We start from the raw sequence: 119,398 nt of genomic DNA on the forward strand, positions 1-119,398 counted from the left end.
GACCTTATCTCAGAAGCCACGGGAACTGTCCCATCCCCATCAGGAACTCTCTCGTGCACAGAGCACTTGGAGTGCTGGGGTTAGGCGCAGCAGCGAAGGGGCTTGGACAGACGCCGGGCACACACCCCGGGGGTGGGGGTGGGGGGACGGCAGGGCGGCTGCCGTGGGCCTCCGGGGGCGGACCTGTGTTTGCAGCACTGACCGAGGCACCCTGCCAGGCTCCCGAGGCAGCAGGCCCCCCGCACCCACCAGGTCGTGGGGGTGCGGACGGTGAGCAGGAAGCAGGGGCGGTGGGAGTCAGTCTGCAGTGCCCTCTGAGGTCCGTATGTTTTTTTTTTTTAATTGATTTCAGAGAGACAGAAACAACGATTTGTCGTCCCACCTGTCTGTGATTCACTGACTCTTGTGCGTGCCCTGGCCAGGGATCGAACCTGCAGCTTTGGTGTGGCGGACGACGCTCCAACCAACCGAGCTAACCGGCCAGGGCTAAGGACCGTGTTTTTCAGATAAATTTTTGTTTTCACCTCAGGAATAACATGCCCGTAGTTTAAAATGTCCAGTGCTACCAAAGGGCCTTGACGAGCAGTGCCAGCCCCAACCTCAGCCCTCAGGTGCCCTGTGACTGCGGCTGCCCTGCTGTCTTTACTTGTCCGGTGGCTGTGGTCCGTGGACGAACCACTGACACGTGGGGACGGTGCACACCCCCTCTCCCCCGCAGTCTGTCGCACACATTGGTGTTAACTCAGGACTTGCTTCGTACACTGGAGTGTAAATACTGTTCACCGCTGAGCCTCTGATCTGTAAGGATATTTTCTTGTGAGCTTTGGTTTTCATAGAGATAATGGCCTTGGATTTTTTAAAAAAATATTTATTTATTTTTAGAGGCGGGGAGAGAGAGAGAAACACCAGTGTGTGGTTGCTGGGGGTCATGGCCTGCAACCCAGGCATGTGCCTTGGCTGGGAATCGAACCTGCGATGCTTTGGTTCGCAACCCGCGCTCAGTCCACTGAGCTACGCCAGCCAGGGCGGCCTTGGATTTGTTAATTTGCTTTTCTTTTATCTTTTTAGAGAGGGAGAGAGAGAGGGAGCTAAATATCCATGTGAGAGAGAAACACAGATTGGTTGCCCCCAACCGGGGGTCTGGTCCACAAGCCGGGCATGTGCCCTGACTGGGAATAGAACCAGCAAACCTTCAGTTTGCAGGCCAGCGCTCAATCCACTGAGCCACACCAGCTGAGACTGGTCTTTGGTTATTTTTAACAAAATCGCACATGCATATAGTTTAAGGTGTCAGTTTCCTAAGATTTATTTATTTTTTTTGAAAAGAAGATGGCGCTCCTTTTTAATTTATGACATGCAAATGCTATGCGCAGCTGAGCTCTGTGTGGTACATTGTGATTACTTTTTTTCTTAAAGATTTATTTATTTTTAGAGATGGGGGGAGGAGGGAAAAAGGTAGAGAAACATCAATGTGTGGTTGCCAAGCGGGGACCTGGCCTGCAACCCAGGCATGTGCCCTGACTGCGAATCGAACCAGCAACCCTTTGGTTCACAGGCTGGTTGGTGCTCAATCCACTGAGCCATACCAGCCAGGGCCATTGTGATTATTTTTATGCTTTTGTATTTCCTGGAGTTTTATATATATAAACATATATGGTTTACATATGTATGTTTTTAGTTTTAATTAAAGGTCCTTTTCATGAACTCGTCCCCAAACCTTTCCCCCAGCCCTGTTCTGTTTTGTTGGTACTTTCACGCCCCCGCACTGCCGCTGGGCGGGATTTCTGGGGGCACAGGAGAGAACCGTGACTCAGCCGCTGCGGTTCTCGCGGGACTCCGTGGTTTCTTTCGGGAAGAAACTGCCTTGCAGACTATTTCTAGAATCGTGCAGACTTGGGGATGCGGCAAATTCAACCCCCGGAGATCTCCTCCGTCAGTCCGATCCCTCGGTGCGAGGTCTCTGGGCGAGTGCCACCCGGTAATGGGTTCCTCGCTCAGCGCTTTTGGTTCTGCTCGTCCTCCGCAGCATCGATCCTTCCTACTAATGCTCCTGGGCAGCGTGGTGTCCGGGGGACGAAGCATCAGGAAACAGGAACCCTCCCAGAAAGGCCTAGAAATTCTTCCGTGTCTCCCCTGAAGAGCATTTGTCTCAGAGTGTCCCCCCAGACACGAAACTGCCCACAGACCCGTGCCTCTGGGGCCCCGCCCACCTGCCCCGGCTCAAGCACCAACCGTGGGGTTTCCAGCCTGCAAGACACACGATGGGAAACTTCTATATGGTTGGATTTCCACAAATACTGCAAAGGCAGGGGCAAGAGAAATTCTTTTTTCCCCCCACCCCCCAGAAATTCTAAGAATTGTTGCCTGTAAGTGCTTTTGATGGGCCAGCCTGCCCCGTCGGGACCGAGCCTCTCACTGGCGGCCTGCATTCTCTCCTTCCCCGGGAGGCCCTTGTCTCCGGGGTGCCGGGACTCCAGTGTCGCCAGGCCCCGCCCCGTGTCCCACAGCGCGGAATTTCTCAGGCCTCTGTTTCCCCGGAGCAAGCACGGCAGAACTGACCCTCCCGCCCTCCGTGTTTCTCTGCGAACACTGCCACGCCACAGGATTTATGCCAGGAGAGCCACGCGGAAGCAGCACCACTCGGTGGTTGCAGACGGGCCATGTTTTACAGGGGGTGTTCTTTCTCATGGTGCCATCAGTGCCCAGGTGACCCTGTGGTATTTTAAACATCAGCTGTAATTACAAAACTCATACAGCCCCAGAAATTCAAACAATACCGACAAGTATAAATACTAAACCAGGGACTCTGTCCACAAATGTGATCCATGTAAACTACACCTGGCTTACAAAGACAGGACCACTCCACTGCTCTGGAGGAAGGAGCTCCTTTATTTCACGCCGAGGTCCTCGTGGCTCACCGGCTCGCCACAGGGACAGATGGCGCCGAGTGGCAGACGGCACGCAGCAGTTAACGGGCGTGTCTGGAGAGGCCGCAGGGAGCTGGGGCAAGGGTCCCGTCCAGAAGACCCTAGCAGGTGGGCGGGTGGCCGTGCCAGAGCCCGGGCGCCGGGGCGCGGGCGTGGGTCCCCACTGCGGGACGGTCCGTGTGGGGGCTGCGGTGAAGGCAGGGCTTCGGAGATCGTGCGCGAACCGTGGTGGGAGGTCACAGAGCTCGGTGCCCCGTTTCGAGCAGCATGCTTTCCAGGAGCAGCCTGCTGTCGCTGCGCACGCAGGGCTGGTGCAGCCACAGGGACAGGTAGGTGAGGGTGAGGTCGCGGTCCGTGGTGTGCGCCAGCCCCCCGACGATGGCGCGCTTCAGGAGCAGCTCCTCCTGGTACATGGCCAGGAGCTGGCGGGCCACCTCGTCTGGAATGCGAGAGCCTCCCTTCAGCGGCAGGAACTGAGGGGGCGGCCTTGCCCGGGCAAGGCTGCCGCCCGCACGCGCTCCTTGCCGCCCCCCAGAGTCGGCAGCGGCACCGGGACTGAGGACCGACAGCCGGGGCCCCGGGAGCTGCTGCGGTCAGTGCCTCGAATGAAAAGTGACTCTGCCCTTTCTCCTCAACTGCTAAGGACCCGCGATGATGATAAAGAGCAGGTCAACCCCAACCTGACAGTATGTTAACACACACCAGGCTAGCTGATTGACCTTTTCCTCCCTCATTTAAAAGTGAGATCTCACATCCATATCAAAAAGCTTAGCCCTTCTTTTGAACTAATAAAGCTAAAAATAACAATGGCTCATAGAGATTGTTAAAGTAATGAATTGCATTTTCCAAGCAGTCTTCTTCCATGAGGTTCACTTAAGTTTTTTCATTAAAACAAAATGAAAAACAAAACACCCACAGAAAAAACTTCAGGAAAAAAGTCAAGATTTCTGTCTTGGCAGCAGTGGCAGACTTTTTTCTCCTCACTGGTTTTAAAGGGCCAGCCATGGCAATTGCTGCCTGGGTCTCTGACTACGTTGTTACCATTCTCTGGTGATTCTCTGGTGATTCTCTGGTGACAGCGCCAGGCGCCCTGACGCCACAGGACCCCCCCCACCCCGCCCTGCAACCCCCTCAGGAAGTACTCACAGAAGCGGGCCGTGGGCCACGTGTGGAACAGGGGGGGCCGTGGGCTGTCCTCCCCATAGTGGTAATTTTCCAGTTCACAAATTCCCTTGGTAGTTGAAGACAGCTTCTCCATTTTCACCTGTATTTTTGTCTGAAAAGGTAATAATTTGGAATGTAATAATAAGAGTTGAAATCTCCTCCGATTCCAGCGCTCTAAGATTTCAGAGCTAGGGAAGCAAGTGTAAGTCTGCTGAGAGCAACCGTCCAGTAATCCGACACCACTCGCTCCACGCACAGCAAGTTTCCGGGCAGACTGGCTCTGATTTCATGAACCTGGGTTACTGGCAGTAAGCCCGACTTCCAGTCCCGGAGCAGCCGGAGCTCACCGAGGGTTCCCACGGGCACTAACTTCTCAGCACCAACCAGAGATGAGGAGGGATCGTCTGCAAGGTGGACTTCTGCCATTGTGGAAGGCAAGACGGACAGGCCGTAACTGAGCTCACTCCCAACCCTTACTGACCGCCCCTGGGCTTCCCCTCGGAGCCCAGGTTCCTTATTTATCACATGGTGACCGTGTGGGTGAGAGGCAGCCCACACCCTTCAGGACGGAGCTCGGGAAGGAGGCGACGGGACACTGGCCGTGCCCCGGGGTAGCCAGCCAGGCCCCGCGTGCAGCTGGTGCCCGATGCGGACACCGACCCCGCTGCCCCTCAGCGGCCTGACAAAGTGCCTGCTCATGCTGGGTAAGGGCTTGCTGACTGGGACAGAGGGGTGCTCAGCCGTGAGAAAGGAGGAATTCTTACTCTTCGAGATGGCGTGGGTGGACCTGGGGGGCATCATGCGGAGTGGACTGAGCCAGTCAGGGAAAGACAAACACCACGTGGTCTCACTCACGTGTGGCATCTAATGAGCACAATAAGCTGACAAACAACAGAAACAGACTCAGGCACAGAGAACCAGACTGACAGCCATCGGGGAGAAGGCGGTTGGGGGGCTCGGTGAAAAGGCAAAGAAAGCAGCCCAAAAACGAAAACCTCTTTGGCATGGACAACACTGCGGTGATCACGGGGGTGGGGGGAGAGGGCAAAGGGGGGTAAATGTGCTGGAAGACGCTTGACCTGGGGTGACGAGCACACAACACAATACACAGATGATGCATCACAGAACTGTACGCCTGCAACCTACACACTTTCACCAACCAGTGCCACCCCAATACATGCAACACACACACACACATACATGAAGCGGACAGGTGGGGCCCCCGGGAGCTCAGGTCTGAGGGGCACGGGCTCGAGGACACATTCCCAACTCCTGGGCACAGCCCCCTCTGTGAGCACGGGGGATAAAAGATCTCTAAGGCGCCCAAGTCTCCATCCCTGGCCCCCGGTCCTCCCACCACTGGACCCTGCAGTGGCATCTGGAGCTCAATGCGCTGCATTCAGCCATGAAGCATGGCATTCCTTTCCCAGGTCCTTTCAGGCTCGATACGTCCCTTGGCTCAGCCCCAAGAGGCAGACTCCCTTCCCATCCGACAGCTGGGCAAGCGCCCAAGGTCGCTGAGCTCGGGAGGACGAGGCTGGGACCCGAGGCCTCGCTTTCTGACCCCAAGCCCCGACACCCAGCGTGCGCTCTCCCCACCACACTTGGTGGCAGCTCCCTGGCATGCCCTCCTCTAAGAAAAGCTGCTGCAGGTCAGGACTGCAGGGGTCCTGCAGGCCCCACGCCAGCCTGCCCGTGTGCACTTGCCACAGTCAGACAGGTTATGGGAAAAAACGCTGGGACAGTGTCCAGCCTTCGACAGCTTATTAACTGTGACCTTCAGTGGGTCACTTGGCCTTTGTGACCCCCACTGGCCCAGAGCGCGCCCACCAGAGACACAGGGTGGACAGGGAGCCAAAGCCAAGACAGTGGGAATCCCAGAGCCCACCCACATTGTCCCTGCCCTTCTGGGCGTGGGGCTGACAGACGACACTGCTCGCCTAGGGCGAGAGGGAAGGCAGCGTCCCCAAACGGCAGGACAGCCACAAAACCCTAGTTGTTCGGAGGAGACAAACAGCCCCACACACAGCCAAACGGCCGAAGTCAGTGTCGCCTTTCGATCTACAACAAAAGCTACAAAAGGCTACGTCACCGAGATGCCCTCAATGCACCATTCGTCTCCCCATCCCAGTGTTTCTGAAAGCATCCCGCACCTCACAAGTGATGCGGGGTTTGGGAGGGTTAGTGCTGTTTCCTGAAAAACTCCTTTGAATCCTAACTCTGAGTAAACGGCATGCTGAAGAAATGTAATTATGTTCAACATATTCTGTTAAAAAAGGCAAGGAAGCATGTAAAGTATAGGAAGCACTTCCATCAGCAAAGGCTGAAACGTAAGGATTTTATGGTCATAGGCGAGCTGTAGTTCTCCAAGTTCGGACATGCGCAAATCCTCATTCCCGTGCCCGGCAAAGGGGCGCCGTGCGGCGTCCACGTTCGGCGGCCCATGTGGCGCGCACTGAGCTCTAGTCACAAGTTCACCGAGCAACCACTTACCAGCCCCGGGCCCACAGGCCGGCTGGCCCGCAGCCTGTGTCTGTACAGGTGCAAGCTAAGAACGGGGGCTACATTTTTAAGTGGCTGAAAATAAATCCAAAGACTATCTGGTGACGCGGGAAAACTATGCAGTTCAAGCTTCAGGATGCACAAGGAAGGTTCTGCTGGAATGCCGCCCAGCCACTCGCCTCCACCCTGTCTCTGGCCGCATCGGGGTCACCGAGCAGAGCCCAGGGGCGACAAGAGAGGCTGGGGGCCTACTGAGCCGTAAAACAGTTACCATGGAGCCGGCAAGGGGGCGAGACTGCCCTGGACAACACCTAGGACCAAAAGAAGAAAGGTCGGAGACAGCATCTTGGGGACATCAAGACTTGCGGACCAGGCAGAGGCGAGAGAAGCCAGTGTCTGAGCAGGAATGACCGCGGCCCAGTGGCAGGCGAGCCCCCGGGCCAGAGGCGCCCGGGAGTCAGGGACCGCGCGCGCGCACAAGGGAGGACCGGTCCCTGGGCCTTACCAAAGCGGCCAAGGTGGCCCGCAGCTCCTCGCACCGCGCCTCGAGCTCCGCGCTGTACCCCGCAGGCCTCCGCTCTGCATCTCCGCCGCAGGCCGGGCCGCCGCTCCCGAGCTCGGCCTCGTCTTTGCTCCTGGACAGAGCGGAAGAGGGGAACGGGTCACGTTCTGCGCGCTCGCCTCGGCCCCTTAGGACGGACCCGAGACCACGTGACGACGTCAGGGGTTTCCCAAACGTGCTGTTTCACGTCATTAAACGTCGACTCGTCTACGTACTCGATGGCTACGTCCGCCAGTTACTCAACTCGGCACTAGAGTAAGTCAATCACATTCGGCCCTGGGGCCCCCTCGGCGCGGGGCTTGGGGCTCGGAAGGCACTCTGTACACCGAAGGCCGTGACCCACGGGGCAGGAGAATAATCCAGTGGAGCCACGATCAACGCGGCAGGGAAGAAGTTCCATGCTGAAACGGGGGAGGGAATGTGGGAGCAGCTCCCGGGGCCGGCTGAGCAGGACTCCGCAGGAAAGCGCGGCTGCGGCCCGGAGTGCCCGATGTGCGTGAGGGCAGGGGCGAGAGCCGGCGGGCAGGCCAGGAGTTCGCGTCTCTAGCTCTGGCCCAGAGACGCCCACGCTGGGGGGTGTCTGTATGCAATTACAACCTCGAGGAGCATGATCCACCCGGAGACCGCGCTGGCTCCCGCGGGCGCAGCGCTCAGTGCCCGAGAGCGGGCCTCGCGGGGGTCCAGGCTGCTCCCTGCCCTTCCGACTGACTGCTGTGCAGCAGAGGGTCCTGCGACCCCCTGCTCTAGTTCGACTAACGTGCTCGAGTGATTCTCAGAACTCGGGAGAACGGTTCACTCACTACATTACCGGTTACTGTGAAAGATGCTGAAGAATATGAAAAAACAGCCAGATGAAGAGGCACATGGGGCAAGGTCCAGGAGGGGCTTTTGTCCCTGTGGAGTTTGGGGACACCCTTCCAGCGCATCGAGTGTTCTCTCTCACCAACCTGGAAGCTCTCCAAACCCCACAGGTATGGCGGATGGAGCCACTGGTGGCTGCTGCTGGCGATTAGCTCAACCTCTAGCTCCTCTTGCCTCCCCCGGGGGTGGCACTGAAAGTTCCAGGCCCCTGTTGCTTGGTTGGTTCCCCTGGCAACCAGCCTGCATCCTCCAGGGCTTCCCACAAGTCACCTTATTAACGTAAACTCAGGCAAGGTCCAAAGGGGCTTGTTACCAATGGGAGACACTTCTTTCACTTTTACCGCCCCGGAGCTATTTCGGGAGCCGGGACTACTTGAGGACAAAAGACCAAACATTGTAAGGAGAGATTCTCCCATTGCCCTTGTTAATTAGGAAATGGTAAGGGGTTTGGGAGTTGTGTGTCAGGAACAGGGAGGAAGACCAAAGAGATATTTCTCACTGTAAATCACAATGTCCCAAAATAAAACGCAACATTATGAAGAGACCGTCCCCCTTACCAACCACCCCAACACTTGTTCTTCTGAGAGGAGACCAAGGTCATGAACTGAGCCTGCGTCCTTCCGATCTGTTTTTATAATTTTATGTATTTTGTATATTTAGATGTAACCAGGAACGGTATACAGGGTCTGGCAGGAGTAAGGCTTGAGTGTGGTTGGTAGGGTAATAATAAGGGTGTGATAATTTATAGTTTTAATTTGAACATGTCACCTCAAATGTCACATGGCATGCTTGAGTGTGATATTGTCATATTACAGAATTACATGCTTATGACTTTGTAATAGAGGAGTCTGTAATAAAAAGGGGCGTTACTTGTGCCAGATCCTGCACAGTGTAATTTTGTATTTAAATGTACCTTAACACTTCATACTTGCATGTATCATTCTACCACTTGCTTTTTTGCTTAATATAATTTAAGTGGTCCACGTTGATGGAGACCACCCTTCCCCCATAACAGACCCCCACAAAACTTGTGCCCAATCATTAAGGAGGAAAAGCTTGGAGGGGCCGTAGCTGTACTTACAATAAACTGATCTTCGTGTTGGCGATGTTATTTGCAATAGCAAAGCCCGCGTCGTTGAGGGTTTCCCATTTCAGGATCAAATTATGCCAATCAGCGGCATTGTCCTTAATTTTCCTCGCGCTGACAGATAAGACAGGCTTTCTGGGCGTTGCACTTCCCGGGGTCTTTGCTGGTGGGCAGTGAAAGCAATACAACTGTTAAGGAATTTGTGACCACAGCCGGAGGGCAAAGGCTCTTAGAACTCCCCACAGTGAAACTGAATGCTGCATCAACTGGACAGATAAGTCACGTGGACACCAGGAAGTCTGGATGACCAGGAAAGTTCCGGGAACGAGGGAAAACAGAACGTTTTTCACATTTGAAGACTCGCCAGAGATGACCGGATCTTTTCCCAGCTTAACGGGTCCACAGCGTTTTACCTTAAGCACTTCAACTGCTTTCACGGCTGGAAATCAGGAGAAGTTGTGACTTTCTGCTAAAACGGCCCAGCCCGGAGTCTGGGTGCTTGCGTCACCTAGTCTCAGGCACTCGGGTGCCTCACGTTCGCTCAGAGCTTCGTGGTGCCCAGGACACTGCCGAGGCCGGCCCCGAGGGGCAGAGGGCCTCAGGACCTGACCTCCTCTCCACCTCAACCCTCGTCCCAACCCCTGCCTGGAATCCCCTTAACCTACAGCTAAAATGAACCACTGGCAGCTCCCAAAGTGGGGTCAGCTGCGGACCTTCACACACGCAGTTCTTTCTGCTAGAAAATTCTTTCCTCTCTCGGGCTAGTGCTGCCCATGCCCCAAGATGCACCCAGATCCCAGCCCCTGTGGGAAGCCACCCCCAGACCACCCAAAGCCCACTCAGGCTGTTTGGGCTCTTCCAGCGCTCCTGTGCCCTCTGCCCCTCCCTACTCGGAACCCATCAGAGGCTGCTCTGCTCCTGGCCCCCAGGAGGATGTTCGAACTCCGTGAGAGGCCTTGAAGGGGTGCAGCCCAGGCACAGCGGCACCGTTCGGAGTCCAGCCCTGAAGGCCATTCCAACTGGACCAGAATCCCAGTGCTGCCCTCGCCAGTGGTGTGACCTTGGGCACGTTAAGTAACCTCTCAGAGCCCCAATGTCCCCATCTGTAAAATGGGGATAAGACCTGTCTACTTCAGAAAGTTGGCGTAGAGGTTGGATAATATACGGGAAGCTGTGAGGGCCTGGCACGCGGTAAGTGTCCAACGCAGTATCTGCAGTCACGAGGACTTCCCCGATGCGTGGCTTTCCATCACCGCCAGGCAACACACTCAGTTCTGACCACATTGCCTGCAGACAGCACCAGCTCCCGCGGGTCAAGGGCTCATGTTCCGTGTTCCCTCTCATAACCTCAGCACACAGTAGGTGTTGAATAAAATGTGTTGACTAGGGAAACTGCTTGTACCACCCGTGCTACATCGTCTTCCAAGGGGTTCTCTCCCCCAGTAATGGCCCCTTAAAGGCCAGGATCCCATCTGATTCATCACCTGTCAGCCGCACCCCCAACACGTGCTTAGGAGCCAAAACCAGTTCTGACCCCAACAATGTCACAGGCTGGTAGGACAGACAGACGGGTGACGGAGGACAGAGCAGCGGGAGGCCGAGGGCGGTGGGTGGCTCCGCTACCTCGCCCTCCAGCCTCCCTGCCCTTCTGCGGACATCGCCTCAAGGGATCGCTGTGAGGCTCAAAGAGGTGACCCCCGTCCAGCCCTCCGAGCCTTTCAGGGCAAACAGGGACCACCCGCCGAGTGCCAGCTCTTAGTGCCAGCGGAAGGACCGTGCCCGGTAATTCCGCCCGGGGGCCGCCCAAGGGAGCGCTGCGCTGATGCTATTTATAATGTCAAAGACGATGTGAGCGTCAGGATCCGCTGGCACTTTTTTGCGTGCAACTCGTTCTACACATGCAAAAACTGATGCTCGGCCTCACCGACCGGCTCCCGGGCCGACAGCAGGGCCCGCGCGGGGCCAGCGGGCTGGGCCGGAGCGACGCAGGGACGCCGCTGAACCCCGAGGCCCCGGGCCTCCCGCCCAGTCCCCACAGTTCCACCCTCCCCGCCCCGGGAAACCGGCCCCTCTCACGCACCTTCCATGCGGGCCGCAGATCCCCGGAAGGAGACCCGAGGCCCCGCCCACGGCGCGTGCGTCACTTCCGGCTCGCCCCTCCCGCCGCCACTTGTGGCTCCGCTGCTCGGGCCCCCGGAGGAACCGGCCGTCGCTCGGCGGGGCGGGCCCGGTGGCCCAGGGGACGAGCTTCCGGCAGCCCCCGCGGCCCGGAGCCCAGCCCTCCTCCTCCGGCCCGGCCGGCCCGACGAGTCCCCGAGGGGCTGTCGCGGGAGGTGAGTCCGGCGACGCGGCTGGCGTCGGCTTCCCCGCCGCCGCCCCTCGCCTCAGCGACTCGGGGTCGCCCTGCCCGGCTCGCGCCCTTTCCCGCTCCCGAGGTCTCGCCCGTGCGGGTGGCCGAGGCTGAATGTCCGACCGAGAAGCGCCCGCCGGGCAGACGCCGGCGGCCCGCGGAGCGCGGCAGCTGTCGCCCTCCCTCCTCGGCCCCCGCTCCTCCCACGCCGCGCCCCCCGCCCGGCCCCCGAGCGCCGGAGCCGGCCTGCGTCCCCGGCCCTCTCAGCCCCCGGCTTCGCGCGCCCCCGGGCCTGGGCGCGTACCCCGGGGTGCCGAGGAAGCGGTCGTTCTCTGGGTCCTGCCTCAAGGCCCGGGAGGCAGAATCGGTCGTGCAGGCTGCAGAACGGGGCTCCGGTGTGTGCTCCGGGCGAGCGCTGCCACGGCCGTGAGGGTCCGCCCCACAGTCCGCGGACTGGAGGTGACGCTGGTTTCTGCTCCGGCCCGGGGAGGGTTAAGGGGGTCGGCGCGTGTGGGGGGCCGAGCCCGTGCCGATAGGCGCTGCCTTCCCACGAAGGACGGCTCTCCTGCCGCGGCTCTTCCCGGCTCTGTGCGTCCTCACTTTCTCGCGGAGGTGCCGCCGTTTATTTTGTCCCACCCGTGGGCGGCGTGTGGGCGCACACTTGCGTGGTCTGCTGGAGTGACCGGCTGCCCTCGGGGTGCACTTCTTCTTTGCCGAGGTCCTGGAAACTTTTAAGGAAGGGAGTCTTGGGAAATCCCCAGGCCCAGATGCCACCGCGGGCACTGGTCTCCAGAAGCTCCTGGTCCCCCGAGCTGCAAGGCCTCTCTGCTTGCACCCACCCAGCCAGCCGCAGCTCGTTAAACCTCTGACCTTGCTGGGGTTTGCAGCCCGACTTGCACCCCGTGTTCGTTCCTTCAGCAGGTAGTTATTTGGGGCCCACTGAATGCCAGCCACCGACCCAGGCTCTGGGGTGCGGGGTGGACCAGACAGACCCAATCCCGCAGACCCCTGCCTGCGGGGGCCCTCTGGCTTGGAGGGGGCGCAGACGGGACAAGGAGGTCCTCACCGAAGGAGCGGCTAGGCGGCAGCCTCTGTCAGGTTTCCGTCGTCCCTCAGCCACGCTGTCTCGTGGTGGAAAGTAGGCCCGCCCGCATTTGCGGACTTCTCTGAGAGCGGCCGCGCTCGGAGTCGGAGGCGAGTGCAGCCCCACAGCAGCCCCTGTGCAGGGGGGCGGAGCAGCGGCTGGGGCTCCGCTGGGGTGGGCGGGGGGTCGACGCCTAAGGCCCCAGCGGGCTGACTTAGAAGAGTGAGGAGCAGATCTGGCGTCCAGTGGCGGCGTAGGGGCCTGGCAGGGGACTGGGACGTGAGCTGCTGTCCAGAGTGCGGTTCCCTTGTGAATGGCGGCCGAGCTCGGCCTGGACAGGAGACCCGGGAATGGTTGCCTACGGGTGGCGGCGGCCGTGGCAGGCGGTCTCCTCTCTTGGGCTGTCGTATAGGGGGACTCCTGACAGTGTTTTGAGAGAGAAGATGATTAAACAAAAACGCACGGAGCGTTGGTTGTACCTAGAGCTCCGCTGGTCTGTGGAGCCCCGCTGAGTGTGCAGACCAGGAGGACGTGGGCAAAGGCAGGAGGGAGTCCACCCACGGGACAGAAGCTGGCGGCGGTAGAGCAAGGGCCAGCGCGTGTCCGAGTCTGAGGGTGTCCTCGCGGGCTTCCTGTGGAGAGCTCACGCAGCTGCAGGCCTGTAGGGTGGGGAGGCCCGGCGGGCTCAAGGCTGGGCTCAGAGGCCGGCAGGCCCTGCCGTGCAGAGCGGGGCGTGCGGAAGCAGGGCGTCCGGGGAGGAAGCGAGGTGCTTAGCACCGGCCGGCTGGCTGGCAGGCACCGACCGGGAGGTGACCCAGTCCCGCCTGGAAGACACCTGACTGCATCAGTCTCGTTAGGTGCAGCCACACGGTTTTCACACTTAGAAGCACCACAGATGTTGCGGCCCGACTTCCAACATGGGCCGCACCACTGAGTGCAGATCGTCGCTCCCTGGGGGTTTTGGAGGGAGTCCCCCAACCGCTGGAGCTGTCAGCGCGCTCTGGTGACCCAGCGCCGCTGTGCAGCCAAGGGGTTACTAGTCTTGGCTCCGCTTCCGAGACAGCGCCTGCCTCGGTCGGTGGCGTCCTGGGGTTAGGGTGCTCCCCATCCGCCCCCGCGTGTGGGAGTGATGGTGGCACGTGGGGTCAGGGTGCTCCCGACCTGAGGAGGAGGAGGAGGGTGTGCAGGGCTCTGTGCTTCTGGTGGGAGTGCTCCTGCCAAAGGAAGCACCTCGGACTGCGGACTGCAGCGGCCGGGCGGGGAGTTTCCGCCCCTGGGGAAGGGAGGCAGGCGGCGCCTACAGCACGGGGTTTTGTTAGGGTTTCGGGCGGTCCGCCAAGCAAGGACAGCCGCTGTTCAGTGAGGGTGGGGGCTGCCACCGCTGTCACTGTTCCTGTCGTTGCTGTCCCCTCGGTCCCAGTGTCCCATGCCCTTAAGTGACCTGCGTGCTTTCCCGAGGTGTCTGCCAGGGCCCTTCTCACTGGAGTCGGCCCCTGTTTGATTTCTGGGTCACGTGGGTCTCGCCTACCTTTTGGGGCACGTGCACAACCAAGGCTTGGTCTTGCTCTGAAAAGATTTTAAAGATTTTATTTCTTTATTTTCAGAGGGAGGGGAAGGGAGGGAGAAAGGGAGCAAGGGAAACATCAGTGTGTGGTTGCCTCTCACACGCCCCCTACTGGGGACCTGGCCCGCAACCCAGGCGTGCGCCCTGATGGGGAATCAAGCTAGAGACCCCTTGGTCCTCAGGCCAGCACTAATCCGTTGAGCCACACCAGCCAGGGTGGCTCGGTTTTGCTTTGAAAAAGTTACAGACTTATGCTGTGCTGCTGTGTGGACAGGACCAGTGTTCACCATCCTGATTTCTGTCACACTGGGCACCTAAAACTGTGAGATTCTGGGCACGTGTCGGAAAAACTCCCGGAGTTCCAGCTTCTGCTAAAAGAGGGCAGTCAGTGCACATACCCGCCGCGGAGGGCGGGCTGTGTCAGGAGTGCCTACGGGGAAGTTCCCGCAAGTCTGCCCGCCTGCCCGGATGGGCCGCCGTGACTCTCGGCGCCAGAGGACGCAATCCACACGCTCGGGAAGCTGCCCGTGCCCCGCGGGCAGATCCGGGGGTGGTGGGTTCAGCGTGGAACGGGGACTGCCCCCCCCCCCCCCCGGGAAAAGGTGCTGCTCTGCTGCTCTTCCCTCTTGCCGCTCCTTCCTGCCTTGCAGACTTCCCTGTCTCACAGCGCGTGCATGTGCACGCAGTCAGCGCGGACTTCCCGCGCGCCTCTGGTGCGCCCGACCCTCTCGCAGGGGCCGGGGTAGAGGGGCGCGTGGGGCGGGCAGGCTCTGCTCCTGTGGGGGTTACAGACCCGGGCTGAGGCGGGGGTCAGGCAGAATCGCAGAGAAAGGGGGTGTGTGGAGAGAGCCGGGGGGAGGGGGTGTGGTGGGGTGCTCAGCAGGGGAAGGGAGCCACGTTTGGGGATGGTGAGGTAAGGCCTTGTGGAGGAGGGGACCTTCTAGCAGAGGCCGCACGCTGAGAAGAAGCAGAAGCGGGGCGAGAAGGAGCCTCCCAGGTCGGGGGAGCAGCCTGCACAAGGGCCTCTGGGTGAGTTTCCCTGGGAGAAGGCTCGGAAGCCAGTCAGTCAGCTCTGCAGGAACAGACAGGCCCCAAACAGACTGCAAACCCAGCGTCCCAAGAAGGTTCCAGTAGAGGAGTTTGACAACCTCCGTGGAGCTAAAGGGCTGAAGTGCCCCCAGGTGTAAGCAGGTACAGAGCGTCCACCTGCAGCTGCTGCCTGTCTGTCAGAGCCATGACCATGACCATGGAAAGGGCCCAGGACTTGGAGAGCAGACGGAGTTCACACGTCAGCCTCGTGGTCTTGGGCAAGTCTGTGAGCCTCTGGCCTTTGGTACCTTCTTCTAACAGTGGGGGACAACACCCCCCCATCCTGCAGGGGAAGGGAGGGTCAAATGAGGGACCGAGCGCCTGTAAGCTGTGACTTGCCGCGTGAGGATCAAGGGTCTGCTGAGGGGGGCGTTGAACCCGAGGAGCCGAGAGGTGCGGGTCGCAGAGGCCCAGAGGGGGGCGTGTGTGGCGGAGGCTCTGAGCTCGGTGGAGGCTCTGAGTGTGGCGGAGGCTGCCGGCCGCAGCTGGGGACCCTCGCAGCCCGGCGCACCTGTGCCCCTGGGGCTGGGGCGCTGCTCTCTGGGGACTGAGTGTCCTCCCTGGCGGTGGCACGGCTCAGGCTGTTCCAGCGATGCCTCTCCCACTCTGGGGTCCACACCACTGCCCTCCCCATCGAGACCCACGGAGTCACAGCTCGTCCCGAGCAGGTTGGGAATGTCCCGTCTCTTTCCCTCCCTGGCTAGCTTGTAAGGTTCTTGAGGATCAGAACTGTTTCTTACTGTTCTTTCCACCCCCCATGGTTTTTATCACAATACAGATTACAGGGACCAGCGCATGGGTAAGTGCATTTTGAATTAAAATGCTCAAAAAAAAAGGTGATCTCAATGACAGCTGGTTTATTGCCACTGTCTGATTGAGCCCCAGCTGCAGCTTTTGCCCACCCCCACCGTCCGACACCCCCACCGTCGGAGAGGACGTCACTCTGGCGCGACTGCTCAGCGGAAGAACGACCACGCCTTGTTCTCCGGCCCGCAGGTTCCCCCAGATGCCAAGGCGGCCCCCCGCGGCCCCCCGGAGGACCGTCACCGCGCACCCCGGCCATGGCGTCCGCGGCGGCGCCCGTCACGTTCAGGGAGTTCTGCCCCCTGCACTACCTCCTCAGCGCCATCCCCGAGAAGGTGCAGAAGGGCTTCCGCTCGGTGGCGGTGCGCCTGACGGCCCTGGACGCCAGCGGGGACTACATCGCCGTGGGCAGCAGCACCGGCATGCTCTACCTGTACTGCCGGCGCCTGGGCCGCATGAGGAGGCACAGCTTCGAGGTGAGTCCGCTGGCTGCGGCCGGCCGGCCGGCGTGTGGTGCCAGAGCGAGGCCTCGGCGTCTCACCCCGGCAACACTTCCAGACCGCCCCTAGCGGGGGTGGCGTGTGGGTAAAAACGGGGGTTTTAACTTCCTTTCCTGCCTTCAGAAATCTCGAGTCACTTCCAGTGCAATGCCAGAACATTCTAATGTTTCATACCTAGCAGGGACCTTCGGAAGTAGCTATTCTTTCTGAGCGTTTTGTTCTCACATTGCCTTGACGGATGGGCTCGAATACCCGTAGTTGCTCTGGCGAACCTGTTACGAAACCAGGACCAGTGTCGGTGCCGGTGCTGGTGTCGGTGTCGGCTGGCCGCCAGGGCCGGCGCGCCTCACACAGGGTCACCTCCGAGAGCACCAGCTGCCTCGGCCCGGCCAGCCTGCGTTCGCGCTGCTGCACTTGGGCGGTCTCTGTGTTTGTGTTGTGTCACTTGGGCACACAAGTGTCCTCGGACGACCCTGAATACACTCCTTTGTTGGTGCTCCTGGCTGTTTTGTGGAGAGGCTCCAAGGCGACCCAGTCGTGGCTCCTGCCTCGTGGCCTTGTGAGGCTCTGCCCTGCTCAGTGGGCTTTCGCAGACCGAGACGAGGCTGTCGTGTGGAGAGAAATACTGTGTTTTGATCAGTATTCAACTTCTTAAAGTCTTAATTTAAAAAGTTAGTTTTTTTAAGCCTCTATACTCAGTTTGAAATGACACAAACGCTTCGCATGCTGTAGCGCTTGCCTGTGCCAGGCACCACGTGGCCTTCGGGGCGCGTCTGAACCCGTGGCGCCGGCACACACCCTGCGCGGCGGGTGTTGTTTTACCCCCCTTTACCGGGGGCAGCTGGGGCACGGAGTGGTTAAGGGACAAGCCCAAGGTCAGGGTTAGTGAGTGATGGCCCCATTGTCTGAACGTGGGCAGATTGGCTCTAGGGTTTATATTAATATATGTATATATATATATTTTTTTTAAGTTTTCAAAGAGTTGTCTTTTTTTTTAAGATTTTATTTATTTTCAGAGAGGGAAGGGAGGGAGAAAAGGAGAGAGAGAGAAACATCAATGTGCGGTTGCTGGGGGTCATGGCCTGCAACCCAGGCATGTACCCTGACTGGGAATCGAACCTGCGACACTTTGGTTCGAAGCCCACACTCAGTGCACTGAGCTACACCAGCCAGGGCTATATTAATATTTTTTATATAAAAATTAAAACTACGCTGTTTCTTTTCTTTGATTAATAGCTTATGGATTTGACTGATCAGATTTCCCAAACCTTTACGACCATTACCTAATTCATCTTTACAATTGTAGTTATGCATTAATTTACCTAAAATCTCTCCAACACTTCAACACTTAACCAGAGAGACGGATGAGCCTGGCGGCAAACTCCTAACAGAATAGCCCAGAGGAATCAGTGCCCCCACACACCGGGACTGAGCTGCCGACGAGCAGGGACCAGGGAGGTGGTGGATGCAGCCAGAGGAGAACGGCAGCGCCCCAGGGCGGGTGATCGGAGTGACCACAGGTTTCTCGTCGGAGACCGCAGGGGCTGGGGGCCGGGCGCAGCGTCCCGAAGTCCCGAGGGAAGACCGTCGGCGGGGGTCCTGCACCCGCGAAAACGCCTGTCGGGAAAGAAGGCGGAGCACACGTGTTCCCGGGGGAGGAAGACCGAGGGGTCCGCTGCCAGCCGACCTGCTCGAAAACCACCGGCTCGTCAGCGAGGAAGGAGGGAGGGTAAACAAGTACCTGGATACATACAGCAGGCCAGGTCTCTCTTGTTGAGTTCTTTAAAATACATTTGACAGGCAGCAGACATTTAAAGGCACGTGGTCTGGTCACGGTTGTGGTGTGTGTAGATGCAGTGACGCGTGAGAGAGCCTCAGCACAGCAGAGGGGGGTCCGGGACCTCCGGGCTGGCAAGGCCTCTACGTGCTGCTCGAAGAGGTGACGTTGCAATCCCCACGGCCGCCACCGAGATGACCCGACAGCACCTGGGTGCCGGGCAAGCGGCTCCAGGCGTACCAGAAAGGGGTCTGTGAACGTGCACACAGGGCTCACGGGGAGCGGGGAGGGGAAGCAGGAGAGGGGAGACAGAGGGAGCGAGCAGAAAGCAAATGCGGTGACAGACCTAAACCAAACCGCACCTGAAGCTGTGTTACATGGAAACTCTCTCACGTGGCAGCTAAAAGACAAATTATGGGGATGGAGAAAAATCACGAAACCACGGTATGTTTCCTGTAGGGAAATCAGTTCATAGTAAACGGTATAAGAAGGTGAAAAGTAAGAGGACGGAGAAGGATATGCCGTGCAGACACTCACGAAAAGAGATCTGGGGCGGCCGTGTTAACGTCAGAGCAGTCTCAGCAGGGAGGCAGCCGGGGGTGCAGAGCGGCGGGCCGTGACGGTGGAAGGGCCAGTGGACCAGAAGGACACAGCAGCCCCAAGTGTTTGTGTCCCCCACACCAGAGCCGCGTGGCACACGGAGCAACACCGACTGCACTGAAGGAGGGAGAGAGGAGCCCGCGATCACGGCCGGAGACCACAGCACCCCGTCCTGGGGGGGCGGCCGAGGTGGAGAGAGGGCCCACAGGGACGCGGTGCCGAGCGCCCACTCCTTACAGGTGGACCTGGGACATCCACTCAGACAGACCAGATTCCGGGGCACAAAGCACACCTCACCGAATGTAAAGTCCAGCAGGCTTTCTGGGGGCCTGTGTGTCGCCTCATCTGTTTTCACTTTTTAATTGAGGTATAATTTATGTGAAGTGTACTGATCTCAAGTGCACAGCTCTATGGATTTACGTGTGTGCACCCGTGACGACATCCAGGTCAAGATACGAACGTTTCCAGCAGCTCGCAGACTCCCCGGTGCCACCTCCCAAGGTGCTCCGAGCTCCTCCCCAGGGTCCTGCTCTTCTGACCCTCTTGGGGTGCAGCTCACTACTGAGTCGCCTTGGCGTTTGGGCTTAGTCTCCTAGGGGTTTAGGTGGTGGTTGCTCCAGACCGTGTGTCTGGATAGAAAGCAGGCCTTATGTGTGGTCAGTTTTCCCCCCAAGATTTTATTTATTTATTTTTAGAGAGGGGGCAGGGAGAGAGAAGGACAGGGAGAGAAGCATCAATGTGTGGGTGCTTCTCATACCCCCCCCCATTGGGGCCTGGCCCGCAACCCAGGCATGTGCCCTGACTGGGAATCGAACCAGCCACCCTTTGGTTCACAGCCCACACTCAGTCCACTGAGCCACACCAGGCAGGGCATGTGTTTTCAAGAATAATGCTTTTGGAAGCCCTTTCTTTTCCCGTACAACTCAGTAGGAGAGAGCAGATGGAGACCCAAGAAGTTCTTCCTAGTGGGTGCCAAAAGCACGAAGAAATGTTGTGAGAGGCTAATAATAAGCACAAAAAAATGTTACAAGCTTGTTAAACAGATGGCTGTGACATATGCGTTCTGTCCAGAACGTATTCAGCCATGTAATATGAAAAATGGAGAAATTTGCTGAAGAAGGTACAAGAAACTTTGCACATAGACAATGTGCCTCAGTCCCCTGCAAAGCAGGCACCTTGGGACCTCACACGGTTCTCCCAGTCGCCATCAGCTGCCCTGTCGTATTTTCCTGGATCGCACTGATGGTCTGAAATCTCTTCCCTTGCAAAGGTGACTAGTTTTGGGAAAAGCCAGAAGTTGCAGAGCGCCAAATCTGGGCTGTAGGGGGCTGAGTCACCTGGGCGATCTGATGTTTCACCAAAAAACTGCACGAGACTCCACTGGCGCATGAGAGGACGTGTTGTCTGAGGAAGCTGCCCATCGCCAGTTGCCCATCGCTGCGGCCTTCTGAGTCATCGGAATGGTTTCCTGGAGGAATGTTCAAGCTTAAAGCAAAACTGGGTGCAGATTCGTTGCTCTGCTCACTCAGGCATTTTGAATGTGACGGCCACACAGCACGCATGCTCGCTCAACAGCACCTCCCACCCCCAGTGATGAGTACAGTGAGGGCATCATTGTTCATGCAACTGCACTCCAGTCCCCTCTCCCTGGCAAGCAGGCTACATCGATGTCGTGCAAACTGCTCTTGTTACACTGACAGTGGCTGGACTTTTTCTGGAAGGACCTCGTACGTGAGAATAGATGAGAAAGACAACTCGACCTGAGTCTCTAATTTTCTGTTTTGAAATCAAATGTATGGTCTGCGATGTCTCTCATTACAACAGCCACTCAGTGGACTGTTGAAATTTCAAGGCTTTGCCATCAAATCCCGTGCTGCAGCCACAGCCAGGCTGGCCCACGTTTTCGCTGCCGCGCCGACCTTGGCCACGCTGCCCTTGGCCGTCCCCGTGAGCCCACCTGTGGTCGTCTAGGGCTCACCGTGTGCCGGGCCTGGGTCTAGGGCTCACCGTGTGAGGTCCTGGAGACGTGGGAGAGAGCATGGCAGGCCGGGCCCCTGCCTGCGGGGGTCTGGGCTGAGGGGGAGGTGAGCGGGAGACGGGGTGAGGAGTGCCCACAGGGCTGGTCCGGGTTTAAAAGACTTTATTTATTCGTTCTCAGAGAGAAGGGAAGGGAGGGAGGGAAACCTGGATGCACGAGAGAGACATCGACCTGTTGCCTCTTGCACGCCCCCAGCTGGGGCCTGGCCCCGTGACCCAGGCGTGGGCCCTGAGCAGGGATCGAGCCTTTCAGTTCCCAGGCGCCTGGTGCTCACCCACTGAGCCACACCGGCAGGGCCCGGTCCGGTTTTCGGTGGGGACGCCGGGGGAGGGCTGACGGGGAAGCGGCAGCCAAACAGACCTGAGCGGAGGGAGCGGCACGCCGTGCTGGCGCGTCTGCTAGAGAACCTGTGCTGTAGAACGTTGTGAGCGTTCACCCGACTCACACCTAGTGTGCACGTGCACCTGGCGTGTGTGCGTGCATATGATACCTAGTATGTTTCTGTATTTTATGTTAGATTTTATCTAGGGGAGGCAGGGGGAAAGAGGGCGAGAAACATCGCTGAGCGAGAGAAATGTGGATTGGCTGCCTTCTGTACGCGCCCTGGGGGCCTGAACCTGTAGTCCAGGCACGTGCCCTGACTGGGAATTGAACTGGCGACCTTTTGGCTCAGGGGGCAGTGCCCGGCCCCCTGAGCCGCACTGGCCAGGGCTGCACCTAGTACATTTTTAAAAGCGATGCAGGGATGGCAGTGTCTGTCTCGCCACGTCAGCAGAGGTGCCTTCCCCAGTGCTCCCTCCGCCTTTCCCTGTGGAGGGAGCCCTGAGGCCCGCCAGCCGGCGCCCCGAGATCCAAACTCTGGTGTGTCGGCAGCGTTACAAGACGGCGTTGCTTTTCAGCCTGGGTGCCGCAGCACCCGACTGTTCAGTCGGCAGCACTGGCCTCTTGGGTTGTCAAATTTAAAAACTGACACCAGCCCTGAGAGGTCGCTGGTTCGAGCCCCAGTCGGAGCACACACCTGGGTTGCTGGTGCAGCCCCTGGTGAAGGCGTGTGCAGCAAACCACCGGTCGATGTTTCTCTCTCACATCAGCGTGTCTCTCCCTCCCTTTTTCCCTGCCTCCCTCTTTCTCTCTCAAAGTAAAGGAAGTCCTATTGAAAATGACAACAGCCGATACAACAATAGCTGTCTGGTGGGAGTGAATCAAAATTGTACCTAATTTTTTGGTCAGATTGGCAAAAAATGTATTTTTGGTGTGCTGCGGAATTTCCACAATTCGCCTGAGTGTGCGGGGGCGGGGGGGCGGAAGGCCGCTGTGGGATGAGGCGGGGCTGCCCCCGGTGGAGGACCGTCCCGTTTGCCGTCTGGGTCCTTGTTTTCCACTCGCCCCATTTATTTTCACACCTTGCTTTTTCTTCTTTTTCTCTGCCTTTTGGATTAATTACCAGCCAGGGCTCTGTCATGTTATACTATTCTTTTTATACATCTTGCGGTATTCACTTTAGTAGTATTTTGCTAAAGTTTTGGTCTGTGTTCATGAGGATATTGATCTGTACAGTTGACCCTCAGACGACACGGGTCTCAACCGCATGGGTCCACTTACACAGATTTCTCTTCCAAAGAAGATGTACAGATAGCACTGTGAACATATTTTCTCTTAGGATTTCCTTAATAACATTGTCTTTTCTGCAGCTCGCTTTATTGTCGGAGTGCAGTACGTAACACATATAATGTGAAACATGTAACTGTCTGTTCCTTGGGCAGGCTTCTGGTCAGCAGCAGGCTATCAGAGTTACGTTTCGGAGGAGTCCGAAGTCATGTGTGGATCTCTGACTGCACCCCCGACCCCCACGTTGTTCAGGGGTCAGCTGTGGTTTTCTCACGGCGTCTCTGCCTGACCTTCCTCATCACACGTGTGACTGTCCGGTGTTGCAGTTGCCGTGTTTACTGCCCGGGCTGGACCGTGTCGCTGTGTCTGCAGTCATCACTCCCACTCCCTCGTGTTCCCCGCCTTCTGCGCTCACCGCCCCGCTGCGTCCCAGCTCCCCCCTCCGCGGCCACGCCCCTCCTCCCTGGAGCGCGTCCTCCCGCGGAGCTCGAGGCGAGGCCTTTCGGCGTTGAGCACCCTGGATCTTTTGTTGTCGTTGGGCTGCCTCTCTGCCTTTGAGTCGTTGGCAGGCGTACCACACAGGCCGACAGCTTGCTTCTCTCAGCACTTGTGAAGATGACGTTTCACTGTGTTCCGGGCTGCATCCTTGCTCTTAAGAACTCTGGTTTTCAGTAGTCATTCCTGTTTGCTCATTTGCCTTTCTGTGACCTGCTGCTGTCTTCGAGGTGCTGCTGTCTCGCTGTAGGACGTGCGTGTGTGCGTTTTCTCGAGTCTCGTCCAGGCCTGTGCCCCTGGGGACATGGGTCTTGCCTCAGTCCTGGGTCACCCTCGGCCTCGTTCCCGACGACACTGCCTCCCTTCCCCTCTCTTCTCCCGCCGTCTGGCAGCCCGGTCAGAGGAGGCTGGAGCTCCGTGCTCTGTCCTCCGACTCTTCTCCTTCGTATTTCACCTCCCCGTGTCTCTCTGTCGCGCGCGTCTGCCGTCCTGCTCGCTAGTTCCTTCCAGCTGCGACCGATCTGCTGTAGGAGCCGCCACTGCAGTCTTCAGTTCTCTCGATGGTTTTTCATTTCGCTCTGTTTCTGGTGGCAGCTTGTTCCATGCTTTCGTTTCCTTTTATATTTCTTTAAAGTTTTTAAGCATGTTTCTTTTCGGGGTCTCCCCGACCTAGATGGAATACTTGGGTGAGGGTGAGGGGTCGTCCTGTACCATCGTTGCCTTTACTAGTTTGCTCTTCGTCACGGGCTGTTTCCCTCCGGCCGTGGCTGACGCCGAGCTGCGTGGCTGACCTGACGTGTGTGGGTGCTGCGGAGCCGGCCCAGGACTGCGCCCCAGGGTGGGGTTGGTTCGCTCAGCCAGGCCTCCGGGGTGCTGCGCGCATGGACGCACGTCCGTTGAATCGGCTGGCCCGCGGCTGCTTCCTAGTGGAAGGCGGACACCCGCTCTGACGCGGAGCAGGGCGGGCGAGGGACCGCAGACCCTTAGGAGGGGTCTGTCTCTGTTCACTCCCATCGGTGCCAAAAACCGGGAAAGAAAATGGGGGTTTCACAGGTTTGTCTTTCTGGATCGTATTCATTTTTCTCAGCGGTATGCACCGGCTGTAGCCTGATGAAGTCTTCCAGTCCGCTGGCCAGGCCTTCCCCTTCGAGAGTGGCCGGCCGGCCTCCAGGTCTTGGTCTTGGGTGTCGTGTCTTGCAGGGGAAGATGGAGTCCATCACCACGGTGAAGCTGCTGAGCTGCTTCGATGACCTGGTGGCCGCCGGCACCACCTCCGGGAGGGTGGCCATCTTCCAACTGGTGTCCGCGCTGCCCGGGAGGAACAAGCAGGTCAGCGCCAGTCAGGTGACACGGCCGGGCTTCCCCGGGGCCCCCTCGTGTGCCGGAAAGACGAGGGCTCGGAGCAGCTGAGCACTGCGTCCTTCCTGGTCCGGCAGCGTTCTCGTTCCCCGTGGGACACCTGGCAGAGAGCACACGCGGGCGGCTGAACGCCCACCCGGTGTTCGCTGGCGGCTCCCCGGGGTTGGCAGGGGAGCAGACGGCGCCCAGCCCCCTCCTGCGGGGAGAGGGGCCCCGCCCCCGTGCGCACTGCGCCGCCGCTCACAGCGCCACCCCTCCCTCCCTCCCCGTGCGTGTGCCTCTGTGGGGCCGCACAGCTGCGCAGGTTCGACGTGGCCGGCATCCACCGGAGCAGCATCACGGCTCTGGCCTGGAGCCCCAACGGCATGAAGCTGTTCTCCGGGGACGGCCGGGGCAAGGTCGTGTACTCTTCCCTGGACCTGGACCAGGTAAACCCTCGTCCGCGCGCTGTCGGCGCCCCACTCCGAGCCACGACGCTCGTTCTTCGTCGTCGTCCTGCTGCAGTCTCAGCTGTTGTTTGTGACCTTGTCTTTCGGGGGCTTTTCTGACGTGTCGTAACTGTCTGCGGTTAAAGAGGGGCCTTTGTTTCTCCCGGGGTTCACTGTTTTCCTTCTCCTGGTGTCTCTTCCGCTGCTTAGAAGGGAGTCCCGGTCTCTGCTCCTTTGTTGAAGGGCTCGGAGGAGCCGAGGGACCCTCTTCTGAGCCCGAACAGGGGACGGAGCCCGGGGCCCTCCTTGGGCTGGCAGCCCGCCCTGCCCACGTGCCACGGCCCGGTGTGCGAGCCAGTGGCTGGCGGAGGGCTCGGCGGTGGCACCCGCCCAGCCCCGCCCTCGAGCTGGCTGTTTTATCGAGTCCCCCCAGCGTGCCCTGAGCTGCGTTCTCCCCGGTTGGTGCGGGGGACAGACTGCTCCGGGGGTGCGGTCGCAGGCCCCGGTCAGGAGCGGGTAGCCGGCGGAGCACGGCTGCAGACGAGCGCCCGCCCCAGAGCCGCCCCCGTTGCACGTGTGGCCCCGAGCCTGCCCGTTCCCAGCTAGACGGGACCCCTCGGTGGCGCGGGGGGCCTTCCGCGCTCGTATCGGTAGCCGTCATTCCTGGCACGTGTGGTTTTGTACGAGTTCTATCTACCGAGCGGCCTGTGCTAGAAAGAAAAACTAGGCCCTGGCTGGTGTGGCTCAGTGGATCGAGTGCCGGCCTGTGAACCAAAAGGTCGCCAGTTCGATTCCTAGTCAGGGCACAGGCCTGGGTTGTGGGCCAGGTCCCCAGTAGGGGGATGTCCGAGAGGCAACCACACACTGATGTTTCTCTCCTTCTCTCCCTCCTTTCCTCTCTCTAAAAGTAAATAAATAAAACATTAAAAAAACCTTAAGACATTTACAAATATTAACTCTATCTTGAAACAACAAACCTATCACGTGTTGACACAAGTGAGAGTGGCGTTGCTGCACACGTCTGTCGGTCTCGCCCACGTCTGGGTCGGTGGAGGGCACCCGGGTTCCGCACGCGCTCTGTCCCGAGCGCGCGGTGCTGGCGGTGGAGGTGCAGAGCCGGCCTCTCGCAGGCAGAGGCTTCCTGGAGCATCGCGGGTGCTCTCCTTCAGGTCTCTCCCCGGGGGGCGCCGGCAGTGTCTGTGTGGCCTGACCCCGTGTGGACGGAGTTCCGTGCTCTGCTCCGCAAAGCCCACAGCCTGCTTGCGCTCAGACCGGCTCCTCGGCCCGACATGCGGCGGCCGTTTGGAGCAGGCCGGCCCCTGGGCGAGGCCGGGTCCCAGGCATGGGCGCGCTCAGCCGCACAGCGGGGGAGGGAGCGCCTTCGTCAGCGTCTCCGTTGTTCGGTCAGAAGAGTCTCCAGCGACTGGGCACCCCCAGCCCCAGGCTCACAGGGTGGGGTCTCGGTCTCCGGCTCTGACCTTCACTGGAGAACTCGGATTTTACCTCGGGCTGCAGACCCTCCACGGCCCTTGTCCAGGAAGAACAGGTGTCCTGCGTCCCTCCCGGCTAAGGCCGTCGGATGCCCCGGCGGGAGCAGTGCTAGCGCGGCAGGCAAGGAGGTGTCTGGGGACCGGCTCCACCGGCAGCGCCGACGCCCGCTCGGGCACTTGCTGCTCGACAGGACCAGGCCTCCTGTGGGCAGTGGCTGCACACGGCGCACACGTGCCCGTGGACTGGGGTTCCAGGGTGTCGTCACCTCTCTGCACCAGAAGCACTCTCCGGGAAGTGCGTGTTCGTGCTGCGAGTGCGTGGCGGAGGGCGCAGTGAGACGGGTGGAGGCGGGTTCCCCGCTCAGTGGGCCCCCGAGCCTCCTGCGGCCCCCCGGCAGAGCTTCTGTGCCGTCAGTCCCGGCGTCCCCTCTGAACGCGGCTGGTGCAGCCTAGGACCGTCACGGACGTTGTTGGGACCTCGCAGACCCTTGAACGGGGCCCTGGGGACGCTCGGGGGTGCAGGCCACGCCTGGAGCACCGCTGCTCTGCGGGAGGGGGTGCCTCGACCCTCGGGGGTGCCCGTGCGGCACTCATCTGCGGGCAGCTGGGGGGACGCTGCTCCCGCCGGAAGCAGTGTCCTCGGCAGGCTGGTCGTGTTTCCCCGGCTTCGTGGAGGCTCTGACCAGTTTCCTGCGTGTTTTTTGCAAAATTCGGTCCAGTAAACGTCAGTGCCTTCGTCACAAGGTGAGCCAAAGACTAAAGAGCGAACGCTTGCGTAACTGCCAACGTGGGCAGAGGGTTTCCTAAAACACCCGTGATGTCTGAGAGGAGTGGGCTTCTGTCCGCGTCGTCGTGGCCACGAGAGCTGGGTGTCTGCGAGGGCAGCCGCACGCTGCGTGGGCTTCACCAGCAAGTCCGACCGCCGCTCGCCCTTCCCCAGCGGCGGCGAGGCCTGTGGCCGCGCACCCGTGTGTGTCTCAGCGGAAGGAGCTGGGTCCCGGGAGGGGACGCACGCAGAGCGGGCACGCTGGGACGTGGGGTTGGCGTTGGCAGCCGAGTGCCTTCTAGACTTCTTCCGTTTTCCTCTTTACTGTGTTTAGTGCCGTTTTAATTTTAGTTTGTGCCTGTTTTCTCTGACCCTTCCAGCTGGCAGGGATGAAATGTCCCCAGAGTCGCTCTGTGGGAGGCGAGTGTGAGAGGAGCTCAGCTGGGTGTTGGTGTCACGGTCGTTCTGTGGGAGGCCCCGGGGCTCCTCTGTGGCAGGAAGTGAGCATGTGGCGCTGCCGCTCCCGCGTGCGTCTCCGTGAGTGTCCTCGCAGCGTCTGCCGAGGACACGGGGGACGCAGCTGCGGTCCAGCCTCCGTGCGTGCCGACTCTGCTCTCATGAGCGGAGGGCGGATGCTGAACCCAGAGTCAGGGCGTGAGTTGTCAGGGGCCCTGACCGACACACACACCTGCCGGAGCGGTGCGTGTTGGCCCCGGAGGAGGCCGGGCCGCGGTGCGCCCGCCTTCGCTGCGGGTGACGGGCTGCCTCCCGCAGGGCGCCTGCAGCTCCCACCTGGTGCTGGAAGAGCCGTCCTCCATCGTGCAGCTGGACTACAGCCAGAAAGTGCTGCTGGTGTCCACCCTGCAGCGCAGCCTGCTGTTCTACACCGAAGAGCAGTCCGTGCGGCAGGTGGGAGCCCAGCCAAGGAAAAGGTGAGTGCTCAAGTGCTCCAGCTGGGTGGCGGCCAGCCGGGGGGGGGGGCTCGGTTTTTCTGCTCTCCAGTCTGCTGCACGCAGGCCCACAGCGGCTCGAGGCCTGGGGCTCCCCATGGGTGCGCAGCCGCCCCGGCGCCGGAGGAGGAGCCTGTGCTCCTGCGGGGCAGCCCCTCTGCCTCGAGGTCCGGGGTCTGGGGGGCAGGGAGGGCCGGGGAGCGGGAGGGTTCCAGGCGGAGAGATCGTCCCTCCCGTGACCTGATGCCTGGCAGAAAAACGGTGGCCGGGCGGGTTGGGCCAAGCCCACGTGCCTGCCGGCCGCGTGGAAGAGGGGCGGCAGCATGGGGGTGGCGTGTGTGTACATTCATGGTCCCACGCGGAGGCTCCCGGGCAGGGCTCCGTGCAGCGTGTGCGTTGTGGGGGGAGGCTGAGGAGGGTGCATGGAGGGGCGTGGGAGCGGGTGGGTGGGAGCTGGAGGAGTCAGGGCACCGGCCGGGCTTCAGGGAGGAGCAGAAGACGGGGTGTGGGGAGTGGACGGCAGGCTGGCCTGGAAACGCGGTGGCCTGGCAGGGGCTGAGGGGGGCCCGCGAGGCTGGCGGTGCCAGTGGGAGACAGCGGCTGAGACACCAGCTGGGTGTGGGAGGAGCCAGGCTTCCCCGCAGCCCTTAGCCACGTAGGGCACTGCCACCCGGCCCCTGGCTTCTGTCCACCCTGCCGAGCACCACAAGCCCCATCCCTGGTCCGGCCTGTGCACAGCAGTGAGCGCCTGTCGCCGCCGGGGGACGCAGAGGACCCTGTCTCGTGGGCCCTGGTTTCCCTCGGCTGGTGTCCGCCCTGCCCTGCGTCCTGCTGCCCGGCGTCCTGCCCGGCCTGGTCTGACAGTGTCCCGCTGCGCTGTGACTTCTTGGAAGGCAGGTGGGGTGCGGAGACGCACCAGCCGCTTCCTTTCACCTGGGCCCGGTCCCCCTCAGCCTCTCTGCTCCTCACACCTGGCCTCCCGGGCCCTGCGGCAGCCCGGCCCCTTTCTGGGAGCCTCGCCTGGCACCTCTGTGGTCGGGTCCCGGGGTGGCGGCGGCGAGCGTGCCGTGCACCAGGACCCGGGAACAAACCAGAGCGTCCCCTTATGGAGCTTCGAGAGTGGGGATGGCACCGAACGCGTGCCCTAAGTCTCTCCCTGGTGTGTGCTGTTCGGGGTCGGGCCTCGGGAGGAGCCCCACCTGGCTGTAGCCGCTCACCCCCAACCTCCGTGCCTTCTGCCGACCCGCCACGCTCCAGCACCTGGCCCGAGCGTGTCCCTGCCCAGAGTGCCCGTCCCCTCTTCTCCACCTGGTCATTCATTGCCCGCTACGCGTCCAGGTCCTGCCTCCTCGTGCGGCGGTCACAGCCCATCCCCTTTGTGTTCTCCACTTTGACCGGCCCCCTGGGCTCAGGGCCGGTCCCTCCCAGATGCTGTCATAACCATGTGTACTCGCACAGTGCCCCACAGGACATGGGGACTCACTCCCTGCTCGTTCAAGGGGAGGCGCAGTCAGTCACCCCCGGTGAACAGGGAACATGGAGGTGACGGGATCTCTCGGGGGCCCTGTTCCTGGAAGGAGGCAGCCTGGCACTCGGGTCACCATGTGGAGGTCTGGAGGTCGGTGCAGCAGGAGAGGCAGGAGGAAGTGGGGGAGGGGTCCCGGCGGCCCTGTGAGGACCCTCTGGTCTCCGTCAGAGAGCCCCCGCCCCCAGCAGGCCCGCCCAGGGCAGCAGGGACACACTGCCGGGTCGCCTGTGCACACTCCTGGCCTGCCCGGTGGTCTCTGCTTCAGGGTGGGTTTGGTGTGTGGTGCCCTCCTGGCCCGTCCCGGGGTGTGGTCACCCGGGGGCCGAGTGGGACGCTGCAGTGGGAGAGCGCCCCGGGCACTCGAGCTGCGTGGCTGTGCTTGGGGGCTCCCTCGGGCCCGCCCCGGGGTGTTGTCAGGGGTGCGGCACAGGCGCCTTGTCCTCCAGGCTCAGGGTGGACAGACAAGGCAGGCAAGGGCCCCAAAACGCCGGCCGGGCTCAGGCTCGGCCGAGAGACGCCCGCTGCAGCCCCCTCAGCGGCCCCCCCTGAGTCAGCCCGTGTCCGTCTGCCCTCTTCCCCCCGACCCAGCACTGGGAGGTTCGGCGCCTGCTTTATACCGGGGCTCTGTAAGCAGAGCGACCTCACCCTGTACGCCTCGCGGCCGGGGCTGCGGCTGTGGAAGGCCGACATCCACGGGACGGTGCAAGCCACGTTCATCCTGAAGGACGCCTTCGCCGCGGGAGCCACGCCCTTCGAGCTGTACCCACGGCTGGAGCCCTTCGGCGGCGGCGGCGGCGTGCCCGAGAAACGCCTGGGGCTCGTGTCCTGTTTTTTCCAAGAAGGCTGGGTGCTGAGCTGGAATGAACATAGCATTTACCTTCTGGACACCGTCAACCAGGTAAGCGACCGCGCCGCGGCCTGTCCTGGGGTCCACGGGCTGCCCAGGGGCTGCCCCTGACCGCGGGGGCAGGCAGGGTCGGCTCACGTGCTTTTCCCCCTCCTTCCGGGCCGGTCCGGACGTCACGGGGAAGCCTGCTCGTTTTGCTGGATTTGAAAAGATACTTGGTTTGCTGTTTGCAGTCCCCCCCGCCAGCGCCGGGAAATCGGGCGTTGGTTTTTGTGTGAGCGCTTTTCGCGCCTGAGCACACAGTTGAACTTGTTCTTTATCGTCCATTGGGGTCGTGTTTCTCCTGACTACCAAGTGACTGAGGGCATCAGATGCTGACGCGAGTCTGACAAGAGCACCAGCAGAGAGTCCCCCCCGAGGGCCTCCCCAGGGGGACGCAAGCAGGACGGGGTCTCCCCGGGTTCCCCTCTGCCCTGAACTCTCCAGCCCGTTCCCTGCACCCGGGTGGAGGCCCAGCGTCGTGCCGCATGTGTTTGCGGCAGTTTCCCGCGTTCAGTCACGGCAGGGGACGGTGTCTGTCCAGTCAGGGCAGGAACAGAGCATTACCTTTAGGGTCAGGCCAGGAGCTTCAAAAAACATGAAACAAAACTTGCGCTCTGGCCTGTCTGCCTCGGTTGGTTAGAACATTGTCCCAAAACCAGAAAGCTGCGGGTTCGATCCCCGGTCAGGCCAAGTACAGAGGCAACCAGTCAGTGCTTCTCTCTTGCTGTTTCTCTCTTTCCCTTCCTCTCTCTAAAATTAATGAAGAAAAGGCCTCAGATAGGGACAAAAAAGGAAACAAAAACTTTCGTTTTAGTTTCTTGAGAGTAGAGCTGTGTGAGGCTGACAGGCAGGTCCCACCAGGGAGCAGGAGCTCCGTGGCACAGGGTGTGGGTGGCAGGTGAGCACGTGGTCCCTAGAGTGGTTGAGAGGCGGGGAGAGACTGCCCCTCCCTCACGGGAAGCTGCTGGCGAGGAGGGCTACGGCAGGCCACACGCCCATCGGGTGTCACCGCCCTGCCCTGTGGCTTGGGTCGCCCTGAGGAGTCCCGGGAAGTTGTCACAGCCACGAGCAGGGGCCGGCTGCCCTGCTCACGCACTCGGATCTGTTGCTGCTGCCAGTTTGGTGATTTTGTTTCATTTTTTATTTCTGGACAGGCCACAATCGCCGGCTTGGAAGGATCAGGTGATATCGTGTCTGTCTCCTGCACAGAAAACGAAATATTCCTCCTGAAGGGAGACAGGAACATCATAAGGATCTCGAGCAGGCCGGAAGGGCTGGCGTCAGTAGGTTCGTGTCCACGATACAGTTGCCGTGTGCTCAGCTGGGTTTCGTGTGTGGGGCTTACCGGTTTGCTGGCTAAGTGACTGCGGCTTATCTAAACAAGGAGGCCGCTGGAGGACTTCCACAGTTCTTGAAATACTGTCCACAGTGCCTCCCTGGGAGGTGACCGCCTCACGGCCTCCGTCAGACAGGGCCCCCCTTGGCAGAGTTGCTTCCGTGGGTCCGGCCCGCGGGGGTGGTGAGGGGGAGGGGGAGAGAAGGCCAAGTCCACCTGGCTGCCCTCCGACACTCTGGCAGTGGGTGGGGTTAGGGCTCCGGAAGACCTATATTCGCGTGCGATCTTGGAGCGTTTGAGTCTGCCCGCTGGGATGTATCTCCTACCCCTAGTGCGGTCCTTGCTTGTAGAACTGGTTATTATTCCGTGTGCTTTTGGCTTTCTTTTTGTGATTCATGTAAGCCCAAATTCCAGTGAGCAAAACGGCAGTTTCCCGTGCACACGCCCACGGCGCTCAGTGCGTGTGTCTGGGGCTGCCCGGTGACCTTGCTCCCGGTGGCACCCAAGGCAGACGGCGGGCCTGCCCCCCCCCTCGCTCTCTCTCGGACCCACTGTGCGCCCGAGACTGTGCTGAGCACCTAACAGTCACGACCTCACCCTCAGAACAGCCCCTGTGGGGGGCACCGAGTGACTCGCTGGGGACGCCGAAGCCCGGCACGGTGCTGTGAGAGCCCTAAGGCCCCCGCCACTGCGGTGCGTGAGCGGCACCCGGGGGCGTCTGCCTGTCCCCGAGCCCTGCCGCATCTGTGGGGCCTCTGGCGGGTTCACAGGTGTTCTAGGTCCACAGGTGTTCTGTCTGTGTCTCGTAACAAACCTGTGGGAAATGCAAAACCTGTCTCCCTGCCTCCCGGCGCCCCTCCTCATCCTCCCGGGGTTGGAGTAGCCTTGTCCCTTCCTTGCTCTGCACCCGCACCGTCCGGTAGGCGGCCGCTGCCCACACGCGGCTGCCGAGTGCCTGAGGTGTGGCAGGCGCAGCCGAGGAACTGAATTTTAAGCTTTGATTCATTTTAATTGATCTGACTTTGAACAGCCACGTGACTGGTGGCTTCTGCAGTGGGCAGCGCAGCTCCAGGGGGCTCTGCCACCAGCCGTGTCGTCTCCCCAGGCCACTCCCCTGCCCTCTGGTCCCCGGCGTGTGCGCAGGGCCTGCAGCCCGCCCCCGAGGGCCCCGGGGGAGCGGGGACTCTGCCTGCCTGGTTGGCGGCCATGTCTCAGCCCCTGGGTGGTGACGGGCACTCAGTAGGTCGAAGGGGACTGTGGCTGGAGCCGTTCCAGCCCCGGTCACCTCCTGGTGCTGTGGTGAGAGGGGGGCCGGTCTGCGGAGGTGGGAACTTGCCGGCTCTCCGCCATCGCCGCCAGAGCTCGGGACGGGGCGTTCCGCACCCACGCCTGTCCGGGCCCCCGCCTGCACTGGGCGCTGGCGGCTTCACTGGGCATCTGTCTGGGTCTGTCCCCATGGAGAACTACCTTTCCTTCCTGGGTTCTGAGAAGTTCAATTTCAGGCATACAAGGTCTGTCCAGAAACAGCCCAGCCATTGTTCATATGATGAGAACAGCCTGCAGCACATGGATGTAACCCGGCAGCCAAGGGGAGTGGACTGGAATGCTCATGCGTGAACAGTGATGCCTTCACTGCACTAGTCAGTGGGGGCGGCAGACGCCACTGAGTGAGCATGCGTGCGGTGTGGCCGTCGCATTCAAAGTGACCGAGTGAGCAGAGCAACGAGTCCACATCAACTTTTGTGTTAAGCTTGAACATTCCTCCGCAGAAGCTATTCGGGTGATTCCGAAGGCTTTCAGAGACGATGCAGTGAGTGTGGCGCAAACACAAGCGTGTGGCACAAACATGCCAAAGACGGCCCAGAATCTGTTGAGAGTGACCCACGCTCTGGAAGGCCTGCAGCAAGCAGAGCACCTGAGACTGTTGAGCGTGTGCAGGCTGCAGCCAACAGAGATCCGCAACCGACAGTGTGAGGACTGGGAGCGGAGCTCCAGGTTCCAGAAACTACTGTGTCCGAGATTCTGACGCAGGATCCTGGCATGAAATGTGTCGTGGCAAAATTCGTCCCGTGGCGTCTGCTACCAGAGCAGAAGGAACAGCGTGCTGCAGTTGCCAGTGACTTGATTCAGACGGCTGCCAATGACCTGGATTTCCTCAAGAAGGTCATGCCTGGAGATGAAGCGTGGGTCTGCGGCTCGTACGACCAGGACAGGGAGGCCCAGTGGAAGCTGCCTGGTTTTCCACACCCGAAGAAGGTGCGGCAAAGTCGCGGCAAGGCCAAGACCACGTTAACTGTGTTTTCTGGTTGGGAAGGTGCTGTCCATCAAGAGTCTGCTCGCCCCCCAGACCAAATGATTAACGAGGAGCATGACCTGTGTTCTTCGTCAGCTGAGAGATGCAATATGATGAAAATGGCTGCAGCTGTGGGCAACCGGTGATTGGCAGCTTCACCACAACAACACGCTCATTCATGCATCACGTCTCGTGCAGAGTTTTTTTTTTTTATTTAAACATTTTATTTATTTATTTTTAGAGAGGGAAGGGAGGGAGACAGAGAGAGAGACAGAGAGAAACGTCAATGTGCGGTTGCTGGGGTTCTGGCCTGCAATCCAGGCATGTACCCTGGCTGGGAATCGAACCTGGGACACTTTGGTTCCCAGCCCGCGCTCAATCCACTGAGCTACGCCAGCCAGGGCTTCGTGCACAGTTTTTGGTAAAACATCAAATCACCCAGGTGACCCAGCCCTACTACAGCCCAGATTTGGTGCCCTGCAACTTCTGGCTTTTCCCCAAAACTAAATCTAAAATCACCCTTGAAAGGGAAGAGATTTCAGACCATCAGTGAGATCCAGGAAAACACAACGGGGCAGCTGATGGCAGCTGGGAGAACTGTGTGAGGTCCCAAGGTGCCTCCTTTGAAGGGGACTGAGGGGTCCTTATCCTGTGTGCAGTGTTTCTTGTATCTTGCATCTTCTTCAGTAAATTTCTCCATTTTTCATAGTGCATGGCTGGACACTTTCTGGAGAGCTTTCGTACATATATATATTTTTAAAGATTTTATTTATCTAGTTTTAGAGAGGGGGAAGGAAGGGAGAAAGAACAATGCATGATTGCCTCTCATGCGCCCCCCTACTGGGGACCTGGCCCGCAACCCAGGCATGTGCCCTGACTGGGAATCAAACCAGCGACCCCTTGCTTCACAGGCCAGCGCTCGATCCACTGAGCCACACCAGCCAGGGTGAAGTACTTTTCAAATGTCCACTGAGTAATGTTGTGTTAAAGTGCACTCTAGGCCTTGGGTGCCTGTGGGAAGGCAGTAAGCCCCTTTTTTGAGACGAGCCTCCCTCCCGTGTAAGTCGTCTGTGAGTCAGAATGAGGGGTGCTCCGCAGGTGCTGGCGTCCCCTTCCTGTTCAATGCCTTACAGGACAGCTGCGGTGGCTTGGTGTGCTGACTCTGACTCGGTGTGCTGATGCGCTCTGTGCTCCCTGGAGAACAGAAACCATCGGCTGGAGTCTGTGGGCGAGTCTGAGTGTGCGCGATGCTCAGAATTCAGCGGGCTGGGGTGCAGGGCAGGTTGGCGTAAGGGAATGTCACCCCTCTCTTGGACAGACGGGTAAAGCTGACTCTTCTTCCGCAGCGCGAGACGGTCTGGAGACACCAGGAGGCTCGGAGCAAGTCCCCACACAACGTGTAGAGAGGCCGCCGCCGGGGGCCGTGGCCGGCGAGGCTCGGCTCAGAGGCGCCTCCGTGGCCAGCGAGCCCAGGAGCAGGAGCAGCTCGCTCAATTCCACGGACAGCGGCTCTGGGCCCCAGGCGGCCACGGAGCTCGGCAGGGGCAGCCCGCCCACCGCCCAGAGGTTCAGTGTCATCAGCTCGGAGGACTTCGACCAGGAGCTCGTGGTGAAGCCTCTCAAAGTGAGGAAGAAGAAGAGGAAGAAGAGGGCAGGTACGTCAGGTCGACAGCAGGGGGCACACTGGCGCCTCCCCCCCAACCCCGGCAGCCCGGGGGGTGCCCTGTCCCACTCCGTGGGCGCTGCCCTCGGGGGCAGTGGAGAGGTCTGCGGAGAGCACTGCGTCCCGCCCCCACGGGCTGTGCGCTCTGCACACCCTGAGGCCCACGGAATGCTGCGCACCCGTGTGCTCGCCAGCCTGCCCAAGGGGCCTGGGTGGACACTGGTCAGCCCTTACAGTGTTGGCTCATCCGTGTGCACCAGTTACTAGGCCAGAGATGTCGTAACCCTGTGCAGAAGGCCCCGGAGACCAGGTTGTCGCCAGTGTCAGGATGGGTCGCTTTGTCTCAACTGCGGGTGTGTTTGTTACCAGATTGGGGTTTGACATTGAACCCTTGAACTTCCTACTCCACGGTGCCCATCTAGCTCTTAGCTGAAGATCACTGTAGTATCGGAGGACATTTTTATCATATTCCTAAGCATTTTAATAACTTGAAGAAGTTTGTAGTTTGTCCTTTATTTTTTTTAGTATTTTATTTATTTATTTTTAGAGAGAGGAGAAGGGAGGGAGAAAGAGAGAGACAGAAACATCCATGTGTGGCTGCCTCTCACACGCCCCCCACTGGGGACCTGGCCCGCAACCCAGGCACGCCTCCTGACTGGGAATTGAACCGGCGACCCTCTGGTTCGCAGGCTGGCGCTCAGTCCACTGAGCCACGCCAGCCGGGGCGTGTTCTTTATTTTCTGAGTTAACATTTCGTGAGTGGGGCCTCAGCGCCCATTGTGTGTAGAGTATTTGCATCCATTTGAAACATCCCTGCGTTGGCATGATTTGTACTTAAGAAATGTATTCTTCGCCAGTTTAAAATGTACTTTTCATCTATTGAAAATGTATCTTTTAAGCCAAAATTTTGGTTTTTAACACGTATCTCTGTGTAGAGTCACACCCCGTTGTGAACGCTCTTGTTTTAAAACAGAAGGCGGGAGCAGTGACGCCTGGCCCAGCTCCCTGGAGTCGACTCCCTGCAGCGAGTGTCCCGGCGACAGTCCCCAGGCCTTGAGTGCAGACCTGCTGTCTGTGACCTCGAGTCTGGGCCAGCTGAGCACCGAGTCTCCCGACCTGGAGAGCAACCTCAGCGCGGACGTGAACGGTGTCCTGCAGGACAGTAGTGACCCGGAAGCATTTAGTGTCCTGGAGTTGCCTGAGCCCGGCCCTGACGTGCTCAGTAAAGATGACACCAGACCGGAAGCCCCGCGGTGGGACCAGGCAGGCGAGACGGAGCCCCACGGTGAGGTGCTGAGTTTGCCGCTGCAGCCGAGGGAAGACGTGGAGGGTGGTGGCGTCGCAGCACCCAAGGAGGAGCCTTGTCCTGCGGACGACGGGCCCAGTAGCAGGCGGTCGCCTTGCCAGGAACAGGATAGCTCTGCTGAGGCCCTGGAGGTGGGGGGCCTGGAGCCTGAGCCCCCCCAAAGCACGCCGTGTGAGGCCCCCCTCCTGGACTTGCCCCCAGTGCCTTCCAGCCTCAGCTGGGCTCCCGGCGCCGAGGGGTGGCCTCTGGAGCCCGGGGCCGCCCGGGGCAGCGCCGAGGAGACGGGCCGAGAGCAGGGCCTCCCGCTGCACGCGGAGGCTGCTGGCCGCCTGGGCGCCGGGCCCTGGCGCACGGCTGTTGGCAGTGACACGGGCCGGAGCGTGGGGGCTGCGTCCGAGTGTGACTTGGGGAGCGGGGGCGGGCGGGGAACGCCCCGGCCTCTGCCTTGGTGGCCAGCAGCCGTGAACCTCGCCCCGAGCACCCTTGGCGAGACCAGGCGCTGACGTCCAGCGACGAGGAGGACATCTACGGCCGTGGGCTGCCCTCCTCGTCCTCGGAGACCAGCGTGGCGGAGCTCGGGGGCAGCCACTCCCTGCAGGACCCGGGCCAGCCGGCCCCGGAGGACGCCGGGCTGCTGAAGGCCGACCAGGTGGGTGGGCTTCTTTGTCCAGGAACATCGCCGGCAGGCCGGCGGTTTTCCTTCTCGCGGAAGGAAGTTCTGTTTCCGCTGCGAAACCTGCGGGCCGAATGTTCTGAAGTCCGGGTGGGGGGCGTTTCCGTGAATGGCCTGGATCTGTGCTGACCCCTCGCCACCCCTGCTCCGTAACCGCTGCTTCAGCGGCCCCGCCCAGCAGGGCACTGGGTGCCGGTCGCCTCCGGAGGGGCTGAACCGCCCGGGGGCCGTTCCAACACCGCTGGGCAGAGGACCTGGTGGGCGGGGGTGGGGGGGCTCTGGGCAGGCGGAGGCAGGGACGGTCCTCGCCGCCCCTTCAGACGGGTGTGCGCACCGGACCGGCAGCAGGAAGGAGCCTTCCCCGTGGCTGTCTCCTCCGCCTGTGGCGTGGGCGCAGGCCCCCTGGGGGCTGGTCTGCACCGCTACAAGTCCATTATTGACCGTCCTGGGTCATTTTAGATAAAAAAGTGCTTTTTAGTTAGCGCACACTCTCCTTAGCAGGCGAGCCCTGCTGGAGGGACGTGGGTGGAGCACGAGCCGCGTGTTGTAACTTCCCCGTCGAGTGGGCGCGCGAGTGGGTGCGCGAGTGGGTGTGTGGTGCGGAGTCCCAGTCGCGCTCTCAGCCGCCTGTGCTTTCCCTGCACACCCACTGGCTTCTCGGTGCCACCGACGGTGGCGTGGCGGCTCCGGCTGTGGGCAGGGCCGTGCCCAGCACTCCGAGAGTTCAGCCCGTTCCCTTCTCTGAAACCGAGCAACCAGGAGGGCCGTGCTGTTGTCGCCCGCTCCACAGAGCAGGGGACTGAGACCCGCAGGCGGAGGGCCCGCACGCAGAAGGCGCAGGGCAAGGCGGCCCCAGGGCCCCTCCCTCCGCCTCCGCGCTGTCCTGCCTCAGAAACAGCCGCGCCACGCACTTGCTTTGCACCGGGAGGCCGGAGGCCTGCCCTCGCCACTGTCGTGTGTGCTCACCCTTTCTCGAGGGCCTCGGCCACGGGGACACCGCCGTGCACGGGGCAGCCGGCCGTGGGCATCAGTGTCGGGTCGTCCAGCTGAGTGGGGCTCGGGGACAGTGGGGAGCAACGTGCAGGACGGCGGGGCAGCCTCGGCAGAGACGGCCACCCAGGTCGGCTCTGTCAGTCACTCGGGGTCCGGCGCGGGGGCTGGGGGGCTCCAGGCCAGACCTATAGAAAAGCACCCCCCCAGGAGGGAGGGGTCCTGGCACCTGGAGGGCCTCTCTGCTGCCTTCCTGCCCGGCCCCCTGCCCCTCGGGGGGCTGGAAAGCCCAGCAAGTGGGGGAGGTTTGTGGGCGTCAGGTGAGGCTGCTCGTGGTGAAGCAGTGAGCTTCCACTGGGGGCAGCTGGGCAGATGTGTTGATTTCTTCTGCAGAAGAGCCAAGGCTTTATTGGATTAGCTTTGGTTTTTGAAGGAACCCTAGCAAGTAAACTCTAGTTTACAAAATCCAGCTGGGCAGCGTGCCCTGGCCGGGTCTCGCAAGGCTGGGCCTGGAGGGCGACGACTGGGAGGGTTCGCAAGCGCGCTCAGCGCACACAGGCCGCGGCAGAGCCGCTCCCCCCGCCCCGGCGCAGGGCGCTCACGCACAGAACACGACCGTGGGGTGAGCCGTACCTGCGGCGCGGAGCCCCGCCCGTGAGCCTCGGCGTGGCTTTGGGAAGGACGCGGCAGGAGGGGCGGCAGCTGCGGGGTCTGACGCCCCCTGCAGCCCTGCCCCGGAGGTGGGGGGGCGGTCCCTGCGGGCTTCTCAGAGGCCCCAGCTGCTCTGAGCTGAACGACATCCTGTGGGCTTTCCTGTTGACCACAGCGCAGCACACGCAGCCACGCCGTCCGCCACGGAACTCACGGGGCTCTGTCCTTAGTTTGCAGAGAGCTGGATGGGCTACTCTGGCCCCGGCCACGGCATCCTCAGCCTGGTGGTCTCCGAGAAGTACATCTGGTGCCTGGACTACAAGGGCGGCCTCTTCTGCAGCGCCTTGCCGGGCGCCGGGCTGCGCTGGCAGAAGTTTGAAGATGCCGTCCAGCAGGTGGCGGTCTCGCCCTCAGGTTCGCCCTCGCCCCGCCTCGCCCCGCCTCACCCCGCCCCGGCCCGCCCCGGCCCCAGGGGCCTCTGCCCCTCAGCAGGCTTGCCTTTGCCCGCAGGCGTGAGGGTTTTTCTCCAAACGTGAATTGCTTCGTTTGATATCGAGTATGTTAATGAGCGTTGGAGCTTTTGATTGTTTGCTAGGTGCAGCTATTAACACACTCCTTATAAAAATGAAATGCGTTTCTGTTTCTCAGTGTGGCTGCACAGCGGCCGCACAGAGGGAGCTGGCCGAGCGCATGCCGGTGCATCCCGGCTGCTCGGTGTCCTCTCCAGAGACGGGTTTTGGTCCAGCCCGCTTGGGGGTGTCCCCGACCTGAGTGGCGGGCAGCCCCCCTGACGGTGCAGAGAAGTGGCGTTGGTTTGTGGAGGCCGTTGCTCTGGGCCGGGGCAGGTGTTTCCCGAGTGAGGCTGCCTGGCTGAGACGCCCTTCCCCGGGCTGGGTGGTGCTCGCGTGGGACAGGCGTGCCCTCCTTGTGTCTGCCCTGCGGTGCCTGGCGCGTTGCTGGAGCATCGGGAGGGAAGTCGGTCAGAGCTGTGTCTGTGACCCGGGCCCGTGCCCTGCGAGCTGGTCCCCCCTGGGCCCCCAGCTCCCCCTGGTCTCCGCCAGCTCCCCCTGGTCTCCGCCAGCTCCCCCTGGTCTCCGTCACTGTTTAAAGTAGCAGTGGGTGGGGCAGCTTGGTCCGATCTCTCTGCTTGTTTGAAGAGTGTTCTCCCTTAGAGACTGATAGGTAATAACAACCTACCCCATTAGCCGGCGTCGTAGGACTGTGGGTTTTAACCCTTTTTTGTTCACTTACCTTTGGGCCCACATCTCCATCCATTTAGAAACTGTGGTTCTTCCTGATGATGCTGGTTACCGTGTGTTTTGGAAACAGTTCGGTGCTCCTCGCTGTGTCTAGTGAGAGCTCTGTCCAGTGAGAGCTGTCTGCCCCGGGTCAGTGTTCCGGGCTGAGGTGACTCGGGGCACCCAGGGTGCCCTGCGGGCGTGGCCTCTCTCAGGCTTCCTCCCCGCCCTCTGACCCGCCTGTGCCCCCGTGACCCCCTCTGTGCCCGGCGGGTGCCACACCTCCACCTGCGGAGCACCCTCCTGTCTCCCCTTCCTCCCCCTCCCCGCCCCTTCTTTTTTGCTATTTACCAGAATCCCTTTCTGAGTGAAAAAAGCCCAGCCCAGCTCAGGTGCTTCCTTTTCATGCATCTGGTCCGTGTAGTTGGCCCAGAAGCGCCCCCACTTAGAGGCCTCGGGGGACCCTCAGCCATCCCAGGGCCTGACCCGCCTGTGCCCCCAGCACTGACTGTGCCTCCCAGTGTTGCCCGGGACTCGTCCTGACAAACCCGAGGGCGCCAGCCCTGCTCCTGCCCACGTCCCCCCGCCTGTGAGGGGCCGGCTCTGGGCCGTGGGTATGCTGTCACCTGCACTTCCCAGGTGAGGGAAGGAGGCTTGGGGGAGGTGTTCAGTGACAGGATGCCGGGAGCCGCACAGCCGGCAGGTGGCGGCCCAAGGGTCAGACCGGGGCGCCGCAGGGCCCCTCCCCCAGTGGGGGGCAGCGTTTGCGCGGCCCTCTCCCCGCGGCACCCAGGGCCGCGTGTGTGCCTGCGTCGCTGACGGGCTTCTGTCTGCGCAGGGGCCCTCCTCTGGAAGATCGAGCAGAAGTCGAACCGAGCTTTCGCGTGTGGCAAAGTGACCATCAAGGGCAAGCGGCACTGGTACGAGGCGCTGCCCCAGGCCGTGTTCGTGGCGCTGAGTGACGACAGCGCCTGGGTCATCAGGACCAACGGAGACCTGTACCTGCAGACAGGTAACGGGGCCGCGGCGCTCGGGGGCCGGCGGGGCCGGCGGGGCCGCGTCTTTGTGCGCCCGGCCTGGCTGGAACAGCCACAGTGCCCGAGAAGCGGGGATCGGCCTGAGTCAGCACAGCTCTGGAGAGAGGGGACTTGTCGCTGGAGTGCAGTGGCAGTTTCCTGCTGCCACTGCACGTCCAGCCCCGGACACGGGCAGGGCAGGAGGGCGCAGGTTGCCTAGTGAGGCGCAGACGGGAACCGCCGCGGGCCACGTGTCCTGCAGGGTCAGGTCCCGGGAGGAAGGAGGGCAGAGGGAGGCCAGCACCGTTTCCCTGGGGCTGGCTGGAACGCGCTGCTCCACACTTGTTTACGTGTGGGTCAGGAGAAGCAGCGAGAAATAATGTGCTCTACACAGCAGTTCAGTTTGTCCTGGGAGATGACGGCCCTGAGGGGCCTTGGCGGCTGGAGGAGACCAGCGGGACCAGTTTGTCAACGATAGACTATGCCGAGGGCCGCGCCCGCGTGCTGTCGGGGGTGTGGGCGCCCGAGGGTCTGGGGGTGCTGTGGGGCCGGAGCTCTCTTCCGGTTGTCAGGAGACCGTCTGAGGTCGGCACGAAGACCACTCCTCCCACACCCCACGCTGCTGCTGCCGAGTGTTTTCTCATCTGCCGTGAGCTGTCGGGCTGACTCCCGAGGGCCTGAGCCCGGCCCGCCGGCACGGCCCCAAGCAGTGGGAGGGCCCCGTCGGGCAGCCTCGCCAGGTCCTGGGCAGTGGGCGGCCCTGGTCTCCCTTCCAGTGGGAATAGCTCTGGGCGTTAGAGTCTGTTCCTGGCGGGAAAACGGGGGGCTCCTGGCCTGGGGTGAGGAGTGGGTGCCGCCCAGCAGTGCCCTAGGAGTCTCCTGGGCGGGGGTGTAGGACGCCCCTGCATGGAGGGGTGCTCCACGCAGACCCACTGGCTGAGTGTCTTGGGGCTGGCCCCGAGGGTTCGCAGTGTAGGAAGTCCTGCCTGTGAGCCCGGCTGGCTGGTGCGAGGACGTGCACGCCACGGCCTGCGACTCCACAGGGTGTGTTTGTGTGTGCGTTTGACCAGTCGGGCACCCACCCGAGGCCACGGCGTGTGGGTTGGGTGACAGCTGCTCTGCCAGCCGCCGGGAGTGGCCTTGCAGGCCGCTGGATGGGGCCTGCCAGGGGCAGGGAAGGAGCCCTGCACGGGGGGTCAGGGTGTTCGGGGTTCAGGCTCCTGCTGCCCGGCGGCAGCTGGACCCCACTGCCCACGTGGAGGCCCCGAGGGCGCACAGGAAGGGCTCCCGTAGCAATGAGGCCCCTCCGTGCGAGCAGCCGTCGGCCGGAGGAGCGGCGCGGGCCCGCACTCACCGGCGCGGAGGCCGCGAGGTCCCTCTGGTGCACGGCCTCTCGGGGCCCTCGGGGCGTCTTGAGAGACCTGAGTTGTTGCTCCTTCGGGGTTCAAAGGGCGTCTGAAAACGTTTCAGCTGAATGTTGTCTTTAAGCCTAGTTTAACCCTTGTAGGTGGGCCATACCTCTCTCCCTTTTCTGTTGAGTGTGTGGGGGGTAACGTAAGTTGATAAAGGTATACAGGTCTCCAGTGCACAGTTCTGCAACACGTCACCTGCATGTGGTGCTGTGTGTTCGCCACCCCCACGTAAAGTCTCCTTCCTCCCCATTTATCCCCCCTCTGCACCCTCATCTACCTCCCCTGACTCCCTCCCCTCTGGTAGTTGGCGAAACATTTTTAAAAGTGCTTAATACAGAAGGCCATAGCAAAAGACCAAAGAAGAGAAGTAAGCACACCATAAAAACGAGGCGTGAAACCCTGACCACGTGTCCTTGGGGACTTCCTGTCCATCCCCCCGGCAGGTCTCAGCGTGGATCGCCCCTGCGCCAGAGCCATGAGGGTCGACTGCCCGTGCCCGCTGTCCCAGGTGGTGGCCCGCGACGGCGTGGTGTGGGCGCTGACGGAGCAGCGGGCCCTGCTGTACCGCGAGGGCGTGAGCAGCTTCTGCCCCGAAGGGGAGCAGTGGAAGTGTGACATCGTCAGGTACCGACGGGAGGGGCACACACCTGCAGCGTCTGGTTTGTCCTGCCGTCTGGTTTTCGTCGGCTGGACCCCCTCGGGGCTCCGGGGGTCTTTTCCTGGGTGGCAGCGGCCCCCCGGCGGAGGCTGTGGTGAGGTGTCCCTGCAGGGCCTGAGCCCCTGTGGGCGGCCCCCCCTGGGCGGGCCCGCTGTCCCCCTCTGGCCGGCAGGCTGGGTGTGGGGTCGGTGGAGCGCTGCTGCCCTGGGCGTCACCACGAAAGCCGTTGGGTCCCAAGCCCCTCCCGCGGGTCTCTGTTCCGACCTGCCTGTTCCGGGTAGTTTCGGTTTGGAACCTCCAGTGGTTCAGAGCCAGATCAGCTTCTTTATCATCATCCTCGTCGATCGAACTCGATCTCTGAATTGTAACTTGGTTCCATTGTATCACTCAGAACTCTAATGACAGAACTACCACCGAAGCATTTTGCTGAGGTGGAATTCTCGAGAGTTCTTACAGGAATGTGGTTAGGAGGCTGGCTTGCACTCAGTGGCCCAGGAAACGTGAGCGGGCGCCTGTGGGGGCCCGCATGGCCGGGCCGTGTGTACAGACGTGCCCGGGCCCCGGCCTCACGGAGCTCCCGGCCTGAGGGAGCCGCGGGAACTGCCCGGCGCCGGCGAGCGCAGACAGTCCCGAACCAGGGCCGCAGCACGCAGCCCTGAGGGCGCCCAGGCTCCACCTGCAGTGGCCAGGAGGGCACCGGGTGGGGGAGAGTGTGGCCCGGAGGGGGAGTCGCGTGTGCCCAGCTGCCGTGTCCTGGCACAGCCTGGCATAGCGGTGCAGGGGTGGGGCGGGGGGCCACTCACTTTTTCCTCAGGTCATGTTCTCCCAGGAGCGTTCCCTATCGCTCTGGGTCTTCAGTGTGTCTCTCAGAAGCTAGGACACATTTGAACCATTCATGCTGCCCAGCAGTCCAACTCAGAACTCGGGCTTCCTTCCGTCCTCAGGCCTGGTGGGTGGGGCCCCGACTGTCGGTGCCGACCCCGTCCCCTCTGCCCGCAGCGAACGGCAGGCTCTGGAGCCCGTCTGCATAGCCCTCGGGGACCAGCAGACCCTGTGGGCGCTGGACATCCACGGGAGCCTGTGGTTCCGGACCGGCATCGTGCCCAAGAGGCCCCAGGGGGACGACGAGCACTGGTGGCAGGTGGGTGCCGCGCTGCGGGGCGCCGTGCTGCGGGGCCTCCCCCTTCGTGCCCCCCCCTTCGTGCCCCCCCCTTTTCCCTGAGGAGCTCAGGCAGGTGGGCTCGGTGGCAGCAGTCACTCTTCCCGCTCGGCGGGCGGACTCTGCTGGGCCCCAGCCCGCACGCGGGAGGCGTCGGGGCGGCGCGTCTCAGGCAGTAACTCGGAGGGCGCGCTCCGTGCCTGGGTGCACGGGCCCTGCTCACTCACTTGGGGGCCGTCCAGGGACCTGTCACACGCCCAGTGGACCCGTGACACCCGCTGGAGGGCCTGGGTGGCGGTGACGTTTCACTCTGAGCGAACGTGCTAGGAAAGGAGACTAGGCAGTAGGTTTGGGAAGCTCAACCCACAACTAAAGCTCACGCATCCCCGCCCCGAGTGCTCAGAAAGCCTCTGCGTGGGCGGGGTTCCGGCAGAGAGGGAGGCTGCTCCCCCACGCCGCAGGGAGGGGGGCTTCGGGAAGTGAAAAGGGGTCGTCACGCCGCCTCTCCGTGACTCGGTACCAGCCAGAGCGGCTGGAACGTGTTTTCAGAGAAGCGTCTCCTTCCCCCACTTTGGGGCCAGTGCAGCCGGAGCCCCCAGGCCCCCGGGGGCCGGGGAGGGCGCACGGACCCCGGCAGCGGTGGGACATGCAGCAGCTCCACCGTGCTGTCCCCGCGGGCTCTGGCCTCACCGCTCCGTGGCCCTGCCTTGGTGCCCGGAGGCCCCTCCGGTGGGGGTGGGAGAAACAAGGCGTGTTTGCTCCCGCGTGAGTAAGCGTGTGTGCCAAGTGTGTGTGCACCCGCACCTCTGCTTGGCCGCACAGGTGCTGCTCGGAAAGGCACACGAACGACGTTAACGTGCCGTCTCCGTGCTTGTCCCCGTGTGGTGTGGCCTTACACACATGCTTGCGTGTGTGCGGGGCCGGGCTCTGTTTCCAGGCAGCCAGCCCAAGAGGACCAGAGGGCAGTTCCTCCTGCTCAGAACGTCGCCTCTGGGGCAGCTGAACCACAGACCCGTGCCCCTTGGGGCGCCCAAAGGCTGTGCCTCTGGTCGCCGTGAGGCTGCGTCTGGACAGTCAGCGGGTGGGGCTGGTGTCCCGCTGGGCTGCCGGCCTGCCTTCACTCACACCCGCGTCCTGCTGCTCTGCAGACCGGGGCGCAGACGTCCGCGGGGCCTCGGCAGCGTGCACACCCGGGCAAGGGCGGCTCCCGGGGCGGTCGGAACAGTGGGCGGGTGCCGAGGCCCAGCACCCCGTGGGCCCCGCAGCCGGGCCTCGGGGTCCCGACGCATGGAACCCCGCCGGAGCCTCAGCGAGGGCAGCGGCTCCCCGGACACAGGCGGCAGGGCTCGTGTTTCACCGGGCGCCCTGACAGCCGGCGCCCACCCGTGCCCCTGCAGGTGAGCATCACCGACTACGTGGTGTTCGACCAGTGCAGCCTGTTCCAGACCATAATGCACGCCACCACTCGGTGGCCACGGCGGCCCAGGTGCCCGTGGAAAAGGTGGCGGACAAACTGCGCACGGCGTTCTGGTCGCAGCAGCTCCAGTGCCAGCCGAGCCTGCTGGGGGTCAACAACAGCGGCGTCTGGATCTCCTCGGGCAAGAACGAGCTGCACGTCGCCAAAGGGAGTCTCGTCGGTGGGTGAGCCCCTGCGAGTCTCGCGGTGGCCGACAGGCAGCTCCCCGAGGGAGGGCCGGCGCGCACGGGAAGCACTCGGCTCCCCACCCACCCGAGAAGAGGGAGAGGCCCCTGCCCGTGGCAGGAGTGGCCGCCGTGTGCCGCTCCCTCCCCCCCAGTCCGTCCCTGCCGCACCGTGGGTCCCAGCGTGTGACCCACCGCCTGTGAGCATGTTCCACCGGGAACCTAGCGTGATGTAAAGCAGACGGAGCTCAGTTTTATCCTAACAGTTTTACGTTTAGATGAGAAAGACCCATCCAGGTCTGAAGGGCCCAGGAGAGCACAGTCTGTTTCCCAGAGGAGAAGTGTCACGCTGTCGAAGTGCAGAGCCCCGCCAGGTCTGCAGAGGCAGGCGCACCCCGGCCGGGCTTCGCCCTGCGAATGGAGCCCTGCTCTGTGGCCTTGGCCTTCCCGCAGCTCTTGCCCCCCGCCCCCCCCCCGGCCCATGGCTTCCCCGCCCGGGCAAGGCTGTGGCTCCTCCTGTCGCTGGGCGTGGAGAGAGGGGCCGGCCCTCGCGGTGCTGGCTGGCAGCCTCGGAGGACCAGCTGCAGGCTGGGAGTGACGCCCCAAGGTGGGGCTCCCCCCTTCTGTCTCTCTGACGCGCTCCGTCTGTCTCCGTCCAGGCACTTACTGGAACAGCGTGGTTCCCCGCGGCACAGCCTCTGCGACGAGATGGGCCTTCGTGCTGGCCTCTGCTTCGCCCACCAAGGAAGGTGGGTGGGGAAACTCGGTGGCCCGGACCCCACAGTCTGCTGCGGCCTGGTCGGAGTGGGGGGGTGGCGTCACAGGCGGCTGGCCCTGGTGGGCTGAGCCGAGGGCCCCTGAGGCTGGACAGACCTGACCAGGAGAGAAGGGTCCAGAGCAGTGGAGCGTCCTGAAGGTGGGGAGCACGCAGGGTAGCCGCTAGGGCTGGCAGCCGGCGACACCAGCAACACGGCACTGGGCCACAGGCCACGGCACAGCAGCCAGGGCTCCCGGGCTTCCTCGGGCACCGTCCCGTTTCCTCCCGTGGATCCGGTCGCCTCCCAGCAGTCCCCGTGCGCCTGCCCGCTTACGGTCTCCGGCCGGCCCGCAGGCACGACCCGTCAGGGCAGACGTCCCCTGCAGTGGCAGAGCCCCTCCCCCGCCAGCGCTCAGCCCCTCCCGCAGCCTGGGGCTTGGAGCCAGGGTGTGGCCAGTTGGGGGTCCCCCCCCCCCCCCCGGGAAGGAGCCGAAGCCACCCCCGGGCTGCATCGAGGTCGGACGAGGGGCTGTGGAGCCGTGTGTGGTTCTGGGGACACGGTCGTTTCGCTCAAGCCTCCGCACGCCGGGAAGTGGGGGACGTGGTCAGGACGATGAAACGCTTTTGCACCAGGTTGAGCTATCTGACCCCGGCTCTGAAACCCGTGAGCCCCGAAAACAGGCACGTTCTTGAGTTTGGCAGACCCATTCAGCAGCAACACCCGGCTGCTGACCGCTGACCACAAGCGGACTGCGGCCCAGCGCTGCGCTTCCCCGGGGCGGCGGCTCCCTGGGGCCGGGGTGGAGACACCTGCCCGCCCACCGCCACAGGTTGTCCACGCCCAAAGACACGGTGAACTCCGCAGCAGGCCCGGCCGCAGGTTTTAGATGGTGCCTGCGACCCGGGTTTTAGCTTCCCCGAGGGCTGTTTGCATTTTAAGCTGAAGCTACAAACCGGAGGGCTCTAAAACTGGCGGAGGGATGGGAAGAGCCTCGCCGGCATCTCCCTGGCGCGCAGGCCCGCCCTCACCCACCGCAGTAGGGTGGCGGGCACCGCGGCGCCGCATCTGAGCGGCCCTGCTGGCCCCCTCCCTCCGAGTGCCGATGAAACTGAGTGAGAGACCCCCCCCCCCCCCCGGCGGCCGTAGTGCATCCCGGGTCAGAGTGCCAGGCCAGCACACGGCCTCGTGCGATCTCGTACACCCCCTTTCTCTCACCTCGCTCCAACACCTCGCCCTGCTGAGTCACAGGGCGCGTGTCCCCACCCCCCCCCCCCCCCCCCGACTGTAACTCACGGCGCACAGCACTTCTGGGAGCGCACGGTGAGCGAGTGTGCGGGGAGCGAGTGTGCGGCGAGCGAGCGTGGGAGCCTGGGGTCAGCCGCCTGAGGGCAGAGGCTGCCCGGTGCTCCCGCCCGTGACCCCTGCGACTTCCCCCGCAGGCAGCGCCCTGTGGCTGTGCCAGGGCAGCAAGGACCTGTGCAGCGTCAGCGCCCAGCACCCCCAGTCCCGCCCGTCCACGCTGCAGCTGCCGCCCGACGCCGAGATGAGGGCCTACGCCGCCTGCCAGGACGCTCTGTGGGCGCTGGACAGCCTGGGCCAAGTGTTCATCAGGACGCTGTCCAGTAGCTGTCCCACCGGCATGCACTGGACGCGGCTGGACCTTTCCCAGCTAGGTATGCCTCTCGTGCGTCGTGACGGCCTCCGCACTGCATCCAGACGTGACCGATAATGGAGGTTCCGGCTGCCATACGGTGTCTCGCGTTGGTCAGCTGACAGCCAGTAGCTCTGCCTGTACGAGCGTTTGGTGTTTGGGAAAGCAACCACACGCACTCACACGCACACAGAAAAGATGGAGGGGAGAGGGAATGCGAGAAGGGAGCGAGGGAGCGCGCTGTCTGCTTCCTTCCCGGCAGCCCGGCTGCATCTCCAGTCTTCGTCCAGCAAGGCCCGGCGTCCTGCGGCACAACCGCAGGAGCGGTCGGTTCTCCACTGGCCGAGCGAGTGCGCTCTGTCCAGAGCGAGGCGTTTCCCAGGGTTGTTGGGGTCGCTATGCTTTTGGCCTCATGCACAGCCTTTTGAACCCAGTCCCAGCTCCAGGGCCGGCCACCCTGCAGCTTTTGAGAGGGTCCATCTGCCAGCTGTCTTCCCCGGCAGTGACTGACCCCATGGGGCTGTGGGCGGGCTGCCGCTGGGCGTGGCCCTCCCAGCCCTGCCTCCCCTTCCTTCACGCGGTCCTCCCAGCACCAGGTCCCTGGGTGGTGGCTGCCTTTTCGGGGAGAAATCAGCGTTGGTGGGCGGGAGTCTCTGTCTGAGAGCGGAGGGAGTGGAACGAGGCCCTTCTGAGTCCAGGCCGGCCGGCCCAGAGCACAGGCGGCGTCGGGTGCACGCTGCCAGGGTGGAGGCGCCGAGCTGCCCCCTGAGCCACCCGCCAAGCCGCCCGGCCCCGTGCCTGCAGCACCGGCGTCAGCACATCAGGGCCAGGACCCAGCCAGGGCCAGCGCGGGTCACACAGATGGGTGGCCGGCGGCCAGCCTGGGGCACACGTCTCGCCACAGAGGTCCTGCTGCCCACGCACACAGCTGGGCTTGGGCAGGGTGCCGGCTCCTCTCCCACCCCAGCTCCTTCTCCCTGTGGCCTGGGACGTCGTCCCTGCCCTTCCTGCCTCGGCCCGCCCTCCGGCAGACCGTAGCCAGGGCCGCCTCCCCCCTCAGCACTCTCCGGCAGCCTCTGCCTCGGTGCCTCGCCCGCGCTGTCCCCTGCGCACTGTGCGCCTGCTCTCAGCAGGCGTTTCCGTGGGACTCGGGGGGGTCCGCACCCGGAGGGTGGGGGCCTCTGTGGGCAGGGACCATGTGCTCGGCCACACCCCGGCCTTCAGGAAGGTGAACTGTCAGGGACCGTTGTCGTCGTGTGGAGCTCCACTTCTCAGTAACTCGGCCCGGGGGTTCCACCCCGGCGCTGCTGATCACAAGTAAAGCTGCCCGGCACGCAGGGTCGAGGCGCTGCTGCACCCAATGCGTTGGCAGCCCCCAGCCTGGCCGGGGCGCGAGGCCGGCGGCGCCGGGTTCTTCGGAGCGGTCGGAGGTGTGTTCCACCCCTTCCCCTCTCAGTCCTGGCTCGGCGCAGGCGTTCTGACCTTGAAAACATTGAAGTGAGGGCCTGTCTTCCTGGTGCCCGCAACGCGAGCCCGGCCGCCTCCTGCTGGCATCGACCTTGGGCAGCACAAGGTCACCGTGAAGCCTGGAACGTCACTGCTCTTCTTGCAAACAGGAGTTGCATTTTCACGGATGACTCCAGTGAAGTGTCAAGTCACGAACACGATTCCTACCTTCAGTCTCTTCTCGAAGACGCGGCGTCCCTCCGCTCTGCCCTGTACGAACCGCCACGTCAGTGACTGCTTGGAGCTGGAACTCCTGAACGCCTCGCCGTTAAGCCCGGGCACAGAGACGGTGCGGAAGCCGTGAGTCGGCACAGCCCCGGTTTTCGGAAGGAGAGTTGCGTCACTTGCGGGTGTTTACGATGCCCTGGCGCACACGCGGGCGTCAGGGGGCGCTGGGCGACTCAGCCGGTGAGCGCTCTGTGGGGACGGCTCACCGGGTCTCGGGGGGTGCGGACGCACTCGGTGGCGGGTCGCACCTGCAGGTGATGACGGGACTGTGATAGGTGGTGACTTACGCAGAAGAGTGTTTCATAGGTAGCAAAACGCCAAAGAGATGCCACTTTTTCTCCAGGGAAGGTGTCTGGTGTGTTGAGTAAAATAACGAACATTTTTAACAGTAGGGAAAGCGGCAGGCAAGCTGCTGTGGGCCCGGTCGCTGGGCCCGTGGTGGGGCGAGCCCACCCTCCGAGACCCGACGGCGCACACCACCCTCCTCTCCCCCGGCCTGGCCCTCCCCGTCGGTCTCTTAGGAACCTTGTGACCCCTGCGCGGCAGCTGGCTGACCCCACGGTGGAGCTCTGGCACCGGCATCCTGGTCTCTGTAGTGGGGGACGGCTGAGAAGCCCTGGGCCAGCGTCTCGTGCTTCAGTTCAGAAGGGGCAGGTCACTCCTGCCCACAGCCCGTTGGCCAGACGGGGACCCTGCCTCGCCGAGGGACTCGGGGAGCCACGGCATGTCTGGGGACGCGGCGGCCTCACCTCCTGTCTAGACCGGCGCCTCCCTGGGACACCAGGCAGCGAGGCAGGAGGCGCGGAAGAGGCCTCGCTGGGACGTGTTCCTCTTGGACCTGCCTCCTCCGTCCAGGGCGGGCGGGTTATACCTCGCCGTTGACCTTCCAGCGGCCCTTTGTATTTGCTCTAAAGGAACGGACGTCCTGCCCTGGCTGGGGTGGCTCAGTGGGTTGAGCTCTGGACTGTGAACCTGAAGGTCACCAGTTCGATTCCCAGTCGGGATCCCCCCCGTCTAAAAGTAAATAAATAACACCTTTAAGATAAAAGGACGTCCTCCCTGTGGCGGGAACACCGTGTGCCGGCCGTGGCGCCGGCCCCGCTCCTCAGAGCGGCCACGTGGCCCTTCACGGGCGCTGCCGCGGGCGAGGCTCCCAGCTGCAGCTGCTCTTCAACCAGCCCTTGTTTCCCAGCTGTTCCTGGGGCTCCCGCCGGAGCTGCTCTGTTCTGATTGGTGCACGTCTTCTGACACGCCGAGCAGAGACCTGGGGAGTCTGTCTGAGCCCCGGTGAGACGCTCTGCAGAAGAGTAAGGGGGGAAGCACGCAGGTGTTTCAGGGTCGGGAACCCCGGCCTCAGGCAGTGCCCAGAGGGGTGCCGGGGCCTTCCGTGCGGCGGGCGTTGGCACTTCTGAGCTGGTCTCGTGCTGATGGCACAGGACAGGGTGGCCACACGGCAGGATCCGTGCCTGTGGGTGCAGACACGTGGGCTGTCACCTGATGCCAGTGTCACCGGGGCCGGGTGGCCAAGAACAGCACAGCCAGCAAACCCGGCCGCACCCTCTTCCCCAGTGCGCAGCTCAGGCGAGCCGGCCGCCGCTGGCCCGGCCACCAGGAGGCACCGTGTGCCGCTCGGAAGACGCGCGGGAGACCCGCCCGACGCTCACAGGGCGCGGTGCGCGAGTGTCCTGTGGGCGCGTGGAGAGACTCTCAGCGCCACTCGCTGTCCGGGAAATGCCCGTTAAACCTGAGACAGGTCACCGCCTCACAGCTGCCGAACGGCTAGCACAGGTGGCGCCGAAGCGAAACTGCCGGTGAGGGTCCCGGAGCGCTGGGGACCCCGGCGGTGCCGCAGAAAGGTGAACGCGAATTGGCCCCGTGGCCCAGCAGGCCCGCTCCTCGGTGTTTTCAAGAGAAGGAGCACGTGTTCCCAGGAAGTCTTCCCCAGGAACAGTTGTGGCGGCTCTGCTGCTGGCGGCGGGAGTCGGGCGGATGAGCTGGCCGCGGTGTCGGTGCCATGGAGTGAATGCCCTTGGCCCGGAAGCAGCGACAGTGAGCGACGGAGCTGCACCCAGAGGGCGCCCCTGGGACTGCTGCTGTGGACGGACGGGCGTCTAACCGGGCCGGACTCACTGTGCTGCCAGGAGCCCAGGGAGTGGCCAGAGGGGTCCGCGGGCACTCTCCGGGGCAGGTCGCCAGGCACGCGGTTCGTCAGAGCCGAGCGAGCAAGCGAGGTGGCTGATGCGGAGAAGCCGGGCTGGGCTGGCCGCAGCCCTCAGCTCGCCCGCGGCCTCCTGGCTTCGCCGCCTGCACGCCGGGGAGCCTTGGGCGAGTGGCTGCCCGCCTGCATCTCGACGGCCTCGTGCGGACGGGGCCCTGGTGGCGGTGCAGACCCAGCCAAGCCCTCCTGCAGCGGCTGGTCGGTAGTGGCCGCTGCGCTCTCCTCTCTCAACAGCTCCTCCCACTTCCCTTCCTCTCAGAGTTGGCGTGGTCAGCAAGGGGTGATGCGAACAGGAAAGCAAAGATTCGGGAGGCTCCCTTAGTTCCCCTTAATTCCGGTCAGGGTCAAGGTTGCCTGTGAAGAGGGTTTTCCTCTCCCCAGTCCAGAATCCACGGGTGGTCGTCAGTGTCCGCGCGGGCCCCCATGGAGATGCCCGGCCCCGTGCTCGGTGCCACGGGGCACTTCCTGGCCTGTGGCACAGACTGGCGGCCGCGTAGCGCCCAGCAGGTGGCAGGGTGGCCAGAGGCCCCGGCCACTCTCCTCATCCCTCCCTTCGCAGGGGCCAGCGTGCGTTGCTGGGTTTAGGTGAGGGGTCAGCCACTTCCCGACGGTGACCACGTCTGTGCCTCCCCTCCCTCCCTCGCCCGCAGGAGCCGTGAGGCTGACAGGCCTGGCGTGTGGGAGCCAGCACGTGTGGGCCTGCGACTCCAGGGGGGGTGTGTACTTCCGCGTGGGGACCCAGCCGCTGAACCCCAACCTCATGCTCCCTGCCTGGATAATGATCGAGCCGCCCGTCCAGGTGAGTGCGGGGCCACGGGGACCAGCCTGCTCCCCGGTGGGACGGGGGCTGCCTGGACGCTGCTGCCGGGAGAGGCACCGCGGCTGCCGGGGGCGGGGTGTGTGTCCGAGAACAAGGGGGGCTGTTCGGTGCCCCCCCCCCAAACTTAGGATCTGATGTTTGTGAAGTTTAGAACTGAACAGATTGTTAAAATTACCTCAGCCAACCTGGAATTCTGCACCCCCCTCCCGATTTTATTTCTTTTTACAGAGTGAGCATTATTTTTTAACTCAGTGTCAAAAAGCGTAGAGAAGAAAGAAAGTAAAGGCTACTTAAAGTCTTGTCGTGGATGTAGCCTATTAGTATCAGCGTCTTGTGAGTGCCTCTCCGGGTTTATTCAGGAATTCTCTTCCCCGGTGTCCCCGGCGCCCCATTCCGATTTACATTGTCTTCTGTCCGCCACACGCGGGTGCGGGACCAGCCCAGTTTGCGTCTCCACCCTTCCTACCAGTCTCACTGGGGTCTCTTCTTTCGTCCTGTAGTCGGTCTCTTGCAGTTCCGTGGCTGCAGGGTGTCTGATGGCTCTGAATGGTGGTGTTGTGGTCCAGCTGTAACTTGTGTATGGCCGTGGGAGGCAGTGCGCTGTGTGTACCTACGCCGCCACCTTGACTGGAGGTCCTACGGCGAACCCAGCTGTGTTCTTGTGCTCTTGACTGTGCCGCCGCTGGGTCAGAAGAAGCCTGACTTCAGAGCACTGTCAAATCGCCCTTGAGGATCTAATGGGCCCTGGCTGGTGTGGCTCAGTGGATTGAGCGTCAGCCTGCGAACTGGAAGGTCGTTGGTTCGATTACAGGTCGGGGCACACGCCTGGGTTGTGGGCCAGGTCCCCAGTTGGGGGCGTGCGAGAGGCGACCCCTTAAAAAACACCTGACGGGCCGGGTTGCTGTGCTGAGTGTGTTTCTGCTGACGTTTGTGACGGAGGCCAGGCCGCCGGTCCTGCTTGTGCGACTTCCTGTTGGGTAGAACACGGAGCTGCCACAGGCAGAGGCTGCAGAGGGCAGGAGCGGGTTGCCTCGGACAAAAAATGCTTTCGTGGCGCCAGAAGGAAACCGAGGGCGGGGGTACAGGCCCGCGGTCACTGCCGTGTACATTTCGGGCATCGTAGCCCTCAGGGACGGGGCAGCGGGGGTCGGGGCGGGGTGCAGGGCCAGACATGAGGACCAGCGGTCCTGCCCTCGGGCCTGGGGCATGTGCCGGGAGGCCGGACAGCGGAACCGGTGGGTCTGGGGACCTTTCAGGCCACCGGTGGGGGCCACGGACGCAGGGCGGCTCCGTGTGCCCCCCCCCCCCCCCGGCAGGGCTCCGGGGGGCGAGCGCAGCTCTGCGGGGGACGCCGCGTGAGCAGAGAGCGCGTGCAGACACGAGGTCCCAGAACGCACCGGGACGCACGCTCACACTCCTCCGCATGCGGGTGCCCCCCCCCCACGGACGACGGCCCTGCCGCTGGCGTCCCGAGCCCTGCGGCGCCCGGCGGCGGCCAGGAGAGGCAAGCCGACGGGCTCGGTCTGGGGCCCGCGGCCTGCTCCGCGCTCTCCTTTGGGGAGGCCCCTCTCGGCGCCCGACTCCCCGGGGCACCGCGGCCTGCACCTTCCTCCTCTCCTCTCCCAGCAGCTGTCCGTCGCTCTGCCCTTTCACAGAACGCCGCTCCGTGGGCTGTCATGCACCCACGGGGTCCTGCACCCTCGCTGCCGCCCGGCCCGGGGCTTTCCGTCCCCGGAACGAGCCCCGGGACCCGGGTCCCCACTCCCTTCCCCGAGAACACCCGCCCCTCGGCCTGCGGCAGCGCGGACCTTCTCCCCGTGTCTGCGCGTCCTCGTGTCTGCACGTCCCCACCTCCTGCGGATGGGCTCACGCACCGCGTGGCCTTGTTACAGAACAAGAAGGGGGGCCTGGGACGATACACTATTACTGAAAGGAGCCCCCAGGTCCGTTATGTCCGCCGCCAGAGGAAAGACGTCTCTCAATGCCAGAGATTTGTGAAAAGGAAAGGAAACGTTTATTTAATGCTATACAGACTTAAAGTAGGGACCTAATGTCTTCACCAAAAATCCTTAAGTCCCTTAAAGCACCCACAAACACACACAGTCCTTCCTTCCTTCCCCCTTTGCCCAGTCCAGAGTACCGGATCTCCTAAAGCTGCGGGGGTCCCTACTCTGGCAAAGGCACGTGGTCCTCTCTCCCCGGACCACAGGAGTCCCCACTCTGCCAGAGCCGCGTGGTTCTCCCTCTCAGGGCTGCGGGAGTCTCTACCCCGTCAAGGCCGTGTGGTTCTCTCCCTCAGGGCCTCGAGAGTCTTCACTCTGCTAAAGCTGTGGGGTTCTCTCTTGCAGGGCTGCGCATGGTTCTCCCCCTCAAATGGCTGCCGCGTCTCGGTTTAAATCCCGGCGCCAATCTTCCTCTGCAGCCCCATTTCCGGCTCCTCCCACAATTGGCTCCAGCTGCCAGATCCCGGGCAGGTGTGGCCCTGTGCTGTGGGGCCAACCAGGCTCCCCCCTGGGCTGCACCCTGTCACAGCCTTCCCCGCCGTCCCTCGCTGAGCGCGTCTCCGGTCCACCGTGCGGCATAAGTCAGCGCTGCGTCCCCTCTGCCACCGAGCGGCGCTCCACCGCGTGCACGGGTCCCGTGGCATGTGTCCGTTCGTCGGCCGGTGGGCCCCGGGGGTGTCCTGCTTCCCGGCGGCTCTGAGCAGGGCTGCTGCGAGCGTCCGCGTGTGGTCTCTGTGGGCGCCAGTTTTCCCTTCTCTTGGGCGTGTAACTGAGCGGAACTGCAGGCTCGAATGGCGACGGTGTGTGTAACTTTTCTGTTTAAGACGTATTTGTTTAGTTTTAGAGAGAGGGGACGGGGGGAGGAGGGAGAGAAACATCCATCAGTTGCTTCTTGTACATGCCCTGGCCAGGGATCGAACCCGAAACCCAGGCGTGTGCCCTGACTGGGAATTGAACCAACGACCTTTCGCTTTGTGGGATGGCGCCCAACCCACTGAGCCACACCGGGCAGCACCAAGGTTTTAGTTTGATGATGGCTTATTAATCTGTTTTTATTTCGTTGTAATGCTTTGGGTGTGCTAAGAACCGTTGCTTAATCCTAGGTCAAGAAAAATCACGTTTAGCTTTTCTAATTTTGTAGTTTTCACTTACATTTAGATGTTTGATTCATTTCGAGTTAATTTTTGTATATGGTGTGAGAAAGTTGTCCGAATCCACCCTCTTACAGGCGGGTGTCCAGTTACACCAGCACCGTTCACAGAAATGACTGTTCTTCCCCGGTACGGTGTCTGGACAGCGGGCCGACACCGACCGACCGTACGTGTGAGGAGTCGTCACTGAGCTCCTGGCTCCGGCCGGTGGTCAGTACGTGTCTGTCCCTACGCCACACTTCTGGTCACGTAGCTTCGTCGTCAGTTTTGAAATTAGGAAGCGATTTGTTTGCAAGATTGATTTGGCTACTCTGTGTCCTTCTAATATCCGTGTGGATTTTGGGATCATTTTGCCAATTTCTGCAGAAAAAGAAAAAAGGCACCTGGGACTTGGATGGGAATCGTGCTGAATCTGCCGGTCCACCAGGGGGCGCTCTGGCTCCCACCGCTGTGGGGTCTTCCGGGCCAGGAGCAGGGGTGTCTCTGCATCTGGGCAGCTGGTCTTCCATCAGCGTTACAGTTTCCAGGGTGCACCTCTGTGTTACTTCGGTTAAAGTCACTCCTGAAGTCTTTGTTCTTCTGCATGCTGCTGTACACGGAGTTGTTTCCTTAGTCCCGTTTCCAGACTGTTACTTGCTGGTGTAAGTTTTGCGTATTGATCTTGCGTCTGGAAGCCTCGGTCAGCTTGTTAACTAGTTCTAACAACTTTTTTGTAGGTTCTCAGGGTTTTCTGCATACCAGGGCATGTCTGCAGACAGAGGTGATTTTACTTGCTCCCTTTCCACCCGGGTGTCCTGTAGCCCGCTGTCTGCCTCCCCGCCCTGGTGGGAGCCCCGCGCAGGGTGCGCAGAGCTGGCTAGAGGGGCGTCCCGTCTTGCTCCTGATCTCAGGGGAAGGCGGGCTGGGTTTCACCGTGAAGTGCGCTATTATTAGCCGTGGGGTTGTTTTGTTTGTTTGTTCTCTTAAAGAGAGAGCGGGGGAGGGAGGCAGAACGAGGGGGGAGAAACATCTTTGCAGCTGCTCTTCTGCGCCTTGAGGGAGGCCCCTCTGTCCCCAGCGTGTTGACTGTTTTCTGTCGTGAAAGGGTGTTGGGTTTGGCCAAGTGCTTTTTCCTCGTGTATCGAGATGACCGTGTGGGTTTTGCTCTATTGACATTGACGGACTTGGTGCGCCGGGCCACCGCACACGCCTGGGGCAGACCCGACGGGTCCCGTGTGGGTGCCGCCGGCTTGGTTGGCGGCGCTTCGCTGGCTGTTTCTGTGTCTGCGTTGGTGGGGGCGGGCACGGGCGGCCTCTGCCCTGCCCGGCCTGTCGCGTGCCCGTCCAGCTCCGGTGTCAGGGCCACGCCGGCCTTTCAGACGAGCCGACAGGGTCTTCTCCTCCCGCGTTTTCCGGAGGAGCTTCTGGGGGCTGGCGTCAACCGTTCTTCACGTGTTCGTTAGAACTTATCAGTGCAGGCCGGGGCTTTTCTGTGTGGGTTTTTTAATCACTGACTCAGTCTGTTGTTTCAGCTCTGCTCAGAATTCTGTTTCTTGCTGCACTGCGAACAGTGCCCGTCTTCCTGGGCGTTTGTCGTTTCATCCATGGGGCCCCTTCGTCGGCACCCGGTTTTTCCTGTTCCCCTGCGGCCCCTTTCCTTCCTGTAAGGTTGGCAGGGGCGTGCCCTCTTTTCTCCTGGTCTTAGTATTCCGAGTCTCCTCTCTCTTTTTCTCAGTTAACCTAGCTGCAGGGTGGACAGTTCTGTTGACCTTCTCAGAATCCGTCCTTTGGTTTTGTCGCTCTGCCCCCCCCCCCCCCCCCCGCACTCCCCGTCTCCTCTGTTTCCACTTCGGTCTCTCCCCTCCGCGCTCTCCTGCCGCACAGCCCTCTGCTCGCCGGTGGCCCCTCTGACGCCCCCCGCCGTGTTCGTCACCCCGGCCGCACCCTGCGGAGGGCCTGCAGGGACAGCGGGCAGGGTCCCAGCACGGAGCCACACCAGGGTCAGAAAGGGCCGCTGGCTGGACGAGGGGCGCAGGACCGTGGAGGGGAAGGGCGCTGCCTCTGCTGTACCCTGCCTTCCCCACCGCCGCCCCCCCCCCCCCCCCCCCCCCCGCCAGCCGGGCTGCTTCGCAGACTGGGACCGTGAGTGCCCCTTCCTCTCTGAGTCTCGTGTGACCTCTGGGGAGAGCTGCCGAGAGGGGTGGGAGCACTTCGCCCTGGGACGTGGCCCGAGGGGAGCACACCCCGTGGAAGGGCCTGGAGGCTGTGCCCCAGGGCGGTGGCCAGGTGTGGCGTTCAGCGGCACTGTCTCCGGCGGCTGCGGAGCGGAGCCGGTGACCTCATGCGCCTGCAGGGGTTTAGCCCCCCCCCCCAGGCAGTGGGACCAGGGCCGGGGGGGACGCAGGCTTCACGGGAAGGAAGCAGGAGAAGTGGGACTGGCACGTGTCACTCGCTCTTCGCATGAGCTTCCTGGGCCTCGCGCCGGACGCGGCTGCACTTGGGACGAGGGGATGAGGGGACGAGGGGCGGGTGCCACAGGGCCTGCCGTCGTGAGCCACGGGAACCTTCCAGAGCAGTCACAGCCCCTCCGTTTCTGCTTCCTGTTCTCATCTCTGGTTGAACCTCCTCCTCTGGGAGTCTTGGGGTGCATTTTAACGAAGCATTCAAAACAAATGACTCAGTTTTCAGACTTGCTAACATTTAGAAGGATGTGGAGAAAATATTTATAGTTGTGTTTAGCATCTTTTTTTGGAGTTCGCTTCATCAGTTGCTGAACTTTCTGTGTGCGTTAAAACTGGCTCTGGAGCCAGCGGCACAGTCGACTCGGTTTCCTGGGGCCGCCTGCGCGGCACACGCAGAAGGGAAAGGGGTCCCGCGGGTGCTCTGGCAGCCGCACCCTGGCCGGCCCCGCCTCCTCTTCCACCGGAATCCACTCTGCGCCCCCCCCCCCCCCCCGCCCCAGGCCTGGGCACCCGGGCCTCACGCGGCGGGAGGCTCCGCCGCCCCTCCCTGCACGGGCTGGCTCCAAGACCAACACAGCTGTGACTGCAGGTAGCCGGACACGTCTAAAAGGGGACCTGCGGCTCCTCTGCACGCAGCTGCCCCCCCCATTCACCCCAGCCGTGCGTGAGGGTCCCCTTTCCTGTGTCCACTCCGTGACTTGCCGTGTTCCAAGCGGTGCTGCCCCGTGGTTCTGGGGTGCGCTTCCTAGTGGCTGAGGAGCGGCCAGCGCCCGGCACCTCCTCCTGTGCCTGTCGGCACTGGCGCGTCTTCGGAGAGCTGTGTCCCCAGTCCGTCGCTGTCTTAACAGTCCGGTGGCCGGGGTCGGAAGGTCCTCGTTTACTCGGGCGCCCCACTCCTTAGGTGCAGGGCCTGGAAACGCGCCCTCCCAGTCCACGGGCCGTCTCTGCCCTCCCTCTGCCGTGACCGTTCGGGGAGGAAGTCACCCTTTGGGTGAGGTTCAGAGTGCCTCTTTCTCTGCGTTGCGTGTGTCTGGGGGCCACGTCTAAGACAGCGTTGTTGGGTCCCGCTCTTGCAGTCGTCTTTGTCCCATGATGGCGGGTCGGTCACCTTGGGCACGGCAGGGGCGAGGGTCCAGCCTCGGACTCTGGGGGTGGGCGTGCAGGTGCCGCGGCACCGCCGGTGGGCGGACTGCCCCCTGCTCCCGGCACGGTCTCGGCAACGTGTCAGACACCGTGCAGCTGGGCGGGCTCCTGTCTGGACGCCCTGTCCCGCCCCGAGGACTTCCACGTGGGTCTTCAGTCCGGGGCCTCGCCGCTCGGTTACCGCAGCTTCAAAACCGCCTGAAATCAGGGAGTGTGAGTCTTCACGTTTGTTCTTCGTCAGGACTGTTGTGGCGCTCGGGGCCCCTGTGGTCCCACACGAGTGTGAGGCTCAGCTGTGGCTTCTTCAGTCAGCGTGACCGCGCTCAGATGTGGGGCCCGCCTCGTGGGCCCCCCGCCTGCTTCTTCACGGAGGGGAGGGCGCGTGTCCGCAGGGGCAGCCCGCCAGAGTCAGGACACTGGGTGCGGGTCTAAGGGCCGTGTCGGGGCCCCACCCCCCCGCAGTCGGGTGCACCAGGGCTGGGCCCGGCCCCCGAACGTGCCGCTCTGACAGGCCAGCGAGAGTCCCAGGACCCCGAGATCGGGAACCGCTCGGCCCGTCTTCCTCGGGGGACTTGGGGTTCGGCGAGAGCCAGCTTCTCGCTCGGAGCGGCCCGTGCTCGCGCCGGGCGGCCTGCACAGGAGCCCCCTTCTGCCCTGCTTGCTGCTGGAGCGAGGTCGCTGGGGCGTGTCCCGGGGGACGTTTGTGAGGTGACATTCCCGGGGCGCGTCCAGGGCTCGGGGGACCCGACAGGGGGCAGAGGCCCAGCGGTGGCGGTGGAGCCCTTCGCCACCCCGCCACCCCTGCCGGGTCTTCTCCACGCCGCCCCTCCTGCCCCGCAGCCGGTCCCCGGTCCGGCCGGAAGCCCCCCGCACGTGCGTCCTGTTCCCACCTCGGACCACCGCCCCCAGGCGCCCTTCCAGACCCCCTCTGAGCCCCCCGTCTCCGTGCCCCGGCCCCGCAGGCCCTCCGCAGCCTCCCGAGGGGCCGTCCCTGGTTCGGAGCCCCCCACCCACGCGGGCCACCATGTGCCCTGCTGCTGCTTGGCAGCCGTGCTCCCCCCGCGCCCCCCGGCACATCCCTCCCTCTCTCCCGGCCGTTCCCGGCCGTCCTGCATTCTCGGTGTGGCCGTGGGATCCAAGGCAGCTTCCCTGGCCTCGGGGTGTGATGCCCCGTTAATGTGCCAGCAGCAGCCCCGTGTGCGCCCGTGTGTGCCTGTGCGTGACCGCCTGAGCAGGGGCCTGCCTGCCCCGCAGCAGACTTTACATCCCAGGAGCCAAGGAACCGGGCCGCTGACCCCAGGCGCCGTGCTGGGCGCAGAGCGGATGCCCGAGCGCCTGCTGGCGGGCGAGCGGGTGGTGGGGGACGGGGGAGGCGTGGGCGGGCGGGGGTCGCAGGCTGGCCGCCCACAAGCCGCCGGTGCTGAGAGTCTCTGGAGCCCCCGCCCCGCCCCCGACCTCCCTCTGCACAGCGCTTGACCTCGCTCTGTTTACAGTAACCCGCCCACCTCCCCTTCTCGCCCACTGCCAGCCCGCAGGGCTCACCTTGGTCAGCGTCCACTGCAGCCCCAACGACCAGATGCTGTGGGCGCTGGACAGCAGGTGCAACGTGCACGTCCGCGTGGGCATCACCGAGGAGATGCCGGTGGGCACCGACTGGGAGCACGTGCCAGGTAGAGGCGCGCGAGCACGCGGCACCGCCCCTCGCGGGCGGCTCAGGGGCCCTCGTCTGCCCAGCTGGGCAGCCAGGGAGGCGTGGTCTTCTCTCCCCCCTCCCCCCGCCGCCTCCCACGATGCCACTGTGATGCGCGTGGCTGAAAGGGTCACCGGTGCGGCAGTGGCCCCGGGGGTGCAGCCCGACCCCGCGCCACGCGCAGGCCCAGCAGGCGCTCCAAGGAAGCGCGCCGCGGCTGCCCCTGCACCACCTGGGCCCTCTGCCCCGCAGCCCCGGGCTCTCGGCAGCTGCGCCAGCCCTGCCACTGGGCACCTTCCCTGGGGTGCCCTGCGGGACGGCCCTGGGCGGGACCCTGTCACCACGGGGCACGCTGGCTGGCGGGCACAGGCTCTGGGGAGGGGGCGGGCGGCCCGCTGCCGCCAGGGTCTCGGAGCAGACGGAGGCCCTTCCGTCCTCAGGGCTGCAGGCCTGCCAGCTGGCGCTCAGCAGCCGGACCGTGTGGGCCCGCTGCCCCAATGGCGACCTCGCCCGGCGCTACGGCGTCACCGACAAAAACCCCGCCGGAGACTACTGGAAGAAGGTCCCCGGGAGCGCGACGTGTCTCACAGGCAGGTGCCGGGCTCCGGGCCGCGCGGGGCTCCAAGGGGCTCTCAGGCTCCCGGGGCCACGTCCACGGTGCTGGCCCAGGCCACTGCCCCGACGGACTCGGCCTCCCTGCAGCAGCCCGCCCAGGGTCACACCTGAGGGAGGGGCCGGGCACCGGGGCCGTCAGGGTCTCCCAGGGAGGCAGCAGGGCACGGCACCGCCCGCTTTAAAGCTGAGGACGCCGGGGCGCGGGGCGGGGTGGGGTGTCCAGGCCCCGCAGCCGGGAGGTGCCACGTCTGGATGAGGACCGGCGCCGGGCCCCATCCGCGCCCTTCCCCCGGGCAGGGTGGCTGACCAGGGTGTGTCCCTGTCCCTGCAGTGACCTCATCAGACGAGCTGTGGGCAGTTGGCCCCCCTGGCTACCTCCTCCAGCGGCTGACGAGGACTTTCAGCCACTCGCCCAGCGCCCAGCGCAGCCCGGCCGCCGCCGCGCACCCCGAGGACCTGGAGGACGAGTGGGAGGTCATCTGAAGGCGCGGCTGCGGCAGAGCCGGCCGGGAGGGAGGTGGCAGCACGGGCACAGCTCTCTCTCGGGCACAGCTCTCTCTCGGACACGCCCCGTCGGCTCCGGCCCAGACACGTCCGGCCTCAGCGGGCGCCCACACTCACTCTCATCCGTGTTCGCGTCCAGCTTGTTGAGCACCCGCGGCCTCGGCCGGGCGGTCACAGTCGTGGCTGCAGCAGCAGCGCCTCTGAGCCCTGAGCGGCCGCCGTCTCTGAGCGCCCGCTGCAGTGGCCCCTGTGCTGCCCCCACATTCCCCTCGCTGACCACGCCCACTCCCACTGTGGGACCGTGTGGCCAGCCGCCCGTGGGCAGCATGAGTCCGCCAGGGCAGGGCTCTGCCGCCACTGCCTGTGTCCCCGAGACAGCCCACTGCTCCTGCGAGGGACACAGGTCCACACACATTCCGTGCTGGGCGCCCCCGGGGCCCCCAGGCCGTGCTTGAGAGGCGGGTGCCGGGCGTGCCAGGAAGGGGACCACGCCGCACGCGCCACGGCACGCCCAGGCCAGGCACACTTGCCGCCGGGAGCGCCCTTCCGCCACCACACACAGGCCGGTGGGCGACACGGGCCCGGGCGTGCAGGCACGTCCCCTGGCAGGGACGGCAGGAAGCCGACATGGGGGCGTGTGGCCGTGCTGGCGGACGGAGGCGTGCCCGTGGGGCGGTGTGGTGTGTGACCGGTGGGCATCGCGGAGACCAGGGGCGTCCTTAGAGGGTGAATCTACTAACCGTTGCCTTTCTCCCTTCAGCGTGGTACAGACTGCGTCAGATACCTCATTAGAAACCCGATGTTACAGGAGTAGGAGAGATGTGTTTTCTGAAGCCGGCGGGGGGCCTTTCGTTCCCCCCCCGCCCCGTCTGTCCTGAGCCTGCACCGTCCTCAGCTGCACCTTCCCAGACAGGGGGGGTGGGGCATCACCTGCCTGTCCTCCACTCGCGGGGCAGTCACAGGACTGCCACTGGCAGCCTGGCACCGAGAGCGGGCACTTGGGTAGACCCCCCCCCCCGCCCCCCAAGGTTGGAGCTGCGCCTGCTGCAGCCTGCACCTCGCCCGCGTCCCCCACCCGAGCCCCTGCCCCTCGTGGAAGCCGCTATGCGCAGTCTCGCGGCCCGCCTGGGGCCCAGCCCTGCGAGGCCGCTGCTTCCCTCAGCCAACGGGGGTGTCAGCCCCTGGGCCGCAGGCGCCAGGCGGTGACGGACCAGCCACCTGAAGACAGGGCCTTCCAGGGCTGCTAAGGGAGGGCGAGATGCTGGCCCCAGACCTGGCCACACGCTTCCCTTTGGCAGACCCTCCTCTCTTGGTCTGGGGACAGCAGAGGCCCCCGGTGACTGTGGCTCGTTGGCTGCAGGTGGCATGCCCAGCCCACCCCTTGGCACGGGGCCTCCCCAGCCCACTGGGGCCTCCGTGTCCGGCTCGATGCGGCTAAACCACTGTCAGCTCCCTCCCGTGCTGTGTACGGTTTTCTTTCTGGTTTTTTAAAAAGACTTTATTTAATTTTACAGAAGGGGGAAGGGAGGGAGAGAGACATCAATGTGTGGTTGCCTCTCGCACACCCCCCACTGGAAACCTGGCCCACAACCCAGGCACGTGCCCCGACTGGGAATTGAACTGGCGACCCCTTGATTCGCAGGCCGGCGCTCAGTCCCCTGAGCCCCACCAGCCAGGGGTGGTTTTAATTTTGAGTTGTGCTGTGAGACAGTGCGAGAAACTAGACTGTTCCGAGCCCTGACCAGGTGCCCCCCGAGGGCACTCCTGGAGGCCGACGTGCCCGCCCGTCTGGGAAGGACCTGCCGACCAGGCCCACTGCCTGGAACGTGCAGTGCGTGCGATCACGTGACCCGCTCCACGCTTGCACAGGCCCCGGTCTGCCCAAGGGGGCAGTCCTGCAGCCAGGGTCACCCCGGGGGCCGGTGTCCACCCTGGTCAGTCCTGAGGCGGAGACCAGAGCCATTTCCCTCCTGGGGCCCGCTGAGGCTGGGCCACTGCCGACAGGCTTTGGAGGGGTTCAAACCCCAGGGGCCCTCCAAGAAACAAAACCACGTGTCAGGCATGCCCTCTGAAACCCAGCATTCGGGGGAAGATGCCATCTGTGACAGCAGGACAACTGTCCCCAGGAACAGCCGAGTAGGAAATGTCACACTCAGGTCGGGAGGGGGCCCCGCCCCGCCCTGGCAGGGCAGCTCAGCTGTTTGGAGTGTCGTCCCGATGCACCAAGGTTGCGGTTCGATCCCCAGTCGGGGCACATACGAGAGTCAACCAGTGAGTGCGTGGGTGGAAAACCAATGTTTCTGCCTCAAAGTCAATTAAAAAGAAAAACAATTTAAAGGAATGGCCAAGCTTTCCAGAAGACGTCCAGGAAGGCCTGAATCTGAGTCTAGGAAGGATGCCCGACACCCCACTGGAGGAGTCGATTCCCCGAGAGACACCGGCCGTTTCCCAAGGGATGTAGGGGTTTAACCGGGCCTGTCCGAGTCCCCACGGGGACTTTTACGTGGGGGGCAGGCAGGGAGGGACTCTGAACATGGTGTCTGTCCCACCGATGCCGCCCGGTGGTGGGGGACGTGCTGCTGGGCACTCACACACAGCCTCCTGTCCTCACCCGGGGCCCCGGGGTCCATGCCCTTTGCCCTGTGGAGACTCAGAGCCCAGGACCCCGCGTGGGGTGGTGCAGGGAGCCCCGGGGCCGGAGCCCGTCCTGGAGCTCCAACCCGTGCTGCACGGCACTCTCGAGGTCCCAGGGGAGGGGTGACACCGGGCAGCCGGGCCGGGCCGGGGGAGGCCGTGTGATGTGGGCAGCGTCGGAGGTGGGGGCCGGGAGTGTGACCCCAGGGCCCGGGTCCGCAGCTCAGTCACCGGCACACAGACATCCGACAGGCTGGGGATCTGAGGCCGAGGGGAGGCGCTGCCGGATTTCCGGGTGGCGGGGCTTTCTGCACCGGACGAACGCGGTGGGGAAGGCCGGAGGGTGGTGGGAAGAGCCGGAGGGCGGCAGGTTTTTGTTCGGCGTCAGAATGCCGTGGGTTACACACCGCGCACACAGCCGGGAGGGGAAACCCCGCCCCGAACGGGAGGTGACCTTGCGCGTGCCCGCGGCACCGGTTCGTGTTGGTCCGCGCCGGAAGAGCCTCAGACGCGGATGGACCGGGTGCAGCTGCGGCGGGGTCCCGGGCGGTGGGCGGGGACCCCGCCTGGCACCGTCCTGGGGGAGCCCTGGGGGTCCCGTAGCAGCGAAACCTTCCAACCCACGCGCTGCGCCCCCGACACCTGCCTTCGAGGACGTCGCGCAACTCGTTTCTCCTCGGGAACCGTGGAGGCTGACCTTGGGGGCGTGGAGTGGCCGCGCCGCGCTCCCCGACCACGGCTGGGCGGTCTGCCCCCAGGCTCCAGGGCAGGAGGGCGGGCTTTCCCGGGTGGCGGTGATGGCGCGGCTCCGGTTCCGGAGGCGACCGTGGAGACGGGAGTGGAGGGTGTGGCCGTGACGGTTCGGGGTCCCGGGCGCAGGCGGCGCAGAAAGAAGCGCGTTCACCGCACGAGCGGCCGGTCACACGGGTTGCCTGGAGTACGTACTTTTTTATCTTGTGAATTTTGAGCCACGTAAATGCATTATTTATTCCAAAAATAAAATTTGCATTTTAAAAGCTCGGCTCTCCCTAACATCAGCTCTCTGGTACGACACTAGCTGTGTCAGGTATCACAGAACAACTAGAAGCTTCTTAAAAACCGTGTTCACGGCGTGTTTCACCACACGGTGATGCGCACACGACAGCACGTGTAAAGGCGCCGAGTTGTTTAGTGACCTCGTGGATGTGAAAGCCGCGCGGAGGAAAATACATGTCTGTGTGTGCGCAGGAAATCGGGGAGAAAACGCACCGGAGTGCGGGCAGGGCGTGCGGGGTGGCGGGCGGGGCCTGCGGCGGGGCAGGAGCCGCGTGCTCCGCTTGGGGCCTCTGCGCAGCCCGAGGGCGCCGCTCGGGCCACGGGGTCAGTACGCGGAATTCTCCGTAACACCCCCGAGGGCAGAAGTCTCCCTCTTCACCTCTGTCTCGATGGGGCTGGTGGCCACTCTCGTGCACACATTTGTCATAACCCCTCAAACTACACACGCAACGTCTGTGCATTTGTCACGCGTCAGCTGCCGCCTCCGTTTTAAAGTGTGGCCAGACCCAGCCACTGCGGGGCGGCCGGGTCACCGTCCCTCTCCCCTCCCGAAACGGGCCCAAACGCGGGGAGGCCTCCTCTGGTGGCCGTCGCCTCTTCCCGAGGCCCAGGAAGCCGCCTGGCTCTGCATTCGACTCGGGGCAGCCCGGAACCTGCTCTCAACAGGAGACTGGAAAGTGAGTGAAGGAAGGGGGGGGATCAGGGCAGGAAAACCGAGGTGACCCCGGAGTGAGGCTGTCCTGTAAAGTTGGCACCGCGAGGCCGGGCACAGGGTCCTCACCAGGACCGAAGGAGGGGCAGCCAGGAGCCTTGCCCCCTGCCCTCCTGGCCGCCCACCCCCCAGGCCGCCGCGACAGCACGCAGTGTCCTGTGGTGTCCCTTTTGAGCTCTGGGAATGAGATCACGATACCAGTAGGTGTCTAGGGTACGGATTCTGGCCCAAGCCCTAGCACGGTGGGGCTCGTGGGCCTCCGGGTGGGCGTGGGGTGGCCGGTACAGGCCACTGTCATTTCCCTTTGAGAAACCGGAGGAACCCGTGCCCTTCACCACAGAGAAAAGTGGGCCTGTTGTGGGCGGGGCCTTTGCGAAGCCATCCAGGCTGCCTGCCAGTGGCCAGGACCTGAGCTGGTGTCTGCCAAGGGCCCCTGGGCTGGGCCTGGCCGGCTCCAGCATCCCCAGTTCTCCATGCTGGTCGCCAGGGTGACCACGCTGGCTGCCCTTCCTGGAGCCGGAGGGCGCAGGAGTCTGATAAGGCCAGCCAGGGCCCACCTCCCTCCCTGGGCCAGCAGCGGCCACCAGATAACTCTTATCCGCCCCGCACCTCTTGCTCACCGAGCCGGGCACCAGTCCCCAGAGAGGCCCAGTGGGAGCCCCGCCAGGCGTCAGGCCCTGCTCGGCTGTCACCGGGCCGTGACGTCGGCCTGGCCCTGTCCCCCAGCCCTGTCTTCCCTGCAGCCCTCAGCAGTGCAGACTCCTGTAGCCTCCCCCGCCCCGTCCCACCCTCCCCAGCGAGGGCGTCAAGGGCTAATGTCCCCACTGCCAGCCCCCTGCCCTCTCTCCCCTCCAAGGGGTCCTCCGATGGCCCCAAGGTTGACCAGTGGATGATGGTGCAGACCCCCGCTCGCCCCCCGTCCAAACCACCCCTCTTCGGTCCTGACCTTCCCCATTTCTATGGCACCGGCAATTTCTTTTACTGGAACCAGCCCGAGCACTACCTCCTGCTTGCCTGACAATAGGTGTCCTGTCCCCCTTCCAGGCCGGGCAGCTCCCCAACCCCAGCGTCACCCTGTCCCCAGCCTGGGGAGCTCAGAGGAGGTTGTCACCAAAGGGGCAGCTGTAGGCCCAGAGGGGAAGTGGAACAGGACCTGGTCCTGGGCCCCGGGCCAGCCGGGCAGGGCAGGGCTGGGGCTGGGGAGACATGAGCCGTCTGCAGGCCCAGGTCCTCCGCCAGGCGCCGGCGGCAGGGCTCCAAGGGCTCCCCAGCACCTCCCCAGGCCCTGCCTCTGCAGCCACTGGGACCTGAGGCTCTGGGCACTCCCTGTCTCCTCCAAAGCAAAGGAGCCCCCACCCACAAGGGCACCCCTGGCTGGGAGGGCCTGGGACCTCTCAGAAGACTCAGCGGCTCTGGATGCCCCAAGTTTTGAGCTGGGAGATGTGAGTGTCCATTGCCCCCAAAGCCACAGCTCAGAGAAGCGATTTGGCTGGCCCAGGACACACTGCATGCAGGAGGGGAGGGCCCCTCACTCCCACTTGGAATCTAGGGTCAGCCCCTGGGCTGTGCACCCACCGCCCCACACCTCCCAGGGACTCGGGTCACGGCCATTTCAAGGCAGGCAGGGAGCTTGGAAATGGTCCAACCCCTTTGAAAACACGGGGACACAGAAGCCCCAGATAAGGGTTTGTTCCAGGTCACCCTGAGAGTAGGCGGCAGGTGCAGGCCAGAACCAGGCCTCCCCCAGGCAAGGCCTTCCTGCCACCCAGGCCCCTCTGTGCTCTCCTGCCTATGGGTCACCGCCCAGAGCCCTTGGTGCATGCTCCCTCGGGGACACTGGGGGCGGGGTGGGCAGTGGGCACCCCGGCCAGGCTAGTCACTCTTCACCACCCAGACCTTTAGCTCCCTGCTCCTGGCAGGACATCGTGGCCTCCAGCCCCTGTGGTCACGGGTTGGGTTTCACAGCCCAGTGGAACGCCCGGGCGGGGCAGCCTGGCCGCTGTCCCCGGCCCCCAGGCTCCTCGGGCACAGACCCTGCTGCTCGACCAGGGTCCCTCGACCCCACAGGGTCACGATGTGCCTGCTAACCAGTCTCCACCTTCAGAACCTTCCTGCAGAAACCGGCTCTGCTGGCTGGGCAAGAGGGCTTCCCACAAGGTGACTCACCACCCACCACCCATGAGCACTCTCTGACACCCACGGGGGGCAGGACCAGGGCGGGGCACTGAGGGCAGGCCTAAGGCCCATCTATCCCCAGCTGAGGGGGCGCGCAGCTGCGGCCTGGGGCCCCTGGGCTAGGTGCCTGCTCGTTCTCAGGAGACAGCAAAGGGGGTGACGGGGTGGCCAGGCCTGGGTAGACTAGCTTTGGCGGAGACAGTCACACCGACACCCAAGGAGGGCAGGCACCAGTGCAGGACAGGAGAGCCCGAGGCCTAGCCACGACCACGCCGGCCCCCGCAGCACAGCAGCCTTCTGCCCCCTACCGGCCAGGGGCCACAGCGGCCTCAAGGCCTGCCGCTATGATGGCCTCAACGGCCCCCTAGACCTGAGGGGGCGCTCTTGGCCTTCATGCCTCGGCACTGCTGGGGGTCCTGCTTAGACACGTCAGTCCACACCCCTGCACCCGCCCCACTCCTTCCTCTAACTGGGAAGGAAGCTGAGGTCAAGGCCTGGCTCTTGGGAGCCACGGGACCCCTCAACCCTGCTCTGCACAGGGAGGTAGAGCACGGGGCCCAGCCAGACCCAGGGATCCTCCAGCCGGGGCCCACCTGACCGCCCTGGCCCCGCCCTCCATGCACGCAACAGACGAAGAGATTCCAATATACAGAGATCAATATATGTAAAGTGCTAGGTACAACGCTCTGAAAAATAGTATTCTCCAAAAATCCAGTGCTCAGGGTGCCCCGTGGGCTAGCCTTTGCCCGTGAGGTCCAGCGGCTGCAGGAAGGGCGGCAGCTGCAACTCATCCAGGGCCTCGGGGAAGCGGCAGGGCGAGATGGACGCAACCAGCACCTGCATGGCGCGCACGAAAAGTGAGGGCGGCGCCAGGCCTGCTAGCCACTGGAACTTGTCTTCGCCCAGCAGCCGCTGCCAGCGTGGCCGGTCACCCAGCAGCTCGCGGCGGGTCGGGCCGGTGGTGCCTTCAGGCGCATACAGCACCAGCAAGTCGAGCAGCAGCAGGCGGCACTGGCGTGGCTCCCCAGGTACAGCGGGTACATCCCCAGGGGCAGCTGTGGCCCCCGAGTCAAGATCCAGCCGGCGCAGCAGCAGCTCCAGCGGTTGTGAGGCCGCCGCCATCGCGCAGAGCTGGCGATGCGCCGTGGCCAAGCAGCAGGAAGAGGCACTCCGCGCGTGCCAGTTCACAGGCCACGTGCAGGGACGTGCCGCCGCCCTCCACACGGCTGCAGCCACGTCGGTCAAGCAGGCGTGTGCGCTCCTCTGCCGGAAAGTCACGCACGGTGCGCAGGATGCGGCGCAGAATGCCTATGCGGTTGTAGCGCACCGCCAGCGCCACGTGTGGCCCCGGCGTAGCACAGCACCGGAAGCCGGCGCTGGGCAGGGCCAGCGCGCGCCTTGGGTACGTGGCCAGCAGATAGTGCGCATAGGCCTGGTGGTCGTGGACGAGCGCGTAGAGCAGCGCCTCTGACGGCGAGTAGGCGGTGGCGCGCCCGCGCTCGTCCCAGTGAAAGGCCTCGCTGGCGCGCATGTCCTCCAGCAGCCACACGGGTAGCAGGTCGCGCACTGCTTGGTAGAAGGCGAACGAGGACTTCCGGCACTGCTTCTGCGCCCGGGAGCGCGCTGCGCTGCCGCCTTGGGGCCCACCGATCGCACCGCCCCCGGGCCGCTGAGCGTCCCACGGCATGCTGGCAGAGGGGCGACTCCCGGCCTCACGGCATGGGCGCTGCGGCCCACCACCTACAGGCGGAGGGGACCGTGGTGAGGCTGGTGAGGCGTCTGGGCCCTGACCCCACCACTGGGCTCAATGGGGGAAACCCCGGGGCCTTAGAGGGGATTCCTGGCCCTCCCTCACAGGGCCCTGTGCACGGGGACCGTGTACTTACTTCCAGCTGCGGACCGGCCCTTGCCGTCACCCCTCACAGCGGCCTTCTCTCCCGGACCCTGAACCGCCTCCCACACCCTTGCTCTTGCTGCGCTGGCATCTTCTCTGGACAGGCCCTTCCCAGACTCCCCCACAGCCCAAACCAGCCCCACCCACCGACGAGGCCACACCCCTCCAGCCAGAGAGCAGGGGAGGAGGTCCTGCTCCCACCTGGGCCGGCACGCCCAACCCCAACTAGAGGAAAGGGCAGGTAGGGGGTAGGAACACTGCACCCACGTCTCTCTCTCACGCTGAGCTCAATCCTTTCTGCACAACAAATACCGTTCCCAGCCCTACCTAACCTTGACCCTGTTGTCTGACCCCCGACCACGGGTGGGGACCCCTAGAGTCTCCCCCCAAGGCAGGACCGAGGCAGAACTCTAGCCTCACAGGCATCTGGTTCCTGCTCGGAGCTCACCTAGTTCTCAGTCGTGAGCCTACCCTTCCCGGGGCCTCAGCTTCTCCATCTGTAAGAAAGAAGGGGGGTGCAGGCTGTGACCCCAGCAGGGTGCGTCGGGGGGTGGAGATGGGACTCCGGCCTTCCCCCAAGTGGGGTGTTTACATGGTGCCCACATCGCTGCAGCTCCTGGGAGGAGGCTGGTGTGCGGCACACCACGGCCTGCAGGTCCTGAGTCGCCCACGGCTCCCGACCTTGCCCACCCCTGGACGAAGCAGGCCCGTCACCCCACTTTCCAGCGAGGGACAAGCTTGTCCGAGACCAGTCACCAGTCCGGGTGGAGCCAGGCCTACAACCCGGATCTCCTGCCGCCCATTTTGGACTCATTCCACACTTGCGGTGTCCCAACCCACAGGGAGCCCAGACCTTGCCCTCAGCCTGAGCCCTGGCCTCGGACCATGGCCCCAGGTACCCTCTGCTTTCTCTCGAGGCCAAGTCCCCGGACACAAAGGGTCTGGGTGACTAAGTTACAGAGGTGGGCGCGGTGGGCGCGGGCTGCAGGCACAGCGCCCTTTTGGGGAGTGCCGGGACTGGAACAGCCCGCCACGCCTGGGCCTCCGCGCCCCAGGTGTACCCAGTGTGGACATCGTGGGGCGCCGGGCGGGTTACGTAAAGTTGGGCCGCCCCACGTCACTGGGCACTGAGTCACGGCCGCGGCTGGGTGACGGGGGGGGGTTGGGCTGGCGAGGGCTGGGTGGCGCGTCCCGGGCCGCCGAGCCGCTCCTCCCGATCCCCTCCCGGAGGCACGGGGGACCCCGGGTCGCCGGGAGCGAGGCCAGCGTTTCTGTGGGCCGGCAGTGAGCGCAGCGAGGGCTGCATCTGCGGGTGCGCGTGCCCAGGGGGCGTGAGGGGGGCGGCGGCCAGGGGAGAGCGCCCCGGGCTGGGGCGGAGAGCCAGGTGCGGGGGACTCACCGTGGGGGGCGGTGGGGCCGAGGGTCTGACGTCCCCGCCCCCGCTGCGGGCGGAGGCGCGCGCTGTCCCTCCGCGGGGAGGCGCGGAGGCGAAGGTCCCAGGACTGACGGGGAGGAGCCGCCGCCGCCCGCGCCCGCCGCAGCCGCGCTCTGAACCGCCGCAAGCAGATCGCTGGGCGGCGGTGCGGGCGCCGGCGGCGGGCGGGCGGCGGGCGGCGCAGTGCGGCCCCGGCCGGGCAGGACCGCGGGACGGTCCGCTACCGCCATTGGCCCGCGCTGCCGGCCCCCGACACCGCCCATTGGTCGCGGTGCTGCACCATTGTTACGTCACCGGCCGGAGGGCGGGGCGCCCAGCCGGACCCGCGGAAAAGTTAGGAGAAACTTGAGGGCGCGCTGGGGGGGGCGGGGCTTCCGGAAACGCTGGCGGCGGCGAGGAGAGGCTCCGGGTGGCGGGCGGCCCGGGCCGGGGAGCGCGTCGGACCCCCGCCAGCCGCGCCGCCGCTGGGTGAGCGTCTGGGCGCGCTCATAGGCGCCCCGGGTCCGCGGGCCAGGCCTCTCCTTGTCACCCCGAGTCGTATTCCAGGTCCCCTTTGCATTGACCGTCGGTGACCTTGGGGAAAACAGCCTGTACACGGAGCTGTGACCCCTAAGGGCCCTGACCCGCGTTCCGTCCCGCTGGATAGGCACACAGGAGCTTAGGGAATGGATGAATGGCTACAGGCCGCAAGTTATGAGCGCCAGCTGTATGCAGTCTGTGCCGAGGGGGCCTGCTTTCACTTCGTTTCCACGTGTCACATGGGTGCTGGAAATCGTGACACCCCGTTCACCTGCCCGGAAATCGGGGCTCAGGAAGGTGCCCTCCAAATGAGGAGCAGCCATTGGTGGTGGGATGGGCCCCAGCCTCCCCACAAGGGGTACAAAGTTTGGGCGCCGCCTGGACAAATCAGAGGTTACCCTGAGACCCAACCAGATAGCCCCGCCCCAAGGCCTGCATCACCGCCGCGCACTGTGGCCTCGCAGGCCCACACCTTCCCTCAGAGGGCCCGCGACAGCCACCAGGTGCACTGGGTCGTAGGTCCGGGTTGGGGACTGCGGGGAGCACTTACCTGGCAGGCCGGGCTCCGTTTCTGCATCACCTTGGCGTCAGTGTCTTCCCCTCTCCAGGCGTCTGAGTCCCTACACTTCCTTGCGGCTGTCCTGTTCTGGGGTCTCTGATCCATGGAGGTCCTTGGGTTGACACTTGGCCTGCAGGAGCACCAGGCCCTGGGACATTCCTAGGGAGGCGATGGCTCGGGCAAACAACCTGTAGCTCAAGGCCACAGCGCCCTGCTCCTCTGGTGCTGGTCCTGCAGGGCCGCAGTGGGGACCTCAGGCATGTCCATGCCCACCCGTGGAATGAGGGTGACAGGGCACCACTGGAGGTACCAGGGTATGCAGCTGCCCTCGGGACGGTCTCCCTCCACCCCTTGGTGGCCTCCTCCCCGCCCCTTCCACTTGCCCCCCTTGCTGGGGTTCCCCAAAGCCTCTTCCCAAAAGTCGACTCTGTCCTCTGCCGCCTGGAAGGCTGCAGTGGATATGGGCTTCGCCAGAAAGACCAGGTGGGGAGGGAGGTCACCTTGGCCAGGGCACGGCTGGAGCAAAGGTCTGGGAGTGGCAGCGGGAGGTGGCAGAGGTCAGTCGGGGGAAATCCCGCAGGGTGAGGAGCTTGGGTCTGCCCCGAGCACGTGGAGCGGAGGGGTCCGGAGGCCAGCCAGTGAGCTGTGTCCTGCGCAGTGCCTGGGGTCCCGAGGCCCCGCGTGAGAGACAACACGCAGAGAAATCTGAGGGTGCCCGTGCCTGTCCGGCCCTGGCATCCCCCGGGGGGCCGCTGACGTCACCACACTCCCCGTCTCGGCAGCGGTCAGTCCTCCCTCTCGGTGGTTCGTCCTCTTCACCCTAGGTCACCTGTAGACTCCCCCTCTGGGGTCCGTGCCGCTCTGGGCCACACACAGTCTCTGCTGAAGTCCCCCGCTGTGCAGACTGTCCCCTGTGCCCGGCAAGTGCGTGGCCTCCCTGCCCACAGCTCGTGGGGTCCGTGGCGGGGTCTGTGTCCAGTTGGGTGGGGGGTGCAGGGTAAGGTGCGCAGGTTCCCTCAGGGGGGTAGGGTGGGAGTGAAGGACCCCCAGGGAGATGCAGGAGGCCTTGGGGGGACCACCACCCTGCCCAGGCCTGATGCCCAAGGGGACAGAGGCTGCTCACTAGCTCCGCCTTATACGTGTGGGTTTGACCTTTGACCCTGGCATGCTGCTGCTGGGACCTGACCCAAGACACGCACCCCCCTCTCCTGGGAGAGCTTATTTTACCAAAGCGGACACCTGCGTGTGCCCAGGTAGGGAGGCCTGGTCAGTGAGGTCAGAGAGATGGGGGAGGGGTGAAGGGTGGGGCTGAATACAGGAGGGCCCTGCAGGTCAGCACGAGGTCCTGGGAGTGAGGGGCGCTGTGGGCCGACTTAGGTTTTCCCGGGCGCGGTGTGGAGGGTGCCGAGGAGAAGCACTTGAACTCTGTGTGGATGCTGACCGCCTGGGGTGGGCGCTCGAGGGAGAGGACAGGCCGGAAGGCCTTGCAGGTCAGGCTGAGCGCCCGGAAGGGTGAAGGGGGGGTGGGGCGCTGGTGAAGTTGCCTGTCAGCCACGTGGAGGGAGAAGCCGGGGCTGGTGAGAAACATCTGGGGTCGCTTCGGAAAGCAGGACACGGAGAGACAGAGGAGCACAGGCTCAGAGGCCGGAGCTGGGCCCTGGGGCTCTGGGGGTCCGGGAGGGGCGGGAGGGGCGGGAGCTGGGAGAGGGCCGGGAAGCCCAAGAGCACAGGGTTCCCAGAAGCCAAGGTGTCCCGAGAAGGAGTGGGCGGTCATCCGGGACAAGGGCCACCAGCAGGGCTCAAGAGGGTGTGGCTACTTGTAGGTCGCGGGGCCCTTTACAAAGGTCGTGGAATGCAGGGGGGGGGGCCTCTTTGGAAAGGGCTGGGTTCCAGAGAGAGCCGGGCACTGGGGAGGGCTGCCTGGGCAGCTAGAGAATGCCAGAGTGGACTGACACACAGGTGTGCACCTGTGTGCACAGTTTGTGTGTCACGTGTGGGCCCATGGGCATCTGCCCCTCAGGTGTGGGCAGCCTCGTATGTGTGCGTGTGTGTGTGCGTGTGTGTGTGTGTGCGTGCGTGTGTGTGTGTGAGCATGCACGTGGCCCACTGACGGACAAAATGCTGATGAGGCAGGGAAGACCTGTTGGAGCAATGACCTTGAGGAGGCCAGCAGGGCTGGGGCCCACCGCACCTGGCGGTGTGGCTGGGGGCGCGGGCACTTCTTGGGGGGAAGAGTGCTGGGCTTGGACGCAGGGGAGGGCCCAGGGGGAGGGCGTCTGCAAAGCCTACTCTGATGGCGTCTGTATCCCAGGTCATCCCCGAGTGAGAAGGGGTCCAGGACAGAGCCTGAGAGAGGGGTTCGTTAACGGACCACTCGGAGACCCTCCCCGGCCCGAGCCCCAGCTGCCCCTGCAGGGCCCGCAGAGCCTGTGGTCGGTGTGGGGGTGCAGCAGATGGCGGGGCCGGGGAGCAGCGTGCCTGACGCCAGACGCATTGGGTGCAGTCGGCTACCCAGCAGCTGTGGGCCTTGGGCTGGGCAGCTCCCCCTGTCTGAGCTCTAGCCTCCGGGCTGTCAAATCAGCGGGTGTATTCGGGGATTGCAAAAGGAAGGTGGTCCTGTCCATCAGGGGCAGGACTGGGCAAGGTCAGTGTGGGAAGTAGGCAGGACCAGGTCAGAGGGTGGGGACATCCTCCCACCCGCCCATCCCCTACGAGGTTGGACCAGGACAAAAGCCACCTGGCCCCCCAAGGTCTACTGCTGACCCCTGCAGCTTCCTCCTGGGAGGGCAGGCCTGGCCCTCACCTGCCCTCCGCCCAGCTCTTCCGCCGGCCTGCACCCGCCTAACTAACTGGTCTTCAGGGCTCCGCTAGAGGGGCTGGCACAGACCGAAGACAGTAAAAGTAGGTGAACGCTGGGACACCCTAGGAGCCAAAGCGTCCCACAGAGCAAAGGGGTGACACTGAGAGTGCGTAGGGGGCCCTGCCACACAGAAAGACCAGCCGGAACGTGGGCCAGGAGCGCCGACAGGCCGTTCATACACTGCCCAAGGGACACGGGACAGCATTCGGCTTTGCAAGGACTCAGCAGGTGCCCAAGCTCTTGCTGTGCCTGCGGGCCAGGCCTGGGGAGACTGGCGCCAGGTGTGTGTGGGGGGGGGGGGGGGGGCAGGGACCAGGCACCCCTCCCACGCCAGGTGCGGGGAGGCCCCAGCCGTGGGGACAGTGCTCGTGCACTCGTGGGTCCCCCAGTTTCTTTAATTACATTTTATTGATTATGCTATTAGAAGTGTCCTGATTTTTCCCCCTGCGCCCCCTCCACCCAGCACCCCCCCGTCCCGCAGGCAACCCCCCACCAGTGTTCGTGTTCATGGGCCATGCATGTGAGTCCTTCGGCTGCGGGGTGCAGTATAGGAAAGCTCTTTGCCTGTGCTGTACTTTACACCCCCACGGCCACTCTGTAACCACCTATTTGTACTCCTTAATCCCCTCACCTCTCACCCCGTCCTCCACACCCCCTCCCGCCTCTTTATCTGTAACCTTTGGCATTTTAATTATGATGTGTCTGGGGTGGGCCTGGTCGGGGCCAACTTGTTTGGGACTCTCTGTGCTTCCTGGACTTGCATGTCTATTTCCTTCACCAAATTAGGGATGTTTTCTTTCATTAGTTGCAAAATAGATTTCCAATTTCTTTTTATTTTTTTTTAAGATTGTATTTATTCACTTTTTAGAGAGGAAGGGAGGGAGAGAGAGAGAGAGAGAGAAACATCATGTGCAGTTGCCTCTCACGTGCCCCCTATGGGGGACCTGGCCCACAACCCAGGCCTGTGCCCTCACTGGGAATCGAACTGGCGACTCTTTGGTTCTCAGGCTGGCTGGCACTCAGTCCGCTGAGCCACACCAGCCAGGGCGATTTCCAATTCTTTGCTCTTCCTCCTCTCCTTCTGGCACCCCTGTGATGTGACTGTTGGACCTCTTGAAGTTGTCCCAGAGGCTGCTGACACGGTCCTCATTTGTTTGGATTCTCTTTTATTCTTGTTGTTCCGACCGGTGGTTTCTGCTTCCTTATGTTCCGAGTCATTGATTGACTCTCGGCTTCATCCAGTCTACTGTAGATTCCCTGTAAATTGTTCTTTATTCCAATTAGTTAATCCTTCATTTCTGACTGGACCTTTTTTATGCTGTTGAAGTACTTACTAAATTTCTTAAAAATTCTTCTAACCAGTGTTTTGAGCTCTTCAACTGATAGGTTGGCTATCTCCATTTTGTTTAGCTCTTTTTCTGGAGTTTTGATCTGTTCTTTCATTTGGGCCATGTACCTTTGTCTCCTCGTTTTGGAGCCCCCCCTGGGTTTGTTTCTGTGTGTTAGGTAGAGCGGCTTTGACTCCGTGTCTTGGTGGTGTGGCCTAATGTGGTCGGTGTCCTGTAGGGTCCAGTGGCACAGCCTCCCCTTTCACCCAAGCTGGGTACTTGAGGTGCACCCTCTATGTGGGCTGCATACCCCTTCCTCTTGTAGTTGAGCCTTGAATGCTGTTGGCACATCAATGGGAGAAATTTACCCAGGCCACTCAGCTGCAAGGACTGGCTGTGACCACTGACCACCGACCTCCGCATTCCATGGAGGATCAGCTGTGCAGGGGCAGGGTGGTGGTGCTCCCAAGTGGTTTTTGCTGTCCACTGGGTGCACTGGCCCTGGGGCTTCCTGGGTGGTGCAGGCCAAGGTCAGTCCCCACTTGTGTTTTGCCCAGGGTCACCCTGCCTGGGCTATGAAGCAATCTGAGATGGCTGCTGCTTGTGCTGAGCTTGGAGATTCCCAGGTGAAGCCAAGCCGTGAGTCTAGGCTGGCTGCTGCTAGTGCCGGGCTTGAGACTCACTGCGGCCAGCTGCTGCTTGTTGGAGAGGATTTGGGACACAGGTGGCAAACACATGGCTCACGGGCCGAACCCGGCCCTCCACCGTGTTTTATCCAGCCCGGCACCTTGTTTCTACCCGGCGGCAGCGCTGAGCTCTCACTGAAGTGTTAGGGAGTAGTTCCATGTACACAGTCCTGAAACTACATTCGGCCCTTTGAAGGCAACCTCAAGGCTAGTGTGGCCCCTGGTGAAAAGGAGTTTGACCCTGATTTAGCATGTTGTGAAGCAGGAGCCAGGACCAGCCATTCCTATGAAAAAGCAGTTTGGAAGGGCTGGTAAGTTGGGTGGGGCAGAGTCTGGGGACCTTCAAGGCAGGTCAAACAGGGTTAGCCAGGCTGATGGAGTCTCAAATATGGCTGGATATGGGGGGGGGGGTCAGAAAAGGGACAATGGCCTCTGCTCACCTTGATGCCAGGCACTCAGCCTCCCCTGCACACCACTGGTGTCCCTCAAGCTGCCACCCCAGCGCCAGAGCCCAGAGGGAGTGAGTCTGAGTGGGTGAGTCCGTGTGTGGGTTCTTTAAGAGGAACTGCTTGGGGCTCCAGCAGGTTCTTCCACTGACTCAGTCCCCGCTGGTTTTTGCAGCCAGAAGTTGTGGGGACTTACCTTCCTGGCACTGGGACCGGGGGCTGGGACCGCCTGCTCCTGAGATGGCCCTCCTGAACGTTAGCCGCCGCACGTGGGTGCGGGACCAGCCTGTTCCGCGTCTGCCCCTCCTACCCGTCTGGGTGGATGTGGTTTCTTGAATCCTGTGGTCGTCAGAATTCCATTCAGCTCAGTCTCTGCCGGTTCTGAGCGATGGTGGTTCTGTGTGTTAGTTGTACTTCTTCTGTGGTTGAGCAAAGGGATCTGCCTACGCCACCATCTTGACCGGACTACAAATCTAGCCATTTCTTTTGTGGGCGTCTCGTCCCAGGGGAGCTCTTGCCCAGGTGCCACACTCCGTGTGCAATGCTCAGGACTGTGGGTTTGTCCATTTGCCTACTTTTTAAAAGTTTTATAAAAGAATTCAGCCCTGGCTGGTGTGGCTCAATGGATTGAGTGCCAACCTGCAAACCAAAGGTTGCAGGTTCGATTCCCAGTCAGGGCACATGCCTGGGTTGCAGGCCAGGTCTCCAGTAGGGGGCGCATGAGAGGCAATCACACATTGATGTTTTCCTCTCTCCCTCCCTTTCCCCCTCTAAAAATAAAGAAAATATTTTTTTACTTTTAAAAAAGATTTTATTTATTTATTTTTAGAGAGAGGGTAAGGGAGAAAGAGGAGGAAAGAAACATCAGTGTGTGGTTGCCTCTCGTGCACCCCCTACTGGGGAGCTGGCCCGCAACCCAGGCCTGTGCCCTGACTGGGAATCGAACCTGCAACCTTTGGTTTGCAGGTTGGCACTCAATCCATTGAGCCACATGAGCCAGGGATTAAAATCTTTTTTCTTTTTTTTTTTTTTAGTGAAAAAAAAGTCTCCACATGAAAATGTTACCGAGACGAAGCACACATATTGTCTAAAAACCACGGGATGCCACGCACTCACTTGTTCTGGCAGTTAACCCGCCGGGGAGAGAGTCAGCAGAGAGGACGGGGCCCTGAGTTTCACGCGGTCCCTTCCAGCGGTGTGACGCTTTCCCAAGGGACGCACTTTGAGAGGTCACTTGAGTGATTAAACTCAGTTTTCTGAGAGGCAGGCCCTGTTGGCAGGCACCTCCGACCCTGAGCCCGGGAAGGAGGCGGTCAGCCAGCGCCTCGTTCATCCCACAGCCAGGCCCTGGAACCTGCTGGGAGGGAGGACCAGAGGTGAGTGGGCAGGGGAGCCCCGGAGGGGGAGTCACTGCACCCCTTGAGCCCTCAGGTCCCAAAGGCTCTGCGTCCCACCACCCTGACCTCCCTGTCCTCCCTGCTCTGGCCTGTCCCCCGGGTCCAGGCTGCCCTGGGCTCGCCTGCCTCCTGCAGCCTGAGGGAGCCTGTCACATCCCCCATCAGCCTGGCCCTTCCTCTGCTCAGAGCCCTGCAGGCTGCCCATCTCAGACTCAGGCCCCTGGTTTGCCTTAAGACTGGACCCTTCACCGTCCACTGGGAACCTGGGCCTTGGCCGCAGGGCCTCCAGGTCCTTGCCCGTGCTGTCCCTTCTCCCTGGATACCAGCCTGCATGGCCGCATTTCAAGCATCACCTGGCTGAACAGCTTGCCCAGCCTCCCTGAGGGTTTCTCCCGGGCCAGCCCACTGGGTGGGGCCTACCTGTCCCTGGGGGATGATTGAAGGTGCCGCATCAAAGCTGATGACTAAGTGGAGCAGGAGGTAATCAAGCTGGGGGGGTGGGGTCAGAACTGGTGGGGCAGGCTGGTCAGCCTGGGGAGCGTGGGCAGGTGCGGAAGCCAGGGTGCACAGGTAGGGCAGGGCACGGGAAGCACAGGAATCACCGGGCTGTGTCAGAGTCCCGCCACTAGGAGTCTTGAACACCGGGGAGGGGGTGGGGTGGGATGGGGTCCTCACCGTGTCCCAGCCCAGGCCCTGGCCCCCCGCCACGCAGGACCCTGATGGACACAGATCTGGCTCCTGGGTGGAAGCTGGCGCTGGCCACTTGGGGGCTTTGGTGGGAGGAGGGGAGGGTGGCAGCTGCTCAGGAACCCCCTGCCGTTGACCCCGGAGCCATTGGGCCTGATCCTGGTCCTCACAAGCACTTCCAGGTGACACGAGGGGACCCTGAGGTTCAGGGAGGAGTAATTGCCCCGCCAGGGGTCAGAGCAGGTATGGAGATGGGTGGGGCCAGCTTGTGGGATCCGTGGGGTCCAGGGCTTGGAGGGAGGGGTCCCTTTATCGGACACCAATGTGGGCCCCGGGAGGAGGGGCGGGGCCCTGCCAGAGCCGGTGTGGGTCTGGCCTCGCGTCCGCATGGGAACAGGCATCCAATCCCGCCCCAGCCGCTGGTTGCCCAGCGCGGGCCGACGCCGCCCCCTGGTGGCTGCGCGCGTCCTCACAGCCTGAGGTCTGTCACGCGGCCCAGCGAGCGCGCAGGGACAAGCCTGCAGGGCAGCGGAGCACATTTGAGGTGGCTTCCGAAGCCCCGTTCCCACTCTGGGCCCCGCGCCACTTCCTCTCCCCCCTGAACCAGCCACGAGCTTGCCTCCCCTCTGCAGACCTGCTGCCACTTGGCTGCTCCCGGGACAGCGCGCACCCCCCTTCCCGCAGACCCGGCAGGGCACAGGTTGGGGAGGGCGCGCTCCTGGAGGGGAGCAGGCCAAGGGGATCTTCAGCCTCCTAGGCTTCGAAGTGGGGGGCGACTGTGCCCCCTGCCCCATCCGGAGACAGATGCAAGCCCCCAACCCGGTCTCCGCCCTCCCAGGGCCTGAGGGCCACACCGTTCTTGGCCCAGGCCCCAGTACAGCCCTCCCTGCCCCAGGGGGCCTCGGCCCGGAATGCCGGCCACCCTGCCGGCCTGCTCCTGCGAGAGGTCCAAGGGCCCCTCCCCGGGCACTTGTATGGGGTTTCCAAGCCCTGGCCAGGTCAGCACAGTGGTCCGTTTTACAGACGCAGACACTGAGAGAAAGGGCCTGAGGAGCCGGCCACAGGCCCACAGCTGGGGAGGGGCCGAGAGGGAACCTAGCCTTCCTTTGTGACCTGCTGCTGCGCCACCCCTAGTGTCCCCGTGTCCAATCCCGCCCTCTGCTCCCGCTGCAGGGACCCTCAGCCCCAGGACATGCCATGCGGAGCCCACTGAGGGTTCAGTGCAGTCTGGGCGGGGGCGGGGCTCCCTGGGGGGGCTTCGCTCACTCCGTGGCCCCCCTCCCCTCCAGGGGGAAGCTGAGGCCTTGAGGGGGCCGGGAGCGCCCTGCCAGACGTCACTCAAGTCCTAAATGCCCCTGATGCCCACTGGAGGGAGCACTGCACTGGTGAGCAGAGAGGCAGGGGAGGGGCTTGTTGGCCCCAAGGAGGAGGGGGATTGGGCAAACTGCCCACCTTCAAGGTGATGGACAGGAAGGGGAAGGCGGTGGGGGCGGCAGTTGGCCCAGAGCATCCTGAGAGACAGTGCGACCCCCACAAGTGCGCCAGCTGCCGGCCGCTGCTAACGAACCCACGGCAGAGGCTTGGCTCGGAGCGGATGTCTCAGGTCCTCCGTGCTGTGACTGGCTGGACAGTTCTGCTGCGAGGGGCCGGAGGGGCCGGAGGGGCCGGAGCAGCCGGGCACTCGCTGCCCCCGCTGAGTCCTCCTGGGCAGCTCCAGTTGGCGGGGAAACGCCCGGTGCGGCTTCACCCACGTGGCTGCCGTTGGGGCTCGCCGTCCTCACCCCGGAGCTCGGCTGGGAGCAGCGTGGGTCGTCACCCGAGGTACAGGGCCTCTCCACATGCCGTGCACCTGGGGCGACCGTCACTCTGTTCCCCTCCTTTAATATTTTTTTTATTTTCTATTTAGTGATTTCAGAGAAAGAGAGAGAGAGAGATCAACTTATTGTTGCACTTATTGATGCATTCGTTGGTTGCTCGTCGTAGGTGTCCTGCCGGGATACCGAGCCCACAACCTTGGTGTGTCGGGACGATGCTCTAACCGGGTGAGCCGCCCAGCCGGGGCTGCCCCTTCCCGACCCGCGCCGTGGAGGCTGCGGGGTGCCCGACCGCCAACAAACACAGACACTGGAAAGATGTCTGACCGGAGATCCGCACTCTGTGGACCGTGAAAATGGTGATGTTGTAGTGCGACGGACCGTGGGGTTTGGGGCCGCTGCTTCAGACGAGGTGGTCAGGGGAGGCTTCTCAGAGGAGGCGCCGTGTAGGCTGAGCTCTGACCCACAGGGGGAGCCAGGCTTGGGGAGAACATGGGAAGGTGGATTGCAGGCGAAGGCCCCAAGATGGGAATGGACTTAGCCTGTGAGGGTCAGCGAGAGGACCAGGGGGCAGGGGGCGGGGCCAGACCGCGGTGCGTGCAGAAACGCCCCAGAGCCGTGGGGCCCAGCGGAGCACACGCCCGCACACGCCTGCCCTGCGTGCACACCGCCGAGGGCCTCGGGGCTCACTGCGACTCATCAGAACACATCCCTGACCCAGTGGAGTGTGGTCTGACTTGGTAATTAAAAAAAAAAAAGCAAGCCCTGGCTGGGGTAGCTCAGTGGATGGAGCGCGGGCTGTGAACCAGGCATCGCAGGTTCAATTCCCAGTCAGGGCACCTGCCTGGGTTGCAGGCCATGGCCCCCAGCAGCCACACATTGATGTTTCTCTCTCTCTCTTTCTCCTTTCCTTCCCTCTCTAAAAATAAATAAGCAAACAAATAAATAAAACAAACACCCCTAAAAGGGACCAAAGGGGGCGCCTGAGTGGGAGGAGAAAAGGCCGAGGCGCGGAGCTGAGGGCTGAAGAAGCAGGGGTTGCGGGACAGCTGCCAGTTCAGGATGAGCTTGGGAGATACTGTCCATGACCTTGGGCTAGGCGAGGAGGTCTTGGTATGTTTTCAGGAAAGGTAAGAATTCATAAATTCGACTTTATCGGAATTACAAAACATTTGCACGTCAAACGACACCATCGATAACATGAAAAGATAAACGTCCGAGGTAACATATTTGCAGTCACACATCCAGAACATATTCTCAGGAAGTCTTTGCACCAGTCCTAAGACACGCAACTCAGATTCCAACGGGGCGGAAGACCTGAGCGGGGACTCCACCACGCAAGGCGGGCGGATGGCCAGGATGCTCACGCAGCGGCGTCCGCCTGTCCATCGGCAGGGAAATTCACACGACAGCCATGAAATGCCACTCCACACCTACTAGGGTGTCAGGGTTAAAAAGACCCCCCAGCTCTGGCTGGCGTAGCTCAGTGGATTGAGCGCGGCCTGCGAACCAAATCATCGCAGGTTCGATTCCCAGTCAGGGCACATGCCTGGGTTGCAGGCCACGGCCCCCAGCAACCGCACATTGATGTTTCTCTCTCTCTTTCTCCCTCCCTTCCCTGTCTAAAAAATAAATAAATAAATAAATAAATAAAATCTTAAAAAAAAAAAGACACCCCCCCACCGCTGTTGAAAAGCGTGTGGAGCGACCAGAGCCCTGTCTGTGCTCGGGGTGGGCAGGGCACAGGCTGCAACCACTTCGGAAACCAGTCCGGCCGTTCCTCAGACATACCAGGGGACCCAGCAGTTCCATCGTAGGGATGGGCCCCGGAGCAAGGACGACGCCCCCACGAGATATGTGCCACAACATTCACAGCCGATTTACCCCTGGCAGTGAGGATGGGGCCACGTCCTGGCATCCGCAACAGTGGACAGTGCGTGGAAAGCCACTCAGAGTAAAAGGGGAGGCCGAGAGGGCACCCGCCACAGCGTGGGCGGGCCCCAAACACGCCCGCAGTCTGCAGGAGTGGATCGCACACTCACAACGGTGCTACGAGGGCGGGTCTCAAGATGCATTCTCATCACAATGAACATTTTTTTTTAGATTTTTATTTATTTTTAGAGAGGGAAGGGAGGGAGAGAGAGAGAGAGAAACATCAGTGTGTGGTTGCTGGGGCCGTGGCCTGCAACCCAGGCATGTTCCCTGACTGGGAATCGAACCTGCGATGCTTTGGTTCGCAGTCCGCGCTCAATCCACTGAGCTACGCGCGCCAGGACAATGAATATTTTTTAAGAGAAGGAAATGAGGGACTTGAGCTGGAAAATGTCCGAGGAGGTAATAGCTAACCAATGCACGTAAAAGCTCTTGTTCCAGGAACTGAAGGAGGGACCCACCCCGACTCCGGGAGACCCGGAGCTGCTTCTCCTTTGTGCCCCCCTCCCCCACCCCCCCACCCCCCAGCCAGGGCTGCACGCAGTGAAGATGATATCGGAGCCCCTGTGCTCCAGGGGGAGGCGCAGTCCACCGCCCAGGACACAGATGACAGAACGCTGCCACTTTTATCCAATTAACCTTTTCCCTGAATTCCAAACCCCTGACCTACACTTTGTCGTTCTAAAAAGGGCCGGTGTGACGGTCTGTCATGGGCCAAACCGGCCGTCGTCCCAGATCGCGGCCCCCTGAATACAGCGCCCACAGAGATTCAGTCCCCGTCTCTGCTTATTGGGTCTGGTAGTGACAGGCCGCCCCAAATCCGGTGTTTCCGGTTCAGAAGAAACCGTCGTTGGACGCCTTTTGGCTAAGATCGAGTGAAGAAAGAAACCGAACACAAACGGCTGCGATACTGCCCGATTCCATTTGCAGGGAATGCACAGAGAAATCAAATCCACACGCACAGAGCAGCTGGGCGGTGGCGAGGGCTGGGGCGGCCATACACCGAGTAAAGCTGCCAAGAGGCATTAATTAAGGTGTGCCTTACAACGGGAGCTCGCTGGTGTGTGAATCCTACATCAGTAGAGCCGGAGGGAGGGGGGGAGGGGGCGGCGGGCAGTGCTGGGGCAGCCCGAGCCTTCCAGCTTTCAGCCCCAAAGTCTTGGGACCTGTGTCATGCTGGGGTGTCCTTCCGCTCAGGAGCCCCAGGCGGGTTCGGGCCTGGAAGATGCGGGGCGCCTCGTGAATTGTTTACAAAAAACTTCCGAGAGCGAGTGAGGCGTGTTTTGGATGATAAATGTTCCAAACCCAAACCACAAGGCCAACCCCGAAGCCTGCCTTCTCCAAACCGGGGGAATCAGGTTCCTTCCAATAACGAGCTGCAGGCCCAGGGGAGGCCGCGCCCAGCCGCCGCGCAGAAGCCTGCAATTAGCGCGGAGAAGCCAGGGACCTGCTCGGCTGGGGCGGGACTGGCGCCGCGGGCGCTTCAGGGCAGGACCGTGCGGGGGAGAGGCCGGCGGAGGCGGAGGCCCCGAGCCCTGTCCCGCGCGTCCCCGCTGGAGCTGGAGCCGAGGGGCAGAGCTGCCCGGAGCGGGTGCGCGGGGTCCCCGACTGGGAACCCGAGACCCGGTCGGGAAAGACGCAAGGGCTGACGTCCTCCCTGTTGGGGCCCCTGAGTGATAAGGGGGCGCTGGGAGGAGCGTTGAGCAGCCTCCGGGGAGCTCCTGGCGCCCCCCACCCCCACTTACAGACCAACTCCCCGAGCACCAAGGCCCAGCTGCCTCGTTAGGGAAAGAGGTGCCGGCGGGTCTCAGCCCGGGGGTGGGGAGCGGGACTGCTCCCCAACACAGCTCCCGGCCTTCGTTGTTGTCCAGCTGGAGGACAGGCAGCTGGGACCTTGACCTTCATCCTCGGGCCTTGCTGGGGTCCTCCAGGCCCCTTCCTGCTGCCCCTGTCGGACCGCCAGGGGGCGGTAGTAAACCCGCCGTTGCCCAGGCCCCGCCGCCGCAGGGCCCTGCGGACTGTGGAGAGAACTGCCCCCCTCCACGGCCCCGCGTGAGCGGGACGAGCACACTGACAGCCGACCGAGCAGCGCCCACCTGTGACTGAGCAATGACTTGCCAGGGGCGGCCAGGGAGAGCAGAGCCCACCCAATGTCTCCATGGGGTCCGGACCCAAACGGGACCCAAACCGGACCGGACCTGGGTTGCTGCCCCCATAGGCCCAAGGCCTCGGAGAGGGCCCGCGGGGACTGAGGCCGGACTCCGCCCCGGTTCTCCCGCTCCCCACCCCGCCCAGCTCGGACTTGCTCAGACTCCTTCGTGGTCAGCCCCCCCCCCCCCCCCCCCCGCCACCGCGTCTGGGGTTAAACCGCCCACGTCACTTCAGCGGTGCCCTAAGCAGTCACGTTTGTGAGCCGGGGCGTGTTTCTGGTTCGCTCGAACACGTGTTAAAGCGAACTCACAACCACCAACACGACGTTCCCCGTCTGCAGAGCCATGGTCACGGCAGCGTTACCCACGACGGCCAGAAGGGGGGAAGCCGTGTCCGTCCACAGGTGGACGGGTTGGCCATGCAATGGAACGTCAGCCTCCGGAAAGGAGGCGGGTCCTGGCCAGGCCGCGCGCTGGGTTGGAGCGTCGCTCTGGTGCGCCAAGGCGGCTGCGGGCGCCCTCCCCGGTCAGGGCGCGTGCAAGGACCAGCCAGTGAGTGCATCGGTGCGTGGAGCAGCAGCACATGATGCTTCTCTCTCCCTCTCCCTTCTTCTCTCCCTTTCTCTCTCTCTCTCAAATCAATTAATAAAAATAATAAGTGACCCTGGCTGGCATAGCTCAGTGGATTGAGTGCGGGCTGCAAACCAAAGCATCGCAGGTTCGATTCCCAGTCAGGGTACATGCCTGGGTTGCAGGCCACGGCCCCCAGCAACCACACACTGATGTTTCTCTCCCTCTCTTTGTCCCTCCCTTCCCTCTCTAAAAATAAATAAATAAAATCTTTTTAAAAATTTAAAAAATAATAAGTGAAACGACAACTAGATGTTTTTAAAAAGGAAATTCGGCACATCCTACAACATGGATGGACCTCAAGGACACTGTGCTGGGTGAGACAAGCCGGCCCTGACCAGACAAGCTTGGTGCGAGCCCGCGGCGGTCGGGGCCACAGAGGCAGGCGGCGGAACGGTGGCAGATCCCGGCTGAGGGTGGGGGCAGGGCGCTAGTGTTTACAGGGACAGAGTTTCCGGTGGACAGGAGTCCGGGCCTTCTGGAGACGGGTGGAGGTGGTGGTTGCGGAACGGCGTGAATGTGTGCTTGGTGCCCTGAAGCTGCATTTGAAGACGGGTAAGGTAGTAGGTCTTGTGTTGGGCGCATTTCACCGCCGTTTTTGACACCGAAACTCCACACACCCGAGAGCCCGTGTGCACCAGGACCCAGGCACCGAGCCAACCTGGAGGCCCTGTGCCCTACAATCAGAGAGGAGCCCACATCTCCGGGGTGGGCTTGCCGGGCCCCGGCTGGGCGAAGGTGCCAAGCCAGAACAGCCTCACCCGGGAGGCACCCCAGTCACCCGCAAGGGGGCATCACAGCGGCCAGCGGCTGGGCAGGCTTGGACCTGGGGCCCACCAGGCCTAAGCAGAGCCTGGAGTCAGTGCCAGGAGCTGGGGAGGGGACCCGACTGTCGCCTGGGTCTGCTGGCCTGCTCCACGCGTGCCCCCGAGGACAAGCCTGCCAGCAGGGGAGGGACGCCTCCCAGGGGCCCCACTGAAGCTCCTCTCCCGGAAGCTGCGAGGGGAGGGGAGGGGAGGCTGGGTGCGGCCAGCTCTGCTGGTTGCTTCGCAGCCAGGACTGCGAGTGGGTGCGTGCAGGGAGGGGGCAGCGGCCACAGTGTGGACACGGGGCGGGGGGCGCACCAGAGGTGAGTTCTTGTGTCTGGGGTGGGAGGCGGGGAGTTAGGTGAATGCGTAACACCTGTCCTTGGTGTCACCCAGGTGTTCCCGTGTGCCGGGGGGAGCACAGCACCCACACGGGGCTCTCGGTGAACCAAGGGGCTTTGTACGAGCCACAGGCCTGTCATCTGAGCTCACGGGCCTCCACCATTGGGGAAACGGAGGCAGAAAAGTTCGGGAAGGCTGTGCTCCATCTGCTGCTCTGGGGACAAGGCAGCAATGTCATATGTGACACGCCCCCTGATGACGCACCCAGAGGAAGGACGGGTCCCCTGGCAGCAAGGGTGTCGTTTGTGGCTGCCTCCCGGGCCCCCCAGCCCCACCAGGACCCCAGGTTGGCAGCATGAACGCCAGCCCCTCCCCCCAGAGTCCTGATCGCCCGTGGTTACCGCGGAGCCTCGGAGCAGCGTGGGGGCAGGCGAGCAGGCAGACGGGGCGGCAGGTGCCACTGCCCGCTCGACAGAAGGGAGCACCAAAGCCAAGTGGCCGGGGGCCCGTTTGGCCGGAAGGAAAGACAGGGCCTGGCAGGGGCCGTGGCTCTAGCCCCTGGCTCCTTGGGGCTTGACCCCAATTCCAGCTGCCCAGCCACTGCCAGCTAGCGTCCCAGAGCGAGGAGGGCCCGGGGAGGCAGCTACGCCTTAAGTCCCTGGAGCCTGGGATGCTGGGGGTGACGGACAGGCCACCTGGGCCCCGGGGGGTGGTGAGGGCTGACTGTGCCTCCCAAGCCGAGCCACCTGCAGCCTTCCCCCAATCTGCCTGCCTGACGCCCAGGGGCTCGGCCCAGCTCCCCGGGGTGAAAGCAGGGGCCAGGAGGTTCCTCGGAGAACACGGCCCTGGCAGAGCCTCCGTGTGCCCAGGGGCTTGGGCCCCATGAGGGGAGGCTGAGTGCGGGGGTGGGGGGATCCCACTCCCACCACTTCCTTTCACCTGGAGCTCCTCTGGGCTAAGACAGGATGTGTTGTTGAGCTTCTGAACCCCAGGGCCCCAAAGGTCAAGGTGCACCGAGACCCTGTCCCTCGTTGGGCCTCCTGGCAGAAGACACCCTGGGGAGAGTGAGAGGGGCATCGGACGGGTTCAGACAGATGCAGCGGAAGGCCCCAGGTAACCCCGGCCCGGACAAGATGGGCGTTTGGTGTTCTCTCACGCTCAGGATGTTTCGAGGTGGCCAGGACTTGTGTGGCGAGCAGCGTCCCAGGGTCAGGACCCTGCTTCCTTCTGCCCCGTGGCCTGCTGTGCGTGGATTCCTTTCCAAGGTGACCTCGTGCTTCAAGATGGCTGCTGAAGCTCCTGCCATTGTATCTGCATTACAGGCAGCAGGGAGAGGAAAGGGGAGCTGGGTGTGCCTGGCCCCTTTAAGGACCCTCACTGGCATTAAGCACTGTGTTTACACCCAGGTCTCAAAAGTTAGTCACATGGCCACACCTGGGTGTAAGGGGAGCTGGGAAGTACCTTAATTCCAAGCTGCAAATCCCCAGATGAACAGGGGCTCTGTCCCCTTGGGCCCCTGGGGCTCCTGTGCCCTCACAGGAGCCTGGAGGGTGCCGAGAGGTGGTCTGTGTTACAACTTCGGAGGGGCTGGGCCCTGGGCAGGCCCGTTCTGAGTGCCCCCCCGGCTCTGTGACATGGGGGCCAGGAAGGCTCCCCGAGAACGAGGAGAAAGACCGCCCCCCACCCACGAGTCTCCCGGTCCAAGGTGTGTAGGCTCACACGAGCCCAAAACTGATCTTTGGTTTTCAGCCTCAAACTGGTCCTCACAGCCTGGCAGGCCCGGGCCTGGGGGACTGGCCAGGGAGGTGTGTGTGACCACAGGGTGACACCTGGGCAGCAGGGCACTCGGAGAGGCCCTCCTCCTCCCTTCCTGTCCCCTCGGCCCCCACCTCAGGGGGTGGCCCCTGCAGTCACGGACCCAGATGTCCCTGTGACGGGGACTTCCTGGCCTTTCTCCAGGCCAGGCTGGCTGGCAGCGCCTGGACTCGCTGCAGGGGGAGGAGCCTGTCCCCAACTCCAACCAAGCCCCCCAGGGCCCAACTCGAGCCTTCCAAGGCTGGGGATGGGCTCAGCTGGGTCCCAAATCCCAACCCACAGGGGGCCTGGGTTTTGTAGAAGGTTCCAGATGTTTGAATACCACCCTCCAACCTGAACGCCACCTCTTTGATGTTCTGGGCACCACATCCCCAAGGCCACTGGGCCTAATGGCGGAGGGAGGGCAGGTGGACTGGCTGGCACTGCCCCAGGGGTACCCTGTCCCCACCGCGGTCGGGGTCTCGTTCCACAGACTGGAGACTGGGGCTCCGAGGTCAGAGCAGAGTGCGTGTGGGAGGCCAAGGCTCGGCCGCCCCTCCAGGGTCCTGGCAGCGCAGCCAGGCCGAGGGGCAGGGCTGTGCCAGGGGCCTGCAGGCCAGGCTGCCGCCTCCATCCGGGGCTCTCGGAGGCTCTGTGGGGGTCCAGGACCTGATAGGCCATCGCCCCGTGGGGGCTCCAATCAGGGAAGCTCCTCCCAGAGCTTCCAGAGGCACTAGGGTGCAGCCCGGCCTGGGGTGCGCCCCGGCATGCCCTGTGGGTCCGCGACCACGGCAGCCCTGAGGCTGCATGAGCGGGCTCCCCCAGCTGCCCGGGCAGGGGTGCACAGCCCCTGCTTCAGGCAGACCCACAGGCGGGGCGGGGGCGTTTGCTCCATCGATTGTGGAGCCCGGGGGCCCCGCAGCAGAGGGCACGTGGGTGGGCGGTGAGCGCCCGGCCTGTCACCCTCCAGGACAGGGTCCAGTCCCCTCAGGCGGCAGGACTCACTCCGGGTGTCAGAAGCTGCCACATTCCGGAGAAGGAGCCCCAAGACTCTGGGGAGCATGTTCCACGGCGCCCAGCAGGGCCCCTGGGGCCAAGGGCCTGGGATGCTGAATGTGCAGTGGCTCGGCCAGGGGAAGGACAGTGAGCGACCCCACGGCAGCCCCACAGCCCCGCCCAAGGGCCCCACTCTGGGCTGCGATTGCCAGGGAGCCCGGGAGCCCGGCTGCGATTGGTTGGGAGGTCCTCGGCCCTGGTGTCTGGAGCCCACAGCCCCGCTGCTGGCCTGGGGAAGAGGCGAGGGCAGCCAGGAAAGGGTGGAGTTGGTGGGGGGCAGCCCTCAGAGTCCTCAGAGGACCCAAGGCAACAACCCTCCCGCCCCTCCCCCCTCCAGCCAGAGCCCGGAGTAAGTAGCCTGGCTCTGGAGGAGGCTGCATACCGCCCTGGCCCGCCCAACCTCCTAGGGAGCCCAGGCTGCTGTCCTGCCTCGGGTGGCTGCCTCCCACGGGCTGCGGCACCTCCTCCAAAGCAGCGGGCTGGCCGGCTCCCGCCCAGGATGCCCACAGCCCCCTGGCCGCCGGCCAGCTGGGAACCCGCACACGCCTGGCCCCACCCCCATCCTCAGGGGTTTCCCTTGGTTCTGGGCCCGTCCTCCTGGGAGAAACCGAGGAGGCCCAGGGGATTCAAGGCCCCCCTCCCAGGCCCCTAAGGGCTCAAGGGAGTGTCCAGATCCTCTGTGGAGGCTGTGCTTCGGTGGGGTCTCCCGCCCTTTCCCAGCTGTGGGTGGTGAGGGGAGGCTGCCAGGCCCGGGATCAGGGGGGGAGAGGGGAGGGGAGCTGGCAGGGGTCCCAGCGGGAGGCCGGGCTGGGGAGAGACCAGGGTGCCCCACTCCTCCGCAGCCCGCTCTGTACCATGGTTCTCCAGGCAGGCTAGGCCGGGACATCTGCCCGCTGCACACTCCCAGGCTGCACGGGCGGGGGCGGGGGGGGAGGTCCCGGGATCCCAGGCCGGCCAGCCTCCTAGGAAGTGTGAGCCCTGGCCCCACGGCTTTGTCCGGGTGGCGGCTGCGGTGTCCGAACTCAGGATGAACGAGGCCGGAAGTGAGAGGGTTGGAGCGCTTTGTTCTGCGTGCCGTGGACTTGTCAGGGGTCGCGTGAGTGTGCGTGTGCGACTGCACCCTGCGTGTACATTGCATGCGGGTTGAGTGTGTTCCGTGGTGACTGCACAGGGGCGTCCATGTGTGGGGTGGGTGGGTGAGTATGGGCTGGGGCTGTTTCTCTAGGTGACAGATGTCCCTGTGTCGGGAACACACACTGGGTGTTGGGATATCTGGGGCAGACTCCCTGTCCCATCCACCAGCTTGTTTGAAATTCCTCCATCGGAGCATTGGGCAGAGCAATGCACTCCCTGAGCTGGGAGGGCCGTGCCCAGGCCTGGACCTTGGCCCCCTGGACAGACGTGCAGACGCTGCTTAGCTGCTACAGCTTCCGCACCCGGGAGGCAGGTGAGTTACCTGCTTCCGCCTCCCAGGGATGGAGTGCAAGCCTGGGTGTGCTCAGCCGGCCTGCCCCACGACACAGGCGCTGCGGCCGTGATTTGAGGAAGCTCCTGTCTGTCCCCTGCTCTGCTCCTTCCTTGCGGGGGCGGGGGGGGGGGTGCCCCCAGCTCTCAGGCGCCTGGGCGTGGGGAGCCCTGTCCAGGCCGCTCCAGCTCCCATGCCCAGTTTCCGCAGCCGGAGGAGGAGGAGAAGGGTTTCTCCAGGCCCGACCGTCCTCTCCAGAGGGCTCCTGGAGATTCGGCGCCCTCTCCCTTTCTTTCCTTTCGGGTCTTCATCTCTTAATCCCGCGAAGGCCTCTGGAGGCCGGATCGTGTTGGCTTCTCTTACTCTGTGTCCCAAGTGCCAGAGCAGCAATTGGAGGTCCCCGCTGGGCCGCGCCCAGACCCCTCTGCTCCAGCTCTTCATGCTCGTGTGGCTCACAGAGCCACACCCATTCTGAAGGTGACAAAACTGAGGCTCACGATGTGAGACCCTGCCCGGGGCCCACTGACGATCGTGCACCAGAGGCCCTTTGCCTGCCTGGCTCCTTCCTCCATGAAAAAGAGGAAAGTCCTGCTTTATGGGTGCGTTGGTTTAAAGAAGAATATATCAGTCACATATATGAAAACATTCTTCACCTTAACAGCCCTTTTTCCTTTTCGATTTTAAACAAAATTGATATGTTTTGTGGGTCCCTAAAAGTACAAGGGTGCACCCCAAAAAACCCCAGAATTATCTTCTGGAGGGCGGCCCCTTGTCATACAGGCTTCCCTCCAGGGGAGTGTCCCAGGAGCCCATCTGTGTCAGTGCACCAGCTGGTGTTGTTGTGAGAGGCTGCATTAGGCTTCAGTGGTTTTTAAAATTTTATTTATTTATTTATTTTTAGAGGAAGGGAGGGAAAAAGAGAGGGAGAGAATCATCAATGTATAGTTGCCTCTCACCCCACCCCCTTACTGGGGGGACCTGGCCCACAACCCAGGCATGTGCCCTGACTGGGAATTAAATTGGTGACCCTTTGGTTCGCAGGCCAGCACTCAATCCACTGAACCACACCAGCCAGGGCGGATTTTTGTTTGTTTGTTTTTTTGAAGACTCTTTACACGTGTTTGCCCATTTCAGGATGGGTGATTTACGAGTGCACCTGCCCACGTGCACTGAGTGTTCAGCAGTTTTGACCAAAACGGGCTTGACCGCCACGCCCCGCCCTCCCCGTTCACCCAGTCTTGCCCCAGTGACCCTGTTTTTTGTTTGTTTCCCCGGATGAGAGAAGTCCTCCCAGGGAAGCGCTGTGCCGACGGGGAAGAGGTGACACAAAAAGCGGCAGAAGCACTAAGAGGCATCGAGATCGACCAGTTTGCGAACTGCCCGGAGCGGCGGGAAACCGCCTTCACCGGCCCGACTGCACCCTGGGAGACGCTCTGAAGGCGCGCCCCCTGGAGCCGGCGGAGGGGCCGGAACCCGGGCCTTCTGCACCCGCCCCGCTAACCGGCCGCTCTGGGTGGGGAAGGGCCGGCGGAGGTTTTGCCGACCTTGGCAGTTCTTACAAGCTGGTCTACGGCTTTGCCTGTCCTGTTTCTGAATGCTTCCAACTACGGTCACGGTGATGACGACGACAGTCCTTTAAATGCCCTTGACGCTTTTCAAGGCCTTTCGCTGTTATCTAATCCCCCAAGGACCCAGGAAGGGCTGGAACAGCGGGCCGGCAGCGGAGCCAGCTAGGACGCAGAGGGCAGAGGCGCCGCAGGGCCAGGGCCCCGGCTCTGCTCATCCTCCACCTGCCGGGGAGGAAGGGCCTGGCTTGGAGACACGCCTGGCGGCTGGAAGCCCTAGGAGAGGCGGGCAGGTTGGAGGGGGGAGGGGGGAGGGGAGGGAGAAGCGCAGGACAGGCACCTCTGGCTGCAACGTCTGGAAGGAGCTGAACTTGGGCGGGGGCAGGTAGCACCTCTAGGTAATAAAACCAACAACGCATCAGAAGCTTTTTTTTAAAGATTTTATTTATTTATTTTTAGAGAGGGAAGGGAGGGAGAAAGAGAGAGAGAAAAACATCAATGTGTGGTTGCTGGGGGTCACAGCCTGCAACCCAGGCATGTGCCCTGACTGGGAATCGAACTGGTGACCTTACAGTTCACAGGCCCGCGCTCAATCCACTGAGCCTCACTAGTTGGGGCCATGTCAGGAGCTTTTCTATCCCCCTGCACTTCACCAGCTCAGCACACCGAGCCACTCCACGCCCGCTGAGGTGCGCGGGCACAAAGCCCAGGGATGTGGCTGCCCCTTCCTGAGACCCGCGCGTCCCAGGAGCTCCCGGCTCCTGGGGGCCCAGTTCCCCCGCCCACCCCAGGTGGGGACCCCTGGCGGAGACTGCGCCGCCCACCCCCCAGCTCCTGCCCAGCCCAGTGAGAGTCACACGTCTCGCCCCCTAACCTCTTTCTACCTGTCCCATGGGTTCACGTGCGTCTGCTCGCTGAACAGAGCCCACGAGCTGCTGGGACGCCGTGCCAGGTGAGGTTCTGGAAAGACCTGTTGCAAGCGATTAAAAACCGCTCCTGCCTGCCTGCCCCGGAGCTAACACTCCCCAGCACGCACGTGTCGTCAGCTTGACTCAGGTAAAAAACTCAGACAAATGCTCTTCAAAACGTTGCTGCCGGTGACACGTAGAGGGGCCAGCTGTCAGGACTGGGGGGCAACCATGGAATCCCAGCAGGACCCTGAGCACACACTTGCTTCCGGGCTCCCCTGCTTGGCCGCTGGGCCGCTCCACAGGGCCACCCCGGGCACGGCAGCGGCTCCCCCCGCCCTGGGGGCGGCACCCCAACTGGAGCCAGTCTCGTTCTGACCTAACCCCAGAAGCCACAGTCCCATCCTTCTGCTCCCTGGGGGCGCTCGCCTCCTGCCCACACTGGAGGGGGTGTCCGCCGCACAGGGCGTGGCTGTGGGGGGCTGCCTTCCACCACCTCCAGCGGCAGGGCCCACGGAGCAGGGTGAGCGGGTCTCTCTCCTCAGACTCACACACGCTCCTAACCCAACACCTGTTCAGGGCCAGGTGCTGTTCCAACATCTTTGCCACCCCCCCGCCCACTATCACCCCAGAATCAGCACCGTTGTGCTCCCCATTCTCTGGGGCGCAGGGAGGGCAGCGGCTTGATGAGAGCTGGCCGGAGCTGGCCGGGATTCCGATGCCCAGGAGGAAGTGGCGCTGGGCGTGGTGTGTCTGGGGCCTGCCAGACAGGGCCAGCGAGTCCCCTAGGGAGCCGGCACTTGGTTCTGAAGTTCAGGAAGAGGCAGGTTGGAACCGGCACTGTACACCCCACCCCCACCCTGTAGCTGGGAAAGGTGCAGGGGGCAGGGTGGTTGTTGAGGGGGCGTTTGGGTTGGCCTGGCTGGGGGGACGCCCTCTGCTCTCTCGGCAGGGCCAGTGCTGTCCAGACCACGCCCAGGCGGAGGCCCGGGTGTGCCCTCCCAGGGGACAGCCCCAGGGCATCCAGTCAGGAGCACGTCACAGGTGCCCCGCCCAAGGCTGTGCCCCCCTCCCCAGCCAGTCCAACCCGTTTGCCGGGCTGGCCGTCCTTGGCCTCCAACCCCCGCTACCCCTGCTGCCCTGGAAGCTACCAGTTTTCATGCAGCAACCCACCCCCTCAGACTGGGCTGTCTACTCCCCCACGCCTCCTCCTCCAGGGAGGCCACCACACCTCCTAACCACGCTCTGGCCTTGAGAGAGCAGAGGAGGGGTTTGTGCAGAGAGATCTGTGAGAATCCAGCCTGTCCCCCAGCATCCGCAGGTACTTGGTGTCTTCCCAGAACCCCCTTCCCAGCATCCACCGGGGCCCGCCGATCCCCCCAGGCCCTCTCGACCAGCCCCAAACCCTCTCCTGCAAACACGGGACAGCCACCCCTGCTCCCCACGTGCCCAGCTAGGGCCCTGCTGCCCCTCAGGCAGTTGGAACCCAGGGTGCTTGGCGCGCTGCCTGGCCTCAGCCGCCTTTGTCGCCGCCGCCTGCATCCTGGCCCACCTACGTGCCTTCTTTCAAACTGTTCCTCTGTAACACAACCCTCCCTTCTCCAAACGTCCGGATCTTTCCCAGCCTTCAAGGCTCAACTCAAGCCAGCTTATTCAAGCAACCCGACCCCTCTGGGCCTCAGTTTCCCCAGCTGTAACAAGAACTGAATCGTTCCTCTGTTTCAGGGGCGCAAGGAGAAGGGAAGAAGAATCGGCCAGTAGCGGGCCTGGCACGGAGGGGTGGGGGGGCTGAACCTCGGCCCTGCTGGCCCAACCTCCCAGCCCCTCGTCCTGGCCAGGTGCTCGCCAGGCCTCGCCAGGTGGCGACGGCACCCCCGCGGGCGGCATGTACCCGCTCCCCAGGAACCTGCCCAGGGCCCCTGAAATGCAGCCCGGGAGGCCCCACGGGAGAACATCTGTGCGGAGCCGCCGGGAACAGGGGGATGGGATGAAATCCGAGAGGCCCGGGCTCCCCTCCCCTCGCGGAACCCCCCACCCAGCAGGCAAGCGGGGGCAGAGGCGCACTCCGCGGGGCCGGGGCCCAGGCAGGGCGTTAGTTCCTGTCGCCCAGCACCCGCGGCCCGCGAGGACCCGCCACGCCCCCGCTCGGAGCCTCGCTTCCGCTCCCGTGAGATGGGACGAGGGCTCGGGCTCCCGGCGCGCCCCCCGGAGGGCGTTTTCCAGTCCGAGACGGACGCCCAGTCAGCGGAAAGAGAGCTCGTAAAATACCACGTACACGCACGTTTCCGTGGCCCAGACCGCCCCCTGCCCCGAGATGGCCTTGGCGCCCCTGCTCAGGGCCTCGTGCGCAGCGCAGGGGCGCGCGCGGGGCGCGGCAGCCACGGGCGTCGTCATTACCCGGTGTTCCGGGGAGGAAGGGGAAGCGCAGAGGGGCTCCGCGGCCTCCCGGGCCTGGGGGAGGGGAGGCGTAGCAGCATTTGAACCTGGACCCGAAGGGCCATGCTCATCCCCCGTCCTATCAATGGGCCGAACCGGGCTCCTTGGTAAAACTGTCACCTGCCCCACCTCGGCCCGGGCGATCACACCGTGCGCCACCCGGGACCAAGCAGCCGTTTGGGCTTCCCCAGGGCTTGCGGGTGGGGGTGTCGTCGGGCGTGGACGAGAAAAATGTGGATTCGGGGCCCCTCCTGCGCCTACCCCGGCCCATTGCGCATGCGCTCCTCCCCCTCCCACCCGTGGAGCAGATTAGGTGGGAACTTTGAGCCCTAAACGGAAGGATTAATCCGATTGCTTTTCCAACCCTGGCGTCACCTTGCAAACTTCCCCTGCAGTCGCACTGCCGGCCCCTCTCGGGCTGGCCTCCACTCCTCCCTGCAACCGCCCCCTGAAGGGGATCTGTTTTGCAAATCAGGGTGGGCGGTGCCTGACGCGGGAGCCTGACTCTCCCAGGGTTCTCTCCGTGCTTCCCTGCGCACCTGGACCCCTGCCCGCCTGGAGCCTCGGCTCCGGAGGCCCACCTTATCCCGGAAGCCTTCTCTCCACTGAGTGACTCACCGCCCAGCAGGGAGCAGGTTCTTTGTTTGGGGCCCTGGGCGTCTGACCGTGTATTCAATTCCCCAGCCCTGCTGGCTGCACCGGACCACCGTGGGGCCCGGAGCAAGGCCCCCCTGCAGCCTCCACATCCCCACCTGCAGAGGGGGCTCGGGGCCCGGAGCTGGGCTGGATCTCCTGGGGCCCGAGGGCCGTTCCCACTTGTACGTGCACTTTGACGGGTCTTCTGCCCAGCTTCCACACCTCCTTTTTCAGATGAGAGCATCCTGGTTTCCCGGGGGGGGAGAGAGCCCCACCCAGCCACCCTGCAGGCACGTGGGTTGGTGGGTGGCAGCCCTGAGCCTGGCACTCAGCACACCCCATACACTCGGCCCAGAAGCTGGGGAGCAGCCAGGGAGGGTCACCTCGGGTGGGGATCTCACCCAAGGGGGCAGGACTTCGAGGAGGGCGAGAGGCAAAGATCATGGTCCTGGTGTGGCAGAGCCCTGGGCGCCACCAGGTCTGGGGCTGGGTCCCCACCGGGACCGTCTGGTTGAATTTTCGGCTTCAGGCTGCTTAGAATCTCCAAGTCGGCCCCAGAATCTGATTACCCTAGGCCATGGTTCAGCTGCCTACCCGGAGTCAGCACACTGGGCATTGCTGTCTGTCTTCCATCCACGCCCTTTGTTCACTTGGCACCTAGGCACCCACTCACTGAGATAGCCCTGGGCGCGCATCCTGGGCGCCGGACACAGCCCTTCCCCAGGGGCCTTCGGCCTTAGGCCACACCCCACAGTATTAGGGGGAGGGGGCAGGTCACCCGGGGGAGACGAACTCAGGCTTGCGGGGAGTTTGGACCGGACTGGTGAACCCAGATAAAAGGTGCTCCAAGCCGCTGGCCCTGGGACTGGCAAGGACTCCTGGGCTCACGCGAAAGAACAGCGAGGTGGGGGCGGGGCGCAGAGAGGGCCCGTGGTGCATTGTGGGCCGCACTCGGGCCTTTGGATTTCAGCCCAGCAGCTCGGAGGAGCCGCGAGGGGTTCCCAGCAGGGGTGTAGTGCGGTGGAAGAGATTTTAATAGATCCCTCTGGCCCGCGTGCGTCTTCTCAGGGCTCTCCCAGCTGCAGGAGAAAATACTTCCCTGCCTCATCGCGCAGCATGCCTCCTCGCCCCGGCGCGGCGGTGCGGGCGGCCCGGGGAGCCGCGCCAGGCCTGCTCTGCAGATGTTTGCAGGCTGCAGTAAGGCCCAGGCTGCGCTGGGCTGGCCCGGACAGTCACAGAAGGCTTCCCGGGAGAGGGGGCCCCAGGCTGCAGGCACGTAGGAATGTGGCGGGGGAGGGGAGGGACGGTGGAGGAGGTCCAGAGAGAGGGAACAGCATGTGCAAAGGCACGGGGGCAGGAGAGAGCACAGTGTGGAAGGATGAAGCCAGTGCCCTTTTGCCTAGGTGACTGCCATTTTACTTAAAAAAAAAAAAAAGATTTTATTTATGTTTTAGAGGGGGAAAGAGAGGGAGAGAAACATCAATGTGTGCTTGTCTCTCGCACGCCCCCTACTGGGGACCTATCCTGCAACCCAGGCCCGTGCCCTGGTTGGGAATCAAACAGGTGACCCTTTGATTTGCAGGTCGGCACTCAACCACCGAGCCACGCCAGCCAGGGCTCATTCTTCTGAGCTTATGTCCCCAGGACTGGAAATTACTGGAAAGCAGGAACAGAACAGAACTAACCGCTCCCTCCAGCCACAGGCAGAAGGTAACATTGGAACAAACTACGGCCTCCTTACAATGCTGCCCACAGCCCAGGGGCCTCCCAACAGTGTGCCCCCCACCCTTTTAATCCAATTATAATCGATGAAGCACAAAGCCCCGCCCCCCAGTGCTGGCGTGTGTCTCCGCACCGTGCCTCTCTCCTTCCTTGGAGAGTGAGTAAAACCTTCACTCTGTACACTTTCTTCTCTGTGTGAATTCCTTCACGCCCCGCGTCACGGACCTCGCTACCACAGTGCGCCCGGAACGCTCCTGGGTCACACAGGGCTGTAAAGGATGTGGGGTCCAGGATGTGGGGTCCACCCGCCCATCCGTCAGCGTCTCTCTCTGGGGCCCTCAGGTGCAGGCAAGGAGCCCGGCCCTGGGCTTGGGTGGACGTGCTGGCTGCAGGAGGTGGCTGGCGGAGGGTGGGCAGGGGAGGGGGCAGGGACGACCACATCAAAGCTAAGGCAGTGTGTGTGGGGGGGGACGGTTCGCTGGTGGACCGAGGGGTGGTTACATGTGTTTGCCTCCACTTCCTCTGGAAACTTCATAGAGGTGACAGCAAAGAATTCAAAGAAGGCACAGACACAAGAGAAGAGACAGCCGTGGATGAGGCTCCCAACACGTTTTCAGGGCGATGGGGACCGACAGCACTCAGCAGAGGGGGGAGCAGCTGCCAGTGAGCCTTCCTGGGTGCCCACGGCAGCACCCAGGTACCTGCAGGAGCTAGTGAGGTTAGGTCTGGGCTCCGTGGGAGGCAGGAGTGACATCTGAGGACGGCCCCTTTGGTAGACAGATCTTAACGTGACCCCGATGATTTCCTGCCCTCCACAGATATTCACGCCCTCGGGAGTCCCTTCCCCTTGAGTGACTTGCCTTTCTAACTAATCGAATACGGCCACCCTCTGTCCAAGCAGACCCGAGGGAGGGACTCGTTGTGGGCTGGGTGACACCAGCAGCCATTCTGAGGAAGCCCGTGTGGCGAGGGACAGCGGGCGGCCTCCGGCACAGCCAGCCAGAAGCCGGGACCCTTGGCCACCCGGCCACAAGGGCATCAACCCTGCCAGCACCCCGGTGGGCCGGGAAGCAGATGTGTTTCCCCAGCCGGCGCTCGGGCACAGTGGGTGGCACCGCCCGGGGCAGCTGTTCGAGGCCCGGGGCAGAGGGCCCGCTCAGCCGGACTCCTAACCCCGGGGACTGAAATAATAAGTGTGTGTTGCTTTTAGCTACTGAGCACAGAAAACTAATATGCTCCAAAGCTTCCCGCAGCTCTCAGCTGAGCAGGCCCGCCCAGCCCACCCTGCAGGGGACAGGACGCCTCAGGCTCGGCCACAGAGGCAGGGACAAGTGTGGGGCTGAAAGAGGGGCGTGAGTGACCGCAGCCTCCCGACCCTTCCCTCCCCTGCTCCCAGGATGCCAAAACCCGAGCACGTGACCCCCAGGCCGAACTTTGGAGGGGTCTTCCCCGGAGCCCAGTGGCACCACTTCTGGAAGATTCCCGGCCACCCCCTGCCTCGGGCTGCACAGGCCGCGAGCCTCGCTCTGGCGGAAGGAAACAGTGGGTGTAACATGTTGCACTTTCCAAAAACGTGAAGAGTCACCCTGCGGCCCCACCGTGGCTCTTGTCCCTCTGCCGCCAGGAGAGCGTGCCCCAGGGGGGCAGCTCCTTCGGCGTGGGGCCCGGGGTGAGAAGGACTCCGAGCAGAGCGGCAGCGCCCTGCAGGCGCCATGTAACGGGAAGGAGACCTACCGCTTGCATGCCCCCGAGGTTTGGGGTGGCTTGTTACCGTGCATGCCTTTGTGAGGCTGACGGATACACCCCACGGAGCTGTCCGGCTGGGAGGGGAGGGGGCGTGGTGAGGCCCAGCCTGCGGGGAGTGGGAACCGGTGCTGAGAGGCTGCCGCCGCAGCACCCGGCAGGCTCAGAGCCAGGCGGGGAGCCAGGCGGGAAGACGGCTGTGAGTTCTCCCACGCTGCACAGCCCCGCACATTTATCCCGCGGTCCCTGTGGTCGACAGTCTGGGCGTGACCCGGGTGGGTCCTCTCTGAGGGTCTCCTGAGGCCCAGCTGTGGGAGGTCAACTTCCAAGACTCCTGACGCTAATGCTGCTGCTGCAGTTCAGCGCCTTGCTGCACAGAGCCGAGGCCTTCCCGGTCTTGTCGGCTGTGACCAGAGGCCGCCCCCAGCGTGGGGAGGCCACACGGGCCTCCTGCCTCCTGCCAGGTGGCCATCTCCACACGGGCTGCCCACTCGGGGCGGCTTCTCCGGAGGCAGGGAGGGAGCTGGGGTCTCCGGCCAGACGGGCACCGTGACCTCCCTCACCTCATCCAGTGGACCCCTTGGCCGAGTTCTACTGGTGGAGCGAGTCACACTCAGGTCACGCCCCCACTCGAGGGGAGGGGCTCCCTACAGGTGTGAATGCCAGGCGGGGGCGTCCCTGGCCGCCTTTTCCCACTGAGACGTCGCTGGCGTCTGGGGTGAGCTTCAGGCGCCCGGCATCCGCAGCCGGTAGGGGAGTCCGCTGCGAATGAGCTTCACAGCGAGTCCAGTCAGTGCCCACAGCCCTTTTTTGCCTTGTGATGACAGGGGCCATTCTTCGTTTTCTTTGCTTTTTAAAAAAAGATTTTATTTATTTATTTTTAGAGAGGGAAGGGAGGGAGACAGAGAGAGAGAGAAACATCAATGTGCAGTTGCTGGGGGTCATGGCCTGCAACCCAGGCATGTACCCTGACTGGGAATCGAACCTGTGATGCTTTGGTTCGCAGCCCGAGCTCAATCTGCTGAGCTACAACAGCCAGGGCTTCTTTGCTTTTTTAAAGATTTTATTTATTTACTTTTAAGGAGAGGGGGGAGGGAGAGAGAAAGGGGGAGAGAAACAGTGCTGTGTGAGAGCAACACGGATCAGCTGCATCCTGCACGCGCCCCACAGGGGCCCCCACCTGCAACCCAGGCGTGTGCCCAGCCTGGGGATGGGACTGGCCTCCCTTTGCCTCCTCCGACCACGCCCAGCCCACCAAGCCACGCGGGTCAGAGCAGGAGCCGTTCCTGAAGCAGCCCGGCCGAAGGTAATAATTAACTCCACGAACAGCCAGAAGTGAGGCCGTGCTACGTGGGTCCAGCTCCTGGCGCTGAGGCGAACAATGCCTGCAGGGTCATCCTGATGAAACAACGGGATATCGGTTTTAACCAAAAACTGTGACGCATTGGCAAGGGCAGCCAGAGGGTGACAGGAAGATGGCGTGTTGCAGGGAGGGGTGTGAGGAAGCTCAGCTCACATCTACCCCAGGAGGCAGTTCACAGACAGTGGCTCCGCTGGTGAGGCAGGCAGCTGCAACACCACCAGGTGATCGTGAACTTGGAAACAGCACCCAGAAGAAGGCAAAAGTTAAATGTGTTCGCCACTGGGGAGGGGGAGGGGCGGGAGCAGGGGTGGGCAGGCGGGAGGGGCTGCTGCTTTTCCTTCTAGGCCTATTTTGTTTTTTTTAGGCCTATTTATCGTTTAAAATGCTGTGCCTATCCTGTGGGTATCCTTTAAACTATTGCCCGACTTGGATAAAAATACACATTAATTAATGGAGGAAAAATAACAGGGGAGGAGAACCATCCTCCAGAGTGACAAGAAGTCCCCAGGGCTTCGGGACCTCCCAGCTTCCCCCTCGGGGGAGGGGCTGGGGGAGTCGGGAGGGGTGGTAGCCGCCGGGATCACACGGAAGGCACGTACTCGGGGGAATACGGTCAGAGACCTTCCGCAGGGAGAATACGGTACCTGCGTGGGGGCTGCGACTCCCGCCGGCCCGGCGTTCTGGGGCTGCAGAGTTTGGGGAGCTCCCGCAGGGTGGGGCGGGGCCGCAGGCCCAGCGGGAGATGCCCCCACCCCCACCCCGCCCGGCCCGCCTGAGAGTCCCCTTCTCCGCAGACCTTTCTTGGGAAGACTTTGAAGGCTCCGATCAGGGCTTTTGTTTTAGTTCAGTCGATCTTGGAGAATTTGTTTTCATTGAGGAAGGACCGCTTCTGGGAAAGCCATCGGGAAGCACGAGGTGTCTTGGAAAAGCCCCGCCCAACAGTGACAACCAGTGTTGGGCCCCCTGGTTTCCCAGGTGCCCTTCCAGTGCCTGTGGATGTCGGCCTGTCTGTCTGTCTCTCTCCCTGCCTCTCTTTCTAAGACACACGTGGCCTCTCTGAGCGCCCACCGGCCCGCCCCTGACCCGCTTTATTCACGCAGCCGCCAGTCCAGCCAGTCTGGGGCTCTCGCCATGTCATGCCACGGGGGACCCAACACTCATCAGGGACGCCTTACTCCCCCTCCAGGCCTCTGTGCGGAGAGACCCCCACTGGTGCAGGCAGGTGGGGGCGGGGGTGGGGGATGTTCAGGTGCAGGGCCTCGCTTGTACTAACCCAGCTGCAGGTGCACCCCTCCGCACACGGAGCCAGGCTCTCTTTGGCCCCCCCTCTGGGGGATGCACCCGCCCTGGGAGTCTGGGGACACTTGCCCTAGGCTGGAGGCCCAGGCCCAGTGGCTGTGCAGCCTGAACCTGTGAGGAGGGTTCGGTGGAAAGGAACGGGGAGACAAGAATGGTGGGGGGGTGGGGGAGGAAGGGGCTTCTGGGAGGGCCTGGGGCCTGGCGACACCAAGGACACACACTCGGCCACCAGGATGGGGGGGCGTCAGAATGCTGGGCTGAGCGGCCCCTCCCTGTGGCCCCCGCCCCTCTGCGGCAGTCCTGACGCACCTGGCCTCCAAGCCTCAGCTCCCTTCACCAAACACTGGGCCCGGCAGCCCCCTCCTTGAAGGGTCACGGCTGCCAACCTGCACCCTGCCTGAGTCCTGCCCACGAGCCTGGGCACCTCCAGCCAACTTGCCCCTCTCTTCCTCCTGGGGACGCTTCGGCCAAGTCCCCCTGGCTGTTCTGCAGGGGACCCCGACGTGGGCACAGGCGTGCTTCGGAAGGTGTGCAAGCCCGAGGCCCGGGCAGGGTCTGGGCTTCTTCCTGGAGTCCGCTCAGCTCCGCAGTCACGGCTCAGCACCTAACAAGAGAGAAGTTCTGCCCTCGGGGACGGGGGTCCTCCGGGCTGTCCCTGGCCCCAGAGACAGGGTGGGATCAGAGAGCCTGTGGAGGCCCAGGAGTGGTGACAGCAGACACCCACCCTGGGCCCACCCCTGGCCCAGGGCTCTGGGGGAAGGCAGACGTCTCTTTCTAGGCACAAAGCACCCTCCCCCTCCCCCTCGGGGCCAGAGCGGGACCTGCTGAGCTCTCACCCAGCCCCCCGGGCGTCCTGGGCCGTGCAGGGTGCCCAGCCTCCCAGAGCACACCGCTGCAGGGACAGCTCTGGTCTGTCCCGCACCCTGGACTTGAGTTCAGGGACAGAAAGGAGACACCTTCTGGTGGCTCGGAGCCCCCCCATCCCCCGCACAGCGGGAGGCCTTAGTTGTTCTTCGTTCATCCCTTAAAATTATTCGTAAGTTTGTTCATATTTGCCCCACATGGAAACAGCCCCATCACCCAGCCACCGCCAACACGTAGACAAACGTGGTGTGTTTGTACAAAGGAAAGCTGCTTTGCTGTGAGAACGAACGGATCACTAACTACAAACCCTCCCCCCCCACCTGAGGACGAGTTCACAGACACTCCAGTGCGGGAAGGAGTCCTCGCACAAGGACACCTGCCACGAGCAGTTGGGGGTCAGGCAAGTCAGTCCAGGCGACAGAGAATGGACCAGTGGTTGCCGGCGGCCGCGGGGGCTGGTGGGGGAGGGGCGCACTGGAACATTCTTGGGCGGGGGGAACGTTCTCTATCGTGACTGATGCGTACATTGGTCAAAACTCAGAGCACTAGATACTCTAAAGTGGGTGCATTGCACGGTAGGACAATTGTGCCTAAAAGAAAAAAATATTGGCATTTCCATACACTGGTTTAGGACCCACTAAGGAATCGGCGGCCTGCAGCGCGGCCGGGCTGACGCCGGCGGAGGGGCAGAAAACGTGGACGTGCGCCGGCGTGCTGGGGTGCGCAGGAGGTCGCTTTGGGAACGTGAGCCTGCGGCGGTGATGGGAGGGGTCGTGCAGGCAGGGGCCTGCGGTGGGCAGGCCCCGATGCCCTCCACCAGCTCGGCACCCCGAGTGCCTCTGGGGGCAGGTCTTGTGTTCTGTGATGGACCCCCGGGCCTGACACAGACTGTTTTTTACAAGTTAACTCCATTTTATTTTATTATTCTTATTTTTTCAAAATATAAGAGAAAGTTGATTTTGCCCTGGCAGGTGTGACTCAGTGGATTGGGCAATGCCTGCAAACCAAAAGGACTCCGGTCCGATTCCCAGTCAGGGCATGTACCTGGGTGGCAGGCCAGGTCCCCTGTGTGGGGCATGTGACAGGCACCTAAAGAGAGAGAGATAAAGGAAGGGAGGGAGGGAGGCAAAGGGAAGGAAGAAAGGAAAGGAAGGAAGGGAGGAAGGAAGGAAGAGAGAGAGGAAAGGGAAGGAAGTGAGGGAGAGTAGAGAGAGAGGGAAGGGAAGGAAGGGAGGACGACAGAAAGGAAGAGTAGAGAGGAAAGGGAGGAAGGGAGGGAGGGAGAAAGAGAAAGAGAGAACGAAAGAAAGAAAGAAAGAAGAGGAAAGAAAGAAAGAAAGAAAGAAAGAAAGAAAGAAAGAAAGAAAGAAAGAAGAAGAAAGAAAGAAAGAAAAAGAAAGAAAGAAAAAGAAAAGAGAGAGAAAGAGAGAAAGAAAGAGGCTCAGGAAGCCAGTTGTAGGAGTCACAGACGGGCCCTTGGAATTCTGTGGGTGTGCCCGGGAAAAGAAGAAGTTGAGGCTGTGTCTCAAGAGGGAGAGCCTTTTATTATTGTTTTACACACATTGTTACTTTGTACTAGTGTCAGGTGTACAGCACAGTGATTAGACAACCATGTGCTTTACACAGCGTTCCCTTCATGTTTCCACTACTGACCCAGCCCCCGCATGGTGCTTACAATATTACAATATTTCCTGTGCTGGACTTAACATATAGTACTTTTTTTTTCTAAATGAATGAACAAGGAACAATGACTGCTGAGAATGAGGGAGGGTAGTGTCAGGGGAGGCTGAGGCTGTGCTGGGGTCACGGCAAGAGGCCCAAGGCCACCAGGAGCCCACTGGCTTTACCCTGCGGGCACTGGGGAGCTGCTCCTCGCTGGGCCTGGTGGAATCCAGCTGAACTGGAACCGCTCTGGGCAGTCACTTGTCCCTTCCGATCCAATCACTGTGCTCAGAAATGGCTCACGCTGATTGGCTGAGGCCTGGTTCCTGATTAGTTCTCCGAGGACCCGCCCACCCTGGAGCTGAGGACACTGTCAGCCTCACCTGTGTAGCTGCAAGCTCCTGGGCCTGTCGCACCTGGAGCGCAGTGGTCGTTGTGAATGGCTGTGAGGGCCTCCACATGCAGAAAGCGGAGCGAAGCAAATAAAACTCTCCAATTAGCTCTGCTGGCTACATGGTATGCACCGGCCCTTGCTGGGCCTGACACTGGATCCACAGCTCTGCTTTCCAGTTGGGCGTGATGGATCCCCGCTGAACCCATAGAATTGCCACGCGTGTTTGTATAAGCCCTTTCCCACCAGACTCTCATGACCAGCGCTGGCCCAGGGGTGGAGGGGATCTGGCAGGCCCCCCCAGTTTGGAACTCGGTGTGCTCACGTGCTCACCTGCTCTTCTGTGCCCAGCCCCCTCCTGATGGAGATCCTGCCGGCAAGCAGCCCCTCCCTGCTCCCCACGTCCAGCTGGGCCCCAGCTTCTCTCTCCCAAAGTCCCCTCTCCAGAAATAACAGTGACAATGATCGCTACTGTGCCATGCACAGCCTTCAGCTTCGGCACACGGTGACTCATTTAACCCCCTACCGCAGCGGAGTCCGGTACGGCCATCCCGTCCGCACGTGAGGACACACGGGGCAGACAGAGCGAAGTCTCCCCATCGGCGGGCCCCCACGTGGCAGCACTGAATTCACGCCTTGACTCGCGTGTGTTTCCAGGTCGTTCTCCAACCACAGGGCACCAGCCACCTACCATCAATTCGCCACCTAGCCAATGAGTGTCTTTTTTAAAAAAAAAAGGTTTTATTTATTTGTCTTTAGAGAGAGGGGAAGGCAGGGAGAAAGAGAGGGAGAAAAATATTGATGTGTGAGAGACATCGATCGGTTGCCTCTCACACGCCCCCACCTGGGGACCTGGCCCACAACCCAGACATGGGTCCTGACTGGGAATCGAACTGGCGACCTTTCAGTTTGCAGGCCAGCGCTCAATCTATGGAGCCACGCCAACGAGGGCCAGTGAGTGTCTCGATGGCCCCCTCTGACCACAGCAGTCTGCCGAGAGCCCTCCCTTGGTTAGAAATACCACGTGACCCAGCAATCCCACTTCCAGACCCCCGAGAACGGGAAGCAGGGAGCGGGGACAGAGGTGTGCATACCTGGGTTTCTAGCAGCATCATCATTCACCAGAGCCAAGAGGTGGAGAAACCCGAATGTCCGTGGACAGTTGGATGGAACGTGTGCAGCCTTGAAAAGGAGGGGAACTGACAGGTGCTGCAGCTCGGATGGACCTTGAGGACGTCATGCTACGTGGAATAAGCCAACCACGAGAGGACACACACCGCATGATCCTTCTTGTGTGAGGTCCCTAGGGTGGCCAGATTCTCAGGGAGAGAAAGCAGAGGGTGGCTGCCAGGGGCCGGGGTGGGGGGTGGGGCGGGGGGGGCAGGTCATGTTTCCTGCGGACAGAGCTATAGTTTGCAAGATGAAGAGCGCTCCGTGGATACATGGTGGTGATGGTCACACAACAACTTAGTGACACTGAACTGTCCCCTTAAAGTGGTAAATTTTATGTATGTTTTTGCCACAACTTAAAAAATACTTAAGAAGCCCTCCCTTGGCTCTGCACTGCCCTCACTGCAGGCTCAGCCACAGAGTTTGGGCGCGGCGGGGGGCGGGGAGCAGTGTACACTGAAACTCTGGAACCCCTTGCTCAAAAGTTACGAACTTCAAGATGCAGCAGCTCAGCCCTGACCCAGAGTGGTCTGCTCTGCGCGCAGGGCCCCAGGGGCTCGCACAGGGCGCCGCCCCAGCGGCAGCTCCATGCCAGGCCCCGGGTGCCTTTGCGGGGTCCTCCTGTGACAGGAATTTCACCCTGGGGAGGGCCCCCAAGACGTGTGGCCTCTGGGACTTGGACTACGCCGTTCTCTCGGCACGAAATGCCCTTCCGGGCAGCTTCCTGCGCGCTCAGATCCCGGCTCGCCCACTTCCCTGCAGCCCGCATGGGGGAGGCAGGGGAGGCTGCGCGGCTGGGTGGGGCGCGCGCCGCCCGGGCCTGCCCCGATGACTGGATCAACCGAGCTCTGAGCTCCTCACCACCTTTGATTCGGAATGATGAAAGTCGCCGCTGCTACCGAGTACTCAGCCTCGTCCCAAGGCTCCCCTGACCTTCCTGCATCACGTGGGATGGCACCCATGTGACATCATCAGGACAGAAAAGCCAGGGACTGCCCAAGGACACTCGGCCAGCGGGCATGTGGGGACCCGCGGGGGCTACTAGGAATTAAGTGGGGGTGGGGGGCGGGGAAGGGCGGCCTATTGGGCTCCCGGGGCCGCCCTCACCTCCCAAGGGGAAAAATCCGGCTCTCTGCTTCCAGCACGATCGATCGCAGGGCTTTTCCTGTAGGGGTTCCCATTTGCCTGGTGCAGAAACTGAGGCCCGGCCTGGGGTGGCCGGGGATCTCTCCCAAGGACGCCCCGCGCTCTGGGGTGGTGCCGAGACCGCTGCCCACCCCGCCCGTTCCCCGCCCGGGCCAGGTCCCCGCTGCCCACGTGGAGGAGAAATCCCGTCGGCGGAGGGAGGAGGCGGCGGCCAGAGCCGCCGAGAACCGTAGTCATGGTGACCGCGAGACAAAGAACAGGCGGCGTGCGCAGGGCCCGGCGGCGGGAGGAGGGGCGCGGGAGCGCGCGGAGACCCCGGTGGACGCCTGGTGGTCCAGCTGCGCGGAGGCCTGGCCTTCGGGTGGCCTTGGGCTGGTCACAGTCTCTCTGGGCCTCAGTTTCCGAATGCGGACAAACAGTGCAGGGTCCCAACAGCCCCCTGGGTTCTCGCTGGGTTTGGCTGTTCTTTTCTTCCGTCTCTTCCTTCGGCAAAAATAAATCTGGAATGTCCTTGCAAGGAGGGTCTGGGCATTGGTGCGGAGCTGGGCGGGGCCTAGGCTTCTCCCTCCGCCACTAGGAGGACGAGACTGAGGCCTGACAGGGGGGAGGGGAGGGTCACCTGGCACTGTGGAGAACTTGGACACCCCTCCCAGCTCGGGGCCAGGCCCTGGGGGGCAGGGGAGTGACACAGGTGATCCCCTCTCGATCTGGCCCTCTCTCAGCACCGGCCACAACCCAGGGGCCCTGACAGGACCACTCACTGTTTACCTGGTGGCAGAGGCCCAGGTCACTCTACCTCCAAGACACTCGTGCCCTCCTGGTGGGTAGGCAAGGCCCTTCCTGCCCTTCTCTCCCTGCCCCCCCCCCCTTATTTTGCAGTCACAGGCTGGGACACTAGTCATCCCCTTTATCTTAAGGGGCAGGTGCCCCTCCATCACCTGCCCTGTGAAAAGAGGGCGAGTGAAGATTCAGAGTCCAGCAGGTCGCATGGTCCTTGGCTCCCCGAGGCCTGCTCTTGGCACCGGCGCTGCTCTGAGCTGCTCTGGCCCCCAGGCACCTGAGGAGTGTCCGCCGTGGCGGGTGGTTTCCTTCCATGCCCAGCTCCCTTTGGCTGGACTCTAAGCCAGGAGCCAGTGAGGGCCAGGCCTCATCCCTGCCCCTGCCCTCCAGGACACACAGCCCCGGGATCCAGCAGGGCAGGCCAGGTACGGGGTCAGCAGGCTCCCTAGCAGTTTTGGGCCCTGGGCTTGATGTCCTCACCTCATATTCCAGCGTGCACCCAGTTCCTCCTGGCATCCCGGTGATCCTGACCAGTGGGGGTGGGGACGGAGTGGCGAGGGCATTCCTAATGGGGCGGCGGTGTCGTCCCAGAGGTCCAGCCAGCCCCGCTGGTCCAGCCCACCCTCAGCAGCCACACGGGCTCAGTGAGGGCCCCAGCACCCCCTGCCAGGTGTGATGTCCTCCGTTTCTCCCCAGGTGCAGGACCTGGCTGACTGTCCCCGCACATGGTGCAGGTCAGCCGAGTCAGGCAGCGAGCGTCCCCGGCCCTGCACACCCTCTCCCCTGCCACTCTAGGCCTCCCGGATCCTGGCCCTGGGCCTGCCGCCCCCTTCTCTTCACACCCTGGCCCCTGAGCTTGTCTGTGATGCCGTGGGAGCCCCCATGCACCCTGGCACTCCTGCCCAGCCCGGGGGCAGGGGGCTTGGGGGCCTTTGGCAGCAGCTGTGGCAGGGAACAGCAGTCTGCCAATCAACGAGCTGTAGGGTGAGTATGGGAGGCAAGGAGGGCCACACCAGTGAGGGGATGGCAGGGAGTTCAGAGCGCCTCCGCCCGTTCTCCCTGGGGTGGGGGGGTTCCCTTCCAGATGGGGGGCAGTCCTGGGCCCCAAGCCCTGCCCCACCATGAAGGCCGACCTCCCTGCACATGAGCAGGCTGACATCTCCTGGTGCTTTGGTCCCAGCGGCTATAGGGAAGATCTCACCTTGGATTCACTTCTGTGGGGGCTCAGGGAATGCCCACATCGTGGGCCTGCCCACCCCACTCACAGTGTAATGGAGGGAACAGCTCAGGTCACCTGGGCTCTGGGGGTCGGGGGAAGTGGCTCTGTGAGGGAGGGTGCCCTCCCGCTGAGCCTGAAAACTAGACCAAGATGGAAGGAGCAGGAATAAGCATCATCCTGAGATGCCAAGGTTGTGGGTTCGATCCCCAGTCAGGGCTCATACAAGAATCAACCAATGAATGCATCCGTAAGTGGATCAACAAATTGACATTTCTCTCTCTCCCCCTTCCTCTCCCTCAAAGAAAGAAAGAAAGAAAAAGAATGTGGAAGACATACACTTGCCCAATTCCAGTGCAGTAACGACTGGTAACTAAGCATCAAATACAGCTATGAGTTTCCTGGTAGGCAAGGCAAAAAGGGAATGAGAATGGGCTGTCGGAACGCCACTCTGCTCAGGGCGAGCCTATCAGGCCGTTAGGATGGGAATTCTATTTGGGGACTCAGCTTCCCCTGCACAGCAGCTGCTAGACAGTCTCTCTAGGAAGCCACAGCTGTCCCCGGTGGGGGAGGGGGACAGGTGAGGTGTAGGGGGCTGCTTGTGCCCTCACTCAGAAGCTCTCCGGGCCGTGGGACCCCCCAGAGTCAGAGTCCCCATTCGCACCCTGGGGTGGGGTGGCCAGCCCAGCTGCCCACTGGCTGTGAGATCTGGGCAAGTCGCTTTCTCTCTCTGAGTTCTGTCGTACTGGCTGGGCCAGGGTATGTGACAGCGCCAAACAACCTACAGATTTTTTTTTAAGATTTTATTTATTTATTTTTAGAGAGGGAAGGGAGGGAGAAAGAGAGAGAGAGAGAAAACATCAATGTGCGGTTGCTGGGGGCCATGGCCTGCAACCTAGGCATGTGCCCTGACTGGGAATTGAACCTGTGATGCCTGGTTTGCAGCCTGCGTTCAATCCACTGAGCTATGCCAGCCAGGGCTAACCTACAGATATTTTTGCTTAACAGCTTTATTGGGGTATAACTCACGTATCATTAAATCAACCCATTTGCAATGTGCGCCTATGTCCGTGGGTCAGAGCGCTGGCGGCGGGTCGGATCCCCCGTCAGGGCGCACAGAGGAACCCAACAGTGACCGCGTCAGCCAGTGGAACAGCAGACGGACATCTGTCTGTCCATCTCTCCCTTTCCCTCTCTCAAAGGAAGTAATTTTAAAAAGTGCAACTCAGTGGCCGCCAGTCTGGTCGCAGAGTTGTGCCACCATCTGGAGTGTAAACATCCTCATCATCCCAAAAGAAACCTCGCACCCATTAGAAATCCTGTGTTCCCACTCCCCTCAGCCCCCGGCAACCACCGACCTTTCTGCCTCTATAGATTTGTCTGCTCTGGCTACCTCCTACGAATGGAATGACAGCACGGGGCCGATTGTGAATAATTCCTCTCCCTGAGCCCAGTGTCTGAAAGGTTCATCCACCTTGTCCTTCCTTTCTTGTAGTGGCGGAATGGTGCTGCGCCGTGCGGCCGGACCACGCCTCACTCACCGTTCCGCGGGGGAGGGACACGGGGCGTGCCTGCTTTTGGGCGGTCGTGAAGGACGTTCTGAGACGCGGGGTTCCTGGGCCACGCGGCGGCCGCACGTTTAGCTTCCGGAGGAGCTGCCCTGCCAGGCTGTTTCCGAACGGCCGCGGCAGTGTTCGCGCCGCCAGCGGCGAGCGAGGGTCCAGCGTCTCCGCGCTCTTGTCAACGCTGGTGATCGTCTGTCTTTTCGGTGATGGCCGTCTTACCGCCCTGGTGTCTCCCTGGGGTTTGGACTTGCGTTTCCTGGTCACGATGGACGGTGAGCATCTTTTCACGTGTACACCGGCTGTTTGCGTATCTTTGGAGAAATAGCCGTTCAAGTCCTCTGCCTATTAAAAAAAAATAGACTTTGTTTTTCAGAACAGTTTTAGGTTCCGCACCAAGGTCAGTGGCAGGTGGAGTTGCCCCATACACCCACCTCCCATTCGTTCAATGGCGCAGCGCAGCCAGGGTCCTCGCCGTACCCCTGGTCCATGCCCCTCTCGGGCCGGCAGGGTCTCTGCTCCCAGGGTCCTCGCTCCGGGACCCAGGATGATGGGGCTCCGCCGGTCACCATGGCAGAGGGAGAGGAAGAGGGCGTGTTAAGTCACCCACTTGCTCTTTCAGCTTCCACCCGGAGGTAGCATGTGTCACTTCCACTCGCATTTCAGTGGCAAAGTGAGTCACCCAGCCGTGGCCGCCCCCAAGCAGACAGGCATCCTCCCATGTGCACTGAAGAAGAGGATTCAAGTACGACGTGTGGGGCACCTCGGGCGATTCACTGGGGTTCAATGCGATTCCGTCCCGCAGGGCTCCCCAGTGCCTTTCCTGCACCACCAGTCACTGTCCCTCCTGGGAGGGAGCCGGATGCAGTGGGCGGAGTGGCCCGGACCTACTGCCCCGGACCACCTCACAGGGTGCCTGTTCCTGGAACCCCCCTTTGGGCACCCGCCTCGGCTGGTGGCCGCTGCCTAAAGTGGCGGGGTGGGGGCGGGGGGGGCAAACTTTCTGAACTGCTCTCCAGAAGTTCCTGGCCCAGCTGGGGAAGCAGGTCCATTGATTAAACATCAAAATATAAGGCTGAAGGGCACCTTTGGAGTGACGGAGCCAGCCGCGGTGGAAGCTCCTGACTCTTCCCAGGTCCAGCCAGGGATGCCTCAGGTCTCCTGAGCCAAGAAGAGCTGGAAGGGCGCTCCGGCAGGAGGAACAGCCTGTGCAAAGGCCCTCAGGACTGGGAGGAGGTGCTTTGTTCCTGGAAAAACAACCCCGTGGCCTGCGCACAGGCTCCGAGGGGGGATGTGGCTGTGGACGAGGCCTGGGAGCAGGCAGGGGCTTGAAGGGCAGCCGCAGGTGTTGGGTGGGCTTTATCCTCCAGGACGCGGGAGCAGACGGCTGCCCGCGGCCAGACCTAGCCCACCACCTGTCTCCTGCAGCCCATGAGCTAAGTATGGTTTTACATTTGTTTAACTTGAAAAAAAAATCAAAAGAAAAATATCTTGGACACAGGGAAATTGTATGAAATTCAAGTTTCAGCGTGCGAAATGACATTTCACGGACACACGGGCACGGGCGTCAACACAGCACCTGCGGCCGCCTTCGCCCCGCAGCCCGCCAGCAGCCGAAGCCCCAGTTCCAGGTCCGGTTCCGCCGCCTCCCTCCCTGCGGCGCCGGGAACGTGTATGCACGTCCCTCCCCTTCCGGGGCCCCCGTGTCCACGTCTAGCGAATGGGAGCAGCGAAACGCAAAGGAAGAGAACACTGAACGTCCACTGTAATTGAAAAATTAAAACATTGTTCAGTAAAAAATGAATCAAGATAACTTTACAAATGGGACCATTAACCCCTGCCCTGGAGGCCCCCTGGGGTTACTCTGAGCGTCACGTAAAGCCAGTCTCAAAGGCATGGTGGCTGGCCCAGAGCGGCCCTGGGTGGATGGTGACTGGCCCCGCCCGACTGTCCCTTGTGGGCACTGACGCTGTGCGGACCGCCTGAACGGTGGCTGGGGCCGGGAGGGGCACAGGCCCCGCAGAGGGCCGACCTTGACATGAAACCCTGTCGCCGTGTCCGAGCGCCTAGCATAGCCCGGGCACCTAGGCGTGCGGGGCTGGATGGAAGTCGCCCAGCCCGGGGATTGTGCCACCACGTGCACCCAGAGCCGCACCAGCGCCCGCTGCATCCCACCATCTAGGAACCGGGGTGATGCTTCCCGTGCCGGATAGCGCTGGGCCCGGAGCCTGAGCCTAAAGCCCCTTGTTTTACAAATGGGGAAACTGAGGCCCGAGAGGTCTGGGGACGGGCTCAGGGACTCTCAGGCTGCCAGAGGCGGAGCCAGTCCCCTTCCCCCGGGGCCGGCGCTGGCGGTGGCGGGTCCCCACTGATGTGCCCCCTCCCCAGGAGGCACAGGTGCCAGGACGTGTGGGGAGTCGTGCCGCTAATTAGTCACTTGGTTTCTGGCATCTCATGCAGCCTTGGGGAGCCACAGGATGTCATTGTCAAAGTGTTTTTGAATATTTGCCTTCTCAGCAAGAAGACGCTGTGAGAACACTCTGTCTCCCGTACGGGTGGCTACCAACAAAAACAACAGGCACTGCGGGCCGGGAGGATCTGGAGACGGGGGAGAGGCCTGGAGACAAGCCCGGCGCTGCCAGCCGCTCGCAGCGGGGCCCCCTGCCCCTCCCAGGCCTCGAAGTCCTGCCCGAACCAAAATGGTCCGTCCCCATCTCAGCTGGTTGGCGGAGCCTGCTGCGTGCCACGCGCTGCGGTGAGCTTTGGAGACCCGGCAGCGAACGAAACGGCCAGGCGGGCCTGCCCTCAAGCGGCTGCCATCCTAAGAGGGGCCAGTCAGCACAGACCAGTAGGGTTGCTGGCGCGGACACGTGCGAGGGAGAAACTGAATCGCGCGCATGCGCGTGTGTTGGGTGGGGCGTGGCTGGACCTGGACGAGAAGGTCGGGGCTGAGTCGGGATCTGGAGGAGGCCGGTAGTGAGCCCACAGGATTACTGGCGAAGAGCCTTTCTGTCGCAGAGAACAGCAGGTGCCCGGGCCCTGAGGTCTGGGTTTGGTTCGTTCCAGGACCAGCAGGGAGGCCGTGGCGCTGAACTGAGAGGTGACATAGGGAAGGCAAGGAGACGGGGTGGGGCCTGAGATTGCTGGGGGTCTGCTGGGTAGGGCCTCGCCCACCGCGGGAAAGCCTTTGTTTCCTTCCGAGTGAGGTGGGGGTGGTGGAGGGTCCAGAGCAGGGTTAGACGTGGCCTGGTTTCCGTCTTCCCGGCGTTCCTCTGGGGCCAGTAGGTCCCAGGTCTGAGGCAGGAGCAGAGTGGCCAGTGGTGACGATGCAGGAGAGGTGCTGGGGCCACACCAGGGTCCGGACAGTGGAAGGACCAGATGTGTCTGGGGGCAGAGCGCATGCTGGATGTGGGTCTGGGGAGGAGAGGAGGCAAGGTGCCTCCCAGGTTTTGACATGAGCAAGCACATGGGTGAAGAGGTGACACGTCCCCATGTAGCGGGGGGTGGCTCAGTGTCGTGACCTTCAGTTTCCACTGGGAAGCCCCGGGCAGACCAGAGCAGGCGGCCTGAGTGGAGGGATGAGTCTCAGCTGGGGACACAGACGTGGGAGTCAGGGGAGTGAAGTGTCTTTAGAGCCACAGGCCTACCTGAGAGCACCAAGGGGTGAGCCAGCGGAGGGGCCGGGCAAGACAACAAGAATGGCCACTCTAGCCCTGGCTGGCGTAGCTCAGTGGATTGAGCGCGGGCTGGGAACCAAAGTGTCCCAGGTTCGATTCCCAGCCAGGGTACATTCCTGGGTTGCAGGCCATAACCCCCAGCAACCGCACATTGATGTTTCTCCCTCCCTCCCTCGCGCTCTCTCTCTCTCTCTCTCTCTCCCCGCCCCCTGCCTTCCCTCCCTAAAAATAAATAAATAAAATCTTAAAAAAAAAAAAAAAAAAAAAAAAGAATGGCCACTCCAGCCGAGGCGCAGGGCAGCCCAGGGCTGTGGTCGCCTTGGGGCCCGCACCTGCCGGGGCTCCGCACGGTTACTGCACTGTCACTGTAACAGTTGTGGCCTGCGCTCAGGCCCCTCTGAGAGAGGCCGTTTCCTCCTCCAGGACCTTCCCTCACGGTCCCAGAATCCGGGGCTTGTCATCTGGACAAGGGCTGGGGCGGGAAGGCCCAGGGACAGAGCACGGGGTACGCGGGCACATCCAGACACAGGGGCTCCCGGAGCAGCGCGGCCCCTGTCTGCCGGCCCCTCGGGTCCTGTAGGTGGGCCCTGCTGTGGAATCTGAAGGCTGCGCTCCAACTTCGGTCCCTCGGTTCTGTGTGTGTGTGTGTTAAAATACACGTAACACAACATTTATCATTTTAACCATTTGAAATGCACCGTTCAGGGGCAGTTAGTACATTCGCAGGGTCGAGCCACTGTCCGGACGACCTAGCTCCGGAACTCCCCGCCACCCAGACCGGAAGCCCTGCCCCGGGGAAGCAGCCACTCCTCTTCCCGCCACCCCCCAGCGCCCGACCACCACGCATCAACCTTCCGTCTCTATGGATTTGCCTCTTCTGCACGTTTAAGAAAAATCTCCACCCGAGGATATGGTTGCTGATTTCAGAGGGAGAGGAGGGAAGAGAGAGGGGGAGGGAGACAAACGTGCCTGTGAGAGAGAAACGTTGAAGCGCTGCCTCTCCTTCGTGCCCCGACCAGGGGTCCAATCTGCAACTTTCTGGGGTGGGGGACGGGGCTCTGGCCAACCAAGCCCCGAGGCCGAGGCCTGTCCTGCGCACTTCGTCGTACCACTGGCACCAGACACCACGTGACCTTTGGGGCTGCTTTAGCAGGATGTTTCACCAGTCCTCCACAGGTAGCCTGTGTCTGTGCGTGGTTCACTGCTTTCTGGGGTTCAGGTGCCCCGCTTTGGCACAACTCTGTGACCCCGAGTGGCCGAGTCCCCCCATCCCATTTCGTGGGGTTGTGGGGGACTTAAATGCCCCCCGGAAGTAGCGAGTCCACTTGTCACTGGGCCGAGGGGCAGAGGGGGTGAGTGTTTGGGGGTCTGTGAGTCAGCTGCCCCCGTGGCCAGACTGAGAACCAGCCCTACCTGTTCGGCCCTGTCAGCGATCTGATTGCGGCTTCCAGAACTGTGTTGCCGTTGTCTGTCCTTCTGTCCTTCGGGTGTCTTTGTCCCTGTGTTTTTGTTTGGTGGTGCTCCAGGCAGGCCTGAAGTCGATGAATGAGCTCCCCCAACCCTGCCGTCTTTCCATTCCTCCCGAGAGTTTCTGTGGTCTCTGAATCTGCCTTTTGGGGCAGGCTGCAGCCCCTCCTCGGAGAGGGAGCGGACGGGGAGGCCTGAGTGTGTGGCGTCCACACCCAAGGGGCGGGGCCACTGGCCCAGGGCTGCGGA

General features: G+C 62.8%; 3 protein-coding genes across 3 annotated transcripts; 1 reads left to right on the forward strand and 2 right to left on the reverse strand.

Moving 5' to 3' along the window:
- Positions 1–2,644: 2,644 nt before the first annotated feature.
- On the reverse strand, positions 2,645–11,313 carry LOC114492893 (cyclin dependent kinase 2 interacting protein). Its single transcript, XM_028507511.2, has 5 exons — positions 11,184–11,313; positions 9,098–9,266; positions 7,099–7,228; positions 4,074–4,203; positions 2,645–3,366 (listed from the first exon to the last, which is right to left on the reverse strand). Exons 1-5 carry the CDS (start codon positions 11,188–11,190, stop codon positions 3,164–3,166), a joined length of 639 nt encoding a protein of 212 aa, XP_028363312.1. The 5' UTR covers positions 11,191–11,313; the 3' UTR covers positions 2,645–3,163.
- On the forward strand, positions 11,312–64,232 carry TECPR2 (tectonin beta-propeller repeat containing 2). The gene is given in 22 exon segments (XM_028506590.2): positions 11,312–11,436; positions 16,187–16,470; positions 24,213–24,341; positions 24,668–24,799; positions 27,830–27,987; positions 30,122–30,431; positions 31,577–31,709; positions 35,398–35,706; positions 36,688–37,451; positions 37,454–37,669; positions 39,565–39,748; positions 41,411–41,584; positions 43,444–43,624; positions 44,658–44,799; positions 46,215–46,275; positions 46,278–46,454; positions 47,118–47,207; positions 48,656–48,889; positions 53,470–53,618; positions 61,906–62,047; positions 62,508–62,657; positions 63,014–64,232. Coding segments are annotated over 21 exon segments (4,206 nt in total). The 5' UTR covers positions 11,312–11,436; positions 16,187–16,251; the 3' UTR covers positions 63,166–64,232.
- A 6,149-nt stretch (positions 64,233–70,381) lies between these two features.
- Positions 70,382–73,316, reverse strand: ANKRD9 (ankyrin repeat domain 9). Its single transcript, XM_028507400.2, is given in 4 exon segments — positions 70,382–70,846; positions 70,848–71,482; positions 73,036–73,243; positions 73,245–73,316. Coding segments are annotated over 4 exon segments (1,269 nt in total). The 5' UTR covers positions 73,302–73,316; the 3' UTR covers positions 70,382–70,477.
- Positions 73,317–119,398: the final 46,082 nt, after the last annotated feature.

This window comes from Phyllostomus discolor, chromosome 1 (genome assembly GCF_004126475.2).
Source record: "Phyllostomus discolor isolate MPI-MPIP mPhyDis1 chromosome 1, mPhyDis1.pri.v3, whole genome shotgun sequence".
Lineage (NCBI taxonomy): Eukaryota > Metazoa > Chordata > Mammalia > Chiroptera > Phyllostomidae > Phyllostomus > Phyllostomus discolor.

Bases quoted from the DNA above. Each gene is read 5' to 3' on its own strand.
- LOC114492893 (XM_028507511.2), bottom strand. The intron at 7,229-9,097 runs GTAAGTACAGCT...CGCTCTGTCCAG, and splicing joins AACACGAAGATCAGTTTATT to GAGCAAAGACGAGGCCGAGC. The intron at 3,367-4,073 runs GTGAGTACTTCC...CTCGCATTCCAG, and splicing joins GTGGCCCACGGCCCGCTTCT to ACGAGGTGGCCCGCCAGCTC.